Genomic DNA, 130,016 nt, shown 5'->3' with positions numbered 1-130,016 from the left:
TAAAGATTCGAACCCCTAACCTTACTTAAGGGATCTAACGCCTCATCCCACTAGACTAGCTGATTGTTGGTAAAACTAGTCTCTCTTTAAGTTAGATGAATGTTATACAATAATGTGATTTGTAATAACTAACTAAACTTGTCTTGAAAAGTTTTAAGCTTTTGAGGAAAAAAAACAAATAAGATTTAAGAAGAAATAAAGCAAGACATATAATCATAGTTGTTAAATTTGAGTCGAAATAACCAACTGAATAAAATATTGACAAATGAATTTATTGAATTCATAGAGTAAAATCATGATATATACAAATCATTGTGAACGATTAACAATTAAAAATCCAATTAAAAAAATCAATAGTTTAGTCAATGCAACTAACAGTTTTATGGTAAAAATCCACTTAATTATTATTTCGTTTCATTTGGATAATCGATTTTTAATTTTATTAATTAAATCATTAATTATTTAAATGATTCAATCAAGTTACTTGTCGTTAATATCTAATTGAAGTGTTGACGTAATAGTTAGCAAAATTAGTATAATTACACCTATGGTTCTTAATATTTATACATTCTATCAATTTGATTCTAATTTTGATTTAGTTTAATAAATTTAATCATCTAATCATACAATGACACATATCACATTATGATTGGAGAATTTTTTTTATAATTTTAATTTAGTTTAATAAATCTCCGTATATTGCAGGCAACTAACAATTGAGACACAGTGGCATGGAAAGATATAATGGCATTGCATTGCCAATTGGCAAAAAATGTTTGTAGTGATGGATACGTTCCACCACAAATCTCATCAATGTACGACTTCCAGTCTTCCAGTCCTTTATCAATACGCAATTATTGCTTGGTTCAAAAAGGGAAGGAATGTAAATAACTGGGCTGGTTTCTTTTGACAGAACATGTGGGTATCAGACTAATAATTCGGAAATTTTGGTGTAATTTTACAGTGAGTCATCCATCCCCTTCGGTAAGCCCATGTTGAAGAATCCAATGGTGGGTTTGTCGCTTTCTTTACGGTCAACAAGACGTCATGCGAATCAAGGTCTGCCACTTGTCTTTCTTATAATAACAAGGTGGAAATGTTTTCTGCTGCAGAAACCTGGGATTCGTTCTTGTTTGCAAATTGCATTGTTTCAGTATACGATAGGAGATTAGGGTACGTGGCGAGCGTTTAATGAACCACGATGTTTTGTTCCAGTAACGATGGGAGAGTATAAATATCAAGATCTAATCAAGCTGATTTCTGTAAACAAAAACACCATCGTCTTCGAGTCGCCTAAAATTCGAACTCAGAAGAGTAAATCTCTGCATCTTAAGAGCGCACTTTTATCTATATGGTCATATGATTGTATGAATATAAAAGAAGGAATAAAAATAAAAGAGATAAAATTGTGTGTAATATGAATCGGTTTAAATTAATCAAAGTAAAATTTTAGGGGTCAGAAAGTATTGAGATATGCTCGTGTACGTGAGTCAGTGTACTCGTGCATGTTATGCATGTGAGCTAAGGAATGGTGATGGATATGGTTAACCATCACGTGAAACAGTTAGGAATCAGTTTCAGGGTTGTTAGGCTGTTAGAGTATGTTATTAGTAGGCTATAAATGTAAGTGTAATCAAGGAGAGTAGTGAGCTAATTCAATAACAAAATGCTTTTCTTGTTCAATCTTGTTTAGTCTCTTTGCTGCATCTTCTTCATTACTTAATATGGTATCATTCGCTGGATGTTCTTGAGGTTCTCATACGTGATGTGCTAATCTCTTGCTCATGGAAGTTTATGCTGGCAAGACCTTCACAAACAAGAAGGTTAACATCATCCTTGATGAAGCCAACTTCCTGCTATGGAAGCAACATATTCTGTTAACAGTTCGCAATCACCGACTGGAACGGTTATTAACCGGAGTCGTGCGTCCTCCTCCTACAACAATCGAGGATGAGAATGGAAATACGGTGGCAAATGACCTGCATGAGGAGCTTGTTGCACAAGATAGTGTACTAGCTTCTTGGCTTCTCTCTTTGATCAACTCGCACTTGATGTCCCAGTTTGTTGGAGCAGAGACGGCGACGACGGTTTGGAGCAAGATGCTGCAGTTCTTTGCAAATCTGTAACATCCCAAACTAGGGGTTAGTGACTAAATTGTAAAGTTTAAGAATTTGATGAATTAAGTAGAAAAATGGAATAATTCAATGATTTATTTGGAAATAATTCCTAAAAGTTGTTAGTAATTATTAAAGTAGATGAAGGGCAAAGTGGTCATTGAACAAAGATAATATTAAATATTAATAAATGGGTATTATAATATATGAGATGTATGATTGAAGAGATAAGTTTTAGACTTATCTTCTTCATCTTCATCTTCTCTCAAACGTGAAGAGCCAAGCTTGCAAAGGTGAGTTCCTTTGTTAGTTGGTTATTTGCTAAATTTATGGTTGGGTTTTGATCATTAGATAATAACTAAGCTTAAGGAAAGCTTAGGTTATCTTAAGATTGAAAGATAAAGAAGTTATGAAAGATTAAAGAAAATGGGTTTTTAAAGGAAATTTTGGAAAAGAGTTAATAAGAGATTTTTAAGATGGAATTTGACTTGTCATCAAGAAGAATAAGAGATTTATGAAGTTAGAAAAGATTTATAACAAATTTGAATTTAGTAAGATTCTTAATTTTAAGAATCTTGATTAAATATGGAAGATAAAATATGATTTATATGGACATAAGTTGGTTTCAATAATGATAGTTGAGTTTAAAGTCATAATAGGGGATTAAAATAGAAGAATTGAATGAAGAATTGATGAATTTCGGGCTTGAAATACAATTTCTGGACAAGGTGCATCGATGCACATTCATAAGTGCATCGATGCATTCCTTTAAAAGAAGAACATCGAATGCCTTTGATGCATCGATGCATAGATAATGCATCGATGCATCCTTTTAAAATAAAAACATCGAATGCATTTATGCACCGATGCACAAGTAGTGCATCGATGCATACCTTCATTGAAAGAGGAAATTGGCTTTTCTCTTAGCCTAAGAAGTGACAGTTTAGAATATATCAATTGGAAAATTGATATGAATTTGTGTATTGTTATGTAGAGATAGAAAGTGATCTGTTTCGGGATAATTGAGGAATTAGAATCGAATCAAAGCAAAGCTAAGGTGAGTGCAATTTATTTTGTACTTATTTTATTGAATTAACATTGGCTTGTGATGAGCCAGTGATGGAGTTACTATGGTAAGAAGTAACTTCTAAATTGTTATGTGATTACCATGTATGCATTAATACATAGAAATAGATGGATGCTATGTTATATGATTTATATGCTTAAGTGAGAATGCAACATATGATATATGTTATTTGACATGACATGCATGGTTACATGAAAGAAAGCTATGTGACTACATGTATATGTGAAAGAAGCTATAAGCTTATATGCACATGTGATATATGTGATATGAATTACATGAAATGATTTACATGAATACATGTATATATATAATACATGTGATATGATATGAGATATATGGTTACACATACATGTGGTATGTGACAGAAGAGAAAGAACAAGTGATACGAAATGTATAAATAAATGCCCATAGTATATGATACGAGAGCTATAGGTATAGTTGGCATGCCAAGAGTCGAGGGTTTTACCTATGTCTTTCGAGACATATGGACAGTATACCTATGTTCTAAGGAACATATGGACAGTTTACCTAGGTTCTTTGGGACCTATGGACAGTTGCCGAGGTTCTTTATGACCTCTGGATAGTTACCGGGGTCTGTGTGACCTCTGGATAGGTCCTTCGGGACATTGATCGAGCTGTGGTGACAGCATTAGTGCACAACCTCAATGTACTCACATACCTCTATTCTCAATAATATACATGGGCAATGAAATTGAAAGACAAATGAAAGTGAAAGTGATAATAGAAGGTAAGTTGCATGTGTGCATGACCTGATTGTATATTGTTATCATACAATAAATTCATGCATATTGATATGTCGTGAATCAATGATATGAATGCACATACATGAATTATATGTGTTATATGATGAGTATATGGTAAGTGGAAAGGATTATTGATAGTGTTTGTATATGTATGTCTTTTATTTATATGAAATGATATATGGTTATATTATATGTTTTATATGCCTCACTAAGTCTATGACTTAGCGTGTAAGTGATTTACACGTAGGTACCAAGAACGAGAAGTGAAAGAATAGAAGTGGCAAAGACAATATCACTACTAAAAGATTAAGATCAGAAGTATTTGACAAAGTATGTATTTGGTTATGTATAAAGTGTTGGCATGTAATAAGTCATTAAGTACGAGCACTCTGATCAAGTCTGTATTTTTGTTTTAAATAAAGTTTTAAATTTCCCGGGATTTTTCTTAAGAGTCAAGGTTTGAAAAGTCAATGTGACACGTCAGACTCGTATCCGGGTCGGGTACGGGTTGGGGGTATTACATTTAATGGTATCAGAGCTACGGTTTAGCCGATTCTAGGCTAAAAACGAAGTCAAAAGTGTTTTAAAAAGTATACATGCCAACGAAATAGTGAAAACTTCTGATCTGATAGAAAGTAAGTATACTGTTTTGCTAATAGAATGATATGATTGTATTTTATTAGATGTCTGGACAAGACAACTCCCGAGACGTAGCGGGAAATGATAGATTAGCTGAAGGTAGTAATTCACCTGCCCTGGCCAGGCAAGGTGAAGGACAGACACTTTCTGGAGTGCCTGTGCAAGACCAAGACGTTTTCTTTAGAACGTTAGACGCGGTGTTGATGCGTTTCCAATCTCCTGCTCCTTCCACTCCGAGAAGGAATATAACAAAAGATTTAAAAGGATTAGGAGCTCCTGAATTCAAAGGTGAAGTTGAGGATAGTCCTGTTGAAGCGGACTTTTGGCTCAATGACGTAAAGATTATGCTAGATGGACTTCATTGTTCTGATATGGAAAAGTTAGACGGAGTAGTCTCCTTGCTTCGTGGACAAGCGAGAATATGGTGGACGAACATTACTCTAAGAATGACAAGTGACCAAGTGACCTGGTTCTTGTTTTTAGAAGAGTTCAAACACAAGTATATAGGAGACCAGTTCATCAAGCAAATGAAACAAGAATTCTTGAATCTGAAGCAATTGGATCACACTATATATGAATATGAGTGTGAATTCAATAAGTTGAGTCGTTTTGCGGCTGAGTTAGTTCCAACAGAAAAAGATGCATGCGAATGGTTTGTGGAGGGCTTACGCCCGAGATTAAAGGAGATGTTGATTGTGTTAAATCTGTCCTCGTTTCAAGAGGTAGTGAATCGTGCAAAAGCTCTTGAAAGAGCTCAGAATGAACGTTATGGGGATTAAAGAGTTCAATCTTTTAAAAGAACGGGGCCTTCATCGAGTTTAGTATCACCCAAAAGAAGTAGAGATTCTGGTTTTCGATCTCAAGCACGGTCAGAGTCGATGACATCCTCCGCTAGAGGATCAAGTCAGATGAGAGATAGACAGACTCAATTTGTAGAGTCTGGTGATGGAAGAGCACAATTGAGACATTGTCAAAATTATGGAAGATATCATGGTGGGATATGTAGAATTAAATCTGGAGCTTGTTTCCGATGTGGGGAAATAGGACATTTCATGAGAGATTGTCCATTGAAGAACAGAGAGCTTGCACAATCAGAACGATCTGTTTTGATGTCTCAAAGAGGTAGGGGTAGAGGTAGAGAAAGAAATCAAGCAGAATCTTCTACTCAACAGGAGATGCGCTCCCCTGCTAGAATATATAATCTTAATGATAATGAAGACTGTGAGGACCCAGAATTATTAGCAGGTATCTTTCGGTTGTATAGTAAATGCGTTATGATATTGGTTGATTTAGGCTAGCATAATTACATTTGAACAGTAAATTGATGAGAGAGGAGTACTAATTTTAGTTATAAGTTAATTGTAGTAGTTTTATTGATATAAACCCATTAAGGTATAGTGTTCAAGTAAATAAGATTTGTGGTTATTTGAGTGGATTAAATAGTGTATGAGAACATGAGAAAATATATGGTTTAGTTATGCTATAAGGAAATCTTGTTAATGAGGAATAAATAGAGAAAGAAATGAGAATGATAGAATTTAAAGAATCAAGTAAGATAAGTGTTATAAGTTGTGTTAGATTGTTTATAGCATGAATGAAAGAGATATGTATTGAGTAATTAAAGAGGACTGTATATAAGGATTGCTTCATATTGTTATAAGTGAAAATTCGAGGACGAATTTTCTTAAGGAGGGGAGAATTGTAACATCCCAAACTAGGGGTTAGTGACTAAATTGTAAAGTTTAAGAATTTGATGAATTAAGTAGAAGAATGGAATAATTCAATGATTTATTTAGAAATAATTCCTAAAAGTTGTTAGTAATTATTAAAGTAGATGAAGGGCAAAGTGGTCATTGAACAAAGATAATATTAAATATTAATAAATGGGTATTATAATATATGAGATGTATGATTGAAGAGATAAGTTTTAGACTTATCTTCTTCATCTTCATCTTCTCTCAAACGTGAAGAGCCAAGCTTGCAAAGGTGAGTTTCTTTGTTAGTTGGTTATTTGCTAAATTTATGGTTGGGTTTTGATCATTAGATAATAACTAAGCTTAAGGAAAGCTTAGGTTATCTTAAGATTGAAAGATAAAGAAGTTATGAAAGATTAAAGAAAATGGGTTTTTAAAGGAAATTTTGGAAAAGAGTTAATAAGAGATTTTTAAGATGGAATTTAACTTGTCATCAAGAAGAATAAGAGATTTATGAAGTTAGAAAAGATTTATAACAAATTTGAAAGTTTAGTAAGATTCTTAATTTAAGAATCTTGATGAAATATGGAAGATAAATATGATTTATATGGACATAAGTTGGTTTCAATAATGATAGTTGAGTTTAAAGTCATAATAGGGGATTAAAATAGAAGAATTGAATGAAGAATTGATGAATTTCGGGCTTGAAATACAATTTCTGGACAAGGTGCATCGATGCACATTCATAAGTGCATCGATGCATTCCTTTAAAAGAAGAACATCGAATGCCTTTGATGCATCGATGCATAGATAATGCATCGATGCATCCTTTTAAAATAAAAACATCGAATGCATTTTATGCACCGATGCACAAGTAGTGCATCGATGCATACCTTCATTGAAAGAAGAAATTGGCTTTTCTCTTAGCCTAAGAAGTGACAGTTTAGAATATATCAATTGGAATATTGATATGAATCTGTGTATTGTTATGTAGAGATAGAAAGTGATCTGTTTCGGGATAATTGAGGAATTAGAATCGAATCAAAGCAAAGCTAAGGTGAGTGCAATTTATTTTGTACTTATTTTATTGAATTAACATTGGCTTGTGATGAGCCAATGATGGAGTTACTATGGTAAGAAGTAACTTCTAAATTGTTATGTGATTACCATGTATGCATTAATACATAGAAATAGATGGATGCTATGTCATATGATTTATATGCTTAAGTGAGAATGCAACATATGATATATGTTATTTGACATGACATGCATGGTTACATGAAAGAAAGCTATGTGACTACATGTATATGTGAAAGAAGCTATAAGCTTATATGCACATGTGATATATGTGATATGAATTACATGAAATGATTTATATGAATACATGTATATATATATATAATACATGTGATATGATATGAGATATATGGTTACACATACATGTGGTATGTGACAGAAAAGAAAGAACAAGTGATACGAAATGTATAAACAAATGCCCATAGTATATGATACGAGAGCTATAGGTATAGTTGGCATGCCAAGAGTCGAGGGTTTTACCTATGTCTTTCGAGACATATGGACAAATATACCTATGTTCTAAGGAACATATGGACAGTTTACCTAGGTTCTTTGGGACCTATGGACAGTTGCCGAGGTTCTTTATGACCTCTGGATAGTTACCGGGGTCTGTGTGACCTCTGGATAGGTCCTTCGGGACATTGATCGAGCTGTGGTGACAGCATTAGTGCACAACCTCAATGTACTCACATACCTCTATTCTCAATAATATACATGGACAATGAAATTGAAAGACAAATGAAAGTGAAAGTGATAATAGAAGGTAAGTTGAATGTGTGCATGACCTGATTGTATATTGTTATCATACAATAAATTCATGCATATTGATATGTCGTGATTCAATGATATGAATGCACATACATGAATTATATGTGTTATATGATGAGTATATGGTAAGTGGAAAGGATTATTGATAGTGTTTGTATATGTATGTCTTTTATTTATATGAAATGATATATGGTTATATTATATGTTTTATATGCCTCACTAAGTCTATGACTTAGCGTGTAAGTGATTTACACGTAGGTACCAAGAACGAGAAGTGAAATAATAGAAGTGGCAAAGACAGTATCACTACTAAAAGATCAGATCAGAAGTATTTGACAAAGTATGTATTTGGTTATGTATAAAGTGTTGGCATGTAATAAGTCATTAAGTACGAGCACTCTGATCAAGTCTGTATTTTGTTTTAAATAAAGTTTTAAATTTCCCGGGATTTTTCTTAAGAGTCAAGGTTTGAAAAGTCAATGTGACACGTCGGACTCGTATCCGGGTCGGGTACAGGTTGGGGGTGTTACAAAATCGGTCAACCACAACGGTTATCAGCCTTCACTATAAACTTCAATCACTCAAAAAAGGGAGTGATAGCATGCGAACGTATCTCACTCGCATCAAAGAGGTGTGTGATGCGTTAGATTCATGTGACAGTGCAATTCCTCAGGCCGAACATGTTGCAAACATTCTAAAAGGGCTTTCCTGCGAGTATCAACCTTACATAGCGTTTATAACCACCATGAAAGAGGCTCTGTCTCTTGATCAGATCTGCTCAATGCTGATTGATGCAGAAACACAGCTCGCTGGATTTGACTCTCAAGAAGGGTTTCTGCCGATGAGTGCTCATTTTGCTCAGTTTGGTTCTACCTCGAAGAACACTAGTCACACATTTCATGATCGATCGTCGGGACGATCTGGAACTAGTGCTGGTGTCTGAATTGGAGGACGAGACCGTGGTCGTCCACGGGTTCAATGTCAGTTATGTGGAAAAAATGGCCACCTTGTTGTTGACTGCTGGTACAAGTTCGATCAATTGTTCACTGGCCGATCAACTGAGCGCGCTGTAAGCTGTGGTGGTTCGGGATCTGTGAACTATTCTAGCCTGGAATCATCTCATCTTGATGTGGATGAATGTGTATGTTGTACTAAGGCTGAAGCACAGGTGTGTTATTCGACTCAACCACAGAGCCATATTACCACTAGCACGAGTGATCACTGGGTGCTGGACTCTGAGGCCACGCATCATGCAACTGCTGACTTGACCAAGGTTCTTAACTAAAAGGAATTTTCTAGACCAGGTAAGTTAGTGGTTGGTAATGGTGGTTTACTTCCAATTCAGGCCATTGGTAAATCCGTTTTGTCCTATTCTTCTCGAGCTTTAGTATTAAATGATCTTCTTCATGTACCCAAGGTTACTAAAAATCTTCTCTCGGTCTCTAAGCTTACTAAGGATAATGAGGTGTATTTCGAGTTCCATGCTTCACGATACTATGTTCGTGATGAAGCCACTGGAGAGGTTTTGCTGCAGGGACAAGAGAAGGATGGCTTGTACCTATTCCAAGTTGATGATAGTCATAAAAAGTACTTGTCTTGTAGGTAATAAAATCGTTGCTCCAAGTAATTTGTATAACTTGTGGTATTGGCGCATTGGGCACCATGCTCATGGCATTCTTGAGCGAATATGCAAATCTCTTGATGTAAATGTTGAACAAAATAATGAAATTTGTACTGCTTGTCACATGAGAAAAAGTCATAAACTTCCATTCTCGGATTCACCCACTTTGTATGAATCTCCTTTCCAACTCGTGTTTACTTACTTATGGGGGCCATCGCCTGTTATCTCAAATGGGTTTAAGTATTATGTTAGCTTCATTGATGCTTGCACTCGACACACGTGGCTATACCTGCTTAAGGACAAGTCTCAGGCCACTCAGGCCTTTCAATTATTTCAGCAGCTTGTAGCAACACAATTTAAATCAAATATCTTGGTTGTTCAAATCGTTTGGGGCGATGAATATCGTTGATTGTCTTGTGTACTTGCTGAAGCTGACATATCTCATTGTGTTACTTGCCCATACACGTCCGAGCAGAACGGTGTTGTGGAGCGCAAGAACCGACATGTGATTGAGATGGCCTTAATACTGCTAGCACAAGCGTCCATGCCTACAAGCTACTGTTCCTATGATATGGTTATGGTTGTTCACCTAATTAACAAGTTACCCTCAAAGGTGCTAGATGGAAAGTCATCATTCGAGTGTATGTTCAACAAGAAACCTGACTATGGCTCGCTTAAGGTGTTTGGGTGTAGGTGTTTCCCTCACCTACGACCATTCAATAATCACAAACTTGATTTCCGGTCTCAGCCATGTACATTATTGGGTACAAGTCCTCAACACAAAGGCTTCTTATGTCTCAGGCCTGACAAACGTATAGTGGTGTCAAGGCATGTGAAGTTTGACGAATGGTGTTTTCCGTTTGCTCAGAATACTCATGCTGAACAATCAAGAGTTCATCCGGAGCTGAGCAAAACTCTTGACATAGTACTTGACACTAATAAGTTGCGTGCTGCTACTGCTCGACAGCCAAAGCCCGCTGACTCGCCTGTAAACTATCATGCGCACAGTCCTGCATGGCCTGGTGAAGACAATGAAACTGCTGCAGCACTTGAGGAGACTAAAGTCATTGAAATTGCCATAGAAGCACAACCACTATCTGTTGCCAGAACAGAGACTGTGATTGGCAATGCTCACCCTATGCTAACTAAGAGTAAATGTGGAGTGTTTAGACCTAAAGTGTACACTACATTGTTTGATGACATTGTTCTAACAACTGTTGAGAAAGCTCTTTTATCTGCTCCATGGTCAGATGCGGCGCATGCTGAGTATTCGGCGCTGATTCGAAATGATACATGGAGTCTTGTTCCTCTACTTGCTGACAGAAGTGTAGTTGGATGTAAGTGGCTCTTCAAGATTAAATGAAATCTAGATGGCTCTGTACACAGGTATAAGGCGCGATTGGTGGCAAAAGGGTTTGCTCAAGTCCCTGGGTTCGACTTTACAAACACGTTCAGTCTAGTAGTAAAGTTTTCGATTGTCTATGTTCTTCTAGCCATGGCTGTTGCGAGAGGCTGGACCTTGAGACAAGTCGATGTCAATAATGCATTGTTGAATGATGACTTGAGCGAGGCAATATACATGTAACAACCACCCGAGTTTGAGCGTTGTGTTGAAGATAGAACTCAACTGGTGTGTAAATTACAAAAAGCCCTCTATGGCCTTCGACAAGCTCTACGCAACTGGAATGATAAACTTAAAGTCTGTTTTTTGGAGCTCGGGTTTGTAGAATCAAAGGCAGATGTGTCCTTGTTTGTGCGAATTCATGATGATTGCAGTGTATATGCTTTGGTGTATGTCGATGATATCATCATCACAGGAACTTCATCCTCTACTGTTGATCAGGTTATTCAATTACTCAGCTCTCGATTCTCGCTTAGAGACCTTGGTTAACTATCATACTTTCTAGGGATAGATGTTAAGAAGGTTGTTGATGTCATGCTGTTAAATCAGCGTTCTTATATATGTGAGCTGCTGAAGAAAACAAGCATGAGTCAAGCTACGCTTGTCTGTACTCCAATGGTTGCTGCAAAGTTTGCTGATCAGCAAAGTGATCTGATGACAAATGCCCGAGAGTATAGAATCATTGTGGGTGCTCTTCTGTATGTATGCCATACACGGCCTGACATCGCGTTTGCAGTTAATAAAGCTGCTCAATTCATGCAGTCTCTTCGAATGACTCATTTTGCAGTTGTTAAACTTAACCTACGTTACCTGGTAGGCTCGCTTGATCATGGCTTGATGTTTTCAAATGGTAATGCTCGGTTATGTGTCAAAGCATTCTCAGAAGCTGACTGGGCATGTGATACCAGTGATTGAAGGTCCATGACTGGGTATTGTGTGTTCCTCAGAGAGTGTTTGGTTGCGTGGAACTCAAATAAGCAGAAAATTATTTCTCGATCAACAGTGGAGGTGGAGTATAGAAGTGTTGCTGAGTCGGCAGCGGAGGTGACCTGGCTTACTGCGCTGTTGTGTGATCTTGGATTATCGCTACAAGAAGCACATGTTATTTGGTGCGACAACACAAGTGTTGTGGCTTTGAGCGTGAATCTGGTTTGTCATGATCGGTCCAAACATGTTGAACTTGATGTTCACTTCATTCGTGAGAAGATTGCAACCGGCGCACTTCGGGTTAGCTACGTCCCTATTGAGTTCCAAATCGCAGATGGGCTGACCAAGCCACTGACCAAAACTGCGTTTGAGCCGTTTTGTGGGAAGTTGAGGGTACTGTCTTGTTAAAGAAGAGGAAAAAAGAAGTGGAGAGAATGTTGAGATATGCTAGTATACGTGAGTCAGTGTACTCGTGCATGTCATGCATGTGAGCTAAGGAATGGTGATGGATATGGTTAAACATCACGTGAAGTAGTTAGGAATCAATTTTAGGGTTGTTAGGCTGCTAGAGTATGTTATTAGTAAGCTATAAATATAAGTGTAATAAAGGAGAGTAGTGAGCTAATTCAATAACATAATGCCTTTCTTGTTCAATCTTGTTTAGTCTCTTTGTTGCATCTTCTTCATTGCTTAACAGGAAGACAAAAGAAAATAAAAAGAGAAAAAGTAAAAATATAAAAAAATGTAAATTATAAATTTTTTCACTAAACTTTATTTTCTCTCCCATTTTACTTATTGAATTTTATAGATTAGATTTTTTTGTCACTCAACAGTTAGATTTCTAATGAAGTTATGATATGGCAACCTACACCAAAACGAGGCCGTTTTAAATTCTCATACAAAATCAATTTTTTAAAAGATGACATCGTTTTGATTGAATTTTTAAATTTTTTTTATTTCTTCTTTATTCTTCTTTTTCTTTTCTTCTCTCTCTCTCAATCAATCTCGAATCTAACCACCATATTAGTTGCGATTTTGATAACTGTCGGTCACTATCATCAAAGGTTAATGAGTCAAAGATCTCTGTCTTCCTCTCCCTTTTTCAAGACATCGCCTCTTCCTCTCCCAAATCTTTACTTACCCCCACCATCACCGTCCCCCATCCCCATCTCCAAAACCTTCACAATCCCCCATTTCAAACCCTCATCGTCTCTCGTTCCCCTCTTACAATTTCCACTTTTAAAGAAGCAATACCATCTTGTGGTTTGGCAACAAGATGTGGCATGACATGCTCATTTTCATTTTCTGTCTCCTGAACATTCTTTTAGATACTACTATCTTCCCCAACTAAATTATATTTGGAATCAAAGGATCAACCTTCATCATGTCTCTACTGGAAAGTAGTTTCTTCCTTTTTACTTGCTTTCTTCTTCAAGCCCCCTTCAGTACGTGCACTTATAGCTAGTGGTTGTTATTTTGAATGACCAGTGATGGTTTGGGGAGTTGAGATTGGGGTTGAGGTTTAGGATTAGGGTTTAGTAATTTTAATTTAATTTATTATTTTTATTTTAAAATCCTATTTGACATTAAATATTAATATTTTTTATTTAATATCAATATGATGTGATATATATAATATTAAATTATTCTACTTCATCCAGCTGTTAGAGAGAAAATGATCGAACGACGAAAAAATTAATCTATTAAGTTTTGTGAGTAAATTGAAAAAAATTAAAATTATAGTGAGTGAAATAGGAGAAAGAGTAAAGTTCAGTGATAAATTTATAATTTACCCAAAAAAGAATTATATAAATTTTATCTAAAAATAATGAGTGTCCACATTATGTGTATGTGGATAAAATAAGTGGGTTGTGTTGACTATTGATAGTTCTTCCTTTGGTTTGAGTGGAGAACTCTAGTCGATGCAAAGACGATTGTTAGTCAATGAATTTTCATGAGAGTTTGGAGAAAGAAAATTATATGGGAGAGAAGGTAGCGTCTTAGAGAAGACATATAGTGTAGAGGAGATCTAAAAGGGAGAAGGGATCGTGTCTTAGAGAAGACATGTGGTGTAGAGGAGATTTGGAAGGGAAAAGGGATCGCTTCTTCAATCTCTTATCGAGGTATAAATACACCTGTTATAAGACAATTTATCTTAGACCAATGATAATGATAGTTGTCAAATTTGTTTCTAAAAATTATACAAGGCTGACAGAGGTCCACTTGTAGGGTTGTTGTTTGGATGAGGAGTAGGAGGATGCAATGACTTTGAAGGTCATCTCCGAAGGTACAACAACAATATCGAAGACACATGTTAACACGAACACGATCCAGATAATGGTAACAATATGTATGTATAAGTCTTATCTTCGATTATTATTGAGTCCAATTTTAATATGTTATATTTAAACACTTAAAAGTAATATCTTAATAATGTGAAATTTGAGAATGACATGGCCAAAATTGTTGATTTTGAACTATCATAGATATATTCTGAACTCGAGACATTGTTTAATCGATATCAAATTACTTATCACTTGAATCAACCTCTATCGGTGTCAAATTTTCTTTTATGAAGCAGAGTTTCTCTTGAAAGGATATTAATGCGTTAATTATGGAATTAAATTTTTTTAAGGTATTATTTAAGTAAAAAAGCCTAAGTAATATGGTGAAGCCATTACCTACGGACAAATCCAGCGAAAACGACAACTACAATTACAACCGGGTAAACTACATGGGTGACCACTTAACCATGGTTAAAAATCATTTTGACCACCGATGTTTTAATTTGATCAAACAGACCACCAACTATTTAAATGGTTCAATCAAGCCAATGTCCTTTAACTTTTAACGGTGGAGGTGATGTGGCAGTTAAAATTTAACCGGTAGAATGGCTCCTCAATTAATTTTTTGGTTTAATTATATATTTGGTCTTTGTTACTTATACAAGATGTCAATTTGATCTTAATTTTAATTAAATTCAATAAATTTAATCCTATGATATATAATGGACAACAAATGTATATATATTGTATTATAGTATGTAAATACTTTACTGATATTTAATAATATTTTATATATCTTAAATAAAAAATTGTGTCTTTGCAAAATTCCCTTTTTTTCTTTATTTCCTACGGTTTTCTCAGAAACCAAACAAAAAATTGCCGACAGCTTTAACTTACCACAACGCAAAGAAGAAATCCAATGTTTAAACAGGAGAAAAAGGAAAGAAAGATTGAAATAATAAGATGAGTTTCAATGATTCATCAATGTGTTCCATATTTCTGGTGAGGTCGAAGCATTTACATACTCGATGTTCCATATCATTAAATATTTTATATAAAATATATTTATTAAGTTAAAATAAAAATAAAAGATTAAATTTATTGAATTTAATAGTCAAATTAACATCTTATGTAAGTAACAAGGACCAAATATATAATTATACCAAAAAGTTAGAGAAAATAATTTCAATGACCGAAAATGTCTTATAATATACGATTTTAACTAACTTTTTTTGGATTTTCGAAAATGACCAACAAATTCGCAACGCGAACTCAAATTTCGCAACACAGGTTCCAAAATCGCAACGCGAATATGTAAATCGCAACGTGAATTTGTAAATCGCAACACAGAAGTCAAATTCGCAAATCGCGTTTATTTTCGCAACGCGAATTTTATTTTCGAGTTCGAAACACAATATTTATTTTGCAACACAAATGTAAACAGTATAATCGCAAATCATAACCTTAAACCCTAAATCACAACTCAGTCACATCTCCATCTCTCACTCTCTACGGCGACATCCGTCTCCATCTCCAGCGAAATCCGTCCACATATCCGACAACCCCCTCTATCTCCATCTCTCAGAGTCACCCCTCACAACCATTCACGGCCACAAATGAAAAATCAACCACCGAGGGTTAGTTTTTTTAATTATTTTAATTTTGAAATTTTTGTATTATTATTAGATTTTTCATATTTAAATTGATGATAAATTTACTGATAATTTCAATAATAGATTAATCATTTCACTTAGATTGCTTAGTAAATTCATTCAGTTTTTGTCTTTGTTTTATCTTTAACCCTGTGAAGTTAATATTTGCCTTTGTTTTGTCTTTTGGTTGAAGTAATTCAATTCATTCAAATTTCAATTTGCAGAAGAATAGTTTTTGAAACTTAAATTCACAACACGAAAATGAAAATCGCAACGCGAAAATGAAAATCGCAATGTTGTGAAAATGAAATTCGCGTTGCGATTTTCATTTTCGCGTTGCGATTTTAAGTTTCAGAAACTACTCTTCTTCTGCAAATTGAAACTTGAATGAATTGCATTACTTCAACAAAAAAACAAAGACAAATACTAACTTCACAGTGTTGCGAATTTAAGTTTCAAGAATAAACTACTACTCTTTATGTTGTCCTTGAACATGCACTAAACCTATATGTTGTCCTTTTAAATGTTTATATAAGTGCTTACTTCTAGAATTTTATTTGATGCATTTTGTTCACTATGATAGAATAATGACTTGGGTGAATATCGTGCTAGTTTGAAACATATTTGACTTTGTTTTCACTATTAAATATCATGTCTGTTTATAGTGTATAATTTGTAGTTTTTGGTATATCTAACTTGGTATGTTTATTATTTTTGTTAGAAATTTTTTTCGGCTTCATTGACTCTAAGGAATAAATTAAGCCTAGCCACTACAATTGCGTTGACACTTACACTTGTACAAAGAAAATTGTTTGAGGATACTTGCTTCAGGTCATGGCTGAAAGTACAACATCCAAGTGGAGATGCTATGTTGACCCATTTGTTTCTTCAGACCATGACTAACGATCTACCCGAGAGGATACAACGTGGTGATGAAGAGATATGGTTTCATTTTCCACCGGCGTATACTTGTTTTGGGCGGGAGGAGTTTTGCTTAATCACTAGTCTACGCTTTGGACACGATGAAGTAGGTCGGTACCTAGTCATATTGCCCGCCCATCATGGTTATCTCGAGTTTTTCCTGAGCTGGCAAAGGCGAAGCCCAGTTTACACGTCGACGACTTGAAAAGATTACTTCTTAAAGATGGTTTTACTCGGATGGATGACCTCGATGTTGTCCGAGTATGCCTTTTATTACTTTTGCATGCCGACGTTTTAGGTGGTGAGGTATCTACTTTACGTGATGAGGTAGCCGCTCTACGTGAGATTGTTGCATTGTTGCAGAATGAGGTTCATACTCTACGCAATGAAGTAAGTTTGTTTAATATTATACTAAAAATGCAAATAACCTTTTTTCGGCATTATTTATTTGTTTATTTACTGATTTATGTATTAATATTTTTTAGCGGCCTGATAAGGTAGATGCTTTATGTCGGGTTTTTCTTGTACGACAGGGTTCACGCATCAGACGTCGTGCACGTGCCATTACGTCTCCTTTCACCCCATTAGTTCCAAGACTCTGTAAGAAGAAACCCGATTCACCTGTCATCGTTCAAGAGACCCCCTATCGTTCAAGAGGCCCCTCCCACCGTTCAAGAGGCCCTCTCATCGTTCAAGAGGCCCTCACATGGCATATTATGTCGACATATTGATAAACCCCCTCACGTGCCCGATATGATAGATGAGAGTTGGCTTTCATATCAGTTATCGGTCAGTACCATTCCGGTATCTGAAGTGGAGAGGAGAAAACTACCGGACACAATTAAGGATAATACACTTTGGGCTAAGACCGCAGTTAATTTTTATCTACATGAGCGGAGCCAGGGGTGTTACGCTGACATATGCAAAATCGACGATGATATGCATTTGTTTCTTGATCGGTCTTGGTGGGGTGTTTGATTAGGGGTTGAAGAGAATGGCTATTTCGAATGGGGTAAGTCTTATATTCTTCTTATATTGCATTTTGATTAATTTTTTAAAAATTATTAAATTCACTAATATATTTATTTTTTATAAAACAACATATTGATGCATGAGTGTCACGTCTTCTGATAATAAGGAAATTGAAGAAAATAAAAAATATGCGATGGACTATTATGCCTTCGTCTTTTCACGTAGCTCACTTGAAGGATCAGAGAGACGCTTCATATGTATTGGGTAATGGAAAAGCTAAACTTTATCCTACGTGGTGAGAGGTCAATAAAGTTAGTATTTATTTTTGAATATTTTAAAGGTGTTCATAAATTTTATTTGATGTGCGCAATTAAATTATTATTTATGATTGCATGTGTTTATCCCTGTTATGAAACGTCGTCATTGGCTTCTCATCGAGCTTCAGCTCCCATCCCTGAAGACGATTGTATATGACAACATGTTGAATTACATACCATTGTTTGATTTAAGAGATATTATTTGTAAGGGATGGAGCGCTCATTTGGCTAAATACTTGGATGCGATTGATAATTGGACTAAATCTGGAAACAAGAAGCAAAAAAAGTTCAAAGTTACAATGATCAGAGACGAGAGCCACAATAAACGGAGGGAGCCAGAGGGGATTGTGGTCCTCTTATATGCATGTGCTTGGAACGTTTGACGATAGGAAGTAAACAGTTTCTACCTCCCACAGATAGAGATAGAGGTGCAGTAGGGTTGTGGTTTCGGCATTTTATGGCTAGAGCGATATATGCGAGACATTGCCTACATGCATCCGCCTGCTAAAAGTGTGCATAAACAATGGTAAGTTGGAGCAAGTGTTGTTAACATATATACTCTTTGTTGGTTTGAAAATGTTTGGTTAAGTACCTAGAATTCAATAATTTGCTGTTTGTTGGTTTTAGATGTGTAGAAAGTGTTGTTTGAGCAAATGTTTGGTTTTTGAAGGTTAATCCTGATCCTGAAGTGAGCTGCGTGAAATTGATGTATTTGTGCATAAACAACCAATTGTCTGGGGTTAAATGTGCTATTGATTTTTTTAGATGTGTAAATAAGAATTGTTTTTTGCTTGTTTAATTGATTTGTAAAAGTTGATTTGTTGTTTAAGAAAATTTCAATCTGCATTATGTTGAAGGCAAAAAAGACCTGTTGAAGGTACACTTTCGCAACGCGAGAATCAAATTCGCAACGCGAAAGTCAAAATCGCAACGCGAAATCAAGGAAAACACCTTCAAAAAGATAGCAGACAACAATCTGGTAAGTATAAATAAGAATTTTTTTTTGTTTAATTGATTTGTTGTTTAATTTCAATTTGCATTATGTTGAAGCCAAAAAAGACCAAAAGGTACACTTTCGCAACGCGAAAGTCAAATTCGCGTTGCGAATTCAAGGAAAACACCTTAAAAAAGATAACATACAACAATCTGATAAGTGATAACAACTGAACAGATCATAACAATGTTCAAACTCAAGTTACTAATTCATGTCTAACTGAAAATGTATGCATTCGCATATAAAATACACATAATACAACGTTTGCATTTAAAAATCACCTAAGGTAATAAGTCCAAAAGGTGAAGTCGGTTTTGATTGGGATTTTAATTTTGATTGTGATTTTGATTTCCTTTTGCTTGGCACCATATGAGTTTTAGATTTTTGATGAGGATCCATATTTTGCTAGAGGAAAGGATGATTGTGATAGCACTGGTGGTCCACAGGTCAACCTTGTATGACCACTTTCCTTGCACCGACTACATGTTGGTATCCTCTTCTCTTCACCCTTAGACGGTATACGATCGTGATTTTTTGGTCGGTCAGGTAGCCTGCTGTCCATGACTGGTGGCAAAACTGTTTGTAAGTAATTTGGTATGTCCCATTCAGAAGGATGTGGAATAGGGTAGACAATCTCGACATAAGTCTGTCGATATACTTCTGTAGTGTAGCAATCCATAGCGTATGCACTTGAATCATCCTGGTTTAAATGAAGAGCAACTTTTATAACATGGCCACACGAATAACCATATGTTTGCCATTTCATACAACTACACATATTTGCATTTAGATCGACAAGCCCATTTAAGTTATTATCCAAATACTTCAAACAAAGTGTTTGAACATGGTTTAACTCTCCATGACGTTGACTTCACAACACGTTTCATTATCTTTTTTTCAGTCCATGGTGTAACACGACGTTCCAATGTTCCTGTAAATTTAAATAAATAATACTTAGTAAAATATTTAAATTAAATATGATAAGTTACGAATATAAAGAAATAATACATGTATGGTTTCTTTTCTTGTAGTACCACTTTTGAATAGAGGCTCGAAAAAACTCCATTAACATAGTAATGAGTAATTTTCGGGAATGACGACTAAGAGCGTTGATTGATTCTGCACTATTAGAAATAATGAAACCATACCTTGCTCCAAGTTGATGTACTCTTGACCATCTTTCAAACCCGACATCTTCTAGTGTTTGAGCACATTGAGGCAAAACACGTCTTAAACAATTTATATGCTTGTTAAAATCCACTTCCCGATAAGCTTTTACAACCCTCCAGTATGTCCATTTGTGATTTTTTATACCAGCATACCTTGATTTTAGATTTATGTACAAATGAACACCACAAAGTCCATAAAAAGCATATGGGAAACACCTTCTAACAGCGTTGTCAATTGAGTTTGCCCTATCGGATATGATTGTTAGATTGGTAATAGAACCTATGCAATCCCTAAGATGCCCCATAAACCATGTCCATGAATCAGAGGTTTCAGATTTACCAACCCCGTAAGCTATTGGCAGTATCCCATTGTTAGTATCCATGGCTACTGCTAATAAGTTTACTCCAAGGTATCGACCTTTCAAATGTGCTCCGTCAACTATAATAACTGAGCACATGCAAGTAATAAACGAACGAATCTACAAAATAATATACACAAGAAATATAATCATTTAAATGTGAAATGCATGTAACTAACAAAAATGAGTCAACAAAATTATATTGATTTACTAATCGCAGCACCAATGGCGATAAACAACAACTCAAAGCGTTCATCTCTATCTGTTTTGATATGAGTTACCGACCCAGGATTTTTCAGCTTTAAATTGTGACAATAAGCCGATAGTTGGGGCAAATGATGCTTCTGGCGACCCCCTCAACAATTTTAAGGCATAACATTTGGCTCTCCAAGCTTGAGAATATGAGATACTAATCTTGAACCGAGCATTCATGTCAGTCATAATTTCATGTCCCCGATATACCCTGCCATTCAAAAACATTAACTCAGCCATAAAACCACCCAATACCTTTTTGTTTGCTTGTCTATGGTGAGGAAAAACTTGGGTTCTTGAACATGTATGTTTATCAATAAAAGTCCTAACTTGAAACATTTCAGAATCTTTTATCCTCTTTGCAATCATACGCCACGTACAATTTTTGTCAATCATACACTTTGTTTCGAAAAGATCTTTGCTTGATTTGTTAACTTTTAGTTGATATCCATCTTCCACACATTTCGTATACAAAGCTATCTTCAAGTCTTCATTTGTATCAAAATAATCATATTTCTTGTTACGAATAACTTTTGTGTAACAATCAACTGCTATCTTTACCAACTCTTCTTCTGGTATCTGAAGTAATTCTGACATATTCCAGTTATACTCCCGTGGCATTTTCTTCTTTTTCTTTTCTCCGGTGACTTATTCTTCTTCTTTTTCTTCTTCAGGGTTATATGAATTACAGAATGGATGTTCAACATGTTCATTCAAAGTCGTAACTTCCTCCTCATTATCATCAACAACATCTTCGGAGGCAACGACTGTTTCATCATCAAAATTCAGGTATTGACCAATATCAAAATCATTACACGCAGGGTTTGTTTCTTCTTCTGAAACATCATCAAAATCCGAGTATTGACCAAGATCAAATTTCGAATACTAACTAGTCCTCACAATTTTTTTTGTTGGCTCATCATCGTCTAACTGGTCAATACGAAAACCGGAATTTGGTGCTGAAAGTTTATTGGGATTTGGATTAGGGAAAGGTTGTGGGTTTTGAGATTGTGTTTGATATTGTGTTTGGTATTGGAAATGTGGTGAAACAAAATTTTCTTGGTGATTAAATTGTAGTGGAACCATTAAATTTTGAGGTTGATAACAACGTTATACATTGTGAGCAACATAAACTGGGGTTAAAGCACTTAGTTGATTACTACGCGCTAGTGACCCAACTTCACTACTTCTAGGTTCAACAACATACAATGTAACATCATCTTGCTAAACACTAATGTAAGCAATGAATCGTTCAACATCTTCATTGTCGGTTAACAAATAAACTTTACATTTTCTCTGATAAGATAGCCTAAATCCACTTAGTACTACCGCTAGTGACCCAACTTCATACTTCTAGGTTCAACAACATACATGTAACATCATCTTGCTAACACTAATGTAAGCAAGAATCGTTCAACATCTTCATTGTCGGTTAACAAATAAACTTTACATTTTCTCTGATAAGATAGCCTAAATCCACTTAGAGGCTCTAAATTCAATTTCTTTGCAACACATAACAAGAGTTTCATAAGTTAACTTTTTTTTAATGACGTTTTAGTTGAAGATTCATGGGTAAAGGCATATTGTAAAACACCATGAACATTCTCCCATGACCCTCCAAAACACAAATCTATCCAAACATGATCAACATTAGGTGATTTCATTTTACAAATTGTAAATTAATTTACTAAACAAACGAGCTATAAACTAGATATCATCACTAACTTCGAGAAAAACATACCTTTATTAAGTTAATAGTTGATAATTTGGGAGAGAAATTATTAAAAAATTATATAGAAATAAAATTATGTAAAAACAAAATTAGAGATGGGGAAGGATATCGTTCGATATTGGAACGGATGTTGTTGGATATTAGAACGGATGTCGCCGGAGAGAGTGATAGATGGAGATGAAATGAGTTGCGATTTAGGGATTTAGGTTATGAGTTGCTGCTACTGCATAGTTTATATACCCAAAACATTTGTGTTGCGAAAATAAAAGTTGTTGCGAAATTAAAATTCGTGTTGCGAATTCAAAAATCGAGTTGCGATTTAGAAAATCTTGTTGCGAAAAGGAAACTTATGTTATGAAAAATAAATTCGCGTTGCGAATTTGACTTCTGTATTGCGATTTACAAATTCGCGTTGTGATTTACATATTATCGTTGCGATTTACATATTCGCATTGCGATTTACCTATTCGCATTGCAATTTACCTATTCTGCGATTTTGGAACCTGTGTTGCGAAATTGGAGTTCGCGTTACGAATTTGTTGGTCATTTTCACAAATCCAAAAAAAATAATTAAAATCATATATTATAAGATATTTCGAGTGATCAAATCAACTTTAAATTAAAAGTAATTTTATTTTTCAAATAAAATACTTTCTATCCTTTCTGTTCGGACTTGGGAACATGGTTTGGTATTTATTGAAACTACTTGGACGTGGCAAACTGCAACCACTACATTCATTTTCTTCACTACTACTGAAACTCTACAAAGGAAAAAGGAGAAGGAAAAAAAATGAAACCTTTAAGTAGATCGACCCGACTCGGTGACACTCGCTCGCTCGCTTTAAAATTAACTCTATGGATCCTTCCCGTTCGTTTATGAGAAATGTCCAGCGCCTCATTGTCAATGTTTCATTTCCTTTCCATCTATAACCAAATTCTTGTATTCTTCATTGATTGCCTCCCCCCCCCCCTTTCAGATAATGTGGGTTTGATTTAATGTTTTAGTTAATAAAGATTGAAACAAATTGTGGGTTTTGATTAAAACAGGTGGGAACACCTGTGGTGACTCGAGCTGATGGAAGATTAGCAGTGGGGAGGCTTGGAGCTTTATGTGAACAGTTAAATATTGGAAGAAAAGGAGGACACAATGAAAATATGAGAATTTTTTATGTCCCATTGTTGCAGCATCTCAAGTAAAGGGGATTTTTGGGTTATCAAAATGGCTAAACTTTTTTTCTTCAATGAATTGCTTGCTTGCTTGCAGCTTAAGGAACTAAATTCTCAAGGGTATGAGATTATTTTGGTCACTTCGGGTGCTGTTGGTCTTGGTCGTCAAAGGCTTAGATATAGAAAATTGGTTAACAGCAGGTAGTTAAATTTGAAAAGCTTATATATTTTTGGGGTGCCATAAACAGTTATTGCGTTTTGATAAAATTTGAATGAAATGATTTCGTTTTTGTTCTGTAGCTTGGCTGATCTTCAAAACCCACAATGTGAACTTGATGGGAAGGCTTGTGCCGCGGTTGGGCAGAGTAGTTTAATGGCTCTTTATGACACCCTGTTTAGCCAGGTGGAAAAGAACACCATTTCTAATCTTGCTTATATTAAGCATTTGGTAGCTTTTTCTGTTTTTCTTTTTTCTCTTTTCTCTCTTGCTTTAATATGGTACTCCATCTCTGTGCAGCTTGATGTCTCTTCTTCGCAACATCTTGTGACTGATAACGATTTTAGGAATGGAAGTTTCCGAAAGCAACTCTCTGAAACAGTGAAATCCTTATTAGCTTTGAAAGTTATTCCTATTTTCAATGAGAATGATGCAGTCAGCACTCGAAGAGCGCCTTATGAGGTATAAATTTGATTCCTCTAAATTTGATTTTTCTCTTATTGCTCATTCTCTTGCCGCTATGTACGTGTGCTAATAGTCTTTTGGCTTTGGGTTTCAGAGGAGATTTAGCTGTTCGGTAGGTTTCTCTTATCTATCAGTTCACTGTCCACCTTGTAATATAAACAGTGCTTTGAGACTAATTAGCTTGAATGATCTAGAATTAGGGAGCTTTCAACACATTTCCATGATCGCAACGGGATATTAAGTTATTAACAGGGCAATGCAAAATCTTTTCCTGAGGTCCTTTGTAGTTATGCCTAATATTTCAAGTTTCTTCTTCTTCCTTTGCTTATGTCTCGAGTGGGAAGAAGAGAAGCTTTTCTGTTTGTCTAATTCTTCATTTTAATATGCTTTTTTGTTTGTAACACATTTATTGGAATTGTTATTTCAGGATTCTTCTGGTATATTCTGGGATAATGACAGTCTTGCAGGTCTCTTGGCTCTGGAACTACAAGCTGATCTTCTTGTTTTGTTGAGTGATGTGGAGGGTCTTTACAGTGGACCACCTAGTGATCCAAACTCGAAGCTGATCCATACGTATATAAATGAAAAACATCAAGGAGAAATAACATTTGGAGACAAGTCCAGGCTTGGTAGAGGAGGTATGACTGCAAAGGTTAATGCTGCTGTCTGCGCAGCATATGCTGGTATCCCTGTTGTCATTACTAGGTATGGCCTGGATCCAACTCCACAGACGTAGTAATAGATAATCATGCCATTAGTAATCCGTGCAGTTCAATCACCTTCTTTGATTATTGACTAAATTGAATCATGCTACTGAGATATTACAGGTTAATGAAGAAGTCTGAAGTGCTGGGTTAGCAAAACCCTATTCCAAATAATCATTAACCACCCGTCTGCGTCCTATTCAATCAATTAGATTTCTAATATCCCCTTCATTTCTTATTTTCTATAACTTGTTATTTATTTAAATATAATAACATTGCTGATTTATTGTTATCTATCACTGGGTGTCTTAATCATTTTTACTTGTTTTCTATGAATTGTTTTGTCATCTCACTTCTCATTTTGCTTTCACTTCATGTTTGAAGTGGTACTGGACATAGCTGATGCCCTCGAGGCCAATGAAAGTTTGATTAATGTTGAAAATGAAGCAGACGTTGCTGCTGCCCAGGATGATGGATGTGAGAAGTCATTAGTAGATCGTTTGGCGTTGAAGCCTGGGAAGGCAAGTTTTTGTTTATTCCTGTATTTATGTGATTGAAAACAAATCTAATCTGATATCTTCTGTTTGATATCCAAGCCTTTTCCATTAGATCTTTTACTCCAGCACATTATCCAGGTTTCATGCAGATTACCTTTTTACAGATAGCTAGTCTTGTAAAATCTATACGTGTACTTGCCGAGATGGAAGAGCCTATTGGTCAAGTTTTAAAGAAAACCGAGGTTAGGAAATCCTACAAAATGTCTAGAACTGTCAATTTACTTTGTTCATCACTTATTTTAGCCCTTACTTTGACAACCCTTGTCCCAGCTTGCAGATGGACTTATCTTGGAAAAAACATCTAGCCCTCTAGGTGTCCTGCTGATTTTATTTGAATCTCGGCCTGCCCTTGTTCAGGTAACAGAAAACAATTTTGGTCAATATAAATCCAGTCATTTAACTTATAAGGCTGCTTTGAGGATTACATGTTCATGTGAATTCATGTTTGCTTGTGAACTTGGGTTGGGCATCAGTTTCTACATGCATCTTAAGGGATAATTTGCCAAAGGATTTTGGTGGTTGATTGTGTTAAGATGAATTCCACATGATCCTCGGTCCATGAAGCAAATGTCTTTGTTCAACGCAGTTGAAATCCATTATTTCTATACTATTTCGGAGACAATGATCTACCATTGACTTTTTGTCAATATCTGCATTCTTTGGAGTTGGATTCCTTCTTCATACTATAGAGTGTACTAGATTACTTTTCTCTTTCTATATGTAACATGAGATATTGAAGTTAAGCACGATTTATGTGATGACTGATGAAATTCCTTTCATTGTTGTGTTCTCAAGCTTTGAAATATTAATTTTTATGTTGCATTTCTTTTCTGCTATTTTCACCTTAAACTCTATATTTGCATTTAAGACAGCTTCTTGATTGTTTTACCACCTTTTTCTTTCCCCTTATAATTTGATAGATTGCTTCCCTAGCCATTCGAAGTGGAAATGGCCTACTTCTGAAAGGTGGCAAAGAAGCTAAGCGATCAAATGCAATCTTGCACAAGTTTTGATCCTCTGGGTTCATTTACTGGAGTATAAGCCTTATTGCATTTCTTTCTCTTCACTACTTTTTTCTCTATATGTCAGGTCATTACTTCAGCCATCCCAAAAAACATTGGAGACAAACTAATTGGACTTGTGACTTCAAGAGAGGATATTCCTGATTTACTAAAGTTGAGTTGCAGGATTATGAGTTAATGACAATTTTTTGTGATGTGATGGTTTTAAATTATTCTACTTTGGCACAGCTTGATGATGTGATAGATCTAGTGATCCCCAGAGGCAGAAATAAGCTGGTTTCTCAAATTAAGGAATCAACAAAAATTCATGTTCTTGGTCATGCTGGTAAGAAAAATACTGTCGCTCTTTGATGCTGTGCAGAAGAACTTTATCAACCAGAACATCAATCAAACTTCGATTTTCTTTCTTTACAGATGGAATTTGTCATGTTTATGTTGACAAATCAGCTAAGGTGGATATATGCAAAGCGCATTGTTCTGGATACAAAGACAGATTATCCTGCAGCATGTAACGCAATGGTAATTCCATTTTAATCAGTTTCCTCGTTTCCAGTAAGTAAAATTGAACTACATATTTTTTTACAAATGCAGTCTGTTTCACATTCTAATTTATCCTTCACAACTCTCTTATCTTTTTACTGTTTGTATTGAAACTCTTAACCATGTTGTCTACAGGAAACACTTCTTGTACACAAGGATCTGTCAAGTAATGGTTTGCTCAATGAGCTTATTATGGTACTCCAACATGAAGTTATGCTTATACAAACAATTTTCTACCTACCTAGTACTTTCAAAATTATAGATCACTTACATTGTTCTTACATGATCATGCTGTCAACCTTTTTGAGCTATCTAATTGAAAGGGTTGTTCAAATATCAACTTTGCCCAGCAATAAAATTTTAAATACAGAATATTGTCTAATACCAAGCAACATTAATTAATTTCAGAGTAGTGGTATCCGGAGATAAGGTAAACTGGATGTTGATATACATACGAGTATGCCTTTGCAAAATTGTATGTATATGGAAAGACACCAATTTTAATTGGTGCTTGGCGATATTATGCATGACTGGAATGGAAGTAAAGCAATTTTGTGTTAAAACCATTGAGGCGTGAACATATTGTGTGTGTGTGTGTATATATAAGATTCTGTTTTGAGCCTGCTATGTTCAATGGTCTGAATGCCACTCCATTTTGTTGAGTTTATTGCATGTGGCTAAAGTTATAGTAGTTCCCCGAGGATTATCTGGACTTTAAGAGATATATCAACTACTGACGGGATTATCTGCTGCAGGGGTGATCCTTTATGGTGGACCAAGAGCAAGTTCCTTGTTAAATATTCCAGAGGCACATTCATTTCATCATGAGTGCAATTCAATGGCTTGCACAGTTGAAATTGTGGATGATGTGCAGGCTGCTATTGACCATATACATCAACATGGAAGGCATGCAATATCCCTCGGAACTCTTAATTCATTTTCTTTTCATTGATTTGTTTATTCCTGTAAATTGTTAAGCTGGCTTCCTCTAGATTCTAAGTATCTTGCTTGCTCTGCAGTTCTCACACTGATTGTATTGTCACGGAAAATCATGAAGTTGCTGAAATTTTCTTACATGGAGTTGACAGGTAGGTTTAGTTCCAAGCGGACAGTCACATAAGTGTACCGTTATCATTTCACCTCATTATTACCACAGTTTTTCATGCATTGCAAGCTTTAATATGGGTAACTCTTTTCTTCCTTGATTCTGGGATGATGGTGCTGACATTTCCATTCTACTATGTTTTTGTTACAGTGCTGCAGTTTTTCATAATGCAAGCACTCGATTTTGTGAAGGAGCCCGATTTGGACTTGGTGCTGAGGTATGCAAAATTCCAAATTCCGGCTGTTGAACTCCACAGTTGATTTTCTGACTATTTTCATTTTATGCATGGATTTTAACAGGTTGCAATAAGCACCAGCAGGATACATTCCCGAGGTCCAGCCGGAGTTGAAGGATTGTTAACTACTCGATGGTATGCGAGTTTCTGATCTTTATACCATCACAATTTTCTTAGAATAATCTTAAGTCAATAACTCGATGTGAACTTAGCTTCTATCTAATTACCTGTCTTGTTAAAATTGTAGGCTACTGAGGGGGAGTGGTCAAGTGGTGGATGGTGACAAAGGGGTTATTTACAGCCACAGGAATCTTGCTCTGTAAACTCTATTACAGTCTGTTTCTAGAGATGCAAGGAGGTGTTTCCCTTTTTTTCTTTCATGCCTACTATTAGTTTCTGTCTTGTAATATAGCTATCTGCTTAGGTAACTGCTATGGGGTCACTCTTGTTTTTACTTTAAAGTTGTTTTCCCCCTTGTTATCATATTTTATCATAATTAATGGATAAGCATTTTAGGATTCAACTTCCAGGATTGTTGGCTAGCTATGAAGGTGTGGCAGATTGAAATTCTGATAACTGGAAGTTTAAATGTAGCAATCAAATTCATTCATGAGAAAAGAAAAGTTGTATCTATATTTTGCATGAAACACACAGCAAAAAGAAACAATCTGATATATCAAATTGAAAAACTATAAACCAAAAGAAAGGGGTTTGGGGAGATGGTTTGACCTCTTTTTCATTAGCATAAACATCATGGCAGTCTATGTATATCTATAACCAGCCTGCAAAACAATGGTATATCGGGATGGTTTTACCTTTTTTTCATTAGTGGAAACTTGTTGCTGGACCGGACTCATCGCTTGTTATTTGATTTGTTGCTCAATTCAATTTGTTGTTCGTTAACTTCACCAAAAATTTTTACTTTTCTTTTAAAAATATGTAAAATCTAATAAATTAATAATAAGTTAATAATTATTTATTAATAGTTTAGTGTCTTTCTTGTTGTTTATTAAAAAATAAGTTATTAGTAGCAATTATTAATTAGAATTTCTTTTTTTAATGGAATAACTTTTTAAGATAATTATTGGAAATTTAATGAATTGCTCACGAATTTATCAAGTTGAATTGAACCTTACTCGACTCAACTCAATAATGTCTCAATCGAAGGTATAGGCACTCATGTCCAATTAAACCGAACTTTGGAAATTTTAAACAATGCCAATAACTTAATGATTATTACTGTTTTTATAGTTGTCGAGAACAGATGGGCAAATGGGGCATCGACCGGCCATAATTTGCTGATATTCATACAAATAATAGACAATTAAAAAAATAATACTAAAAACACCCCTTCTGTGTGTGTGTGTGTGTGTTTTTAGTTTCTCTTTTCCTCTTTGATCTATCTGCTTCTGCTCCATTTCTCCTGTATTGTATCGTCACTCAAATCTCACCATCCCAAAGTTCTTCGACGGTCTTGTATGCACCGGGAATCTCATGGATAAATGTATTTCCCCTGATCAGTCGAGCCTGTATAATTGAAAACGAGAACAAATTTTGGAGAAAATATACTGGAGCAAGAGTGTTATCAGAACTAATAAAATTTTTTTATGAGCAACGGTATAGCAGCTAACCTGTTCAATTTCGGAAAACTTGGCAAATAACTCATCGGGAATAGACCAAGCAAAGACATCAAAGTTCTCCTTGATCCACTCCTCATGCGTGCTCTTTGGAAGCACGCTATGGCCCATTTGCAGGCCCCAGCGGAGAGCAACTTGTGCAGCAGTTTTGCCTAATTTCTGTGCAACCATATTTAGAATTGGATGCTTAAGAACATCACTCTTGAGCCATGTTGTGCCCGGAGAACCCAGCGGTGAATAACCCTGATATATAGATCTACCACTTAGTTAATTTCGACCGGCACAATGGCAAGGACCCAAACAATAATCCACACGAAGTGGAACAAGAATTCGCATGCTCACCGTTAAGTGCACTCCCTTGGATTTGCAAAATTCACGTAGCTTACTCTGTTGCCATGAAGGATGACACTCAACCTGGTTGACGGCCGGAGGAACGCGTGCCACCTGCAGCAGATCCCCCAATTTCTTTGAAGAGAAGTTACTAACACCAATAGCCCGAGCTTTACCAGAGTCATAGAGTTCTTCCATTGCTTTCCATGTGCTAGGTAGGTCCAGCTCAAGAAAGTTCTCAGGACCAAAACCGATTGACCCTTTCTTAAACCGAGCTGGCCAGTGGATCTTCAAATCAAACACACATCCTCATATTAGCCACACTTGAAAAGCGCCAATTCAATAACACATGATGCTAAAAAATCTTACAAAATTTATTCTTAAGACAAAGAAAAGGTTGTCTACTAAAAGAACTCGGTGTTGTTGAACAAAGAAAAGAATTGGACTTGGTGTCATGCAATAGCTTCTACTTAGCATCAACATTCAATGACATAGTCTAGAAACTTCTTTTAAGCAGCACGTTCAACAGTATAAATAATAATGGCATGGGTAAGATATAGAGTAGCTATGATCAAGCACTACATACAAGGTATAAATCAACATAGTCAAGCTGAAGATCCTTCAAAGTTCGGTCTAGTGCTTCCGACACATCTTCTGGTGCATGATCAGAACACCTGTGCATAACTTGGTCTTAGAAAATAAATTTTAATAAAAAGAAGGCTTAATTCAAGTATTGAACAATAGATACATAAGGTATAACACATTTTTCATCTACGTACTTATCGTATTTTTTGGTCAAATAAATACCTAAAGTTATCATTTTTTTTAATCTAAGTACGTAAAAAAAATTAGTCAAAGTAATTGAAGTATACTATCTCTTTCATTTGAGTTCTTAAAAATTGACAAGTGATATTGATTAAAAATATTACCTGCTTTAATATGTAGATTGAAAATGGTGGTATATTTTAAGAACTAGCTTTGACAAAAAATAGCTATATTTAGGTAGTTATTTATTATATAAGCCTAGAATGAAAATTCATGATAAACGAACCAGAGTTTGGAGGTGATAAATAGCTCCTCACGTTTTACCACACCATCTTCAAACAGCTTCTTCAAAACCATACCGATCTAAAACAAACAAAGACGTGCACACACAGAAATGATCAGTACTAATAACTTAATATTCAATTAAAAAGCTAGAAGTTTATTTATTTGGCTACTATTATTTCTTCAGCATCCAAACATCGCTTTTGCACAAACAAGGCTAAAATACAAACGTTACTGGCATTAACTACACGGATATATTGCGTTTATGCGATTTTTTTCCCTTCTTAATAAAAAAGTGAAAATATTTTTAAAAACAATAAAATCTGATTCAAAACAAGGAAAATGACGGATCCAAACAGAGCGTAGTTTACCTCCTTTTCGTTTCTATATATTTGAGCGCAGTCGATATGGCGGTACCCGATCTGAATAGAAAATGAAAACAGACAGCTAAATATCGTTGTTTTTAAACATCAAATTATAAAATCAGAGAATTGCATTTCCAATTATCAACAGCGGTGACAACTATAAACCTTTACGGCAGCGGCAACGGCAGCGCCAACGAGGCCAGGTTCAGCCTGCCATGTTCCCAAGCCGACGGACGGAATCTTGGCTCCGGTGTTCAACTCGAAGAAGTTGACTGCATTCGCCATCTCGGAACAACAAACAGGAAGCGCGTAACCTCCACACAAAATGCGAAAACTTTGAAATACAGAGGAAGAGCGACTCGTGATAAGAACAGAGTGAAGCGGACGGCAGCAAACTTTTTATAAACGGAAAGACGAATATAAAATATATAATATTCAAATTAGTCTCAACCTTTATTAAAATGGCCCTTATTCTTTTTAGGGTAAAGTATAGTAATGGTCACTGAACATTTCTTAAGCTTGCATTTAGGTCCCTTAACTTTTAAAACTTGCAATACAGTCCCCCAATATTTATTCCATTTGCAATATGGTCCCTCAACTTAAACCACTGTTAGAAAATTAGGGTAACTATCATTGAACTTTTCGGGCACTTGAATTTAGGTCTCCTAACTTTTAAAACTTGTAAAATAGTCCTCAATTTCATTATAAACCCCAATTTCCAAAGTAATTCAATTTCATTCTAAATCCTAAATTCCAAAATAATTCAATTAAATTTTAAACCCCAAATTCTAAAATACTTCAATTTAAAGTTTAGAATGTAATTGAATTATTTTGGAATTTAGGGTTTAGAATGAAATTAAGGTGTTTTGAAATTTTGAACATGAATTTACTATTTGACAATATTTATTTCAATATAAATTTGAGGTCTGTTTAACTATTTATATCAATTTTGAATAACAATATGCATTGATTAAACATCCCGAATAGCAAAATGGAAGCACTCTATTCGGTATTTCAACTTCCCATAAACTCTGCTCATTTCTTCAACTTTTGACTATATGAAATTCGGAACACTCATTTGGAGCATTATGATTTAAGTACCACTATGTTCTTGCATGCTATTTTTTTATCAGATTTGAGTACCTAACCCTTCAGTGCTAACTTGCTCATTTCTTCAACTTTTGACTATGAAATTCGGAACTTGCTCATTTCTTCAACTTTTGACTATATGAAATTCGGAACACTCATTGGAGCATTATGATTTAAGTACCACTATGTTCTGCATGCTATTTTTATCAGATTTGAGTACTAACCCTTCAGTGCTTTACAGTGCGATCATTTATGATTCACCTGAATTTGCTCATACATGATCATTTATGATTTAGTAGAATCAATGGTTTAGAAGGAAATTGAATTACTTTGGAAATTGGGGTTTATAATGAAATTAAGGACTGTTTTACAAGTTTTAAAAGTTGGGAGACCTAAATTCAAGTGTCTGAAAAGTTTAATGACCGATTATATAATTTACCTTAATTTTCTAACCGTGGTTTAAGTTGGGGGACCATATTGCAAACGGAATAAATGTTAGGGGACTGTATTGTAAGTTTTAAAAGTTAGGGGACCTAAATGAAAGCTTCAGAAATGTTCAGTGACCATTACTATACTTTACCCTTCTTTTTATTATCATTATTAAGATATTTTCAGCCTAATATTTATTTTATGATATAAAGTTTTTTAACATTTGTCTGGGGTGTAAACGAGCCGAGTCGAGTTCGAGTAGTGCTGAGCTCGACTTGATTCGAAAACTCTGAAATGAAGCTCGACTCGACTCGAAAACTCGCGAGCTTAAAATTTTCAAACTCGACTTGAACTCGAAATCCTGAACTGAAGCTCGTAAGTAGCTCGAAAAGGCTAAAAATGAGAAAAAAATTCTTAAACTTAATTCGACTGAAACCTCAAACTCGAACCTGAACCTTAAATACATGAAAATCTTACAGTATTTAAAAAAATCAATACATAAATGTTAATATTGTTAATAATTTATTTTTTAAAAATAAAATCTTAATATATTATGTTTTTGAGCTGCTCACGAGCTTTTCGAGTCGAATATCAAGTAGCTCGTTTCGGCTTGTTAAGAACTCGAGTCGAGCTCGAGCTCGACTCGAGTCCATTCGATTCGAGTATTTATCGAGCCTTGATCGAGTCGATCTCGAGTAGCTCGCGATCTGTCTCGTCTTATTTACAGCCTTAGTCTGCATAGTTATTTTACTCTTATTTTTTAGAGTATTTTTTATTTCTAATATTTTCTTTTAAAATAAAATATTTTTAATTTAAAATGTTAAGTACTTATTAATTAATCATCTTCATATAGGGAGATTTTTTATCTCAAAATAAAATATTAAATCAAAATATAAAATAATATGAATTAAAATAATTATTTAGTTAAGTGTTAAAATATTGTTTCGACATTATGCGAATATAAAAACGGATATATATATATATATATAAAAGTGTTAAAATCCACCGGCCATTGGACCATTTCATTTTAGTCGGGAATTGGTCAGGTGGTCCTATGCCTATTTTAATCACATCCAAATCAATTTTTACATCCAAATCAATTTTAATGATTAAAAATTGATTTGGATGTGAGTAAAATAGGCATAGGACCACCTGACCAATTCCCGACCAAAATGAAATGGTCCAATGGCCGGTGGATTTTCACCTTGAGCCCAATTTCACTATTCTGGAAGAAGTCCAAAAATAGTATTGAATCATATTAGTAATTTATTATATATTATTAAAATAAAAATATGATATTATTTATTATTATTATTATAATATTTTATTAACTAAAATTGTAAAAATTAAGTATTGAATTTGAAATTTTGACTCAATGATAATGTGCGCCTATACTATCCAAGAAGTTTGGGTTTAGATCCCCAAACATTTTTCTGTTAAATAAAAATAACTAATTTTATTAAAAAAATTATAATTATAATGAATTGTATCAACATAACTATAAACTAAACATATAATTAAAATATTTTAATAAAATGCACTTTTTATTATTAATAAGTGTTTGACTTAGTTTAACGGTTAGGTGCTCTTAAATCTTCCTTTTCTAAATTAGAATTTCTTCATTCTCATTTTATTTTCATCGTTATTGTGTCTTCATTTTATTGGATTAAATTTATTAAATTATTTTTAATTAAAAATATGATCAAATTAATAAAATATATAAGTAGTGAAGATTAAATATATTATTATATTATTTTTTTATTCTTCATGTCAATAATTTCATTAATAATTAATAATCAATAACTTGATTATTACATAATTTTTTTATATGTCATGTCAATAGTTTAGTTAATAATTTTTAAAGATGTTAATCATTTTTAAAGTGGGGTTAATATTCTTATAAAATTACATTAAATTAAGTTTTAATATTTTTATATTAATTGCTAACCACCTATAGAGTAAGTGGTTAAAAACTCTCTGTTGACACTTCTTATTTTCTTTAAGTTGTGAGTTCAATATTTATTAAGAACAAAATTCTCCTTTCTTTCTCCTAGGTAAAAATTGTCAAAAGAATATTTTTTATATTAACATTATAACAAATTAAGAAAACTGGGTATGATGTTTTCTTAAGTTTTTTGAGATGTTTGAAAAACTTTTAGTTATTTCATATAACGTATGATGAAAGATAGAATTGCGAGACTTATTAATTGATTAAATGATGAAGAATATTTATATTAGTATCTTGTACGAGTTTAAATTTCAATAATAATATAATATTTTTTAAAATAAAAAATTGAACAAAATTTTCTTTAGATAGGGATAAGGGAAAGTTTCGTAAAATAGTTTTTTAAGTGGATGGAAACAAATTTTGAGATATTAATTTTTTTAAGAATGTTAATATTTTTATAAAATTGTATTATTTTTATTTTATATCTTTTTATATTAAAATTATAAAAGAATTCTTTGAGAAAAAAATTGGGTATCCAATAACACCCCTTTAACAAGCTTTTAATTAAATATTTTTTCCTTTGTGATTTTTGAGATGTTTGATAATATTTCGGTTGGTTTCTGTAGTGCAAGAAAAAGGAAGAAGAAAAATTCATAATTATGACATACTTCCATGGACCACTTGTTACTTTGTTGCCATTTAGCGAGTCGGTTTCCCTATTCGTTCCCATGTAATAATTGTATCTTTTGAGTGTGTGGAGGCAAATTCTTTTGATTGGATAAAATATATATTCAATTCATTCCCATCCAACTCAGTTGGTAGAGTAGAATGTTCTTAACTTTGAGGTCGTGGGATCGAGTCCCACAAAGGGCATTTTATAATTCAGAGTTCTCTTACGAAAGTTGCTCTCAATCTGGTGTTGGGGGTAGCCTACTATCTTACCTCCCCTTACCCCATATATATATGGGAAAAAGGGACAGCCAAACAAACATGTTATCATGATTAACAAGTTAATTTTTTGAATTAAATTAAAATTAGGACTAAATTGATGGAATATTTAAGTAGTGAATATCAAATATATAATTATGTTATTTTTTAACTGCACATCAATATTTTCGTCATCTGTCAACACATTTTTTTAATGGTTAACTATTGTCAAATATATAAATAACGCTGATCAAATATATAATTATGTCAATTTAGACCTTTAATTTAACTATTGTTTGATTAAAAATATTGAAAATTTGATAGATAAAGTAAAAGAAGTTAATAGTTATTGGTATAGTTTACTCTCAATCTTTTAGAGAGTGAAGATATTTTTTAAGTAATGTTAATATTTTTATAAAATGGTATTAATTTTTTTAGTTTTTTTATATGAAATTTAGAAAAGAAACTTTTTAGACAAAATTTAGGCGGGACGTAAGCCTTTTGCGTCCACTCTTACCGAGATTATTATTATTATTATTTGAAAATTCTTACATATATTATTATTTCGATAATATAAGATAATTATAAGATAATATTTTTTAAATAAAATTAGTTATTGATAATATACAAATTGAAGACATAACTATTCAAATTTGAAATTTTATATAAAAAAATAACAGGCTCTTTTATTATTAAGTTCACTTAATGATTCCTTATATGGCAACTAAAATGATGATATTTGGTAGGATTTTTCTGATGCAAGCACTTACTCAAGGGCTAATTTCTCTGGTTTATGCATGTCTCTTCCACTGAAATGTAATGTTTGATCCACATTCCACTGCACAATTAAAGACGTAAACTATTCTTAAATTTAAAATATTTCTCTTTTTAATTCATTTGCACATAATCCCATCATTTGTTTCTTTGAGAATATAATATTTTTCTACTTAATAAAAAAATCGAATGTTAGAATTTTAAAAAATACATATTAAATTTGAATTATTTTGTTGATATATTAATATTATTCTACTTTTATTTTATTGTTACATGTATTAATTATTAATCACCTAACTCTATCAAGTTGCTTGATATCATAGGACCATGTATCAATATTTAGAAGGGAACAAGATAAAAAAGTTTCAAAATCTTATCGTCGGAGAGGTAGTGGTCGTCGAAATTTGTGGGATTCCATGGGAACGATCGGCTGCCAGGATTTTTAAGTATTTTAGGAGTGGCAACCAAGATACACGTGAGAGAGGAGGTAGACGAGGTGATTGAGTAGAATTAGGGCTAGATTCGAGTTTGATCCAGATCCAAGTCTTTGGTCTGCTAAGGTATGAGTCGTTTAGGGGTAGATGAGTAGATGAATATTGGACTCTCGATGGGTTTTAGGTCGCAAGTTTGGATGATGGTTGTGTACATGATATTTTGATTATTAAATTTATTATTATCTTAATTTATATATTTATAATATATTAATATCCTTGAATATTATTGATAAATACCCATAATTAATTATTATTATTATTATTATGGGAACAATAATTGGTATGAAATTTGATAGATATTCATGTGATGAATACGTGAATGAGATACAAATCAAATTCATATGTATTTATTAAGAACAAATATTAGATTAACTCGTTTTGAGATTAATACATGGATCAATGCCATATATTAATCTTCAACAGTTATGTCATTTAAATCTTTAGACATAAAATTACTATTGTTATCAATATGATGATTATTATGCTTTGAGATAGTAAAAAATTGTCTTTAATTTAACGATATAAATGTTATACTTGAACATGACAAGAATCATATAGTGAAATGTGGGTGGTTAAGATGAAATTTACCCCTTTTATCATAAGAAAGATATCTTAGAGTCCCTCGATAATTGAGACTGAAAAATGTATTATCGTGCTCATATAAATTGATGGAGATCAATGTTATTTGTTTAGTCAATTCAATTGGGCATCGAGAAATATAAGGTTGACATTTTCTATATCGTATATTCTATCAAAATATCATGAGATCAAAGGATTATGATAAGAGATGCATTAAGGTTGTCTCGAATCATGAACTTTTCATTTAACTTGGGTAGTCATAATGTCTTGTTAGAGGCCACTTATAACTTGTACAATCAAATATGATTTTTTATTTACTACCAATGTTAATTGAACCTATAGGATCACACGTTAAGAACATATAAAAATGGTTGTGGATATAACCCTCAATAATAATTTAAGATACTGAGATAATTTTAAATCACAATGTAAATGATTATTTATTATCCGAATTTAATTTAAAGAAGTTAAATTTGTAGTCTTATGATTAGGGCTTTAAATGAGACAAGATAGATCACGAGTTACTTAAGATCGACTCGGTCAAAGTTCGGTCAACTCTCGAATTGAATGGACTCGACTCGAGCTCGAACTCGAACTCGACTCGAATTCTTAATGAGTTGAAATGAGTTACTTCATAACATACTCCAGAAACTCGCGAGCAACTAAAAAAATAGATTTTTAGATTTTTAAATTAAATTATTAAGAATATTAACATTTATATGTTGTTCTTCTTTTGTAAAAAAAATACATTATAAGGTTTTTATGTACTTAAGGTTCAAGTTTGAGCTAAGTCTAAGAATATTTTTAGTTGAAGTTTGTTCGAGTTCGAATTGAGCTTCATATTTTTTATTTTGAGTTCCAATCGAGTTTCATTTTTTATTTCGAGTTTGAGTCGAGCTTGACAATTTTAAACTCGTAAGTTTTCGATTCGAGTCGAACTCAGTTTTACACTTTTCGAGTTTAGTCAAGCTCGGCAATATTCAAGCTCGACTTGGCTCGTTTACAGTTTCACTTATGATATATATATATTTTTTATTTGATTCGAAAAATAATATTAAATAAATAATAATATCAAATAATCTTTAATTAGGATTTGATTGAATTTAAATTTCTTATCAGATAAGAAGGAATATAATTTAAATTAGTATTTATTTTAAAAGAGTTTTTAATAAGTAATAATTAAATTATTATTTAATTTAAAAAGAATTTTAAATTAATAACAATTAATTTAATCTAAGATAAAAAAACGGTGAACTTAACCTAATGCTAATCAAGTCATATATATTAATAATATATGCATAGGGTTTTAGGTTAATGTACCTTTCCGTCGTCCTTAAACAAAAGGCTTTTTTCATCCGTTTTAAAGAAACCCACATAATTGTTTTTAAGAAAAACACTATAGCAGAATTGTTCTACAGCAACGTGTTTAGCGGCGTTTTGAGAGTAAATGCCATTAACTTTAAACATATAGCGACGTTTAAATTTCAAATGCCACAAAATGGTAACTTTAGCGGCGGTTTTGTACAAACTCCGCAATAGGGTTCATATATAGTGACATTTTTCAACAAACGCCGCAATAGAGTAGTACGATAGCGGCATTTTTTATACAAACGCCGTAATAGGGTTCATCTATAGTGGCTTTTTTTCAACAAACGCCGCAACAGAGTAATACTTTAGTTGTGTTTTTATATAAATGTTGTAATAGGGTTCATCTATGGTGGCATTTTTTCAACAAACGTCGCAATATAGTAGTACTTTAGCGGTGTTTTTATTCAAATGCCATAATAGGGTTCATATTTGGTGGTGTTTTTCAATAAACACCGCAATATAGTAGTACTTTAGCGGTATTTTTATACAAACGCCGCAATAGGGTTAATCTATATTGGCATTTAAAAAAAAAAACGCCGCAATAGAGTAGTACTTTAGTGGCGTTTTTTACAAATGTCGCAATAGTTTGTTATATTTGTGGCAATTGGTTTTAAAAACACCGTAAATTTTAAGTATAACCTTATTTGATTTCTATTTCATGTAAAAAGTTTAGAAAACCCTAAAATTTTAAAACCCTTTTTGTTTAAGCTCTCCCTTCCTCATTCTCTACACTGTCGCCTCTCCCTTAGAGACCAAAACCCCACGTGGCCTTGAAACCCCCGAAGGCTCTAGGAGGCCACCTTGAAACACCGTTCACCGGTGTATCTCTATCTGTACGACCGACAACTTGAAAAAGATTAACATATAATGAACTTATAACTATTTTTATACACTCTCTCGTACAACTCTCTTCCCTCTTTAAATTTAGTGTTCTACTTCTTCAAATCACTACTTTTTACACGGTTAATTTTTTAAATTTTAGTTGTTGTTAGGGGTTCTACAACTCTAAACATATCGCGGCGTTTTTATAAAAATGCCATTAAAAGATAGTAGTATAATGACGTTTTTGAGACAAACGCCGCGATATAATTGTACATTACCGCCGTTTGTAATAAAAAACGCCACAAAAACACGTTCAATTGTGGCGTTTATTAGTAGAAACGCCGCTAAGGGATAAATATATGCTCCGCCCTTTTCCCCTGCCCAATCCCTAAAATAATTTAAACTATTCGAGCAAGCTTCTTCTCTGGTACAAGAGTGGGCCTCTCACGATTCCAAGTGATTCAATTTAAGTAAATTAGAGGCGTGGCTGCCTGCTTAATTCATGAAGAACTCTAGTTGGTATCGAAGACCATTTTTGCTTGCTTTGAACTTTTTTAAGGACTTCATCTAAAGTTCTTTTGATATGTTTTGACTTTCAAATAAGTATTTAAATTATTTTTTATAGTATGTTTTAAAATTTGTTTGTTGGATGCAACAGAACATAAAAAAACAGTGGCATCTTGAAAAATGTCTTCATTGTTGACCTTGCAAGTCTTTAACCAAGCTGCCTGTTGATTCGTAAAAGAAAATCGTGATATCAAAAAAATAAAAAGAAAATCGTGATTCTAAATATCTCATCCTAAAATCTTGATTTTAAGGTAAAATTGCATAAAATATCTGTGTTTCAATTCTTGTGTAGGAGCTGATTAGTTTTGTGCTTTTCTCGTAGCCTAGAAACTGGTTAGCAGCCGTCTTAATCAAAGAGTGGTGTGGTACCAATTAAGAATTCAATTGTCATTCTCCATCTGCCTGGAACTTGAGTGGTCTTTGAACAGCAATGTGATTAGATCATAATGTAGCATGTAGTGTGATTGAATCAGTCCGAGGATTAACTAAAAGCAAAACGTCATTGCTTCTTTTAGTAATGAATGCATTGTATCATCAATTACGAAGAACAAGTGTACACGATTGAATTTTGGATTTTAAACACAATTTCCCTAATTCCCGAGTAGCATCTATTTTAAACACTGATTTATAGTCATATAAGTGTTTGTTTATGAATGGTTTATCTAGGTTTTCTTTTAACAAGAACAGAAAATTTATGCTACTCGCGGTTTATAATCAGCAGAGGATTATGTTGGCTTATGTTCTTATGTGTGAGAAGTTTATGTTTTTACACTGTTTGTTCCTTACATAAATTTGTTGCCTAATTGAAATATCTACTTCACAGAACATTGCTTTATGTTACCTGCTGAAAGTTGAGGTGTCGTCAAGCATTACTTAAATCAAGTGCTCCCTCATGTTAAGCCTTGTTAGATTCTGCTTTGTTAGCTTCGCTTGTCGTACTGTCCTTTAAGTTTTAACATTTATGTCTGTTTAGCCTTTGGTATCATGATTTGCCTAATTTGTCTTTCTGCTTGTAGCTTGTTACTGATTGAATCCATCCAAGCTATTGGGAATCTTGCTGGGGTTTGCGAACTCACTTTCCTGGTAAGTTCCATATAACTTACGTATTTAAAGTTAATATTTGTTGTGGAAAGGAAACTGGTTCATACAAGAAAAGAGCTGCAAGATACTTGCCTTGATACATCAAGGTACAAAACTAAAGGAATTAGTTGACTGGATTTGCACGCAGGTTAGTTTATTACTTTCTATTCTGTTTTCTTCAGTATGCAATGCATCGTTCATTCTGTTGGCTGGAAGATATTGACTGCCTTGACTCTCTATGATTTTACATGCACTCAATTTTGGGTGCCTTCAATTTTGACTTTAATTATACAGGGGCTAGGATATTGATTTGATAATTAACTTTGATTATTTAGTAGTTAATTTCACTTTGTGTGTTTGTTTTCGTTTCAAGCTGGTATTGGAGTTTAATATAAAGATAGGGATTATGAGTTTTGTTATGACAATAGAAATGATTTGATTTTCAATAACAATGTAAATGAAAAATTAGTTAAAGCCATTAATAGCAAGCTTAGTTAGTTACATCTGTTATCCTCTCAAGAAGAAGAAAGCTTCTTCCTAGCAAATACTCAAAACTAAAGTTGATCCTTAAGATGCAATTGAATGGTTGCATTTCTAAGCAAACTAAAAGACATCCTACAAATAGACCCTTTCATTGTTAACAAATAGACCCTTTTGTTGTTAAAAAGACATTCAATGCATATCATATCCAACTTCAATTACCATATATAATATCTATTTCGCAAGTTATCCATGCTCCTATTGTCATTTCTTACCAAGTAGTTATTTCTTTCATCATTATGGATTGTAGGCACCTTACCTTATAGTCTCATAACTATATGTATAATATGTATGTTATGACGTAATTCATGACCGCTAGTCAAATAATATCACGAATACCCTAACAATTATACTTAAACAATACTCAAGAGAACATATTATTAAATTTTCTATTACAATCTCAGCCTATCTTAAAATTTCTGGCTCAATAGTATCGGTACCCCCTACCATGGTATCGATACTACTATACTATGGTACCGATACTCTATTACAGTATCGATAGCATTTTTGCATTCTGTTATCAATGATATCGATACTTTCCTCATAGTATCGATACCCTCCTCGGTATCGATACTACTTGCATAAGTATCGATACTGCTCAGCTGATTCTTCCCATTTTAGCCTATAGTATCGATACTGCTCAGTCTTTTCCACTTAAAATGCTTGGGAGGGTGGACTGGTAACTCTTTTACGCAATTGTTGGAGTTTCTAGGAGAAATGTTTCCTTTTGCAAAAATCCCTCAATCATGCAAAGATATGAAGAAATTATAAAAGATTTGGATCTTGGACATGAGAAAATTCATAGTTGTCCGAATGATTGTATGTTGTATTGGGTGATAAAAAAAATCAGGAGTCTTGTCATGTATGCGAACTCAATACTAATGAAATTTCTTAATCTTTTATATTTCTCAATACTAATATATTTTATAGTGAGTTCAAAGAAGTCTTGAGATCTTGTGCACGCTCCCGAAGATTATATCAACGAGAGATACATAAGTTATTCATAGAAACTTTTCATTAATGGTTCGACAGACGGTAAGCAACTAAATCATTCCATATAGATATAAATAATATATAAGTCTTGCCTTTTCATATTGACATCAATGCAAATTAATTCACAATTCATGTGTAATAGGTTTGGAGTGGTAGAGAAGTTAGTGAAGATGTTAAATGACTTTCTCAAGGTCTGAATAGAATTGTTAAAAGATATAATGACTTCCTCATTAATGGGTTCATGTTCAAAATGAAATCTCGTGAAAGATTAAGGAGGACACAAAATTGTGGAGTAGTAGTTATTTCTTTAACTACAATTTATGTTAGTTTCAGGGGCAATCATCCTTTGGAGGGAGATGTAGATTATTATAGAATTCTTACGGACATTATTGAGTTAGATTATTATGGAAAATGAAAGGTTGTGATGTTTCGGTGTGACTAGGTTGATGTAAATACTACTCGAGGAATAAAAAGAGATAAATTCGGTTTTACAATGGTGAATTTCTCTCGATTAATTCACACTGGTCAACGATTGATGGATGAGTCATATGTATTTTTCTCTCAAGTGAAACAAGTTGTTTACTGTCACGATCCAATGGATGACGTTTGGTATGTTGTGCTCCGTAATACCCCAGAAACTTGATAGACATCGGGGATGAAACTATCACTGATACTACATAATTTAAATGGGTTCGGGAGGATGTTGATGAAGATATTTATGACAATTGATATGACATAAGAATGTCGTAAGATTTTATATCTTAATTTATTAATTTATAATATTATAACTTTTAACATGTTGTCCTTCAATATATTCATTAATTAAACCGTTTTCTTACTAAAAATGTTATTTGTTTATTACAGATATCATGTCGAGGAGAAAAATAAGTGATTTGCGGATTGTTCTAGCTTCTCAAGAGTATGAACAAACAAATAATGAGGAATCGAATGTTGTTGACTCTTTGGAAGTTCCTATTATCGTTGAAGAAGCTGTAGAAATTCAAGATAATGTTCGACACTTTATTTAATTGTTTGTTCATTTTGAAAACTTGCAATTAATAATTTTTTATATAGTTGAAAATGCTGGAACACGTAAGACTAGAGGACGTACAACGTTGAAGGAATTATACCAACTTCCTCCTGGGCACCGTGTCAAAGTTTCAAGAAACAGTGTCGGTCAACCTATTGGCCCAAAAGCACGTCTTCTATCCGATTACTTGGGCATAGTTGGATGTAGTGCTAATATTTTAGCGATCAATTATGAGTCATGGCATAAAATGCCTAATAGTAACAAAAATCAGGCTTTGAATTTTGTTAAGGTAATAATGTTATTATAATAGATAATTTATAACAATTCAATAGTAATTTATAATTACTTTTAGCACTTATTTTATATGTAGGAGAATATTCTTTAGAGGTCTCTGACGATTATTTGAAGCAAGCGTTAGGGAAGAGATGGAGAGACCACAAGAGTTCATTAAAAAAGAAATACTTCAAGAATGATTTCAGCCTTGAAGAAAAGCTACAAACCGTCCCACCTGGAATGCTCAGGTATCAATGGGAAGATACAGTCAGATTTTGGAGTTCACAAAAAGGACATGTATGATGTATTTTTCAATAATAATATTAACGAAATATAATTTTGAATTTATATGTAGTTGTTTGAAACTGTAGGACTGAGAGGATGTTGATGTTGCTAGCAGACAACAACAGAAGTTTACCCACACGGCTGGATCGAAAAGCTTTGCTTGTATAGCTAATGATGAGGTATTATAGATTATTCACATAATGATTTGTATTCCTATGTACATACTAACGAAAATTAATTATATTATGTTGCATTGTAGGAAAATACATCTGGTTCTAAAGTTGGACAAATCAAACTTTTTGACATGACACATACAAAAAAGGATGACACTCCTATGACTGCTGAAGTTGCAAAAATTATGGTACATTTATTGGACAGAGGATTTGAATTATGTTTTATTTATATATATATAGTCTGACATTCTTATTTGAAATAATTATTTACTTTATTATTAGGAAAATTAAGGGTTAAAAGGGCGGAGTATGAAGCTACGGCTTCAAGTCATGGTCTTGTTAATGCGGATGACGCCAAAAATCAAGTTATTAATGACGTTTTGGGTCCTGAAAGATATGGCCGGGTACGCTGTCAAGGATCATTCGTTAATCCCACCAAATATTTTGGATCCAGATCATCTCAGTACATGTCATCACAATCTCAGTCTTTCCAATTAGAAGTTAATCGTTTAAAACAACAATTGGCTGAAATGGATCAAAAATGGCTAACATGAAAGCCGAAAATGAAGTGAGGGAAGCAGCATATCAGCAGAAATGTCAAGAATTTGAAAATCGACTAGAAGCTATGATGCAGATGATACGAAAAACTCAACCTCAGAGTCCACCATCTTAGGTCTTATTTCTGTTATATGTTTTGTTCATGATACTTAACAATGTTGAACTGCATTACCTATTACATTAATGTAAACTTTTATTTACTATGATGGATTTTAAGTTGGTTGTTATGGAATTAAAGTTTGTTGTTATAGATGTCATGTTTGTTAGATGATGGAACATGTTGAAAATGTAATTTTGGGTAACAGAAGAGCATAAATCAATGGTTGTAAATTCTGTGTTAATTAGCGGCGTTTGTATAAAAAAACGCCGCCAAATACATAATCAATACCGGCGTTTTACAAAAAAAATACCACAAAAGTTTTAGATAATTTGCGGCGTTTATGACAAAAAACGCCGCTATAGATCTAACCTTTGGCAGCGTTTATTCCGAAAACGCCGCTATAGATCTTGACCTTTTGCGGCATTTGTATCTAAAAAATGCCGCTATAGATCCCAACCTTTTGCGGGCGTTTGTTCCAAAACGCCACTATAGATATCGACCTTTTGCGGCGTTTTTTCCAACAACGCTGCTATAGATCTTGACCTATTACGGTATTTTTTGTTCTCAAACACCGCTAACTTTAGCGACGCTGGTTTGGTCGGCGTTTTTCCTATCGCCGCAAGTGTTTTTAACGACGCTTAAAAACACCGCTATAGGACTAAAAAAACGCCGCTAAACCTCTATTTTGCTGTAGTAAAACAGATTCGAACCAGTATTTCAATACCCATTCACATGTGGATACTTGTAGAGGGATTAAAAGCAAACAGAGACAATACAAAAAGATTATTGAATCAACGATTAAGATAATCTTACAATTGTCTTCCTCTTAATTAAAGTGATATACACGAGACTCCAGAAGTTTCGATACTTGTTCATGAAATATACTGTGTTCCGATAATGATTGGATCGTGACCTCGAAGCCTTCCAAATATAAGCTGACCATAAGTAACAAGATGTTACGCTCGAGATTAGAAATTGAGTGTTTGCATGCTTGTAACTGTGTCATCAAATGTCACTCCGGTTTTATAAGAAGCAAAAGATTGAACCCAAGTATTTTAGGCCCTATAAAATTCTCTGAAGGGCGAGTGTTGTGGTAGACGTGAAAATTTGTTATAATCTATGATCTTCTCCTTTTCTAAATTCTCTCATATATTCTTCTATTCTATTTCTCCTCTTCTCTATTATTGTAAATTCTTGTTCTTCCACAAAATTCAGCTTGAATACTTTAGTTCATATCATTGAATATTTGAGTCATAACAACCATCCATTGCTGTTGCGGCCACTGCGATGACTCCTCACTTGTTGGCCACTGAACTCGCGCTCCTACAAAATGTTGACATCGTTCGTGTAACTAGGGTTGTAAAAAGCTGACCCGACACGAGTCAAAACTATTTTTAACCTGCGCTGTAACGATTCGAAACCGAATCGAGTCGGAATTGGTGTTTACCTAAATCCGAGTTAGACCTATAAATTGTGGATTTGCACCCGACCTGAGAACGACCTGAACCCGAATTGAACCGAAAAAATGATACCCGAACCCGACTTGCATCTGACTGATATGAACCCGAACCCGATATTGACTTGGTAAATAACTGGTATTACCCGACCTGTTTTCAACCTGACCTGTGATGAACCCGACATGTTTTTAACCTGACCTGTAAATGATCCGACTTGTTATTGATCTGATCTGATATTTACCTGACTTATATATATTACCATGGATGAAATTATAAGATTTTAATAATATTATGAGTTTTTGAGTTTATGATATAATTAAAAAATTAATATGATTAATTTTTAAATGTTGTACTAAAATATTTATTATGATAATTAAATTAATAAATAGACCTATTATATAAAATTATTTAATAAAATTAATAAAATTATTTAAATATAAATTATATAAAATATTATTAATAAAAATATTGGCATTCAACAATGATTAAATTTAAATTAATATAGTTTAATTTATGTAAATTATATAGTTTAATTTATGTAAAGAAAAAATAATATTAATAATGTAAGTATTTATTATGTAATTTATATTAGCGTTTTACATTATTAATACAAATAATTTTGGCACTGAAATGATAATTAATTTGATAATAAATGAATATTGGTATTGAACGTGATTAATTCTCTAAAATATAAATATAAACTATACAGTTTAATTTTTGTAATGAAAAATTATCTAACAATTATAACATACATAAAACATAATATAAAAGATAAATTTAATTGATAATGATAATTTAAATAACATTTATATAAAATTTGAATAACATTTGAGTTAATTCAAGTTGAATACAATTAAATGAAAAAAAACAGTATTTTTTTAGCTCTCAAATCTTATAACAAAAATATTATAAAGCTAAAAGCCTAACTTTGCTACCAAAAATTTCTTCATCGAGCTTTTGTATCGAAATAACTGCCAACATTGCAATAACATGACAAAATAAAAGCCTTTAATTATTCAAGTTAGTTCATACTCATTTTTAAAAGCCAATAATGATAAATTGTAATTTGAAAGATATCCCAAGGTTGTTGATGCAATTTGAAAATTCCAATAAATTATACATTTTTTTCACCACATAAATGTTATCACCCATTTTATCTGAGTGGTGACTCGCACGTGGCATTTCATATTATAGTATAAAATATAATAAATAATATGGGCATAGTATATATATAGTATAGTTTAGGTATTAAATACATTACATCATCTAGTTTCATTTTTTGCATAAGGTAGTATGCATATTATATAGTTGCATGTTTTATGATTATAGTGTATTAAATAATAATTGCATGTTATTAATTCATGTGGTATTGCATGTTATTAATTCATGTTGCATTAGTTGTTAAATAATTAGTATGTCACATTGCATATTATATGGTTCATAAATAGTAGTACATGTATGTCGGAACCGTCTTTCGGTTGGACTCGAAATTGGGCTTCGTCTTAGGAAAATGGATTGGAGTCGCCATCGATCATTTTAAAAACATTTAGGTAGATCGGACACCATCTTACCTGATCTGCGTCTTACCATAAATGTATCGGGTTCGGGAGTCGGTTACGGTCAAGGAAGTATTAGCGCCATTGAACCGCCCTTTCGGTATCAATTAATTCGTCGGTTGTCTTAATCGTGAAAATTGAAATTTAAAAATTCGACTCAAATTACTTATCTTTAATTGGTTGAAATTTTTTCTAAAAAGTCGAAAATGTGATATAAGAAATAATAAATAAATAATAAATAAATCAAAGGAACAAATTAAAATAAAATAAAATAAGAAAATAAAATAAAATAAAACAAAAATAAAAAATATATTAAATAACTCGCTCGTTCGTACAATAATCAACACTGTCACAAACATATCAAATTTTATTTTATTCATGCTTAAACAAACATAACGGAAATATTTTAAATTATTCACTCTAAAAAGTAAGCTAATTCCCATTAAACCGTATCCAATATCTGATTTTAATTTCCTGTGAGTGAACAAAATTTCACATGGCAATCTGATGCAAAGCCTTGTAATTCCTTGAAACATGAATTAAAGTTAACAGCAAACTAACAAAGGAATACAGGATGCAGAAATCTTTTCAGTTCTGATATGGCAATAACAAGGGTTAAGCAACTGTATTTCAACAGCGAGAAAATTACCAACATGATCCAGGATATTCATTAAAACATACCAGATAATAAATGAAGTTTAGAACTGGATGGCTCAGAACATCAAGATCAGCAACTTCGTCAAATGCAGAAAAGCACATCATAATGCATCTGACTCGTAATCCTTGAGAAGATAGTCGTTGTGAATTAACTCCCTACCTCCACAAACAAGCTTCTGGTTCTTCACCGCAAACCCTTCGCTTGTTTGGATCCTAAGCTTGACTGAGGCTATGGACTCCAACTCTAAAACCCAGGATCACCGAACCAGAAACGGAGAGGTAGAACAAGATTGAGCCACCCGCCTGTTTATCGTAATAACCTCAAGAGTGAACCAGGTAGTAAGCGACGACGTTTCGACCGACCCAAGAAGCCTCCGTGGTGTTAGATGACCCTATTGCCAAAAGCTGGTTATTTGGTACACTGATAATAACCCAGATCTTTGTCTTCGCTAATGCTTTGATTATATCTTGGTTTGCATCATAAAATTGAATGTGCGAAATATTTTGCACTTGCAAGAATAAAACCAACTCCGTTGGTGACAGCAGATCTGAGACATCTGTGCCTAAGTTAACACCCAAAAACGGTTTTTTATCTTGCTCTTGACTAAGCTGTTTAATTTCTTGGACTAAAGTTGATAAGTTTGCTGTACAAGGAACTGTAAAGCAGAACAAAATGCGGATGATAGAACAAGTGGTGAACTGGTGCTGTCGGATTCTAAAGGAAGAAGCTTGGCCTTGGCTTGGTGTTCCAAATTTTAAATAAAGGAAAGTGAAAAACTTCAAAGCAGAGCCCCCTCGTCTCTAACTTAAAGTTGGTTTAAATAATAAGCAAAACACTAATCCAGATTCCCACTCTCATTTTTGAGAGAAAAATAAGCAAACATGTGAGGTTAGTTGCGAGGTGGTGCGTGCGCACATTCCCAGGGGGTTCACATTCAGTTGAATTTAGTTGCACTATCCAGACTTTTAAGGATTTAGTAGAATGGTGGGGGTTGCATATGGGGCCTACAAAAATAAAAAATATTAATAATAATAAATAATAAAAATAAAATAATAGTAATAATAAATAAATAAATAATTTTTTTAAACTCAGACAAAAATGGGTGTCTACAGCTGTCCCTCTTTGCACATTCTTGTGTAAGGATAGTGCAAAGACAAAAAAAGACAATAAGTTTTTGTCTGATCCTCTCAAATATGATTGGGCTTTCTGGAATTGGGCCTTTGTATTCTTCTCAGTTTAAAGATTTCGGCTTGAAAATTCTTCCAGAAAGTAGTTCATCGCTGTCATCGAGCTGAATGAAATAGAAGGTCTTTGGTTGGCAGATAACCCTTCTCGACTTAAGCAATACTGCAAATGATGTGCCTTGGAGCTGAGCGTAGTCGAACTCGAAGGTATTTGGTTGGAAAATAGCCCTTCGTGCCTTGAGCTATATTGCAAATGATGTGCCTTGGAGATGAGCGTAGTTGAACTCGAAGGTCTTTGGTTGGCAAATAGCCCTTCGTGCCTTAAGCTATATTGCAAATGACGTGTCTTGGAGCTAAGTGTAATCGAACTCGAAGGTTTGGTGTTTCAAAAGAAACATTTTCAAAGGTTTTTTTTTTGTGTGTTTCAAGAGAAACTGTCTCAAAAGAGACAAAACTTAGTTTTGAGTAAATTAGTCTCAAGCGAGATGACCCCTTGTTTCGAGAGAAACAATCTCAAAGGCGATCGATAATCTGCTTGTTCCTGAAGATGAATGTTGCTGGTGGGTACGATTCCCTTCTTCGTGAAGTTGAAACCGTGGATGACCCATTCGTTGTGAAGTTGAGCCTCTACTTGAATATCCTTCGTCATGAAGTTGAAATCCAAGCTGAAGATGAATGTTAATGGTGAGCACGATTTCCTTCATCGTGAAGTTGAAACCGTGGATGGCCCCTTCGTTGTGAAGTTGATCCTTAACTTGAATATCCTTCGTCGTGAAGTTGAAATCCAAGCTGAAGATGAATGTTAGTGATGAGCACGATTCCCTTCGTCATGAAGTTGAAACCCGCGGATGGCTCCTTCGTTGTGAAGTTGAGCCTTTAACTTGAATATCCTTCGTCGTGAAGTTGAAATCCAAGCTTGTATTGTTTCGAGTCCAATATCCTCCGCCGTGAAGTTGAAATTGGCTCTGAAACTGGGAAATTGTTTGTTGACAGCCAGCCGCCCCTTCGCTGTGAAGTTGAGCTTGTGTTGTTTTGAGTTTAATATCCTTCGATGTGAAGTTGAAATTGACTCTGAATGAAACTAAAAAGTTGTTTGTTGACAATCAGTCGCCCCTTCATTGTGAAGCTGAGCTTGTGTTGTCTTGAGTCCAATATCCTTCGCTGTGAAGTTGAAATTGGCTCTGAAACTGGGAAGCCCCTTCGTCGTGAAGTTGAGCCTCAAATGGAACGATATCCTCTGTCGTGGAGTTAAAAATCGTGGATCCCCTTCATCGTGAAGTTGAACCTTGACTTGAATATCCTTCGTCGTGAAGTTGAAATCCAAGTATTGTATGTCATGGATGGACACAATTCCCTTCGTCCTGAAGTTGAAACCGTGGATGACCCATTCATTGTAAAGTTTGACTTCGAGTCAGATATCATTCGTCGTGAAGTTGAAATCTACTCTCGAGCAAATTGTGTCGTTTTGAGTCTAATATCCTTCGCTGTGAAGTTGAAATTGACTCTGAACGAGACTCGAAAAGTTGTTTTGTCGTCAGACAGTCACCCCTTTGTTGTGAGGTCGAGCAACCACCATCAACTTTTGAGTGTGCTTTTGAATCGAGTATCTTTCGTCTTGAAGTTGAAACTTGACTCAAAAAGCTACAAAAAAATTATGTATGCTAAAAATGATAAATGCGATGCTCTTAACTATGTCTAAGATGCATGCAACATGAATTAATTATGTTTTATCTCTTGGATGAAGCCTCATTCTTTGTCTGCTTGTTCTTGCATGTGGAGGAAAGGCCTTCAGAAGATTTGATAATTCGCATCAGGATGTCGAATCCCCAAAGATGCCCCGATATTCGATATTGAATCTTCAAAAATGCCCCAATATTTGATGTTAAATCTTCAAAGGTGCCCCCGTTGTTCCTCATTTCTGGCTTTAACATTGATTCTAAACATGAGATTAGTGTCTGAGAGCCACATGTCATTTACCAAGATCCACTTTAGAGAGATTGTCTTGTTTGAAAAAAATGTTTTTCTTTCTCTTTTATTTTCAAAGTTCTAAAAATATCAATTAAAAAAGTTTCAAAAGTTTTGAAAATATTGCCCCTTTCACGGTTTTACAATTGAGACGAATCATAAAACTAGAGTTCATTGGATATCAAAGAATTAATTACATTGTTAATCCTTCAATAAATTACAGCTATTTGACAAGTGCCAAGATCAAAGCTATTTTTGAGAAATGGTTAAGGAAATGATAAAAAAGTCTCAAGTTATTGTGTTTGATCAAAGGTTTGGCATTTTTATTTATTTGATGCCCAAAGGTTTGATGGGGTAGCTTGTATGTTCTTTTACTGTAAGTGTTCTCCGACTCCCAACTTTCATGGTCACGCTCTGATTGTGTGATGCCTTATCAAGGAATTTGTGTGATTGCCTCAGCTACACAATTTTTATATTCGAGCCGCCTTTTCAGGTTTTCAACTCGAATCCTCCTTTGGTTTCAAGACATCATTTCAGAATTTACGTCTTGAACCCCCATTTGTTATTTTTTTCTATCATTCATTAAAGATTTTAAAAAACTTTTTGCAAATAATGATAATCATGAAAGGCGGGATGAAATCTGAAGATAGTCTATTCTGTTTAGAAATCCATGTATGATTAGAAGGGACTTTTAGGGCACATAATGTAGGTCATGGTTCATGGTTATGAAAGAAAAGGATAAATAGTCCCAAACAAGTGTTTCAGGGTATTAAACCAATGATCAATTCATTCTGATGCCTTCAATCATGTCATTCTCAATTTGAATCTGCTTGTATGCGTTTCTCTTGATTTTCTCTGGATGTTCCATGATCTTCGAGTGAAATTATTCTGGAATGATTGTGCTTGATCAATCTCATAATTTGAATCTCGACACGTCATTTGAATCGAGTGAATCTTTGCATATGCATCTTGTCTTATTCTTTTTTCACTTTTTCCTTTGTTTTTGTTTCTTTTTTTTATTTTCTCTTTTCTTTGTTCTTTTTGTTCTAATTGGATCTTTTGTAACATCCCAAATCAGGGTCAGTGACTAAATTGCAAATTTTGTAAATTAGGTGCTCGATTTCGAAATAAGTTAAAAGTTCATGGATTTAATTGAAGAAAGTTGATGTTGGATTTAATGATTAAGTTTGGAAATATTAAGGGTACTATGGTAATTTTTCAGGGAAGATTTTTATTTCCCTTTATAAAGGGTAATAAGCACGTAGGAGTCCAGAGCATTCTTCAGTCTTCTTCTTCCTCCTCTCAACCGTGAAGCCTGGTATAAGGTAAGTGGGTCTTTAGTTGGTTAATTCTTTCGTTTTAAAGCTTGTTTTGATGCTTGGGATATTAAGAAAGATTAAGGAAAGCTTTAGGTGGCTTAAACCTCAAAGATTAACAAGTTATGAGAAATTAAGAAAAATGAGTTTTTAAGTGAATTTTTGATATGGAAGGAGATAGTAGATTGTGAAGTTGAATTTGACTTGTCAAGGGTTAAATTAAGAGATATGAAGTGATAGAATGGGTTTTAGAACATGTTGGAAATTTAGTGTGATTCTTGAATGCCATGTAAATGATAGAATTTTGAGTTTAAAGAAGTGATTATGGAGTAGAAATGAGTTTAAGTATGTGTATGAAAGTTAGGAATATTAAAGGGAATGAAGTATGATGTGTTGAGCTGAAAATGAAGGATTTTCGAGCTCAAAATATGATTTCTGGGCAAGGGGAATCGGTACCCATTCAAGGGGAACCGATACCCCTTCAAACGAACAAGAATTTCCAGTATGTCATGGGGGAACCGATACCCCCATAGGGGGGAACCGATTCCCCCTAAAGGAAAATTGGGAATATGGATTTAATAAGTTCATTTAAGTTGATAGTATCCAATTACAAGGTGTAGGTATCTAATGATTACCTCGAAATGTACATTTATGTAGATTCTACGCATAAAGAAATTCCGGAACGTTTGGCAAGTAAGATCGATCAAGGGAAAGATAAGAGATTGGAATTGACTAGTGAGGCCAGGTGAGTGCATATTCAATAGTATACGATGTGTGATGGGAATAAGACTTGCGATGAGTCTATTTCCTAAAGTGTTACACATGAATTCATGATTAAAGGCATGAGTGGAATATGCATGTATGTATGCTTGATTATATGGATTGATCTGTTCTTTTATGTGTTAGATGATAAAGTATAAGTAATTACATAAGAAAGGTTATGAATTATATGAGATATAAACTATGTGATCATAGTAAAATATAATTATTACTATATGATAAGTGAAATAAGCTGGATAATATTGATCTATAGGATGAAGTGAGAATAGTACACTAACTAGGAGATTTGAACATAAATGATAAGATGAACATATAAGATAAGCTAGATGGGAAAGATTCATATGTTTAAATAAAACTATAACACATGGGTTGTATGATAGAAAATTATGAAGTTATATGAGAAGATTATAGGAGTTATATGAAATTGAATTAAGTAAACAGATTAGATCATATATAGAGAAATAATAGAAGTGAGATATGTTTATAAGTCTGCCCTAGATGAATATGAATACGAAACATAAGAGTGCTATATGATTTATATTAGGATAATCTTGAGGATATATATATATAGATAGATATGAAATGAAATGAAATGAAATGAGTTATATGAATACACAATTATGTGATAAAATGGTGGATTACCTGAACATGTGAATATATATATATATGTCTAAGAGAAGGTATAAGATTAAGATATAATCAATGTGACTATAAGTGTATGTGCTCTAAGTGATATGACTTATAGATATTTCTATTATAATGTTACATGATATGTTATGTATGTTAAAGGAATTATGTGATGGTATAAGAATTGATATGAAATATATATGTGAAAACAAGTATATGTTATGAGACAAAACCTATGATTATAAGCTACGTGAAAGTGTTCCTATCTGTTATATGAAGTATATGATCATATGTGAACAAGATATGATGAGTATGTGTACATGAATAAATGTGGTGGGTGAGGTGATGAAATGATAGAAATATATATGTAACATGTATAGGTGAATTAGCTTTATAATTAGGTAACTATAGGAAATCATAACTATGAATTATGTGATGTGAAAGTAATCTATGTGATTATATGTTATATGAATACAAGAACATGAGATATGTGACATGTGAATTATATGGAAATGATCTACGTGTAAGTGAACTACGTGACTATGTGATAATATGAAAAGAAGCTATGTGATAAGTGATATGTGAAAGTGAATTACAAGTTATGTGAATATTTGAAATGAAATAAATGATAACGCCCATGTTATGTGTCATGAGAGCTAGGGGTATAGTTGGCATGCCAAGAGTCGAGGGTCTACGCGGTTCTTCGAGACATATGTATATTCTTTGGAACATGTGTGAAGTCTAGAAAGACACATACTTGATCCCTAGCATATGTATATGATTCTTAAAGAATTCTATGTGGTCCTTATGGACATTATTATATGGCACTACGGTGCAATTCTACGCGGTTCTTCGGGACATATGTATATTCTTTGGAACATGTGTGAAGTCTGGAAAGACACATACTTGATCCCTAGCATATGTATATGATTCTTAAAGAATTCTACGTGGTCCTTATGGACATCATTATATGGCACTACGGTGCAATTCTACGGGGCACTTCGGTGCATTTATACGAGCTGTGGTGACAGCATAGTGCACAACCTCTATAGACTCACATATCGATAGTTCTCACATATGTACATGGGCTAATCCAGAGATATGAACAAATATAAGTTAGTGGTATGATAAATGCTATAGAAATGATATGATGTTGTGTGTGTATAGTGTTTGATTGAAAAAGTATGTGATTATATGATAAACTGTTAATGATGAATTATGTGTATGTATGTATTTACTGCAATTAATCTGATATGATTTTATACGATATGAAAAATGCATGGAATTGCTATAACATGATAGAACAGAACATGCATGTATCAATATATGTTTTAAAGTGCATTATAAGTTGTTATGCCTCACTAAGTCTTCGACTTAGCGTGTGATTGTTTCACACGTAGGTTTCGAGAAGAGTAAGGAGTGATGCGGAGCAAGACAGGTCAGTTTTCCTTACCAAAAGATCAGATCAGAAATATTTGACAAAGTATGTATTTGGTTATGTATAAAGTGTTGGCATGTAATAAGTCATTAAGTAATAGCACTCTGATAAAGTCTTTATTTTGATTTAAATAAAGTTTTAAATTTCCCGGGATTTTTCTTAAGAGTCAAGGTTTGAAAAGTCAATGTGACACTTCGGACTCGTATCCGGGTCGGATACGGGTTGGGGGTGTTACATCTTTGCACTTGAAATTTTGTTCACCTTTTGACATCTCATTTGGATTGATGTCTTCACTCATGTGAGCAAATTTCTTCCACCTTGCCCCCATTGTAGAGGGTGATCCTTGGTTAGGGTTGAATTAGAAGAAAAATAACATAGGCTCAAAAGGGGACTCTAGGGATATATATTTTCTCCTGTTATGAAAGGATAAATAAAGAAAGTCGATTATTATTTCATATATGGAAGTCTTCACAGAAGAGGTATCCTTAGGGGGATAGATTTTCCGGATTAAATTTATTCATATGAAAACAATGTAATTAATGCATGATAAAATTATTTCTAATGATTCTTCTTTCTACTTATTGGTCCCTACATGTCTCAATGTTCAGGCTCCCTACGACATGCCCCGAGTTAGAAGAATGCTCATGTTCAAATGAACAACTCAATGCCTTATGTCTTAGTGGTATAAAAAGTCAATTTTGAGTCTAAAAGGACAGTAGTGTGACTTTATTGACTTAAAGAAAGGTTCAAAAGTTTCAAAGGGTAGTAATGTCAAAATCTGATCTTTTGGTAATAACTATGAATTATTTTGGGTAAGAAACAAGGTATTTTATTTTGTGGTTTGACACATGATAAGAAAGGTCTAATCTTGCCATATGTCAAAAATCTATAATTCTTGAAGAATTAAAAGAATCCTTAATTCATTTAATATTTGAAGAACTAAAGATTAAAACTCGTTCAATTATTCCACCTTAAAAGGTAGCATAAATTCAGTCATTTAAAAGTTTGAGCAAACATGAAAGATTAAAAATGTGTTCAAACAAGAAAATGCTCTCAATGTAAATGGTAGATGAAATGCACCTTTTTCGGTTGCCCATGCCCCTGAATCTATCAGGTTTTGGATTTTGCGCTTCAGTGTCTTACAATTCTTAGAGGAATGTCTGGAGCTTCCTATGTGGTGACTGCACACAGCTTCAACATCGTATCCCTTAGGATATAGGTACTCTTTTCTCAGATCATCCTGGCAGGCTTAGTCCTACAATCAGCTGATCAGGCTCCCACTGTACTGATTTTAGTTTTTTCTTTAATTGTTAAAATCTTGTTTACATGTGGTGGCATTTGGTTAAGACTACTTCATCGAATCATCCATGAAGAAATTTTAATGTTTATGAAAATACTTAAAAATGAAATGTAGATGCAAAATGCAAAAATACATGAAATGTTCGAGGCATTGATCCGAAAACATGTCTTTATTATAAATAATCTTTATTGGGACAAAAGTGTTTTATCTTTTAAGAGACAATAAACATATTTAAAGGTACATCCAGACTAAATCCTCTAGACCCTGAAACTAGTTGACTAGTCTTCTACTTTTATCTGTCACCGGTCGAATACCCTGCCGAACCGCTTCGACTTCTCTGGCTAAATCGTGCAAGTGACGAGCTGTTTTTTGTACTTGTTCCCAGAAGTGTCGAATGAATGCATCTCTGGTTTTCTTCCTTTGTTGAACATGTTTCCTAACGTAAACGCCATTGAAGCCCTCCATCGTTAAGAGCTATCTGAAGTTCATTTGCTTGTTTCTTGAATTCGTCAGTAATGTCATCCAATTCAGCTATCGTTTTGTCATCTTGTTCTTGATATCTTTGAAGGGACTCTCGAGGTCAGTAACATTTTTCTTGTCTTTCCCCTGCCATCTTTGTCAACCCATTTTTGAAAAGTTGACTTTTGATTTATTTGATTGTGGGCATCATGTCTTCTTGATCGAACGTGACACATAGTTGTCTTGCAGGTTGTCCTCATTTTCTTTCTGAGTCTTTTCTGACCATAGTCGGACCCCTGCGTTTTTCACCTCTTGTATTACAACCCCTTTGTCCATTAATGTAAATTATTTAGGTTTAACGAACATGTTTTAGTGGAACAACACCTCTTTCGAATGATGCAAATGATGAAAATAAAATAAAAGAGAAAACAATGAAACGAGTTAGTAAGGTAAAAATAATCAAAACAATCATGAAAACCCCACATGATATCTACCTCACATGCTTAGTATTCCTACCTGGACATGATCTCTATCCCGGAAGTTGATTTTGAACAAGTCGTTTAAATGCTTTGAACATGAAATAGAGCAGGGAATAATATCAAAGCAGCCTAGGGTTTGAAATGAGGTTTTGGGGTGGGCTCTAATTCCATGTAATCTCTCAGTTTAGGTTCTAAAAAAGGTACCCGAGTTCTCCTCACTGGTGCCCCCTTGAGCTTGCCAGACCCTTAGTCCTAAGTCCATTACAAGCTTATATGGACTAAGTTAAACTCGAGAGGAAACATTCCCTTTACGCCTATGCGATGAATAAATTCACACTAAGACATAATGTATATGAATCCCGAATGTTACTTGCTAGGCCTGTACGGAGAATAAATTCTCACGAAGGCGTCATTTTCACTCCCACTTAAAAAGAGTTCGGAGCTCGGGTATATAGCTAAGATAGAAACTTTTCAAAAATTTGAAATCATTGGAAAAAAATGTCAGTACAACTATTTATTTGAAAAATAATCAAAGGTAAATAATTAGAATCGATTAAATAAATTAAAATTTATAATTTTCGCATAAAAAGATAACAAAAAATTAATTCTGGCCTGACTCACTTACCTGTCTCCAGTGAATTCGTCAAACTTTCGGAATCATCTTTGGGTTGGACCCGGAATTGTGTCGAGTTCGGGAGTCGGTTACGATCAAGGAAGGATTAACGCCCTTGAACCGCCCTTTCGGTACCAATTAATTCGTCGGTTGTCTTCTAAAAAATATTCGACTCAAATTACTTACCTTTAATTGGTTAGAATTTCTTCTAAAAAGTCGAAAATGTGTGATAAGAAATAATAAATAAATAATAAATAAATCATAGAAAAAGAATTAAAATAAAATAAAATAAGAAAATAAAACAAAATAAAAAATATATTAAATAACTCGCTCGTTCGTACAATAATCAACACTGTCACAAACATATCAAATTTTATTTTATTCATGCTTAAACAAACAGAACGAAAATATTTTAAATTATTCATTGTAAAAAGTAAGTTAATTCCCATTAAACCGCATCCAAGATCTGATTTTAATTTCCTGCGAGTGAACAAAATTTCACATGGCAATCTGATGCAAAGCCTTTTAATTCCTTGAAACATGAATTAAAGTTAACAGCAAACTAACAAAGGAATACAGGATGCAGAAATCTTTTCAGTTCTGATATGGCAATAACAAGGGTTAAGCAACTGTATTTCAACAGCGAGAAAATTACCAACATGATCCAGGATATTCATTAAAACATACCAGATAATAAATGAAGTTTAGAACTGGATGGCTCAGAACATCAAGATCAGAAACTTTGTCAAATGCAGAAAAGCACATCATAATGCATCTGACTCGTAATCCTTGAGAAGCGAGTCGTTGCGAATTAACTCCATGCCTCCACAAACAAGCTTCTGGTTCTTCACCGCAAACCCTTCGCTTGTTTGGATCCTAAGCTTGACGGAGGCTATGGACTCCGACTCTAAAACCCGGGATCACCGAACCGAAAATGGAGAGGTAGAACAAGATCGAGCCACCCTCCTGTTTGTCGTAATAACCTCAAGAGTGAACCAGGTAGTAAGCGACGATGTTTCGACCGACCCAAGAAGCCTCCGTGGTGTTGGATGACCCTATTGCCAAAAGCTGGTTATTTGGTACACTGATAATAACCCGTATCTTTGTCTCCGCTAATGCTTTGATTATATCTTGGTTTGCATCGTAAAATAGAATGTGCGAAATATTTTGCACTTGCAAGAATGAAACCAACTCCGTTGGTGGCAGCAGATATGAGACATCTGTGCCTAAGTTAACACCAAAAAACGGTTCTTTATCTTGTTCTTGACTAAACTGCTTAATTTCTTGGACTAAAGTTGATGAGTTTGTTGTACAAGGAACTGTAAAGCAAAACAAAATGCAAATGATAGAACAAGTGGTGAACTGGTGCTGTCGGATTCTAAAGGAAGAAGCTTGGCCTTGGCTTGTTGTTCCAAATGTTAAACAAAGGAAAAATGAAAAACTTGAAAACAGAGCCCCGTCGTCTCCAACTTAAAGTTGGTTTAAATAATAAGCAAAGCACTAATCCAGATTCCCACTCTCATTTTTGACAGAAAAATAAGCAAACATGTGAGGTTAGTTGCGAGATGGTGGGTGCGCACGTTCCCGGGAGGTCCACATTCAGTTGAATTTAGTTGCATTAGCCAGACTTTTAAGGATTTAGTAGGATGGTGGGGGTTGAATATGGGGTCTAAAAAAAATAAAAAAAAAATAAAAAAAAATAAAAAAATAATAAATAATAATAAATAATAATAATAATAGTAATAATAAATAAATAATATTTTTAAATCCGAATAAAAGTGGGTGTCTACAATGTCATATTAATTTAATTTGTATAATTAGTATTTTAGTTGCATGTTAGTTTAATTCACATTAATAGTCCATTTATTTTATTGTTATGAATAAATTATAATAAAACTAAAAAATAAGTCTATTTATATTAGTGCTAATCCATTTACGTTAGTTTACATAGGCTCAATACACAAGTCCACTTTTTTATTACAAAATATATATGCACTATTAAATAAATAAATAAAAAACCCCTAATCTAATGTGTGCCACTAATTTTATAATGTAGGAGGGAAATTTTAGCTTTAATTTTTAAATTCAAATAATGCATTAAATGACTCAATTTTCAAGAGAGTTTACATCACTTATCCATGTCTAAAATCAAAAGCAAATCCCAACTCTTGATAAGCCTTGATCCAAAGGCCATGAAAACTTCAATCCAAGTGAAACAAGCACAAATTGATGAGAACATTAATATAAACTATTTATATTAATAAAATATTTATAATTAATATTAATTATATTAATATTAATATTAATCTTTATATTTTAAATTATTTCAATTTTGTCCCTATATAATTTATACCAATAAACTATTTATAATTAATATTAATATAAATTAATATTAATATTAATATTAATATAATTAATATTAATATTAACTTATATTAATATAATATAGTTTATAATTTGTAATTAATATTAATATAAAATATAGTCTATAAAATTAATATTAATATAAACTATATTTTATAAATTATATAGTATAGTTTATAAACTATATACTATATTAATATAAATCATAGTTAAGATAATTAACATTAATATAAACTATATAGTACATTAATATAAACTATAGATTATAAATTATATACTATAGGTTATAAAGTATAAACTATATAGTACACTAATATAAATTATTGTTTATAAACTATACGTTACATATATAGTTTATATACCATATAAATATATTATATATACATATACTATATGTTATATATATATATAGTTTATATATATTATGCATAGTTTATACATACATGTACTATAAGTTACATATATAGTTTATATGTATACATATACTATAGGTTACATATATTAACTATTGTTTATAGACTATAGGTTAATGTTACATATATAATTTATATAAACTATTGTTTATATAAAATATATATGAATTATCAGCTGTCTATACATATATAAAATTTAGGGTTTATGGTTTAAGATTTAGGGTTTAGGGTTTCTATAAACTATAAACTTTATTATTTTATATAATTTATGCATAGTGCTTCTATAAACTATATAAATAATTTACTTTATATAGTTTATATATATATATAGGTTATATATATATATATAGTTTATATATACTATAAATAGCTTATACATACATGTACTATAAGTTACATATATACTTTAGGGTTTAGGGGTTACAATTCATGGTTTAGGATTCCATATATATATATAGATTATTTATATTAGTTATATATACATATATATATATATATACTATATTAATATAATTTATAATTTATAAACTATATATTTTATATAGTTTATACATATATAGTTTATATACATAAATATATATATATATATATATATATAGAAAAATAAAAAGTAATTAGAATGTATACATGATTAAATTACATCGAATTGAAAATTCAAGAAGATATTTACAATTAAATCATGACTAAAATGAAAGAAATCAAAAATCAAATACAAATGGAAAAATGATAATTGTTGGAGGAGCATGAGTCTAATTAATCCAAAATATCTTAGTAGACACTATCATTGGTGCCAACTTCCCAAATTTCTATTCCCTCTAAAATTTTCAATTTCCTTCTAAATTCACAATTTCCCTATATTCTCATAATTTCACAATTTCCCTCTAAATTCTCAAATAAAATTAAAATTTTTCACACACAAAATCTTTCTTTTAAAATGTTTTCTCCCACCACTCACTTTGAATATATATATATATATATATATATATATATATATATATATATATATATATATAAATTATAGTTTATAAACTATATACTTTTATAGTTTATACATATATAATTTACATATATAGTTTATATATAGTTCATATAAACACAATTTATATATATAGCTTATAATAACTATATAGTTTATAATATAAATATAGTTTATATATTTAGTTTATATATAAACTTATATTATATATATATTGTATTTTTTTTCAATTTTTTAAATGAATGCAATTTACTATATTTTTTATTATTTCTTCACATTTTGCATTTATTTCGATTTCATCCTTTTGTGTTTTTTTAATTTATTTCAATTTTAAGTCTTTCACTTTTATATGTATTCAATTTAGTCCTTAAATTTATATTTGCATCTTCATTTGGCCCATTGTTTGTTGTTATTTATATTTTTGTAACTGGCCATAACTTTTTAAATGGGTATAATTTAGTCATTTTTTATATTAATTTAAACATCACATTTTAAATTTATTTCGATTTGGTCACTTACCTATGTGTGTTGTTTAATTTATATTTTAAAATTTTATTTGTAATTTTACATTTCTACCATTTTATCCTTAAATTTATATTTTTTACAAAATTGATCTATGATTTTTTTTTAATTTACTCGAAATCATATATAATTACAATTTGTAATTCAACAATCACGAAAAATGATAAAATAATTAATCCAAAAATAAAAATGACCCGACCTGAACTCAATCCGTATCCGGTAAACATCCGACCTGAATTTTATCTGTCAATGATGTGACCCAATCTGAACGAGATCCGACTGAAGTCCATCTGAACCTGAATTAACCTAGTCTTTATCTGCTTCGGACATAAACTGTTTTGACCTGAACTTACATCGATCCGAACTGAAAATGACCTGACCTGAACCCGATCTGGATCTGGTGTCAAATCAACCTAAAAATAACCTGAACTGAGTTGATCTATACCTGACTTGATCTGAGTCAAACCATCAAATTAACCTGACTTGACATGTACCCGATTTTATCCGACCTGCCAAGATCCGATAGAAACCTGTCCGATTATCTAATTTTACAACCTTACGTGTAACCGCGTTGAACCTAGACAAATGGCATAAGAATAGCAACCGTTTCACCATGGATTTTCTAGGTTTGAGAGAGACCACTAACTGTCGAGGCCCTATGATTTTGGATTCGCTGAGCCTCCCTCGAAACATGGGCGCATTATCAAACTTCTGATGTGGTAGTGATGCCTCTTCAAACTTCACCATCCCATAGTTCTTCCACGCTTCTGTATGCACCAAGTTTTTCGTGCACGAAACCACAGGCTAGTCTCGGCTTTTCCTGGAACAAGATACAGTAACAAGCATAAAATCAGTAATAAAATTGAACTGGACAGATGAAGGTTTAATATCGCATATATTATTAATTTATTTTTATTTTGAGTTTATTTTGGATATGAGTTTTATTGGATCAATTAGCTTAAAAGTATCATATTTCGATGATTCAGATGGATATTTAATTGAAATTTACATGACATAAGATTATCCAAAAGATAAAGTAAAATTCAACCAAAAGTATAAGAATTAAATATTTATTTTTATCTTTTACGTTAAACCTTTTAGATTTATGATTTTTAGTTTGATTATTTTATTATTACTTTTTAATTATGATCTTTAGTTTGATTATTTTATTGGTAGGATTTTTAGTTTGATTAACAATTAGTTATTTTATTTAGAACTCTTAGTAGGATCTTTAGTTTGATTATGAACTTTCGGGTTATAAATACCCCATAGGTCCAACCTTTGAACTCAGATTGAAATTTATATTTCCTTGTCTATTTATTGAAATTATACTTTTCTCTTTACTTTTCTTTCGTTATTTTCTTTTCACAATGTTAAGCATGATTCAATCCATGTTTGGCTAAACTCGAATTGGCCGAAAGCTGAGCTACAACTCAATATATTTCGTGAGAATTGAAAAGCGCTTCATACTTTCACGTATCTTTCTTGATTTTCTGCAAACTAGGATTGGTAATTGACATTTCCTTTAAATATCTTAACACTTTCAATTCAAAGATTGCACATTGGCTTGAATGTTGTTTTGATTTACCACTGGGGAAAAGAATCAACTTGTAGCAAATTCAACTTCCTAAGAACAAACTTAGCAGCGGGCTGCTAAGGGAAATCAATATCAGGTTCGACTCTCATTGAGACATCATAATCTGAGCACGAGCTTATTCAGCATTTAAAGTAGCGTTGGTGTTAACATCGATAGTCATTGTTAATCCAAACAATAATTAAATTTCAAGGATTGATTTTGGAAATTAGTTCACAAGAGAGAAGAGCAAGTTACAAGGATTGAGACTTTTAAACGGTAACCGGTAAAAATCCCGAAGTAAAATCTATTTCAATGATTGAAACAAATTAAGGCAAAGCGAAGTTGGAAGCTATCTCTCATCATAATTATTTTCAATTATATATTTTTCTTTGGAAGTTTCGAAGTCCTTATAGATAAACCATTTCTTCTCTATATCAAGTTCTTCGCTTATTTATTTGAGAAAAAACTTTATTTATTTGACAATTTCGACGCTTATGAAATTGGAACCATTATCGAGGACTTGACAAATTACTAATATTGTTTGTTTTGATTTATGACTTGGAAGAATCCGAGCGAACTAGTTGTTTTTTATATCCGAGATCGAAGTAGTAGCCCGAAGACAACACGCACGCACAGGGAAAAAGACAACAACAACAACAACAAGATAACAAACTGATCCCTATGGATGATCTATCAATCCGACAATTAGTTGCGACACCTGCCGAACAACAAATATTATGCATCGCATTCCCGAATAAAGAAACACTATTCGAACTCAAGACTGGCTTGATCCATATTCTACCTACTTTCCATGGATTGTTGAGCGAAAATCCTCACAAATACCTTATTGAATTTCATATTTTGCTCTAGCATGAACGACAAGGAGTATCCGATGATTAGATTAGACTTCGTGCTTTTCCTTTTTCCTTAGCCTATTTGAGAAATGATTGGTTATTTTACTTACCGTCTAATTCTGTTACTACTTGGGCTGATATGACTCGTCTTTCTCTTGATAGGTTCTTCCTTGCAGTGAAGGTGAGTGAATTAGGGCGTAGTAACTTAGGAATCCGACAAAATGATGGAGAGTCGTTATACGACTATTGGGAACGATTCAAGAAACTCTGTGCTAGCTGTCCACAGCACAGGTTAATCGAACATATTCTCCTCCAATACTTTTATGAAGGTTTTGTTTCTTTTGGAGATTAAGATGATTGACGCAACTAGTGGATGAACACTTGTGAATATGACCCTACATGCGACCAAAAATCTAATTTCTACCATGGACGCTAACTCTCAACAGTTTGGTTCTTCTAGTGAACTTACTCGATGGGTTCACGAGATAAGTACTTCATCGAAAAGAAAAATTTGATAAGTTGGTTGATATTGTTCAATATATTGTTGCACGTAAAATATGTACCACTAGACTTTGTGAAATATGCACAAAGTCGGACCATCTCACAGATTGTTGTCCAACATACAAGAAGACACTACCACATAAGTAAATGCAGTTGGTAATTTTCCAGGACCTCCCTAGAAACCTTACAATCCTCTCGCAAATACATATAATCCAGGGTGGATGGATTATCCGAACTTTAACTATGCACAAATCCTAGACCAAATCAAGTATATCAACCAAGGCCACCACCACCTTAGTCGTATCAACTACTAATATCATCGTTAGAGTCAATCATCGAACGTTTTGTTGAGTTAATTGATTGATGAATATGGCCAAGAGGGGGGTGAATTGGTAATTAAAATTTTGGTGTAAGCTTTTGCAGAAAATTGAAAGAAATTTGCACAGCGATTTAGAGTGGTTTGACTTTCTCAACCAAAGTCTACGTCCACTACCTTAGCTATCCACACTAAGGATTTTCCACAAATTCACTAATTTGTCTTTCTTTTGAGGACAAAGAGCAACCTTACAAACCCTCAAGAATTATACCCCAAATTCTTGAGAACACTCTCTCCCAAAGAGAACAATACAAATTTGCAAACTTACAAGGAAATCCTTAGAAGGTAGATTGTTTGCACAATTCTAGAACAAAGAAAAGAACACTCAAGAATGAATACAATTGAGCACAGTAAGTGTTCTTGAATGCAAAATGAATATTGAATGAAAAATAGGCTTGAAATGCTCAAACTTGAGGTTTGATGCTTTCTCTTTGATTCTCTCTTGATTCTAGTTGCTTGATGTTTCTTGTTTTTGATCAATGGCTTCTAAGCTTGCTTAAATACACCTTGAATCACTTCTAAACGTTGGGGATCATTAATGAAGTTTTTGGAGCCGTTTAAGTGTGAAAACAATTAATATTTGTGCTTGGAGCGTGGGGGGAATAGGTACCCCTTAAGGGGAATCGGTTCTCTAAGTGTAAAATTCAAATATTTCGACCGTTGAACAGTGGGGGGAATCGGTACCCCCTAGGGGAATCGGTTCCCTCCGAGCATACTGGAATTCTCGGAGCCAAACCATTTAGGGGGAATCGGTACCCCCTTGGGGGGGAATCAGTTCCCTCTGAGCAATCTGTAATTTTTGGCTTTGAAATGGTTCAAAATATTTTGTAAAATCGTTTTGAAATTATTTTAAGATTAAAACTTAACTTTACACTTGAGTAAGGATTTAAAATGAACTTTGAAATACTTTGAGTAATAATTTGATATTCGATTTAATATATCGAATATGCTTAGAAAAATCATTTTCAAAATTAAAATTCTTTTAATTTAATTTGTTATATCGAAACATCAAAATGTTTTCAACAATCTTCCCATTTTTGATATAACAAAACATTTTAAGATTTTCTAATTTCAAATGAATTTTGATTTTGAAAAATACTACTCCCCCTTACTTTAACACTACTCCTCTTCAAAAACTCTTCAAAAAGCTTTTAATAACATTTCTCCCCCTTTTTGTTAAATAAAAAAGACCCGTAAAAGATTTTAAACAAGGTTTTGAAATCATTTAGCCAATTGATTATATATATAGTTTAAGCTGCTAAGATCACAATCAAGAGAAACGTTAGACATTAGTTTCATAATCAATATTCATAAACAATGTGACATGGCAAAATTGGTCATATTGCTAAAATGATGTAAATGATGCAATAAATTTAACTAAACCAAATATTCAAACATCCAACAAAATCCAAAGTTTAACAATCCACAAAATTCAAACATTCCAAAATATTCAAAATGTTGAAACAATAAGCTTTAAGTTCAAAGTACTAAAGCAAAACAAAGAATCAAGCATCCGTAAGAGGATCGGGAGGAGAAAAACGAGCTCGCATAGCGGCCATCTCATGAGTGAGTTCATTAATACGAGCGTTGGTTGCTTCATTGTTTGCACGCATCTCCTGAAGAATTTCCAATTGTTGAGCTCCCATTGTGGATAAATGAGACTCTATAGAAGTAAAGCGCGAATCTATGGTAGCATATCAAAAATCAAATGTCTTCATAAAAGATTGAAAATATGGAGGCATTTGATTCGTTTGTTGTGCTTGCTCCTCGGGCTGCTCCTCGGACTGTTCAGGCTCATCTTCAGCTTCATCGATGTCTCGCATTAATTGTTCAAGCTCGGGATCATCGTCAGCTTCTGGTGGAGCTCGTGAAGAACTAGCTCCCGGAATATTTTCAGAAAATCGAACCCATTCACCGGTTTCCTTATCCTTTATCCATCACACTCTCGTTAAGGAAAGAAGATTAATTTGTTTCTTTAGAGGAAATACGACATCTAGACCTACTCTAAGCCCGACTTTAGAAAAAAGATTACTCAGAATGCAACCGTAAACTAGAGATGAATAGAGTTTATTGTTAGGAACAAGATTTACAGTTTCAACGATTTCGGTAAAAATAATCTGAGGTAGGTTTATTTTAATACTATTTTGGAAACAATGTAACCACCAAATATCTAAAGCACGAAGAGTAGAGTAACGACCTCTGGATGGTCGAAACCACCAAGAAATCATTAGATAAAGAAAACGATCATGAAGGTCTAAGACACTCGCACTATCCCTTCTTTTATAACGAGAACCTAAAACCTGTTTTTCATTTGATATCCCATTATTATCTAATCCTAATGCTTTGGCTATGTAAGCCGAGTCAATATGTAAGAATTGTCCTAGGAGGTAGGAACGAACTCCTATGGTTTCAGTTTGAGCTCGATTTTTGACACAAACGGCATTAGAGTAAAAGATGCGAACAAGTTGATAGTAAACTATAGGTTAAAGGTCACAAAGTTTATCAAATTTCCACTCTTGTAAAAGATGAAGATATCTAAAATCGATATCTAACATAGCTTGACGAGAAGGGATACGTTCTTCTCTAATTTTGTAAGAGTCAAAATATTGATAATACCAAAAACGATGATTTCTAGGACCAGGATGATTGAAGCACGAGTTTTGGATAGTCATATTAGGATCAATAGGATTAGGATTAGGAATTGGAATTTCAGGAATAGGAGGAGGATTTGGAGGTGGATTTGGTTGAAGGTGAGAGCGACTAGATGATGACCTAGCACGTTTAGGATTGGACATGGTTTAGAAAGTCGGAATAGAATGGATAACCTGCAATTTAGAAAACACATGTATGCAATTCAATCAATCCCAAAACTCAGTTGAGTCCTCAATATTTCAAGGTTCTCTAAACCAATCCTAATGGGCAAAGTTTTTGAAAACTATTGAAAAATAAGATTTTGAAAAACAATATATGTATAGTTTTCATAACAACATAATTCAATTAAAACACAATAATTTGAAAAACAACATTTTTTTTATTCCGAAAATTTCAAAAATTTTGGAAAAATTCTTTTGTTTTTGATGAAATTAGTTGTAATATCTAATTTCTAATCACTAAACAATCAATGCCCGATCACTATTTCTATCTAGAACTAATTAAAACTAGTCATATGTTCAAAATCAATGAAAAATAAAGAGTTTAGAAAAATTTACCTTGAAAGATGAGATTGAGTGGATTTTGATGTTGTTTGCACGATTTTAATGATGCTAATAGGTTTAGAAGATGATATTTGAAGAGAATTCCGATTAAAAATGTTGTTTTGAGGTAAAGTAGAGATATAGAGAGATTAAAGGAGGAGAACGGCGACAATGAGAGAAGAAAAGGGTTTGAGATTTTTAGAAGTTCTGCCCGTGTTAAAATCCAGAACCCCAAGGGGGTATCGATTCCCCTAGAGGGGAATCGGTTCCCTCATGAGGGTATCATTTCCCTATGTACCAAAATGCTAAAATCCGATTTTAAACACACAAAATGCTAAATTAACTTTCTCTATTGGTATTGGCAACTCATATATTGAAAATTAATCGGGCAATGAAAAATTAATCATGTTCAAACAATCAAATTAATCTTTAAACTATATTTGAACATAAAGTTAATTTTCATCAAGAATCATAAACTCCCCCTAACTAATAGCAATGAATGCAATCAAAAAAATTACTATTCTAAGCATTTTTCATTTAGTCTTAAAAATGCTAAAATTATTTTAAACACTAAGTGAAGATAGGTTGGTCAAACCTAATTCTCTCCTAAGTGTCCAAAATCTTTCATTGTCTAAAGGTTTTGTAAAGATATCCGCTAATTGGTGCAAAGTATCAACAAATTCTAGAACTACATCTTCCTTAGTGACATGGTCTCTAATGAAGTGATGTCTTATTTCAATGTTCTTAGTTCTAGAGTGTTGGATGGGATTTTTAGTGAAACAAATAGCACTAGTATTGTCACACTTGATAGGAATGGTACCTACTTCAATTCCATAATCAAAAAGTTGTTGTTTCATCCATAAAACTTGTGCACAACAACTACTAGCTGAAATGTATTCGGAATAAGCTTTATCTAACTGCAAGTAGACCGAACATTATGTTTAGTACTCTCATCAAGCTTTATCTACCAGCCTAGTAAAGTATGAACAAGTCTAGCCTTGTTTCTCACTATATTACCACTCTCATCAAGCTTATTCCTAAACACCCATCTAGTACCTACAGTAGATTTATTACTAGGCCTTTCAACTAATGTTCATACTTTACTTCTCTCAAATTGATTTAATTCTTCTTGCATAGCCATAATCCAATGTTTATCATTTAATGCTTCTTTAATATTCTTAGGCTCTATGCATGAAATAAATGCAACATAATTACAAATATTTCTAAGAGAAGATCGAGTTGTTAGCCCTTTGGATGGATCACCTATAATCTCACAATCCTTGACATAGTTGTACTCTCTTGGATAAGATACTTCCCTTTCTTCAATGGTTGGATTTTCAAGAGGATCATGAGTTTCCTCATTTTTCGTTTCTTCCTTTGATGATGGTTCTCCAACGTCATTTCTAACGTCATTTGTATTTATAACACCTACATCATCATTCACACAAGAATCATTCCTCGGAAGGGGATTATCATCGAAAACAACATGTATAGACTCTTCTACAACTAAAGTTCTTTTATTAAATACTCGATAAGCTTTAGAATTTAAGGAATAACCTAGAAAAATTCCTTCATCACTTTTAGCATCAAATTTGCCATGGTTTTCTTTACCGTTGTTTAAAACAAAACATTTACATCCAAATGGATGAAAATAGCTAATGTTAGGCTTTTTATTTTTGAAATTTTCATATAGAGTTTTCTTTAAAATAGGCCTAATCATTACTCAATTTACAACATAACAAGCTGTATTTGTGACTTCCGCCCAAAAATATTTTGGCAAATTATTTTCACAAAGCATGGTTCTAGCTATTTCTTCTAAAGTTCGATTTTTCCTCTCAACAACTCCATTTTTTTGAGGGGTTTTAGGTGCTAAAAAATTGTGACTAATACCATTAGAATTAAAAAACTCAGTAAATCCAAGATTTTCAAATTTAGTGCCATGATCACTCCTAACACTAGTTATAGAGTAACCTTTATCGTTTTGGATTACTTTTGAAAACGTGATGAATTTTTCTAATGCTTCATCTTTAGTACTTAAGAATAGAACCCAAGTATATCTAGAATATTCATCTAGCAAGACAAATACATATTGTTTTCCACCCAAGCTAGTAGTCCTAGTTGGCCCAAAAAGATCTATATGGATCAATTGTAATACTCTACTAGTTGATACGTCATTAATGGATTTAAAAGAAACTTGCTTTTGTTTTCCTTTAGCACAAGCATCACATATTTTATCATTATCAAATTTAAGCTTAGGCAACCCTCGAACTAAATCACCTTGAATTAGCCGTTGCAAAACACTCATACTAGCATGTCCTAGTCTCCTATGCCATAACCAACTATCATGTTCATCCTTAACAACTAGGCACAAACTAGTCATATCAATAGAATCTAAATGCACCATGTATATGTTTCCTATTCTATGACCAACAAGCATAATCTGATTAGATGCAATGTCAATGACTTTACAACTATTAATATCAAACATGACATTGAATCCCTTATCACAAAATTGACTAATACTCAATATATTATACTTTAATCCATTCACATATAAAACATTCTTAATTTGTATGGAAGAGGTATTACCAATAGTACCAATATATTCAATGTGACCTTTTGAATCATCACCAAAAGTCACTTCTCCTCCATTTTTGGCGTTAAGCTCAATGAATCGGTTTTTGTCTCCGGTCATGTGTCTTGAGCATCCACTATCAAGGTACCATGAATTTGGATTTGTTTTCCGTGCCTTGTAGCAATGCTACTTTTCCTACAAACATAGATTAATTTCTAATTTTTGGTACCCAAATTCTTTGGGTCCATATTCATTAGTTTCCAAAATCCTAGTCCCCTTAGGTATCCATTTGTGTAGGATATTCTTATCTTTAGTAGTAATGAGCTCTTTAGGAACCCATATACTTATAATGATTTTTTCATTAGAGGTTCTTTGGGGACCTCTATGATTGTAGTTTTTAAAACTTTTTCTAACATTTTTGGATTTTGAATTTTCTCAATTTTTAAAACGTTTGGTTCCAACTTTATCAAAAGAGGCTTTAAGATCATCAATTTTCTTTTGATGATCATCATTGACCTTTGAAAGTAAATTTTGCAAATCCAAATTTTTCTTTTCAAACTCTTCTAGTTTGATTTGCAAATCTTTGATTTTACTTTCAAGATCGTTGTTGGTTTTGGATATGAGTTTATTTTCATTTTTCAATTTTGAAATATCATTTTTATATTTTAAAAACAATTTCTCATAATCTGAAGCCAACCCATTATATTCCTCTAATAACTCATCATAGGATAAATCATCAAAATTAGATGAGTTAAAGGTTACCTTAGAATCTTCCCCGAATGCCATCAAGCACAAGTTTGCTACTTCTTGTTCCTCTTCATCGGAACCTTCTTCATCGCTCCATGTAGCCACATGAGCCTTGTGCTTATTCTTTGATTGACCATTTCTCTTCAATTGTGGGCAATCATATTTGACATGCCTCGGCTTTTTGCATTCATAGCAAATGATCGAGTCCTTCTCTTTTGGTTCATTTTTGAGGCCTTGATTTCGTTTGAATTTTCTTCCTCGGTAAGGTCTCATCATTTTTCTGAACCGTTTGGCAAACAATGCCATTTCCTCGTCATCGTCATCGTCATCACTCTCATCTTTTGTGGATTTGAGAGCAACTCTAATGTTTTTCTTCTTCTCATTCTCCTTTGGTGTCTCTTCAATCTTATCAAGGTCCATCTCATCTTCAAGCATCATTTCATGAGTGAGGAGTGAACCGATTAACTCTTCAAGAGTTAAGGACGTTAGATTCTTAGACTCGATGATTGCCGTTTTCTTTGATTGCCACGATTTTGGGAGGGAGTAGACTAACTTCCTCACAAGCTTTTCATTTGAAATGATCTCTCCATATGATTTGAGACCATTGACAATCGTTGAGAATCTATCCGTCATAGCTTTGATATCTTCATTTGGTTTCATCCTGAAATTTTCATAGCTATGCGTTAGAATACTAATTTTAGATTTCTTTACCTCATCGGTACCTTCATGAGTGACTTGAAGTTTGTCCCATATTTCTTTGGCTGTTGTACAAGATAAAACTCTTCCATATTTATCTGGTCCAAGAGCACAAAATATGATATGGATGGCTTTGGAGTTGAGCTGGAACATTTTTGTCTCTCCTTCACTCCATAATCTTGGATGAGTGAGAGGCTTGAAGTATCACTCTTCTACAACATTCCATGCTCCCATGTCACTTGCTTGAATGAAGTATATCATCCTATTTTTCCAATAGGTATAATTAGCCCCATTGAAGAAAGGAGGCTTGTTGGCGGGCATCGAATCGAGATCGAAGTCAAAGTTTGAAGTAGAGGTCATTGATGACTTTGATTATCGATTTAACTCTTCCCGAATCGACTCAAGAGGCGATTAAACCTTCAAATGAGTTAGGCTCTGATACCAATTGTTGAGTTAATCGATTGACGAATATGGCCAAGAGGGGGGTGAATTGGTAATTAAAATTTTGGTGGAAGCTTTTGCAGAAAATTGAAAGAAATTTGCACAACGATTTAGAGTGGTTCGACTTTCTCAACCAAAGTCTACATCCACTACCTTAGCTATCCAGACTAAGGATTTTTCACAAATTCACTAATTTGTCTTTCTTTTGAGGACAAAGAGCAACCTTACAAATCCTCAAGAATTATACCCCAAATTCTTGAGAACACTCTCTCCCAAAGAGAACAATACAAATTTGCAAACTTACAAGGAAATCCTCACAAGCTAGATTGTTTGCACAATTCTAGAACAAAGAAAAGAACACTCAAGAATGAATACAATTGAGCAGAGTAAGTGTTCTTGAAAGCAAAATGAATATTGAATCAAAAATAGGCTTGAAATGCTCAAACTTGAGGTTTGATGCTTTCTCTTTGATTCTCTCTTGATTCTAGTTGCTTGATGTTTCTTGTTTTTGATCAATGGCTTCTAAGCTTGCTTAAATACACCTTGAATCACTTCTGAACGTTGGGGATCATTAATGAAGTTTTTGGAGCTGTTTAAGTGTGAAAACAATTAATATTTCTGCTTGGAGCGTGTGGGGAATCGGTACCCCTTAAGGGGAATCGGTTCCCTAAGTGTAAAATTCAAATATTTCGACCGTTGAACAGTGGGGGAATCGGTACCCCCTGGGGGGAATCGGTTCACTCCGAGCATACTGGAATTCTCGGAGCCAAACCATTCAGGGGGAATCGGTACCCCCTTGGGGGGAAATCGGTTCCTCTGAGCAATCTGGAATTTTTTGCTTTGAAATGGTTCAAAATATTTTGTAAAATCGTTTTGAAATTATTTTAAGATTAAAACTTAATTTTACACTTGAGTAAGGATTTAAAATGAACTTTGAAATACTTTGAGTAATATTTTGATATTCGATTTAATATATCGAATATGCTTAGAAAATCATTTTTAAAATTAAAATTCTTTTAATTTAATTTGTTATATCGAAACATCAAAATATTTTCAACACGTTTGACGTTATCACAAGAGAAGTTTCAACAAAGGACTGAGTTACATCTACAAGAGTTAGATAAGAAAATGACCCAATTGGCTCAAACCATGAGACGAATGAAATTGTAAGGAATACTACTATCTCAAACCAAGGTAAATTTATAAGAAAACATTAGTGCAATCTCCCTTCAAAGTGACACTGTCATCGAACCTATTCCTAAGAATGTTGCCGCTAAATCCAATGAAGAAGAAGAAAAGGAAGAATCATGATCCCAAAGAAATCAATAAGAACCCAATTCACGGGAGAAAGAAAAAGAAGAAGAATCAAGATCACAAGAGGAACATGGAGTTAACGCAAAATCCCAGAGAAAAAACATGGTAAATCGCAACCCTCTCCCTTAATTTCTCCCTATGCGACGCCACCTTCCTTTCCATCAAGATTGGATAAACAAGATAAACAAGCCGAGGAGAAAAAGATTCTTGATATTTTTCAAAAGGTAGAGATTAATATATCGCTTCTTGATATAATCCAAAAGATGTCGAGGTACACTCAATTCTTGAAAGATCTTTGCACTACGAAAAGAAGATTTATCAGCCATGAGAAGGTAAATTTAGATGAGAACGTATCAACTGTATTTCAACGAAGGCTTCAACCGAAATTAAAGGACCAATGTATGTTTATTATTCCTTATAAAATCAGTAAGATATGCATTAAACGAGCTATGTGTGATTTGGGTGCTTCCATAAATGTTATGCCTCTTTCTATTTACACCTCACTTTCTACTAAACCTTTGAATGAAACTAGAGTCACAATTTAACTCACCGATCGGACTGTCATTTATCCCGAATGAGTTCTTGAAAATGTTCTGGTTAAGGTAAATGAAGTAATTTTTCCATTAGATTTCTATGTCATCGATATGGAAAATGACCGAACCAGTACTTTCTCTAAAATCCTTCTTGGTTTTCCATTCCTAAGCACAACATATACCAAAATTGATGTTAGGAGTGAAATTCTTACTATAGGATCTGACAGTAAGGTTGTTAAGTTCGATGTTTACAAGGCGATGAAATATCTTGATAATGTTGCAAGCATTAATTTCGTTGATGTTATTGAGCCTTTGGTAGATGATTTTGTTGAAATCAACTTATCCGATAATTTGTGTAGAGGGTTAGAGAATTACAAAGAAGAAATTAGAGAGTTAGAAAATATTTTTTCCATTCATTCTAATTTGCATCTAACTCTATCTAAATCTAAAATTTACCTTCCATTTTGCATGTATCAAAATTGGAGATAAAACCGATGCCGAAACATTTTAAGAACATGTCTTGGGGAAAAGAATATACTAAAACCGATTATTATTTTCAAGGCTGAAAAAGTTTCGAAGAAAATCTTATGAGAATGTCAGAAGCTACAATGATAAAATGAAAAAAAAATTCTACGATCGTAGATTTTCTCGTAAGGAAGTTCTTAGTTAGACAATAGCCTAGAGAAATTATCTCTCAAAGAAACTGTAGTCTAAACCTGGTCGTTGAGCTAACGATGTTGAACAAAAGCCTCTACTGGGAGGCAACCCATTTTTATTATTTTTTTATCAATCTATTTATTTTACTATTTTCTTTTTCTAGTTATCTATTTATTTTTCTTTTTATTTTTAGGTACACCAGGTATTTTGAACAAGCTCAGAGATATGAAAATGGAGTCTATTCGTATCTCATCAGATTAGACATAGGGAGTATTCTACTTTCTTTCACTTTGTGCTTTATTTTTTTTCGTATTGGGACAATATGTATTAAGTGAGGGGGTAGAGTGAAAATTTTACCTTGTTTATTCTTGTTGGTTTAATGGGATATTTCAATGCTTATGACTATTGCTTACCTTGATTGACTTGTTAGTTTTGTCACAATCCACTGTTTACAAGCTTGAGTTGATCTTGTTATGCATGAATAATTGATTTGATTCAATAAGATGATTTGATGAAAGCCTTTTAACCTTGTGGTATAATTGTTAGTATTGCTTAAATATGAGTTTTTGTTTTGCTAGTGATTAATGTTATCTTCAAGTGTATAACTTTGTGAGATAGTTGTGAGTGGTAGATCGTTTGAATAAAAAAATAGTGTGAGTGATACTAAAGGGGAGGTAAACAAAACTCACATTTCGCCAATTGCTTTTCATGAGGAAACTAAACTTTGTTTGATTTCATCTCACGAGCAAATAACAAAAGCTCTGTATATCTAACCCTTATTCACTTGGCTAATTGTTATTCATTGGATTAGCTTGTCATTTTTATTTGATTATATTGTCTATCTTTTTCAACCCATGCCTGAACTATAGATTTCGACAAAACTTTTTGAGTGAATCTTTGGCAAATGATGGAAATAGAGATTGAAGTATGCTTGAGGACAAGCATTGAATAAGTGAGGAGGAATGTGATGAGTGTTTAATATTGCATATATTTATTGTTATTTACTCATTATTTTTTGATTGAATATTACTGATTTATCTTTATTTTGGGGTTATTTTGGATATGAGCTTTATTGAATTAATTAACCCAAAAAGTAACAGATTTTGACGGTCCAATCACATATTCTAGAAGATGAGCGAATTATCTTGAATATTTAATTAGAATTTACATGACATAAGATTATCCTTAAGATGAAGTAGAATTCAACCAGAAGTACAATACTTAAATATTTATTTTTATCTTTTGCGATAAACCTTTTAGATTTATGATTTTTGGTTTGATTATTTTATTATTACTTTTTTATTTAGGTTTTTTAGTTTGATTATTTTATTATTATTTTATTTAGAAATTAGTTATTTTATTATAACTCTCGGTAGGATTTTTAGTTTGATTAGGAATTAGTTATTTTATTTACTTAGAACTTTTGGGTTATAAATACCCTTTAGGTTCAACATTTGAACTGAGATTGAAATTTATATTTCCTTAGCTATTTATTGAAGTTATACTTTTCCCTTTACTTTTATTTCATTATTTTCTTTTCACAATGCTAAACATGATTCAATGCATGCTTGGCTAAACTCGAATTAACCGAAAGCTGAGCTACAACTCAATCCGTTTTGTGAGAATTGAAAAGCGCTTCATGCCTTCAAGTATCTTTCTTGATTTTCTGCAAACTAGGATTGACAATCAGACTTTCCTTTAAATATATCAACACTTTCAATTCAAAGATTGCACCTTGGCTTGAATGTTGTTTTGATTTACCGTTGGGGAGAAGAATCAACTTGTAGTAAATTCAACTTCCTAAGAACAAACTTAGTGGCAGTATGCTAAGGAAAATCAAGATCAGGTTCGACTCTCATTGAGACACCAGAATTTGAGCACGATATTTTTCAACACTTAAAATAGCGTTGGTGTTAACATCGATAGTCGTTGTCAATCTGAACAAGAATTAAATTTCAAGGGTTGACTTTGGAAATTAGTTCATAGAAGAGAAGAGCAAGTTACAAGGGTTGAGCCTTTTAGACTGTAATCAGCAAGAATCCCAAAGTAAAATCTATTTCAGTGATCGAAACAAATTAAGGCGAAATGAAGCTGGAGGTATCTCTCATCATAATTATTTTCAATCATATATTTTTCTTATTTTTATTTATTTCAATTTATTTCAATTTATTCAATTTCTTTTGCTAAACCCCCTTTATTTTACTTTTGCACTTTTCTTGGATTAAGATCAATTCAAACCGATATTGGAAATTTCTAAGTCCCTGCAGATCGACCATTTCTTCTACTATGTTCTTCGCTTATTTATTTGAGAAAAAGACTTTATTTATTTCGACACTTAGTGATGGACTAACATATTCATGGAATTGGATTAATGTCCATAGCTTGCCTGCTCTATTTCAGAAAACTTAGAGAACAAGCATTATAGTATGGACCAATCGAAAACATCAAAGTTTTGTTTGATCCTCTCTTTATTTGTGCTCTTGAGCACAACACTGTGACCCATTTGCAACCCCCAACGAAGAGCAACTTGAGCAGGTAACTTGCCCAATTTCTCTGCCACCATATTCAACATTGGGTGCTAGAGGAGTTTATTCATTAGGGTGTCTGCGTCTGGGGCACCCAATGGTGAGTACCCCTGAAACAATAACAGGTAATAAACATTCTTGATTCGTTAATAGTGTCGCATGGAGAAAGATGAATTTGTGTATCAGCAGAAGGCAACACGAGTGTCAGATACATATCTATATCCAACAACTGTCCAAGTCCAGATAAAATAGTGCAGCATGGATGTGAACCTGTTATGTTGCAAGATTCTATCGACCATACTGCCACTGGATCTCATAAGCATGCTACAGCAAAACAGGTTTTTAGCGGCGTTTTTTTGGTCATACAGCGGTGTTTTTTAACGTCGCTAAAAACCTTTGTGGCGCAAAAACAAACGCCGCAAAAAAGCGCCGCTGAAACAAGCGTCGCAAAAGGTAGCGGCGTTTTTTCGTTCACAAACGCCGCTGAAGGTGATGTTTTGTAGCGGCGTTTTTTACAAACGCCGCTAAAGGTAATGATATTTAGCGGCGTTTTTATTACAAACGCCGGTAAATGTTATGATATTTAGCGGCGTATTTTTCAAACGCCGCTATTTATCTTTTCTTTTGTGGCGTTTTGTGCCAAAAACGCTGCTAAATGTTATGTCATATAGTGACATTTGTGAATGTAAAATGCCGCGAATTAAAACTAATTTTTCAAATGATGTTTTCTACTATTTTGTTACCCAAATTTAACATGTAAACCATTATCCAATAAACTTAACATCCATAACAACAAACTTAAAATCCATAACAAGATACTTAAAATCTATAATAATAAATCAAAGTTTACATTAACGTAAAATATAATGTAGTTCAACATTGTTAACTAGAATAAACAATAATAACACCTAAGATGGTGGACTCGGGGGTTGATTTTGTCGTATCATCTGCATCATAGCTTGAAGTTGATTTTGAAAGTCTTCGCATTTTTTTTGATAAGTTGCTTCTCTCTTTGCTTCCCTTGCTTTAGTTTCGACTCCATTTCGATATTCGTCGCTCACCCATGAAAAATCATCCTTTACATATACAAGCTGCAAAAGAAGGAAAAATAAGAGTACTAAAAGAAATTTATGAACTAAATTATGGAAACTGAAAATTATGCGTCTGGAAATTAAAATCTTAGTTTAGACTTTAATAAGATAAAATTGTTTCCGTTTTCAAACTTTTTTGTAAACAAGTATATATTATGTAAAAGGGTGGTGATTCCAGTGTGACCAACACTCTTAAATAGAATCCAATGACCCTTTTAAATCTTTCTTTTCTGATGTCTCCTCTTAGTTCCCTTTAATAGAATTTCTATTTGCAAAGAATAAGTAATATTGTTTTGAAGCAGTTTGCTTCATCATAAGGATCAGTGACACAAATAAAGTCACAGGAGATTTAATTAAAGGAATGGTTTGAAGACCCACTCACTTAATGTTTTATTCACTAATCTTGTCAAACTATTTGGACACGGGGGTCATTCCACTGGAACAACAAACCAGAGATGCTGGAATAGCAGTATGGACAAACTAGATGTCAATGGATTAGTACCTTTTGTATGCAGAACAAAAGAAAATGAAGGATTAAAACTTCACAAAACTTATACAGAACATTCAGAGAATAATATAGAATAAAGATGAACTTGGATTGTGATCTTTGTTTCACTGCATAGAACATGAATTGGCATCATAAAAGAACTTTTCATTACTTACATTTTTTGGCTACACGCCTAGAGACACATTGAACCACTTTTTTGGTAAAATATTTGGGTAATGAAAATAGAGGGAAGATTAACAAATCATCTAACTTACGTCAGAACACTTCTCTCTTTCTCTCTCTTGACATTTTATTTTTGTCTGATTATGCTAAAATCTAGTTCTATTAGGTGCTATACCAAAGATCTAACACTTCCTTTTATATTCTGTCTAGCCTTATTTAAACCTTCTACTTATGACATGCATATATACATAACAGGTGCATCGCTCCAGGTAACTCAAGGGCGTTGCCATTTGATGAAATTTACACCCCAAATTATTTTTTTAAGAAAAATATTTTGTAAATTTAATATGAAAATATGAAAAATAAAATTGACACCCATTTAAAATAATATTGACACCACTCTAAAAATAAATGACACCGTACTATAGATTTCCTAGCTCCACCCATGTGATAGCTGAAAGTGACTTCTCAGTAAATAATGGACCAACAACAAATCAAAGATGAAGAAGAAGAAGAATAAATAGTGCGTACCATCAGTTACAGCAGAAATTGTCTCCACAGGTGTTGATTCTTTTTTTGATTCAACACAAGAAAAACCTACGATTCAAAGTTCAAAATGTTTAATATTTAAAATGTTGTGAGATAATAAAATAACAAACGCTGGAGTGCAAACAGGCCAGAAAGTTTACCTTTCAACTGCAATGGTTTCACTACAAAGCCAAAAACAGCAAATGGTAACATTAACAGTGCCTCTCCCCAGAATGCATAGCTCCAGTTAAGATGTTCCCCAACCTAAGTAAAAATATTTTTTGATTAATTCTCAAACATCCAGCAGACGTATCTGTACAGTAAGAACAAGACGAAAAAATAAAGTGAGAAAGAACAAAAGGGATATACAAACTCACCAGTCCACCATAAACATATCCAACAGCAATTCCAGTGGGTATGCACATATAAAATGTTGCAAGCCAGGCAGTTCTCTGGAGTATGATAGAGAATTAACATGATTGATAGTGTAGTGTACGCGAGAGGATAGGTTTTCAAAGTTAGGAACAAGACCTGAGAAATGGGAGCATTGTCGTCAATAAATGGACCTGCAAGACTTATGAAAGAAGCTTCTCCAACACCAACCAGCCTTAAACATCAAAATCCAGCCACAATTTTTTTAAGAACAAATAATATTCGAAGCAAGACTAACATTTGAAGCTCTGACAGCCATACTCCTCTCTATCTAGTATGAATGAGGCGATATTATATAGATGCATACATTTTATAACATATTATTTTCTAGTGGGGTAAGCCACAATGTTCACTTTCCATATTCTTTCTATCAGAGCAATCCATGTAAATACTAATATGTAGCTCTTCCATTTATTATTCTTTTTTATAATTAAATTTCCAACAAACATCGATGTTCTTTATACAATCAGTAACTACTTGTACTAAACATTTTAGTCAGTCCTTAACAATTCAAAACCCATTATTATTGCTAAATTGTGCAATTCCAACTTAATCGCAGGAGCTGCGGAGCATGGTTGTGTAGAGAGAAGTAAAATGTAAAACTGTGATGTGTTACACAGATGTTAAGTTAAAAATACAGGAAATATTGTTATATGTATGAACTTTTAGTTGGTAGACAACAATATGAATAATTTATTCACATTTTACAGGTCCTACAAGTTGAGATATGCAACAGATGTTTGATAGTTCGTCAGAAAACAAATTATCAACTATTTTCACTGTGTGCATCTCTAGATTTGACTTTTTTTCCCCTACAATCAAGGCCTCTGGGTATTTAGTCCAGTGACTTGCTCAACTAACACCAATTGTTTAAACATTCAACATTCATCTCACTTGCAAACCTTTATATATATAAAAGCGAACTGTTCAAAGCATCACCAAATCAGACCTCACATTAACTAGTCAAGACAGAATATTTCACCTTAACGAAGAAAACCCACAAAATAAAATCCACTATATAGCTCAAATATATATATAAAAACAACCCCAAAGAAAAATTAAATAAATCCCAGAAAAAAGGGAAAGCTATTTTCAAAAATTTCTTTACCATTTCTCACCAAATCAGACCTCGCATTAACTTGGCAGCTGGCATACAACTAGCTGTAAAACAAGCAATAAAAGTTAAGGCTCTACTAGTACTAAGTTCAGTAGTCATTATAAACACTTTCAGTTTATATACACTTAACAGAAACCAAACCATCGATAAAGCCATACTTCATTTCTGATTAGAACATGCATACAGAACAAGGTGCATGCATAAATGTGTTTGAAGTAAGGAAAATAGAGGAATAAATTTGAACATTACTTGGTGTGAATAATGCTCAGCATCCCTCTTCATGGAAGCCATTTCAACCCTCAATTTCTGCATTTCAGCCTGCAGCCAGACAAAGAAAACAAAATAGCCTTACTATTATTCCCAATATATGCTCATGGCACCAAGGAGAAAGTCTGAGTTGATTCACGTTGAAAAGCGAATAGAGCTGGACATAACAAAAAATCTTTTGGATGATAGTGGTAAGAGAGAAATTCAAATCTAAACAATGATGAGAATCATAATTCAAGATTCGAATTGTCTAAATGCGAAGACACAATTTCTCTACAAGCTTCAAAACCCGACTTTTTAACACGGAAACCCCAATCCTGCAGCAAAATCTGACATGATAATTTTACAAACCACTTAAGCTTATCTCAGTACTGATTTCTTTGTTACTAAACATACTATAAGCTATAGTCATTTCTAATTTATAGCAAAACTTAATAAGAATTAAGGATGAATTATAGATCAACTATAAGCATTTTTATTTCCAACACAGGCTAAAATCACTACAAAATAAACAAATCAAGCAAACAATTTTAACCACTTCTATAACCAGAAATGGGCATATAAAAACCTTAAAATGTAGTAAAATTTACTAACCGGGCCTTTCAGGATTCAAATTGGTTTGACGAAGAACCATTTTGCCAAAAGAAAAAATGACACTCAAGCAAGAGCGAAACCAATCAACAAGAGCAGAAGTAGCAAGAGCGAAACCAACAATCAATTTATCGCAATCAATTTCCAAAAGAAAAAGAGAGAGGCAAAAACCCTAATTCGAAAGACAAGAAAAATTTCGTATAATTAATTAGATAGAAAAAACAGTTTTAGAATTTACAGATGGAGAGCCTCGAGGAACTTGTCGTGTTCGGGTTCAGTCCAGTTCTCTCTAGACTTATATCTCATTTTGCTTTCGGTCTAAATATATTGGGAGCAACTCAGACTGCAGTGGCACGGGAGGCAGAGCGCTGAGAGCAGTGGCAGTGGTGGTGAAGTAGGAAATTTGAATTAAGTGGTGGTGAAGTAGAGAGGGAAGAGAGAAGATGAAACATGTTTATTTTTCAGAAAGGGAGCGAGCGAGAATGAAAAAAATAGGTTAAAGGGAAACTTTAAACTTTAGCGACGTTTGTTTTTACAAACGCCGCTAAAGTACGAGTCTATAGCATCGTTTTTAAACACAAACGCCACTAAAGTATGAGTCTATAGCGGCGTTTGTATAAAAACGCCACTAAAGTACGTGTCTATAGCGGCGTTTGTATAAAAACGCCGCTAAATTACATGTCTATAACGGCATTTGTATAAAAACGCCACTAACTTACGTGTTTATAGCGGCGTTTGTATAAAAACGGCGCTAAAGTACTACTATGTCATGACGTTTGTTTAAAAAATGCCACTATGGATGAACCTATTGCGGCGTTTGTATAAAAACGCCACTAAAGTACTACTCTGTTGTGGCGTTTTGTATAAAAACGCCGCTAAAGTTATCAATTTGTGGCGTTTGGAGTGTAAACGCCGCTATATGTTTAAAGTTAGTGGCGTTTACTCTCAAAACGCCGCTAAAAATGCCGCTGTAGAACAATTTTACTGTAGTGGCAAGAGACAAGTCAGCATGAGAATGCACAGCTGGCGGATGATGCACAAACACAACCACGTAGAGGAGTGAGGGAAAGGAGGGCTCCAACAACCTTAACCGATTTTGTTTGCTATTGAATCAGTTATGAGGATTACTATTTAATAAATTGTTTGTAAACGAATGGGGCTATCAAAAAACCAGAAACTGAATATTTTCCTTGAATCTATTATCTCCTTCTTTATTCCATTCAATTACATTCAATATTTCATGCTCTTTGCTACTGAGTTCCTAACATTTTGGTGCTCTCGTTGATTCGTTACCATGGTTAGTAACACAGAAGCAATCAAAACTCTGCAGGAATAGACTATGGCCTTGCAGAAGCATGCTGAAAACCAAAGTCGATGGAATGAGGCCACTGAGAAAACCTTACAAGATATGGCCAAACAGTTAGCAGGTATTGCGGTGTCATTGGGGAGTTCAGCTCCATCGTCACAGGAGGGGACACCACCGTCGTCATGGCAAAGCAAAGATGAGATCAGATTTGGAAGATTCATTTTTTTTTTGGCTCCACGACCTGCTCAGGTCAAACTTCCAATCTTCATCGGAGTGGATCCGGAGGAGTGGCTGGCTTCCGCTCAGGATTTTTTTGAGTTCTACCATACCGAAGACCACCACCGATTCACCATGGCATCTTTTCGGATGGAAGGAATGGCGAAACGCTAGTATCGTTGGATGCACCGACAACGCCTGTTATCGGGGTGGAATCATCTTGTAGAAGCCATTCGACGCCGATTTTCGATCACAGAAATTGAGTAACTGGAGAGACAACTGACGAATCTCATACATTCATCCTCGATGGAAGAGTACCAAACTCGGTTTGAAGAAATGGCATTGCGAAATGCGAACGACGACATCGTTGTCGAATAAATTTCTAACTCAGTGTTTCATTTTTGGGTTTCGTTCTGATATTAAACATGAAGTATTGGGTCAGCGGCCCACAACAATGACCGAGGTGTTAACGTTGGCCCGTTTCTACGAGGCGAAGTCGGGTGAAATAAAGAAATTTGTGCCAAAAGGTATTGGAACCAAGTCACCTCCTTTGTTACCCGCTTCCCCTCGGTTCACGTCGGGTTCCAAAACATTACCAAGGCGACCTCCGCCGTTAGAGCTTCCTCTTCCAAGAATGAGCTCTAATCAATCACGTCGATTAACGACAGCAGAGGCACAGGCACAGCGTTGTGCTATTATTGCGGCGAGAAGTACGCGAATGGTCACTACTGCAAGGAACCACAGTTCTTCCTTCTAGATGAGGAAACCCCGGAGGAAAATCGAGAGGATAGGGAACTGAGAGGGAATCAGATGAACCTAGGAATGGGGAAGACGAACAACTACTCGTGTCGTTTAATGCTTTGGCAGGCTGTGACTCCAACCACGCTCCGAGTCAAGGGCATGGTCAAGGTCCGAGAGGTGCGCATCTTAATCAACAGGGGAAGTACCCACAATTTTATCCAGACACGTACGGCCAAATACTTGGGTTTACCCATCACCGTCGCTTCTAATTTCATAGTTCTAGCGGGGAATGGGGCAACATTACAGAATGAAGGATGCGTGAAGAATTTACAATTGGAGATTCAAGGAACGGAGAGAACCACAGATTTCTTTGTGTTGCCGCTGGAGGGTACTAAAATGGTGTTAGGGGTGGCTTGGATGACCACATTGGGACCGGTCGCCTTGGATTTTTCGAAGCTATAGTTTAAGTTTGATCAAGGAAAATGGAAACACGTATTGCAGGGGGAGACGAGAGAGGAACCGCAACCAGTTTTTTTTAGTCTTTGGGGTGTATAGCTGAAACCGAGGGGATAGCTGAGTGTTACAGTTTGCAAGTGTTGGACGACGAGCACCCCACAATAGCAATTGAGCAGACAGAGATGAGTCAATTGATCGAAGAGTTCCAGGACATATTCCAAGCCCCCAAGGAACTGCCACCAGAGAGAGAGAATTTGATCATGCAATTCACTTAGGACCATCGAGCAAGCCGGTGAACGTGAAACCATACCTTTACTCTCATTTCCAGAAAGCATAGGTGGAACGTCAGGTACAACAGTTACTGGAACAACAGTTCATCAAAAGGAGCCGGAGCCCATTCTCATCGCCTGTGTTGCTACGCCTGTGTTGCTAGTTAAAAAAAAAGACGGGACGTGGAGGTTCTGCATAGACTACAAGGCCTGAATGCAATCACCATCAAGGATAAATTTCCCATTTCCACTGCTGAGGAACTGTTCGATGAGTTAGGAGGTGCGAAGTTTTTCTCAAAACTGGATCTACTCTCGGGTTACCATCAGATACAAGCGAGAACCTCAGATGTACCCAAAACGGCATTTAGGACACACGAAGGCCATTAGGAATTTCTGGTAATGCTATTCGGTTTAACCAACGCGCCTTCCACCTTTCAAGCAATAATGAACGAGGTATTCAAGTCCTTTTTGCATAAATTTGTTTTAGTATTTATGGATGATATTTTGATCTACAGTGGGTCTTGGCAAGAGCATTTAAACCATGTTAAGCTAGTTTTGACCAGGTTAAGAGAGTGTGGGTTGGTGGCTAAGGCCTCCAAATGTGTGTTTGGACAAGAAAGAGTAGAGTATTTTGGGCATGTGGTGACTCGAGAAGGCTTAACGGTTGACCCTCAGAAAATTGAGGCAATCAAAGTGTGGCTACAGCCTACTGGGGTTAAAGTGGTGAGAATTTTTCTGGGAATTGCGGGATATTATCTCAAGTTCATTAAGGGATTTGCCTCAATTGCTACTCCCTTGTCTGATTTATTGTGCAAGAAAGCTTATTTCATATGGATTGATACAGCTCACGAAGCATTTGAAAAGTTCAAGCAATGTCTATGCACCTCGCCTGTTCTGGGACTGCTTGATTTCACCAAGGGATTTGTATTGGAAACGGATGCCTCTGGAGTGGGGATAAGAGCCGTTTTACATCAAAGTGGGAAGCCATTAGCTTTTTATAGTAAGAAACTAAGCCCCAAAATGCAAGTCACATCGACATACCACTTTGTGGAAATGGAGACAATATTTGTTTAGAAGGAAATTTGTGATCACCAATGACCAGAGATCACTGAGGGAGTTAAATCAACAAACAATTCAGACCCCTGAACAGCAGAAATGGTTATCAAAGTTGATCGGGTATGATTTTGAAATCAGATATAAGCCAGGAAAAATGAATGAGGTGACTGATACTTTGTTTAGAGAAATGGAAGGGAGCTGCATGGCCTTATCCCGACCTGTGTTTTCTGTACTCGAAGATACAAGCATTCAGTGTTTTGGATCCAGAATTGAGCCAATTGAGATCTTCACTTAAGGAAAATCAATTGAATCATGGAGACGACAAAGAGCAAGAAGGGTTAACAGTGTTCAAAGGGCGCATTATAGTTCCAAATGAAATTGCACTTAGGACTTTGTTGATGAGAGAGTTTCATGATTCTAAAACGGGAGGACATGCAGGTATAAACCGCACGTACCATAGAGTTGCAGAGAAATTTTGTGAAGAATTGCCAGACTTGTCAACGTATGAAGAGTGAAATTTGAAACCTGCTGGACTTTTACAACCACTTCCTATACCTGAACAAGTTTTTGAGGATTTATCCCTAGATTTCATTGTCGGGTTGCCTAAATCTAATAGGAAAGAAACCATTTTAGTGGTAGTCGATTGTCTTTCAAATTATGCTCATTTTGTTTTCACTACCGAGGAAGTTTGATAGCAAAACAGTAGCAATGGTGTTGGTCCAAGGAGTAGTGAAGCTACATGGAATTCCTAAATCTTTGGTTAGTGATCTTCACTTGTGACGTTTGGACTGAGATGACACAACTTCAAGGTACAAAACTATGCATGAGTTTTGCATACCACCCCCAGACGGATGGACAAACGGAAGCTCTAAACAGATGCTTGGAGATGTACTTAAGATGTATAGTAGATGAAGATCCAAGTAAATGGGAACAATATCTGCCTTGGGCAGAATACTGGTATAACACATCATATCAAAGCTCAGCAGGCATGACACCGTTTAAAGCATTGTATGGCCGAGACCCGCCCATTATGCTAGATTATTTAGAAGGTGCTTCAAGAAATGAACTGGTTAACCATGCTCTCCAGGACTGAGATGAGATACTTCGAGTGTTAAAGAAAAATTTGGTGCAAGCTCAGCTCAGAATGAAGAATCAGGCACATTAACATCGAAAGGAATTGGAGTTGGAAATAGTAAGTTGGGCTTTTGTAGAACTTCAACCATATCGACAATTATTTATTCGGTTGAGAAGACAACAAAAGCTCAGTCCACGTTTTTATGGACCATATCAAGTGGAGGAGAAGGTGGGAGCAGTAGCATATAAATTGAAACTTACAGACTCCGCGCGAATCCACCCTGTCTTTCACATTTCACAACTTAAACCTTGCCGGGGCCAACCAATGCAACAGGTTACATCGTTACCCCTTCTACTCGACAATTATGACGATCAGGAAGTCCACTCGAACCTTAAGGACAAGGTTCCAATTGAAGAGGGGGTAATGTTATGGTGCAAGATTCTATTGACCATACTGCCATTGGATCTCATAAGCAAGAGGTGAGTCAGCGTGAGAATGCACAGCTGGCGGATGATGCACAAACGCAGCCACGTAGAGGAGTGAGGGAAAGGATAGATCCAACAACCTTAACTGATTTTGTTTGCTATGGAATCGGTTATGAGGATTACTATTTAATAAATTGTTTGTAAACAAAAGGGGCTATCGAAAAACCATAAACTGGATATTTTCCTTGAATCTATTATCTTCTTTATTACATTCAATTCCGTTTCATATTTCATTGCTCTTTGCTACTGAGTTCCTAACAGAACCCGAACTTCGTATTGAGTTGGTTGCTTTTGATCAATCATAGATGCATTCATAAAATGAAATTACTAGATATTTCTATGCATTCATGGCTTCATACTAACGGTTAAATGAATTCCCTTGGATTTGCATAATGCATGTAGCATGGGCTGCTGCCATACGGGATAACATTCGACTTGAATCACAGGAGGAATGCAAGCCACCTTTAACAGATCTCCAAGCTTCTTGGAAGAGAAATTGCATACTCCGATAGCTTGAACCTTTCCGGTGTCATGAGTGCCTCCACTGCCTCCATGTTGTCAGTATGTCAGGTTGCGTTAGGTTCTTTTGTTAATGCCAAGTGCTCCCTTTCAAATCCTGACAGGCCAATGAATCATCCAATGTTCAAGAATCGCCATTTTCGGTAAGAAAACTATTACAAAATTAGTTTTTCGATCGAAATTGAAAACATGGCTGCCTTTAGTTATACCTAATAGATAGAGATCTACATAGTCCAGTTGCAGGTCTTGCAAGGTATCATTCAATCCCTCCACTACATCTTCCGGTTCATGATTAGTGTTCCTGAAGAAAATACAGTAAACTCAGGCTAAAAAACACTTGAAAAGGATATCAAAATTGGGACAAACCATAGCTTGGAGGTGATCCAAAGCTCTTCACGTTTCACCACACGATCTTTAAAGAGCTTCTACATAACAGAACCAATCTACATGAGCAAATCAAGGCATGTAGCTACATGGAACTCGAAAACATGAGTGCCACTTGAGATGGCAAACCAATGAATAATGAAGTTTGTTTCACAAATTACCCCCTTTTGGTTCGCATAGATCGGAGAACAATCGATATGTCGGCGTCCACGCTGCATTAAAACAGTGGGTTTGCTAAAACATCATTATTCGTTTAATCATCAAATAGGTCATTGAACAATAATTTTATATCTAATTTACCCCCAAAACTTTCTAAGTTCCCATTTTTTCCGAACACCCCACCACCTCCCCACCTCCCCGATATTCACACCACCCTTCACGCAGCACTTCACCAGCCTACTCCACGACAGCAAAGTAGAACCATCAACAACGAAACTGGTTGTTTGAATATGTGGTTTTAGTGTTTTCTTGGAATTTTAGGTAAGAATGAATTCATTTGATATAGAAATAACGTGGATGTTTCTTCTAATATTGAGGGGAAGAACCATTTAGAATTTAAAAGCAAAGATGGCGTGGATAACCATAAAGCAGAGAGGTGTTGATGCGAACTATGTATGGAGCTAAGGTGGCAACTACATATATATATATCTAGCATTGTTTTGAAAACCGGACCGTCCGGTTCAACCGGTTCAACCGGGAACCGTTGCCTAGTCCGGTTCAATATAGACCGGTTGAACCACTACTAGTGAACCGGCCAGAACCGCTAAACCGTTCAAACCAGACGGCTGAAAACCGAAAAAAAAACCGCCAATTTTGTTTTTTTTTTAAATTAAACCAAACGAGTCGTTTGTTAAACGAGCCAAGTCAAACTCGAGTATTGCTGAGCTCGACTTGAACTTGAAAAATTTAAAAGTAAGCTCAACTCGATTCAAACTCACGAGCTAAAAATTATGAAGTTTAACTCGAACTCGAAATATAATATTAAAACTCGAACTCGAAAAGACTTGAACTCAAAAAAAATTTAGAAGCTCGATTGAAGCCTAAAATTCGAGCTTAATTGAAGTGAAATAATAGTTCACTCAATGCTTACCAAAAGACTCCATGATTTTGAATGTCAAATTACCTCTATTATTTATAGAAGTTAGTTGGGATGATCTTCTATGTTTCTTAGTCATGTGGGATTGTTTTTTTTAAAAAAATTAAACCAAACAATATCATTTTGTTATGATCTTTTAGCCCCAAATTTATTTTTTAATTATAGTTATATAATTATATTTATTGGTATTTTTATTTAATTTTTTAAATAATTATGACGTCGTCCGGTTCACTAACCGGTCCGGTTCTGAAAACCATGATATGTAGTGTCTTTGCTGCTGCTTTTCCATATTTAAACACAAAATCTTTAACGTCTAACCGGTTTGGTCGTTGGTGGTCCCACATTGTGTTAAAAGTCAAAAAAGGTTAACAACTGAATTGTCAAAATAGACTGCAAATTTGGTGGCTTTCAGTGCACCGAAAGTTATTTGTTGAAAAATAGTAATGGAATAATTATAATTAGTCACTGGATTTTAGAGTATTTATAAGATTAATGCTTAAGCTTCAATTATAAATATCATAGTCCATTTAGCTTCAAAATTATCCCAAAATCATTTCTTTCTTCCACTACTAAAGAGTGTAGAGAGTTTTCTTGTGAGTTGTGAGTGTTTTGTAAATACCTGTAAAATTTCTCTCATTAGTAAAAGATCTGCGGAAGTCCGGAGACGTAGGCAAAATTGATTGAACTCCGTTATCAATTTCGAGTATTATTTTTTCCGCTTTTATTTCGCATTCTCACTAATCTGGTTATAGGGAAATTACTCATTCTCGTTTATTTCCCAACATATTGCTATCGTGGAGTAGGCTAGTGAAGGTTCTGCGGTCGTCGTTGTTGGTGCTGCATGATGGGTGATTCACTTGAATATAGAGGAGATGGTGGAGTGTTTGAAAAAAACTAGAAAATAGAAAAATTTTCGAGTAAAGTAGATATAAAATCATTGTTCAAGAATCTATTTGATATTTTAACAGTAGTTTAGGACTAAAATTAAATATTAACCTTTTTGTTAGTATTGTTGTCATAACCATTTTTAGGTGAAATAATTATTTATTGTTTTAAAACAGTTACGACTTTAATTTGAAAAAATTGGTGATTTTGGATTAATTTGAATAGAGTCGTCATCGACCTTTGAGTTAGGTTGGTCGAATACCTAAAAATGTCTTTTTAAAACAATTTTAAGAAAAATCATTTTTAAAGACAAAAAAATGATATGTGTTTACCAAAGATTCGATTAAAATTGGTTCGGGAGTCGGTTAAGCGTGGGGAAGGATTAACACCCCCACAGCGCCCAAAATTAGTACTGTGTCGCTTACACATTGTCGTAATAGTGGAAATCATGAATTGAACATAAATTTAAAATATGATTCATTTCTTGAAATTTAATTAATTTGCTTCAAATTAATTAATTAGAAAAAATTCTTTAACTCAAAAAAATTTCAAAATTATCAATTCTTCATCGAAAAAGCTAACTCGTCTATTTCTTATACATGATTCTCATATACGAATAATTTACATGAAAAGTATACAAATAAGTAACAAAACATATATATGTAAATATAATATGTACATATGTGTAATAACAATGGAAGCAAATATACACAATTTCATGACATAATCACGGGGTTTCAATTTAATAAAAACAAAATAACTAAGACTAAATAAACAATAAACCATTAAGTTTTAATATCAAATTATAAATAAGGGCCAAAATGCGAATAAAAATAAACGTAAGGCCTCAAAATATAAATTACCACATTTTAGATATTAACTAATTCTAGTGACTAAACTGAATGTTATGTAAAATCACCAGCCCTAGTGTGAACATATAAACAAATAAGAGCAAACAAATAGGGACTAAAACAGATCATAAAATAAATAACTAATTCGAGATAATTAATTCATTAAGTGACCATAATACAACTTTTACAAAATAGAGACCCTTGTTACGTGATTCACCCATACGTCGATAACATGAAACCCTAAGGCCCAAAACGACACCGTTTCATCTTGTATTTATACTACATTAAGGGTTTTGAAACCCTTATTTTCCATTTGCTAAATCCCTCTGTCGTTCTCCCATTTCTCTCCTCCCATCTCTTGTGCTTGTACTTTCTCACCGAGGAAATAATTACAGCTCCTCGACCACCGTAGATCGGTGGTCACGGGGAGCAAAGCACCTGTAGAAAACCCTTATTTTTCCTTTTTTTGAAACAATAAAAAAAATTAAAACTAACCACCACCCCTCAGAACCTAAAAATAGAACTCAAGCTCCCTAGGTAAGATTTACCATCGATGACCTGGTTCTATGGCTCCGGTGAAGCAACGGTTGTGGCGGATGAACCAACGGTGAGAGCTTTTCTTTTGTCCTTTCGAATCCTCTCTTCTTATTTTATTTTTCTTTCAAATATCTCTTGTGTTTTTTTGCTCGATCAAAAACCCTTATTCGAATGGTTTTTCTCTTGATATTTTTCTCTCGATCTTTTTCGTTCGAGACCCCCTCCTGAAAACCATTCGAATCTCTTTGCTTTATGGTGAGATTAAGATGTGATTAAGTCCCGAAATTTTCGGGATTAGGTTAATTTACTTTTGAATTTGGATTTTCGGTGGATTTGTGGTGATTTGCTGTCTTTGACTTGTTGTTTAGCAGGTTTCGGTGACAACGATGATAACGACTCGGTGGTGGCTCGACAGCGGCTGAATGTTGATATTTTAGGGTTTTAAACCCTAGATGGCTTTGAGTGATCTGGACCGTTAGATGGGTCCAGATCCAACGATGAAGATCAAAGGCGACTGACAACTAGAGATAAAAACCCTAGTAGGGTCGGGTCGACTCTAGACCGGATCGGATATGGATCCGGATCTGAACCGAGTCAACAGTTGGGTTGGCAGCTTGAGCTTTGTCTTGTATTTTTTTTGGGCCTGGGATTTGTAATCTGCAAAAAATATAAATAAGTATATAATAATAATAATAATAATATTTTTATCCCGGTTAAAAAACATGTGTCTACAGTTGCCCCTCTTTACACATTCTTGTGTTAACAAGAATCGGGCAAAGATGAAAAAGACAATCAGTTTTTGTCCGATCCATTTTTTTTGTTTTGAGACTTGATAGTGTTTGCTTTGGAGGATGACACTGCTCATACGTGATGAAGAGTTCGGGTCGTCTAAGGATGATAACATGGTACCTACGTAATGAGGAAGACTAGTTATCTAAGGTTGACACGGTTCCTACGTGATGAGGAGATTTGGTCGAGGAATTACACGACTCCTACATGATGAGGACGGTAGGCCATTGTTAGGGATGATAACACCATTCCTACGTGATGAGGAAGACTGGTTATCTAAGGTTGACATGACTCCTATGTGATGAGGAGATCTGGTCTGTGGATGACAAATTATTGTGACACTAAGTCGATCCATTGGGCACAATATCCTTTGTCGTGAAGTTAAAATCGTGGATGGCTCATTCGTTGTGAACTTGAGCTTGGAATTGGATATCCTTCATCGTGAAGTTGAAATCCAAGGGTTGCATTGCTGCTTGTGGGCACGATATCCTTTGTCGTGAAGTTGAAATCGTGGATGGCTCATTCGTTGTGAAGTTGAGCTTTGAATTGGATATCCTTCGTCGTGAAGTTAAAATCCAAGGGTTATATTACTGCTTGTGGCCATGATATCCTTCGTCGTGAAGTTGAAATCGTGGATGGCTCATTCTTCGTAAAGTTGAGCTTTGAATTGGATATCCTTCGTCGTGAAGTTGAAATCCAAGGGTTGTTTCACCAAATTGGTTTTGAGTTGGATATCCTTCGTTGTGATGTTGAAATTCAATCTGCTTCATCGAATTGACTTTAAGTTGGATATCATTCGCCCTGAAGTTGAAATCCAATCTTGTGTTGTGTTGCTTCGAGTCCAATATCTTTCGTTGTGAAGTTGAAATTGACTCTAGCATGAATCTGCAAAATTATACACATATGCGATGCTATTGGTGCAATGCTCTTATGTATGCCTAAAATGTATATGCGAAATATGTTATTTTAGGATTTGGAGAGAGATCTCAATCTCTGGTTTTCAGTCTTGATGACTATTGATTCTGGAATCTTGAATTTCTGATTCTTGATCTTGAATTCTTTGACATGCTTAAATCCGATGTTGACGTTGATCTGTGAGGGGAATGGTTACGTGAGCACTCTTCATTTTATCCTTGTCTTAGTTTGTCTTCATTTCCACCATGGTGTACTCTTACAAATCTCAACCTAAGACAATTTATTTTCTTGCCCCATCAAATTTTGCCCTATCAAATTTTGAATTTTCTTGCCCCAGCTTCGATCTTGAGCTGCGGAGAGATATTCGATGATTTTCAAGACATACTTCCAAAGAACTTATCTTGTTTGAAAATTTTTTCTTCCTTTGAATTTTCAAAATTTTTAAACACATCAAAAGGAATTTTGAAAAATATTGTCTCATTCTAGGTTTCAAATTGAAGCAAATCATAAAACAAGAGTTCATAGGATATCAAAAGAATCACATGCTCTTTTAATCTTTGATAACTGCAAATCTTTGACAAATATCAAGATCGAAAAGTTGGTTTAGAGGTGGGCTACCTAAATTCTAAGGTTTGTATCCCCAATTTGATCATGGCTTGCCCCTCTTTCTTGGTTTATCATTTTAATCGGAGGCCAAAAAATGACGCAACTAGCATAATCAATATCTAGACCTTTCAGAACACTTATGTTTCAGTTCTATAAAATCTTTCATTTGTTCAAGCTTCATAGACTCACCTAGTCAAGGTAGTGCAGAAATATCGGTCTAAAAATAAGATTTCTGAGTGCTTGTGTGAGTTTGACTATAATAGGTGTTCCTCAACTCCCTTAGTCCATATTCACGGAAACTCCTTATTTAGTAAATTAGATTTAATTTTCCATTATCTGGCTAGCTGAATCTTATCCATAAAGTTAGGGCATTTAACCAATTACTCTAGAGGGACAACTCAAGCTTTATTGTATATATATTATAATCACCTTTATCAGGCTAGTTGAAGGATTCATGTCGTCACAAAGTCTTTGACTTGACAATCACAGTGGAACATACACCAAATTGCCAGGTACCTAATCAATGTCATGGTTTGAATATGATCTATTCATAAAGCCATGGCTTTCGAGTTTCCTCTATAACCAATTGCCTTAGCAGAATAGCTCAGCTTTATTATATATATATTATATTTTTTTGGGTAAACATATTCTATTTCTTAAGCTCGCTGAGGAGAACCTGTTATAGTCTAGGTGTTTGTTGAAGGTCAGAAAATCTCATTGTTAGAGTTCAATTCCCAAGTAACTGACCTAAACTAAATTTACCCACTTAACCATTACATCTAAAAAGATTATGATCATCATTGAACATCATAAATAGAGGTAGAAACCAATTAGTTTTGAAATCTCATGTGCTAGTTGCCCCATTCTGTTCGCTTCTAACACATACTTCTGATGGATGCCCCAGCCGACTCCTGATCAGAATGCCCCAATTACACATTGAATGTTGGGTGTCTAATTAGAATAGGGTCTTTACCTCCATTTAATCCCCATTTCTCGATTATTTCTCGTGTCAGGACTCCCTTGTCAAAGAGCTTTTCTATTTTCATACATTAATGGTATACACTTGTCAGTAGGATGTCCCAATGCCCCCAGATGACAAGTCAGAAATGGGCACTTGAAAAAACTTTTCGGGTCATAGTCATAAGCAGAAGGGCTAGTCTTCATTCTTAATGGCCTTGGGGTGAGATATTGACTCTTGATTAAAGGGGATAATAAGTCAAAAATGGGCACTTGAAAAAACTTGAGAGTCGTATTTTTCCAGGACATCTTTTAAGGCCAATCTCGAATTACATCTCTTTTAATTTCCTTTTCATCTTTCCCCGTTTCCTTCTTCTTTTTTAGCATCAAAGAAATCTCGAGAGTTAAATACTTTAAATTTGCCCCACTTGGATTTTTCTTTTTCCTTTCTTCAGGTATTCTTCTATATGTTCTTCATTTGTTTTGACCCTATCAACTCCATTCCGGGGCCCGACTCCCAATTGTTTGATTAAAACCGACTGATTGTTGACATCCACCTCTATAACTCCATGAGCCAAAAAAAATCTCAGACTCGTCGTTTGAAATGACCACAATTCCTGATGGAGTGTCCTCGGGCTCCGACATGATATTCACAAGAAACTTTCTCATTATACCAACTCCGATCATTCGTGGAATAATCAATTGGACCTCGAGCAACTTGTAATATATATTTTGTTGTATGAAGATAAAGGAAAACTGAGTAGAGATTCATTTGACTTCATTTCCTCTTTGCCACTATTATGATCACCCTGAAGACTTACTGAAGGATCATTGAGATATTCATTTTGAAGGTTCAACTTTGGACAAATGTCTTGTGGGAAACATTGGTCTGTAAATCTCCCCTCATTGATAAGTTTTAATCCTCTGGGAAGTTTAGGTTTTCCATCTTCAAAGCATAACAATCCTCCACGATGAGGTTTTGAACCTTTAATCTCATAGCCACACAACTTTCTGTAGAGTGACTAAAATCTCCAAGATTATAACTGCATGAATTTTTAACACCTTGCCAATATAGATGCCAATAAGTATTAGAATTTGGAGGAACAGGTGTTAGAAGGCCACTTTCAAAGAGAAATGGTAACAATTCTGAATATGATCTTGGAATTTGAATAAGAGGTATCTTATTCTTTTTATTCTTATTCTTTTTAGCCTTCTTGACTGCATTTGAACTTTTTCTATGCCTCTCTTCTTTGAGTCAGATTCAACTTTTGTGTTAAAAGTTTCACCCTCAATTGTGGATTTTCCTAGCTTGATATCTATCACATTTTCTAGAATCATACCCAATTGTTGGAATTGACTTTGATTACAATATTTCTCAGCATGTTGTAAATTATATACTGTTATCATATTGACCGCACAAGCAACATTCAAAGTCTCATTGAAAGCCTCTATAGCGGGATCCTCTGGTGGCTTCTCTCCATGAATCATGTACATCAATTTAGACATATGTTCCCTTGACTCGTCCTGAAACTTCTTTGCTTGATCATTCATTTCTTGCTGAATCTTGACAAGTTGCTCTTGGAGTTTTTCGATTCCATTAACACGTGCTGAAATCTCCTTCATGGATCTTTTCATCTCATCAGGATTTGAGATATTTTGATCAGTAGAATTATCCCGAGGATTTAACACAGTGGCTCGAGTTTTACTGGTAGAGAAGCCCAATAGATAGCTTGGAAGTTTGTCGGGCGAAATGAGTAGTTGTGAACTAGTCTGTGCATTCACACATTCAGAGGTTTAATGGGTCAAGGAAATTTTCACTTTGCTTCTTTCCTGGTTGAGCTCAACCATTTTTGCTACAATTTGATTAACCAGATCATCTTGGTTTTGCAAGATACGATCCATGGTGGTCTTTTGCGCCTGCTCTATTTTGGATTCCCACTCTGTTTGCATCTTCCGCAAATTATCTTCAGGTTCTTTCTTCAATTGGTCAAACTTTGTTTCCATCTTCAGTAATGTATGAATGCAGTTACAATTAGAAGCAACTCTTCAAGGTTTCCCACAAGGTATGATTAATGCATGTAAAAATGCTTAAATAAATACTATGCAAAATGTAATGATGCATGAAATGTTCGAGGCATTGATCCGAAAACATGTATGTTATTATAAATAATCCTTATTGGGACAAAAGTGTTATTTTCTTAAGAGATAAAAACCCTCCAATAGCTTCTGACAGTTTGAATAGTCTTCTGCCTTCGTTTGATATAGGTTAACTACCCTGTCGAACTGTTCTAGCTTCTCTAGCTAAACTGTACAAGTGACGAGCTGCTTTTTGTACATGTTCCTAGAAGTATCGAATGATTGCATCTCTGGCTTTCATCCTTTGCTGAACATGTTATTTAACGGAAACGCCACTAGAAACCTCCATTGATAAGAGCTACGTGAAGTTCATTTGCATGTTTCTTGAATTTATCAGCAATGACATCCAATTTCAACTATCGCTTTTCTATCTTGTTCTTGTTGTCTTTGAACGGACTCTCCAGATCATTAACCTTAATCTTGCCCCTACAACCTTTGTCAATCTATTTTTGAAAAGTTGACTTTTGATATACTTGATGTAAACCCGGTCTATTCTGAGTCCTTCACAATGCAGTAGAGTGGTATGCTCTTCGATTGTGGGCCTCACGTCTTCTGGATTGAATATGACACATAGTCGCCTTGTCTACTGTCTCTATTTTCTTTCTGAGTCTTTTCTGACTATGGCCACTCTTGTGTTTTCACCTCTTATATTATAACCTCTTTGTTCATTAATGCAAATTATATATGTTTAGTGAACACATTTTTTTGGATCAACACCTCTCTTGAATGATGTAATGCAATGCAAAGAAAGATGAAAAATGACACAAACGAAAGAAATTAGTGTACTCAAATAAAAAAAAGATCAATTTTACAGGTAAGACAATTGCTACAGATAAAATGTCATTCAAAGATGAAGATAATACCTACCCAGTCATGATATCTACTCGAACATGCTTTAATTAATAACATTCATACCCGGACATGCTATCTACCCAAATGATTTTCAAGAAATTAATCATAACCGCATGATATCTAGTTCGCATGTTTTCATTCAACAAAATTTAAAACAAAATGAAAGGTTCAGAAATGTTCCTCCTTTGTGTACACTTAATTTGGCTACCTACTGACGGATAGAGGTTCGGTATAATTATACCTATGGTGACCGTTCTACGGTTCACTATATGCATTGTTTCGGCTCTATGAGGAAAAAGGTACTCGAATTATCCTTGATGTCAGTGCCCCTTGGGCTGTCAAACCCTCGATCCTCACCCATTACAGGTTTCGAGCGGAACGAGTTCAATTTGAGAGGATACATTCCCTTATTTCTATGCGGAGAATAAATTCACACGAAGACATAAGGTATATGAATCCCGAAGGTTACTTGCTAGACCTATGCGGAGAATAAATTCTCACGAAGACGTCGCTTTCACCCCCACTTAGAAAGGGTTCAGAGCTCGGGTATAGAGTTTATGTTATGCAGATGCCCGTGATGTGTGTGAGGAGGAACATTCAACCCTTTGACTCAAAAGGAAAACGAAACCACTCGACAAAAACTTGGACAGATCTGAAAGCAAAAAACAAAATGCTAGTATAACAAAAAATGAAGCAATTACAAACTTCAATAAATGAATCATAAATTAACTAAAAACTCAAACTCATAATTTTCATCACAACGACAATGTGTAAACGATTTACAGCTTGACTATCTAAAAAGTCCCCAGCAGAGTCGTCAAGTTGTCATAACCATTTTTAGGTGGAACAATTATTTATTATTTTAAAAACAGTTATGACTTTAATTTGAAAAAATTGGTGATTTTGGATTAATTTGAATAGAGTCGCCATTGACCTTTGAGTTAGGTAGGTCGAATACCTAAAAATGTCTTTTTAAAACAATTTTAAGAAAAATAGTTTTTAAAGACAAAAAGCTGATCTGTGTTTACCAAAGATTCAATTAAAATTGGTTCGGGAGTCGGTTACGTGTGGGGAAGGATTAGCACCCCCACAACGCCCAAAATTGGTACTATGTCGCTTACACATTGTCGTAATAGTGGAAATCATGAATTGAACATAAAGTTAAAATATGATTCATTTCTTGAAATTTAATTATTTGATTCAAATTAATTAATTAGAAAAATTCTTAACTCAAAAAAATATCAAAATTATCAATTCTTCATCGAAAAAGCTAACTCGTCTATTTCTTATACATGATTCTCATATACGAATAATTTACATGAAAAGTATACAATAAGTAACAAACATCTATATATGTAAATATAATATGTACATATGTGTAATAACAATGGAAGCAAAATATACCAATTTCATAACATAATCACGGGATTTCAATTTAATAAAAACAAAAAAACTAAGACTAAATAAACAATAAACCATTAAGATTTTAATATCAAATTATAAGTAAGGGCCAAAATGCGAATAAAAATAAACCTAAGGCCTCAAAATATAAATTACCACATTTTAGATATTAACTAATTCTAGTGACTAAACTGAATGTTATGTAAAATCACCAGCCCTAGTGTGAACATATAAACAAATAAGAGCAAACAAATAGGGACTAAAAAAGATCATAAAATAAATAACTAATTCGAGATAATTAATTCATTAAGTGACCATAATGCAACTTTTACAAAATAGAGACCCTTGTTACGTGATTCACCCATGCGTCGATAACATGAAACCCTAAGGCCCAAAACGACACCGTTTCATCTTGTATTTATAATATATTAAGGGTTTTGAAACCCTTATTTTCTATTTGCTAAATCCCTCAGCCGTTCTCCCCTTTCTCTCCTCCAATCTCTTCTGCTTGTTCTTCCTCGCCGAGGAAATAATCGTAGCTCCCCGACCACCGTAGATCGGTGGTCACGGGGAGCAAAGCACATATAGGAAACCCTTATTTTTCCTTTTTTCGAAACAGTCAAAAAATTAAAATAACCACCACCCCTCAGAACCTAAAATGGAACTCAAGCTCTCTAGGTAAGATTTACCTTCGATGATTGGGTACTATGGCTCCGGTGAAGCAACGGTGGTGGCGGATGAACCAACGGTGAAAGCTTTTCTTCTGTCCTTTCGAATCCTCTCTTCTTATTTTGTTTTTCTTTCGAATATCTCTTGTGTTTTTTTGCTCGATCGAAACCCCTTATTCAAATGGTTTTTCTCTTGATATTTTTCTCTCGATCTTTTCCGTTCGAGACCCCCTCTTGAAAATCATTCGAATCTCTTTGCTTTATGGTGGGATTAAGATGGGATTAGGTCCTTAAATTTTCGGGATTAGGTTAATTTACTTTTGACTTTGGATTTTCGATGGATTTGTGGTGATTTGCTGTCTTTGACTTGTTGTTTGGCAGGTTTCGGTGACAATGATGATAGTGACTCGGCGGTGGCTCGACAGCGTGACTGGCGGCGGCTGGATGTTTATATTTTAGGGTTTTAAACCCTAGATGGCTTTGAGCAATCTGGACCGTTGGATGGGTCCAGATCCAACGGTGAAGATCAAAGGCGGCTGGCAACTAGAGATGAAAACCCTAGTCGGGTCGGGTCGACTCTAGACCAGTTCGGGTCGAATATGGATCTGGATCTGAACCGGGTCAACAGTTGAGTTGGCAGTTTGGGTTTTGTCTTGTATTTGTTTTGGGCCTGGGATTTGTAATATGCAAAAAATGTAAATAAAATAAGTATATAATAATAATATTTTTATCCCGGTCAAAAAACGAGTGTCTACAATTGTCACATCATCAATTTAACAAAGATGACGATAGAATGACCATTTTGTTATAAATCGATACATTAGTTACCAATTTGTTACAAATTGATAATATTAGTGAGCAATTTGTTACATTTAAAACTTTAGTGGGGAAAACAAAATCTAACTCAAATATTAGTAGTTAATTGTGTAATTCACCCTTATGTAAAACGTAAAAGTTTTAAAACCATTAAACAACTTTAATAGTAGAAGGAAATATTAAAGTTCCGAATTCAAACAAATATGTATATAAAAATTATATGCGCATTATTAACGTGAAACGTGAATTTATAACGTAGAAAACTCACATTACTCCGATATTTTTTGTTCACGAGCGAAAGTTGCTTAAAAGATGGTTCCATACACGCGTGAGGTGTGATAGCTCACCACAAAGCTTTGTTTATGGGAAAATATACACCCATGAAAACTGAATATTTGTTTCAAATTGAGAGAGCTTTACCCAGAACCAAGATAGTTTGTGGGAAAATGGTGGCCCCAAAAATACCAATTCCAAGCAAAAAGATTTTTTGCCTGAATTTTCCTCTGTTCATCCTTCTGTTCTTTCTTACCATATCTAATAAATGGAGTTCCATGCAAGTCTCATCATAGAGGCTATCTGATATATTACTTTTCAAATTCGAAGATTAAAATAAGAAGAAACTCAAACAAAAGTGAGCTCTGCTGCATTTTACCCATTTTCTTGTAGGGTAAAATACACAAATGATCCCCAGCTACAAGGTGTTGTTTCGTTGAATCATTCAACTATTAAAAGTTATAAAATGATCCTTCAACTATAGGAGGATGTTTTGTTGAGTCTTTCGATTATTAAAAGTTACAAAATCGGTCACTCAACTATTCATATGTTCCAAACTCGTCTTTTTTTGTTGAAAAATAAATTGACAGTCGTCTGAGCTAGATGTTAACCTGCTGAGTATGATATAATAAAAATATATTTTAATGATGTCTATTGGTAATGTCGTTGTTTTCAAGCATTGACTTTACAACATAATGTTTCAAGCACTAACTTGAAAACATAATGTAAACGGAGAGTCAATCAACAAAATACAACTCATACGGTTCCGAAATCAAATTTTATCATGTCCCAATAAAAATGTAACGTCCAACTCAAACGTCTGTTAACTTCTTAACCAAAAAAGACGAACTTAGAACACATGAATAGTCAGGTCACCATTTTGTAATTTTTAATAATCCTAATCGAAATTAATAATCATAATCGAAAGACTCAACAAAACAATACTCTATTATCAAATGATTATTTTGTAACTTTTAATAATCAAATTACCCTTATCCATGTTATCCAATTACAAGACTAAGAATTGTGTCCGAATGACATCTCCAAATGTGTAAAGTGACAAGAAGAAAGAATTTTGTTGGGAAAGTGAAAACAGGTTGAAAAGGTTTGGTATTAATTGTTAATTAAGGTCAATTAAGTATTTAAGTTTTCCGGCCTGCTCAAATAAAAACTTCTCAATTAAGAATGTAATTATCATATATTTTAAATTTTTTCTTTATATATTCTATTGAAGATCTATTTTCGCCCCCCTAACGTTTTATAAGTTCGTTCCCCAAATAAAATCTTGGGGTCCATCTCTACTAGATGTAGATTAGAGATTTTCTGAAGCTGAACCTTGTATAAAAAATACTTAACTAATGAGTTGCAGTAATAACTATTCATACCTGGTTTCAAAGGCTTGTTGATTGCAGGTGTCAATAAGGATTTCTAATATTATCACATACCATAAAGTTATAGTCCACATAACGACATCCAATATTATAATATACTTGAATAGCAAAAGCACTTCATTTGTTTTTAAAATTTAGCAGCGGCATGAATCTGCTTTTCAAGAGCATTTAATAGCATTTAGGGGGAAAGTTACATATATAATGGCATATAATAGCTTAGAAGTCATAGTCTTGGTGTGTGTTTAGATCTCTCCATCCCATAACTCTTCCAAGGTCCTGTATGCCCCAAATGTTTCGTGTATGAACCCGCTGCCTCTGATCAGCCTCTCCTGGAAGACATAAAACAAGCGATGGATAAGCCGAACTAGACCCTAATATTATGAATCATACAGTAAATAAGTTGCTTCACGAACAAAGGATGACTAACTTACCAGCTCTATTTCAGAAAACTTGGCAAACAAGTCTTCAGGTATGGACCAATCGAAAACATCGAAGTTTTGTTTGATCCTCTCTTCATTTGTGCTCTTAGGCAAAACGCTGTGACCCATTTGCAGCCCCCAACGTAGAGCAACTTGAGCAGGGGACTTGCCCAATTTCTCTGCAACCATATTCAGCACTGGATGCTTGAGGACTTCTTTCTTCACGGTACCGGTGCCCGGGGAACCCAATGGTGAGTATCCCTGAAACAATGGCAATGATGGTTGTTTGAGGTGAATTCAAACATCACAAAGCGTTGGATGCTTTTGTAATCGAAACATGTACACTCACAGTTATATGAATTTCCTTGGATTCACAGAATGCATGTAGCTCAGGCTGCTGCCAGACAGGATGACATTCCACTTGCAGCACAGCAGGAGGAACAGAAGCTACCTGCAGCAAATCTCCGAGCTTCTTTGAAGAGAAATTGCTTACTCCAATAGCTCGAGCCTTGCCGAGTTGTATAGAGCTTCCATCGCTTTCCATGTACTGGGTATGTTGGGTTGAGTAAGGTTCTCAGGCTTAAATCCAACTGCTCCCTTTTTCATGCTAGCAGGCCAATGAATCTTCAAACATTAAACGATCAAATTATCAATTCACTAAGAACCGATCAACGAAATTCGCTTATGTTAGTAAGGCCAAAACGGAAGATAAAAAAGGTAAATACCAGATAGAGATCTAGATAGTCCAGCTGCAAGTCTTGCAAGGTGCTATTTAACGCCACTGGAACATCTTCTGGTGCATGATTAGTGCACCTGCAGAAAGTATTAATTCATCGGTACCACGAGAACACGATTTTTTAACTTGTAACTCAAGAATTTGATTTCGAAGTGATTTCATGTATGATATAAGTAGAACAGTTGAAAGGAGTTTCGAGATTGAGGCAAACCAGAGTTTGGAGGTAATCCAAAGATCTTCACGCCGCACAACAGCATCTTCAAACAATTTCTTTAGAACAGAACCAATCTAGATCAACCAAAATCATTGGGAATTCATCAAAATCAAGACATAAAAAACTTTCCCAACATAAATTCAACAGCAACAGATACTAAGATGATTGACTCCCCCAAGAAAGCATAATAAATAAACTAGTTTAATGCAAAATTAGCTTTAAAAAATGTTCATCCAGGAGAAAAGAATTGCAGCAAAAGTCATTACCTCTTGTTCGTTCCCATAGGCTTGAGCACAATCAATATGCCGATACCCAAGCTACATGCAGAGAATGATAACAGGATCACTTAAATTTCCATGGTTTAAACTAAATACCCACAACTAAATTAAAACACAAACACACACAGAGAACTTCGGTTCCTAGAAAAGCATCCAGAAAGAAAAAAACGTATATAAAAAAAAGAACCTTGATGGCAGTGGCAACAGCAGCGCCAACTACGCCAGGAGAAGCCTGCCAAGTTCCAAGTCCAACAGAAGGGATCTTAGATCCGGTGTTGAGCTCAAAGTATTGGATTGCCCGAGCCATTTTGTCCGTAGAGAACCGATGAATGGGGACTTGTTTATAGAGACGGACAGTGGTCGGCATTCGGTAAAGGAATCCAAACATTGCTTCCAAGTAAGAAACGTTATGGAAATGATACAAAGAAAAGATGGTCCCTCTCATACACGTGTAACTACGCCGTCCCTCGCACGAGCTGAACAACTTATATAATTGTTATTTTAAAGATTTAGTTTAAATATATTATTTATAATTTATATTAACATTTATTATTAAATGATTGAATTTTTTTTAAATAAATATTATATTATTAACCTATCATATTAAAAAACTATGTTGTCCTTGCAATGTTTATAATTTTTATGGTAAATTATGTATTTATTTATTACTTATTTTCATGGTTTTATCATCTACTTTTTTTTTAAAAAAAAATTATACATAGTATTGTGTTATGGTTTTGTTTTGATAAGTCATTATTAAAAAATTAACGGAAATGCTGACGTGTTGTCATAAGGTAATTTCATGTTATCATTAAAAATAAAAAATTATTACATCAACAGTTAGGGGTAAGCATTCGATTGTTCGAGTAAAAAAAATTTTGAGTTATTTTGATGAGTCCTATTTTATAACTCAAACTTACTTAAATTTTTTTCGAGTTGAGTCGAGCTGTTTATTTTTCTGTTTAAATTTAATTGTAAATATTATAATATATTATGATAAAATTTTAATTCCAATTTAAACAATATATATATATCACACAGAATTAGGGACTAGACTGAAATTTAAAAATCAATCTACTAATTATTAAAAATTTTAAGTTATTTGAATATTATTTTATAAGTTGAGTCAATTTGTGTTGATTTTTTTCGAGTTTAGTTGAATCGAAAAGATTGATGTTTTCAGTCAAATTAAGTTTTCACTCATTACCATTAACAATTTTATTTATATTTAATGACAAGTGAGTAAAAGGGAATTGAGACATAATATATATGATTTTTTTTAAAAAATAGCTAAATAAATAAAACAGAACAATAAGAATAAATATATAGTTTACATGTTTTTTTCCTTTTGAAATGTGTTAGGGAAATAATTTCCTAGATTAATGGTCCAAAGGTTTAATTAAAATATAGATCAATCTAGAATTTGACCAATAGTTTTAGGACATATGACGAAATTAACCTAAAGTAAAAAAGGAAACCCACACAAATGTTCTTTTGGATAGAACTCTGTCAGTCACTTGCCCTAGGACTTGAACCCACTAACCTAAAGCAACCTCTTTTCTATTTCTATTCATCGAATAAAGATCATCAATGTCACCGAACATATAAATTATGGTCTGCTAAGCTAATCATAATTTCAGGGTGTTTCTTAAATCACACGATTTTGATTATATCAGTTTGGTCCAAACTGCAAAATTCCCTCACTTCCCATTTACCTTATTTAAATGTTTAACCAAAAAAGGAAGCTGATTTGGACTCTGGATTTGAATTCCCATTAATGGAAGCAATTTAAGGTTCTTGGGTTTCTTTCCCTTTTCTGCAAGGAGGGCCCTTCGACTTTGGGGCTTAGTTGGGGGAAGAAAGTTGGGACCTTTAGGTTGAAGAAAGAGGATGAAGGAGCTGATTGGGAGTCCAGGAACTGTGAGTGGATTAACACTAAGGATAACCCAATGTGCATTTGCTGCTGCTTCTATAGCACTCATGGTCTCTGCCTCTGGTTTCTCTACCTACACTGCTTTCTGGTACTTTTATGTTTTTCCTCCTCCTTTTGAGTTTGATCCCAAATCTTGCACTGTCAAATTTTAAGAAAACATTAGCATGCAATTGACCTGACTTTTAGACTTGTGGACTACTATATTGCATCTTATAAGGTGTTATGTTTGCTATTTCAACATTGTTTTGACTCTAGTATTTAGTACATGATTATTGCGGCTTGTTTTGATACTCAAGTATTCTGGTTTTAGTTTATTGGATGATGTTTAAGTTCTAGATTCTGGCTTTGGAAAGTGCATGAAGAGTGCGTTTCTGTCTTAGTTTAGTTCAATTTGTCTCAAGGTTTTTATAGGATTACTCCGCTCGCTTTCAAGGTAGTTCAACTATTGATCCCTGGTCTTGCTTTACATCTTCGACCCCTGGCTTTATGTTTTTATGTAAGAGAAAATCGCCTCAGTGACCAAAAATGCCTTATAATATACGATTTTAACCAACTTTTTTTGGATTTGCCAAAATGACCAACAAAATCGCAACGCGAAATAAAAAATCGCAACGCGATCCCCAGAATCGTAAATCAGTTTCCAAATCGCAACGCGATTCTTGAAAATCGCAATGCGATAGTACAAATTCGCATTGCGATTTTCCAGAATCGCAACGCGAATATGAAAATCGCAACGCGAACACATAAATCGCAACGCGTATCCGTAAACCGCAACGTGTATCCGTAAATAGCAACGCGTATCCGTAAATCGCAATGCGTATCCGTATATCGCAACGCGTATCCGTAAATCGCAACGATAATCCGTAAATCGCAACGAGAATCTGTAAATCGTAACGATAATCCGTAAATCGCAACGAGAATCTGTAAAGCACAACACTGAAATTTTGGGTATATAACTACGCAACAGCAGCAAATCATAAACTAAATCCCTAAATCGTAACTCATTCCATCTCCATCTATCACTCTCTCCGGCGACATCCGTTCCTATATCCACGGATAGATTTGTTTTTGGAGGGTCATGGGATAATGTTCATGGTGTTTTACAATAGTCTTACCCATGAATCTTCAACTAAAATTGTCTTTACAAAAGTTAACTTATGAAACTCTAATGCTACGTGTTTCAAAGAAATTGAATTTAGAGCCCCTAAGTGGATTTAGGCTATCTTATCAGAGAAATGGTAAAGTTTATTTGTTAACCGACAATGAAGATGTTGAACGATTCATTGCTTACATTAGTGTTTCACAAGATGATGTACATTGTATGTTGTTGAACCTAGAAGTATTGTTGGGTCAGTAGCGGGTAGTAATCAACTAAGTTTTTCTCAAAACCCACAACCTTTCTCTAATCCAAATCCCAATCAACTTTCAGCACCAAATTCCGGTTTTCGTATTGACCAGTTAGACGATGATGAGCCAACAAAAATTGTGAGTACTAGTCAGTATTCGAAATTTGGTCTTGGTCAATATCCGGACTTTGATATTGGTCAATACACGGATTTTGATGATGTTTCAGAAGAAGAAACAGACCCTGCGTGTAATGATTTTGATATTGGTCATACCCGAATTTTGATGATGAAACAGCCGTTGCCGAAGAAGGTATTGTTGATGATAATGAGGAGGAAGTTACGACTGTGAATGAACATGTTGAACATCCATTCTGTAATTCATATAATCCTAAAGAAGAAAAGAAGAAGAAAAAAGTCCCCGAAGAAAAGAAAATACCACAGGCGTATAACTGAATATGCCAGAATTACTTCAGATACCGGAAGAAGAGTTGGTAAAGAAAGCAGTTGATTGTTACACAAAAGTTATTCGTATCAAGAAAGATGATTGTTTTGATACAAAGGAAGACTTGAAGATAGCTTTGTATACGAATGTGTGGAAGATGGCTATCAACTAAAAGTTAACAAATCAAGCAAAGATCGTTCGAAACAAGGTGTATGATTGACAAAAACTGTACGTGGCGTATGATTGCAAAGAGAATAAAAGATTGCGAATGTTTCAAGTTAGGACTTTTATTGATAAACATACATGTTCAAGAACCCAAGTTTTTCCTCACCATAGACAGGCAAACAAAAAGGTGTTGGGTGGTTTTCTGGCTGAGTTAATGTTTTTGAATGGCAGGGTATATCGGGACATGAAATTATGACTGACATGAATGCTCGGTTCAAGATTAGTATATCATATTCTCAAGCTTGGAGAGCCAATGTTATGCCTTAGAATTGTTGAGGGGGTCGCCAGAAGCATCGTTTTGCCCAACTGCCGGCTTATTGTCACAATTTAAAGCTAAAAAATCCTGGGTCGGTAACTCATATCAAAACAGATAGAGATGGACACTTTGAGTTGTTTATCGCCATTGGTGCTACGGTTAGTAAATGACTCATTTTGTTAGTTACATGCATTTCACATTTAAATGATTATATTTCTTTGTATATTATTTTGTAGATTCGTTCGTTTATTACTTGCATGCGCCCAGTTATATAGTTGACGGAACACATTTGAAAGGTCGATACCTTGGAGTAACTTATTAGCAGTAGCCATGGATGCTAACAATGGGATATTGCCAATAGCTTACGGGGTTGGCAAATCTGAAACCTCTGATCATGGACATGGTTTATGGGCATCTTAGGGATTGCATAGGTCCTATTAGCAATCTGACAATCATATCCGATAGGGCAAACTCAATTGACAACGCGTTAGAAGGTGTTTCCCATATGCTTTTCATGGACTTTGTGGTGTTCATTGTATAGAAATCTAAAATCAAGGTTTGCTGGTATAAAAAAAGCACAAATGGACATACTGGAAGGCTGTAAAGCTTATCGGGAAGTGGATTTCAATAAGCATATAAATTGTTTAAGACGTGTTTTGCCTCAGTGTGCTCAAACACTAGAGATGTCGGGTTTGAAAGATAGTCAAAGTACATCAACTTGGAGCAAGATATGGTTTCATGACGTCTAATAGTGCAATCAATCAACGCTCTAAGTCGTCATTCCCGGAAATTACCCATACTATGTTAATGGAGTTTTTCGAGCCTCTATTCAACAGTGGTACTACAAGAAAAGAAACCATGCAGATATTATTTCTTTGAATTCGTAACTTATCATATTTATATATTTTACTAAGTATTGTTTATTTAAATTTACAGGAACATTGGAACATCGTGTTACACCCTGGACTGAAAAAAAGATAACGAAACGTGTTGTGAAGTCAACGTCATGGAGAGTTGAACCATGTTCAAACACTTGTTTCAAGTACTGGATAATAACTTAAATGGGCTAGTCGATTCTAAATGCAAAGACGTGTAGTTGTATGAAATGGCAAACATCTGGTTATCCGTGTGGCCAGTTATAAAAGTTGCTCTTTATTTAAACCAAGATGATTCAAGCGCATACGCTATGGATTGCTACACTACAGAAGTTTATCGACAGACTTATGCCGAGATTGTCTACCCTATTCCACATCCTTCTGAGTGGGACATACCAGATGACTTACAAACAGTTTTGCCACCAGCCATGGACAGAAGGCTACCTGGCCGACCAAAAAGTCACGATCGTATACCGTCTAAGAAGTGATCATACAAGGTTGACATGTGGATCACCAGTGCCATCACAATCATCTTTTCCTCTACCAAAATATGGATCCTCATCAAAATCCAAAGCTCATATGGTGTCAAGCAAAAGGCAATCATCTTTAAAATCCCAATCACAACTGGCTTCACCTTTTGGGACTGTTAACTTAGGTGATTTTTAAATGCAAACGTTGTATTATGTAGATTTTATGTGTGAACTTTTAACATTTTCAGTTGAATTAATGACTCAGGCCACCATTTTGACTTAACCAACTCTTGTTATTCAGTTGTTATCACTTATTAGCATGCATTTGACTATCGCAACACGGAAATTACAATCGCAACGAGAGAATCGCAATGCGAAATGAAAATCCCAACATGAAAATCGCAATGCGGAAATGAAAATCGCAATGCGAAATGAAAATCGCAACGAGAGAATCGCAATGCGGAAATGAAAATCGCAATGCGGAAATGAAAATCGCAATGCGAAATGAAAATCGCAACGAGAGAATCGCAATGCGTAAATGAAAATCGTAATGCGGAAATGAAATCGCAATGCGAAATGAAAATCGCATTGCGATCTCTCGTTGCGATTTTCATTTCCGCATTGCGATTTTCATTTCGCATTGCGATTCTCTCGTTGCGATTTTCATTTCGCATTGCGATTTTCATTTCCGCATTGCGATAGTCATTTTGCCTTCAACATAATGCAGATTGAAATCAACAAATCAACCATTACATTTCAATCAATTAAACAAGCACAAATAAGAATTATGTTCGCATCAATTACACAAATCAACTTTTACAAATCATCTTTACAAATCAATTAAACAATAAAAAATAAGCAATAATTCTTATTTCCATCATCTACTATTGAATCAACTTTTACAAATCAATTAAACAATCAATTAAACTATTGAATCAACTTTTGCAGCCATACATCATTTTCACGCAGTTCACTTCTGAGATTAACCTGCAGAAACTAAACATTGCTCAAACAACACTTTCTACACATCTAAAACCTACAAACAGCAAATTATTGAATTCTAGGTACTTAACCAAACATTTTCAAACCAAAAGTCTATAAACTACCAATTGTTTATGGACATTTTATAACGCGGATGCAGGTAGGCAGCGTCTCGTATATCTATTTACCATATAATGCCGAAACCACAAGCCTACTGCAGCTATCTCTATCGGTGGGAGGTAGATACTTGGTGCTTCCCGTCGTCAAACGCTCCAACGCCAAGCATACGAGAGGACCACAATCTCCTCTGGCTCCTTCCGTTTGTTGTGGCGCGTCTCGTCTCTAATAACTGTAATATTGAGCTTCTTTGGCTTCTTGTTTCCAGAACGAGTCCAATAATGATCGCATCCAAGAATTAGCCAAATGAGCTCCATCCCTTAATAATATCTCTTAAATCAGCCAATGATATGTAATTTATCATGCTGTCATACACTATTGTCTTAAGGGATGGGAGCGAAGCTCGACGAGAATCCAATGTTTACGTTCCAAAACAGGGATAAACACCTGCAATCATAAGTAATAATTCATTCATTTGCGCACTTATTCATAACCTTTAAACTCATCTAAATAAATACTAACCTTATCGACCTCCCACCATGCAGGATAAGTTTAGCTTGTCCATTGCCCAAATCAAATGATTCATCTCGTGTTCTCAAGTGAACGGCGTTAAAAGACGTCGGCATAATTGTATTCGTATTTTTATTTTTCTTAGTTTTCTTATTATTAGAAGACGTGTCACCCACGCATCGATATGCTTTTACAAAAAAAGACATATTAGTGACTTACATAAATTTAAAAAAAATTAATCAAATTGAAATATAAGAAAAATATAAGACTTACCCCCCATCGAAATAGCCATTGTCTCGACCCCTAATAACGCCCCACCAAGACCGATCAAGCAACAAATAGATATCATCGTGAGCTTGCATATGTCAGTGAAACACCCCTGGCTCCGCTCATGTAGATAAAAATCAACTGCGGTCTTAGCCCAAAGGGTGTTATCCAGAATTGTGTCTGGTTGTCTCTCCTCTCCACTTCCGATACCGGAATGGTACTGGCCGGTAACTTATACGAGAATAGATATCATCGTGAGCTTGCATAGTCAGTGAAACACCCCTGGCTCGCTCATGTAGATAAAATCAACTGCGGTCTTAGCCCAAAGGGTGTTATCCAGAATTGTGTCTGGTAGTTGTCTCCTCTCCACTTCCGATACCGGAATGGTACTGGCCGGTAACTTATACGAGAGCCAACTCTCATCCATTATGTCCGGCACGTCAGAGGGTTTCTCAAGAAGCCTACATATGACGCCATGTGAATCGGGCTCTTGAATGGGGGAGGGACCTCTTCAATGATGACAGTGGCCTCTTGAACGGTGGGGGGACTCTCGAGGAATGATAGGGGGGGGCCTCTCGAAGGATAGGGGGGGCTCTTCACGATAGGAGTGGACTCTTGAGGGATGACAGGCGAGTCGGGCTTCTTCTTGCGGTGTCTTCGCACTATTGGGGTGTACGGAGACTTAATAGCACGTGCACGCTGTCTGATGCGTGAACTCCGTCGTGCAAGCATAACCCGACGTAAAGCATCCACTCTATCGGGCCGCTAAATAATTAAATACAAAAATCAGTCAATAAACAGACATGATATTTAAACAGTGAAAACAAAGACAAATATGTTTCAAAACTTGCATTGTATCACCCAAGTCATTTCTATCATAGTTCACAAAATGCATCAGATACAAAGAAAAATATGTTTCAACTAATATCCTGAAGTTAGTATTTGTCTTTGTTTTGTCTATTGGTTGAAGTAATGCATCCATTCAAGTTTAATTTGCAGAAGAAGAAATAGTTTACTTTCGCAACACGAAACTTAAAATCGCAACGCGAAATGAGAATCGCAACGAGAAACCAAAATCGCAACGCGAAACCAAAATCGCAACGCGAAATGAAAATCGCAACGACAGAACGCAATGCGAAATGAAAATCGCAACGAGAGAATCGCAACGCGAAATGAAAATCGCAATGCGATTTTGGTTTCGCGTTGCGATTTTGTCGTTGCGATTTGGTTTCGCGTTGCGATTCTGTCGTTGCGATTTTCATTTCGCGTTGCGATTCTCGTTGCGATTTTAAGTTTCGTGTTGCGAAAGTAAACTATTTCTTTTCTGCAAATTGAAACTTGAATGGATTGCATTACTTCAACCAATAGACAAACAAAGACAATATTGACTTCAGGGTATTAGTTTAGCAGAATTGGCAGCAACCAAACAAATTTACTTTCAACCAAAAGACAAAACAAGACAAATACTATTTCACAGTGTTAAAGAATACACTGTCGGGTAGTGATGATTCATGGTCTGAAGCCACAAATGGGTCAAATTAGCATCTCCCCGGATGCTGTACTCAGCCATGGCCCGAAGCAGGTTTCCTCAAACAATTGTCTTTGTGCAGGTGAAAGCTCGAAGCAATTGTAGTGGCTAGGCTAACTTTATTCTAATGTCATGAAGCCGAAAAAATTTCTACAAAAACAATAAACATACCAAGTTAGTATACCAAAAACTACACTGTGAAGATATACCAAAAACAAAAAACATAAAAGTAGTAGTTATTCTTGAAACTAAAATTTGCAACACTGTTTTGTCTTTTGGTTGAAATGAAAATCGCAACGAGAGAATGACTGTCGCAACGAGAGAAATGAAAATCGCAACGAGAGAATCGCAACGCGAAATGAAAATCGCAACGAGAGAATCGCAACGCGAAATGAAATCGCAATGAGATTTTGGTTTCGCGTTGCGATTCTCTCGTTGCGATTTTCATTTCGCGTTGCGATTCTCTCGTTGCGATTTCATTTTTCTCGTTGCAGATAGTCATTTTCACGTTGCGATTTCATTTCTCTCGTTGCGACTCTTCTGCAAATTGAAACTTGAATGGATGCATTACTTCAACCAAAAGACAGAACAAAGACAAAGACAAATACTAACTTGAAAATCGCAACGAGAGAATAGCAACGCGAAATGAAATCGTAACGAGAGAATCGTAACGCGAAATGAAATCTAAGTGAAATGGTTAATCTATTATTGAAATGACCAGTAAACTTATCATCAGTTTCAATATGAAAAACCTACAATAAACAAAAATTTCAAAATAAAAATAATTAAAAAATAACCCTCGGAGGTTGATTTCCATTTCTGAATATTGTGAGGGATTTCTGACCGTGAATGGTTGTGAGGGATTTCGCGGAGATGGGGACGGAAATCTTCGGAGATGGGGACGGATTTCGCCGTAGAGAGTGAGAGATGGAGATGGGACTGAGTTGTGATTTTAGGTTTTAGGTTATGAGTTGCGATTACGGGATTTTGTCTTAATATTCGTTTTTGTAATTTGAAAATAAATACGCGTAGCGATATAATGGCGCTTTAAAAATCGCGTTGCGATTTACGGATACGCGTTGCGATTTTACGTATTGTCGTTGCGATTTACGGATACGCGTTGCGATATACAGATACGTATTGCGATTTACGGATACGCGTTGCGATTTACGGATACACGTTGCGATTTACGGATACGCGTTGCGATTTATGTGTTCGCGTTGCGATTTTCATATTCGCGTTGCGATTCTGGAAAATCGCAATGCGAATTTGTACTATCGCATTGCGATTTTCAAGAATCGCGTTGCGATTTTGGAAACTGATTTGCGATTCTGGGGATCGCGTTGCGATTTTTATTTCGCGTTGCGATTTTGTTGGTCATTTTGGCAAATCCAAAAAAAGTTGGTTAAAATCGTATATTATAAGGCATTTTTGGTCACTGAGGCGATTTTCTCTTTATGTAATCGCAGCATCAAAAAGAAAGTCTGAATTTTCCACGGAAGTCGGCTCGAAATATTTGATCTTAGGTGTCCGGGGGGATTTTCTTTGACAGCCATTCTGTGTAAGGGATTGGCCTGATTGTTGGTTGGTAAGTTGAGGGTTTAATGTCATAGGTATGACTTATGAGAATTTTCTACTTTAAGTTTGTAGTGGCTGTTGAATGAGAAAGTAGAGTATACCCTCAGAGAAATGTACAGGTTACTTGCATAAACGTTTAGCCTATCATTTTTCCGAAAGTGGATTTAGCTGAAAATGAAGTTCTGTAAATTAGCATCTGGTAATTTACTTGGTTAAGCCGAAAGGAATCATCTACCCTTTAATGTTATTGCCACAGTGGAGCCAAAGAAATCATAGACGTCTTATTCACAATATATGGAGCTTGGTTGTTTAAAGTGTGTTATTGTTTTTGTAATAGCCAACTTTATTTGGAACTGCGTGCTTCTATCAGGCATAAGGGCAGGAAAATAAACAGAATTCTATGAAGCTTTTATGCTACTATGCGAAGTGCAGTAATGGCGGTTCCCAAGTCTTTGTTTTAAGATTTGTGCCTGCGAATAGTGACAGTTTAACAGAGCTATTCATTTGCCTGAATGGCATTCAAGAGGCACAGGTATACTATAAGTTGAATAAACTTTCTGGAACCGTGTAACCCTGAGTCTTCTTTATGCATGTATGATCTCTAAGGTTCCATTTAGTTGGTGCTTTTACTTTTGCTATTTGTTCTCTCTTTCAATTATTTTTTTAAAGCGAAACTTTGATGGGATTTGCTTCCAAGGTCTTTTTGGAAGTCTCACTGGTTTTGGTTTTCTTTTGTGAAAATGTAGGTAAAACACTTAGCATTAATGCTCATCTTCCACGCTTCTATTTCCTAAATAAAGTGGCTTTGGATCTTATAGTTGCTGTTCTAATTTTCACCATACAATATCCATGGGAAAGGAGCGAATGGGTTGGGTTGGATGGGTAGACAAGGGGTTAAAGTAGAATAGAAATGAACCATAATTGTTATTTTCTGCAGTTTTTTATGTTTATTGGGCTTTCTATTTCAGCTACTTGATTGCATCTATGGGGCTAGAATGCTATGGAGCTTTGGACTTGCATGTCTTGATGTTTATTTTTTTTGAGGTTTGCATTCTTCAGTTCTTTTTTTTTTGATAGAATATAGGCCTCATTAAAAACCTCCTTCATATCATACATGTTATATAAGTAACATGAAGGACAAAGAAATGAGGAAAAGAGCGCCTTTGAATTGTATTAATCTTGAACATAACATACAACCAATCCATAGCCATGGTCTACTTATAACATAAGACTTAACAACATAAACACAAACTGCAGCACTAAAAACCAAGCCCCTTAAAAAAACACAATGAACACCCCAGCGTAATAACTATAACTCATAACCACTGATCATCCTATACCAGCTTTTGCCAACTCATTCGCTTCCCAGTTAGCAGCTCTCACAATATGTCTTGAGATAATACCCTTTCCTTCCACATAAGTAGCTACGCCTCTTACCAAGGACTGAAACAACGGGGTATATAAATCTGGATTTTTGATCCACTTGAGAGTCGTGGTCGAGTCTGATTCCAAGATAATCCTCTGAGTTGGAAAAGATCCCAACTCTTCAATGAGACTTAAACCTCTTTTGATCGCCAGCAACTCTGTAAGAATAGGAGGACCTCCTCCAATTTTTTCAGAGAAAGTTCCTAGTTTTAAACCTCTATCATCCCTAATCAGACCGCCAATTCCTCCTTTGTCCCATCCCTTAACCATTGCCCCATCAACATTAAGTTTAATGAAACCTTCTGGCGGAGGTACCCACCGAGAAGTAGGAACGCTTCTATGGTTCTGTCTTCCAATCGAGTCTGCCAATTTTAAATCCCCAACTAGAGAATCAAAAGGAATATTAATATCCTTGAATCTCGCCCCAAACCAAGAAACAATTCTGAATCTAGCAAGAAAGAACAACAGTGCAGAATCCACTTTCCCTTTCTGGAAAATAATCTCGTTCCTACATTTCCAAACCGACCACAACACCGCCGTTGGAATGAATTTCCAAATTGTAGATCTCGGAATTAACTCATCCCACAAAATTAAGAAGTCAATCACCTTATTAGGAACCACAAAAGAAATATTCCAGCCCCTCAAAATCTAGACCACAGACCCAAACCACCTCACAATGCAAAAGCAAATGTGAAATCGACTCCTCCCCCTTCCCACACATCGGGCATAAGAGGTCCTCAATCCCAGTCACTCCTCTCTTCGATAGCTCCTCTTTCACTGCTACTCTTTGATGTGCAACTTGCCAAACAAAAGCTTCTACCCGTGGAGGAGCAACCCCTGCCCAAACATGCCTCTCCCAATTACCCTCCTCACCTCATTACCCTCCTGGTCAAAACCTTAATATACACGATTTAGCTGAAAAACAACCCTCACCATTACCTAACCATATCCAACAATCTTCCTCCAATAATGAGAGAGTTGTACTATTCAACAATGAAATAAGTTGCAACCATTGCTCAACCTCCCAATCCACCAATTTCTTCTCACTTGTATATCCCACACCCATCCTGAATTACTGTTCACTCTGAAATCTGCTACTTTACCCCTTTTTATTCGAAAGCAAAAAGTCTTGGAAACCGTTCCTTCAAAGGAACAATGCCCAGTCATGTATCATTCCAAAACTCCACTAATTCTCCATTTCCGGCTCTCAAACACATATTTTTTCTAAGGCAATCCCCAAAATCATCAGTAGAAAAGAAATTTTGAATAACTCCTCTCCAAATCCAAGAAGCTCTAACTGTCCAATTATTCCCAATCATCATAGCATTTGTATCCAAATTATTCACACTGCACACCACTTTTTCCACCAAGAGCTCTTTTCGAAGTAAATTTCTAAACCCATTTCCCCAAAAGAGCCCTATTCAAGAGCAGCAAGTTCGGAATCCTTAAGCCTCCCAATTTCTTTGGCTTACACGGACTTCCAATTCAACCAATGGATGTTCTTTTCTGCCGAACTTCCCCATAAAAAAACCTGCCATAATAGAGTTTAACTTGTTGAGAACCGTAATTGGTATCCGAAAAATAGATAGGAAGTAGATGGGGAGAGAACACAAAACGGATTTAACCAAAACAGCCTTTCCAGCCAACGATAGGGAGTTTGCCTTCCAACCAGCCAATGAACTATAGAATTTCTGCACAACAGGCTCCCACAAGGCAAAGCAATTCCTCTTGGCTCCCAATGGTAGCCCAAGATACTCCGAAGGAAAAGAACCCATTGAACACCCAATCTCCTTAGCCCATGCATCTAGAACCTCATCCTCAACATTAACTCCAAATATTCTGCTTTTTGTCAAATTCAGCTTCAATCCCACCAAAATCTCAAAAATGAACAGCACCCTCCTAACATTCAGCAAATCGCGAATTGTTACTTTACTGAAAATTATAAGATCGTCCGCGAATTGTAAATGAGATAACATGAATGATCGATCTAGAGTACCTAGCTCGAAACCCGAAAACAGCCCCTTATCCACTGCTTTTACGAACAGTAAATGCAGCAACTCCCCCCCCAAATTAAACAACATCGGAGATAATGAACAACCCTGCCTTAGACCTCTTGAAGGGTGAATTTTCTCTGTTGGATTCCCATTTACTAGAATAGAAATAGAAGCTGTTGACACACATTTAAGTATCCAAGAGTACCATACAACTCCAAATCCCATTTTATCCATTATTTTCATCAAAATCTCCCAATTCACGAGTCATAAGCTTTTAAAATCCACCTTAAATACCACCCCCTTCAATCCTTTCTTCCTCCAAAAGTCAATACCTTCATTTGCAATAAAGGAGCAATCCAATGTGTCTCCCCAGGATGAATGCAAATTGAGACGGACTTATAACTTCATTAATACATAAACTCAGCCTTCTAGTTAGAACCTTTGAAAGAATTTTATAAAACCCTTCAACAAGGCTAATTAGCCTAAAATCGTCAAGCCCCTCCAGATTGACCTTCTTTGGAATAAGAGAAATGAAAGAGTGGTTAATCGCCTTATCCCAATCCTTCCCCTCATAAAAGTCCCTAAAAAACAGCAGCAACACTTCCTTCAAACTTGACCATAACTTCTTAAAGAAGCCTAAATTTAGCCCATCAGGACCAGGCACTTTGTTACAATCCGAATTGGTAATTGCTTCCCATATTTCCTCTTCAGAAAATGGCTTTTCAAGAGCCATACTTTGCTCATTCGAAAGATTAAGAAATTCCAGGTCCAAATCGTCTACCTCCAATGTATTTCCCTGCTGAAACAGAGCCTTAAAAAAGTCCACCACTGAGGCTTTAATCCTACTAGGATCCGAAGTGACTTCATTCCCCACTTTGAGGGACTTTATATGGTTCCTCCTACCTCTACCTCTAGCACATTGATGAAAAAACCTTGTGTTCTTATCCCCTTCCAAACTCCACTTCACTCTTAACTTTTGTAACCAAATCGATTCTTCAATTTTATAGAGATCCCACAATTGTTTTTTCGCCTCCAATAGATGCTGCATGGACACCATAGAAGAGCCTTGTTGCATATCAATTTCTAACTTCTGAATTTCTTTTTCCAAAAAACTAATTTTTCGAGGAAGCTCTAAATAACCCTTCTTAGACCATTTCTTCACAACTTTCTCCACCCCTTTTAACACAGTGGAAATTGGTATTTTATTCCTACTTTACACAACTTAATCAGTTCATTTTCCATCATCTCCCCAAAACCCTCCTCCTCCATAACATAGTTGAACAGTTTGAATGGTTTAGGACCCCAATTCCAGCCCTTATTTTCCAGCAAAATCATGTTGTGATCCAAAATAGACCTAGGTAGAAGACTTTGGCTTATCCTTGGGAAAAAAGATAAAAAATTCTGATCCACGAGAAAACGATCCAATCTCACATAGGTTGGAACCTCCCTATTGCTGCACCATGTAAATCTACCTCCAGTCAAAGGTAAGTCTACCAAATTAGCATTGCTCACAAAGTGTCTAAAAACATTCATTGAACCCAAAATTACTTCACCACCAGCCTTCTCGTCTTGTGACAGAACGACATTAAAATCCCCTTCAAGGCACACTGGGCAATCTGTATTTTCCAAAAAAGAAAGCAATTCCCGAAAAAACAGCTCTTTTTCAGACTCCACACTTGGTCTATAGACATTAATAAACCAACAAGGCCCGTAGGACTCTTCAATACTTCCCCTTACTGCCTGCTATGAATGACCTGTTCCTTAACAACACACTCATTTTCATTCCACAACGTAATTAAACCTCCAGCAGTTCCTTCAGCTGAAGATACTGCCGAACCCGTCAAGAAATTCCCTCTCATTTTCCTCAATAAAGAAGGGCTCACAAACTCCAATTTCGATTCTTGAATAAATAAAATTGTGGGCTTCTGATCAACAACGAATCTCTTTACTGCTCTAGCTTTTACCCTCCTACCTATACCCCTAACATTCCAAGACAACACTTTCCAATTTGACATCTATATCAATCAAAAACCTTACAAACCAATACCCCTTAACTAATCCCATTTTCTTCTTCTCCTTAACCAATGTAGCTGCTTCTCCATAAAAACTTGCTTTCCCTCTAAACTTCACCCCAACAGTTTGCTTACATTCCAGCACTCAAGTGCCTCAGCTCCTCCTGCTGTCTCCCTTGGATTAACATAATCTGATCTTGTCCCCACACAGCTCTTAGCTCCTCCCCTTCTTGATCTGGAATAAACACGCTTGCATGAACCTCTCCTGTTTACTTCCAGCCTCACTCTTCCCAGACATTCTTTGTTGAGACATCATTGCTGGCCCACACTGCAGAGGAGCCCGAAGCTGCTCCTCAATATTATCTGTTATGGGAGTATTACAGCCCATGTTTACTCTTCCATTTTCTTGATCCATTCCACTCAACAAATGTCTTCCCAGGCCTTCCTGAAGCTCAATATCCCAGTCAACTTTGTCATGCCCATAGGAAACACCCCCATACTTTCCCATCTTCTCCCTTCAATAAAACCTTCTGACTTTCTATGCTGGATGGAGACATCTCCTGCAATTTTCACTCCTGTACACAAGTCTGCCGAAAAGTTGTTTTTTGAATTTGAACCAAAATTCAAACCTTCCTCGGAATCTGTGATTCTACCTTGCTGGGAACCTTTAACCCATTCCTCTACCCTGATTTGGTTGTCTGACACCTCCTGCAAAACCACGTGCCCTTCTTGCTGCGCCTGAACATCCTCTTGGCTCCAGTCCGAGGACCTTTCCTCTCATGGATCCTCTGGAACATCCTCTTCAACTATTTCTGATAATTCAGGAAAAAAATCGTCTCCACATTCAACCTTAATTTTAATCAGGAATTTCCTCCCATATGTATTGATGATAATGTGTTCAGGAATTTTCCTGCTAGATGCGGTACTTGTCACATTCCGCATCAGCTTTCTGATATTCTTCATGTTGAGGTTGTCTGTGATCCCACAAGTGGTTTACATGGCTGTTAAATCATTCTTATTCTATCAAAAACAGCCTTTCCATATATCATACTGCAAGTTTCTATGACCGTCTTTTCCCATTTCTGAATGGCCATAAAATACAATCTTATATTGACGCATGCAAGGTCACCATCTGATCTCTATATGAACTCCCTATGCATTTTGCTTGAAAATTTTTATAAGAGCTACAAGTAATTGTTATTTCGATTTTCACAACCTTGTTTTCAGTCGGCTACACGGAGTTTGTCTATGCGAGTAACTCTTCAGCTGGTATCGTATGTCACAGGTCACAGCTATGTTATCACTGGCAGCTGCATGTTCGTCAGCTGGTGTTATAGTCCTGTATGCAAGAGACTTTGACTTCTGCAAGCCTCAAAGTCATATCCCATGCAGGCAATTTAAAATATCGATAATTTTGGCGTTCATCACGTGGCTTCTAATCGCGATGTCATCTCATGTTATGTTCTAGATCTTAGCCTCTTTGTAGGAGAGTAAGGGATTCCTATACTAGCACATAACAGTATCTCCTATTTGACATGTTAATCCTTTTTAGTTTTTCTTCCACCTGCACATTAAGGAAATTTGTTTTGGCATTCAATTGATTATCTTGTCAAATTTGTTGATTTCTGGGATTTTAATGAAGTTTTGATTTGAAAGGAATGTGAACTTGATTTTCTTACATCTTCCAACAGAAATAACATTTTTGTCTCATGTATGAATTGTATCATGTCTGACCAACAACACCCATCAAGCTTTACCCTATAGGCAATCTTACAATTTTCAAGGGTCTTTGATCATCCTGAAGAAAACATTGACTAAGATATAACAATCAACTAAGATAATTAGATCAACAGAGGATCCAAGTCCTTTCTTTTATTGGTTTGGTTAATGACATTCCAAAAAGAAAAAGAGAAATTTCCCTAACAAATGTATAAGGCTGTTTCTGCATCCGGTATTCCGGTAACAAAATATGCCTGCCTCTCCTCGAGTCTACAAGCCGCCGTTGAACTTATTTCAACTGGATTTTTGCCTAATGATAACGAGAAAGAAAAGCAGGAAAAAGGGTAACAAAGACAACCAAATTGCTATATCCTTGAAATGTTGATTCCAAGTTCAACTTTGTGATCACATGACAATTTCTGGCTTCAAAATACTAGACTTTATCTCCTTGTGAGGTAGGACAACACCACCGTTGCTGTAAACTTCATCTCCGAAATGAACATCTTCTCCTAAGATTGTCATGTTTTCCAACCGCGTCCACCTTCCAACAGTCGAATGCCAGCCAATAATGCTATTGGAGACACAAGCATGCTTCTTGATACGAACCCCACGCATTATGGAACAGCGTAACAATCTCACGCCGGATTCAATTACACATCCAGGACCGATGGCTACATCAGGTCCAATGAGGCAGCCATCACCAATTACAGCACTCTCATCCACCAAAACATTCCCAATAAAGTGAGATCCAGACGCCAATTCTGCAGAGGATCTTTTACGCAAGGAGTTCAAGTAAAATCTCAGGCCAGTAATATAATCCTTTGGTTGTCCAATGTCCATCCAGAACCCAGGTAGCACCATTGCATAAAGCTTATTCGGCTGCAATATTTGGGAAGACTTCTTTCTCGATTGAGGTAGGTTTCAGTTCAATTCGGTCAAGAACGGATGGGTTCAACAAGTAAATCCCGGCATTAATTTTGTTACCAACAAATGTCTTCGGTTTCTCAACAAACCTTTCAACTCTGCCAGTAGCTTCTTCCATAACTACAACACCATATTTTGATGGCTCATCCACCTTAAAACAAAAGAAACATCCTTTTAGTAAGGGGGAAATGGTCTACTCTTGATTAAGAATACGAATGCTAAACACGGTTTTACCACTTTACCTTCGTCACCATAATGGAAGCTTCTCCTCCATGACCCTTGTGAAAACTTATCATTTTTTTGAGCGGATACTCGCTTATAACATCACTGTTGAGGACGAAAAATGGCTCACCAGAGCCGTCGATCAACTTGTCTCTAGCCAGAGCAAGAGGACCAGCTGTGCCAAGTGGTTCAGTCTCTTGTGAGCAAGTGATTTTAATGCCCAGCTTTTCCTCAAACTCCTTTAAGAAATTCAACATAACCTGCACTTCAAGAAAAATAATCAATAACAAAATGGTATCAACATGGAAAATTTGCAGCCATGGAAGGGCACTTTTCTATGTTACCTCTGGTTGGTAATTGATGGCCAAAACAACTTCAGTAACTCCAATAGCTTTCAGAGCTTCAATCTGGCAGTATTCAAAAGAAACAAACAAAATCTGTATAGTTCATACGTTTAACAATATAACGTAAATGACTCCAACTTTTTATCATAGAAGTTAGTCATCTTTCAATAACTATGTGTAGATAAGAGGAAAATACATAATAGTGGGGTTATAGAATCATCAAGGCATAATGCCAAAATTAACCCGAACGTTTACTAAGATGAGCATTCTGGTTCGTATTATCTTTTTAGAGCATTTTGGCCCAACATTTCATTTTAGAGCAAAATGGCCTCTAACATTTGACCGAATAGTCATTTTAGTCCTTATTCTTTTTTTCTGGAGCATTTTGACCCTCAACTTTTTATTTTAGTATAAAAGGTCCTATTTTAGAGTGTTACCGGTTTATTAACTAACCGTTTCTCTCCATAAATGGACCTTTTTGCCTCAAAATGAAACAATTTGACCAAAATGCTCAAAAAAATAATAGGGGCCACAATGTCCACTTTAGCAAACGTTGGGACTAATTTTAAGCTTATGCCAGTCATCAAATGTATCTTAAGCAAATGGACCCAGAAAAGAAACCATGTTCAAACCAGTAATAAAACCTAAATATGGACACATGGATACACCAAATATATATACAATCACCACAAGCAAAACACCATTTAAGCCAAAGGAAATCGGGAGAAAATTAAAGAGAGAATAAGAACCTGATGCAGTATCATTGGTTTGTTAGCAAAATCCACCAGAGGCTTTGGGACGCTAAGAGTCAACGGTCTCAATCGTGTTCCGAAGCCACCAACGAGAATGATTGCTTTCATCTTGATAGCTCAAAGAAAATCTGAATTTCCTGTAAAATCCCATAGATCATATATAACAAAAAAACAGGGAAGAATAGATGGTAGATGGGGATCTAATGTGACAGAGACATTGAAAAAGAAAGGAACTTGAACTAGACTTACAGAACTGGGGTTGATCAGAGTTTTGTTGTAAGAGTTGACAGTGATCTTTGCGGTGTTTTAACTCTGATTCGAAGAATAAATCTGGAAAAAGGTCGGATGAAATTAATGCTGGAATGGATTCTTCGTCCGAGTAAAGCAAGGCTTTTGATTCTTTGATGAATTTACAAGGCCCCTGCCACCTCAGGCCATGTGGGCTGGTGTAAATGTGTAATAAAGTGGCCTTTCCTTCTTTCTTTTTTTATTTTATTTTTACTTGATGTAGTTCTAAATTGTTTAAGAACTTATAATTATAAAAAATAAAAATATATTATAAATATTTGTTACTTACCATATTAATTATGATTAGAATTATCTGTAAAAAAAATATGATTAGAATTCTCTAGTTATTCTTACAATTAAATGTTCAAAACAAATAATTATTTGTTGTACACAAACCACGATATAATCCCAAATGTAACAAAGATTCTTGGGATAAAATATCGTAGGCCCAACGAAGCTACAATCCAACCTCACAACTCATCAAAAATGAAATAGTTTTTAATTTTAGGTGTAAGAGAAATATTGATAAATATATTTTAATGATACTGATAATGATGCTAAGACATTATACTTCGATAAAATATGTTCATACAATCTTGTATTCATGAATTTTCTGGTCATGAGGGGCTCAATGCTTGTCTACTAATTCATACAATTAATGGAAAACAAAACCTACATGCTATCTCTAATTTATGGCTTACTGCTGCTAACCCTGGAAAATTTTGTTGGATCATGGTTTTAAGAAACAAGGGAACAATCAATGCAATATATCACATGAAATATATGGGGAGTGACTTTGGCCAAGTTGTCTAACAAGGCACATGTGGTTAATTTGCAGAGAAATTGAACCTCACTGAGGACTTGATCGGTTCTTTTGGTGTTGTCTTGCAATCTAGTAGCCATTTTACAGACGGTTCTTGTGCAATGCCCATTCTTGAACAGGCTCAGACCATTTCTTGGAGTCCTCCGTCGTTGTTTACGACCATCTGTCTTGAACACAACACAATGGAGTCCTCATGCAGTCAGCTGCATTATCCTTGATGTAGTTGTGACATATGCTTGTTGATGTACAGTTCATCGCTGCTTGCAAGTGCGCCATTGCATCCGTCCAGTTATTAATGTTTAAGTAATTGGATACGAATAGTAAAATAAGATTAAACGCATAAACTACTACTCGCAACAAGAGACAAAAAGAGTTTATTAACCACTTGCACATGGTTGCTACAATTTAGAACTCTTGGAAACATTTCTAGTTATTCTGTAACGACTGAGAAGCAATGTTAACTGCCAAAAATCTGTAGCCATTTCTTGTCTTGAAGATTTAACCTTCAAACACTTCACTCGAGACGACACTCATAATACTCAAGCTCTTTCTCAACTAATTTCATTGAAGGTCGATTCTGCCTTCTCTCGTTCAAACATGATTCGCTAAGAACCCCATAGCTTTCATCGTCTCCAACTCTAGTTTCCCAGCTTGTTATTTAAAACAAGGATCAATAACATCCATGAATCTCTCTGCTTTGAGTATTTTCATTGCGAAAACCTCCAGGTTCACATCTTCTTCCTTTCTGTTGAAATCAACGGCTTTCTTGGAAGTTAACAGCTCCAACAGAACGACTCCGAAGCTGTACACATCGCTCTTATCGGTTAGCTGGAAGTTGAGGTAATATTCAGGATCGATGTATCCTAATGTTCCTTGTGCACAAGTTGTAACATGGCTGACATCGCAGAAACCCAACCTCGAAATCCAAATCCGAAACTTTAGCATCAAGGTTCTCGTCTAATAAGATGTTGCTCGATTTTACGTCGCGGTGGTAAATAGGTGGAACCACGGAGGAATGGAGATATGCAAGGCCTTGTGCCGCCTGGTAGGCGATACGAAGGCGGCGATGCCATGAGAGTGTCGTCATTTTACAGGTCGTATGAAGATGATCAAAAAGGGTTCCATTGGGGATGTACTCATAAATCAATAGCGGTTGTTGAAGCTCGACACAACAGCCAAGGAGCTTGACTAGGTTTCTATGGTTAACTTGGCAGAGAATTCGGACCTCATTGATGATTTGATCAATACCCTGTGTGTTCCCAAGCTTGGATCGCTTCACAGCTATGGTGGTTCCATCATCGAGAATGCCCTTGAAAACCTCACCAAAGCCTCCCGAGCCGAGCAGGTTGCCTTTGGAGAAGCTTTTTGTTGCCTTAGATATCTCTTTCATGGTGAAAAACTTGGCCAGTTTGCCACTATTGGAGCTTAAAAGATCTCTATGTGAGTTGGTTAAACTCACTTCAGCTTCTCTCTCACGGTGCTTCCTTTGCTTGCAGACAATAATAATAGTAACAATGAGTCCAATTATGATTGCACCTGCTGCAATGGCTGCACCTACACATTACAAGAATACCCAAAATTATTTATTGCTAAATCAGATTGGCTTAAAATCAATCATTTACCTCAAGGATAGATTTCTTCTTGTGATGCCTGCAGTGCCTCCCATGTGTACATTTTACACCTATGATGAAAAAGAATGA

General features: G+C 34.8%; 1 protein-coding gene, 1 long non-coding RNA gene and 5 pseudogenes across 2 annotated transcripts; 1 reads left to right on the top strand and 6 right to left on the bottom strand.

Annotated features, from left to right (window-relative positions):
- Positions 1-23,455: 23,455 nt before the first annotated feature.
- Positions 23,456-29,096, top strand: LOC120188193 (annotated as a pseudogene).
- An 884-nt stretch (positions 29,097-29,980) lies between these two features.
- Positions 29,981-32,526, bottom strand: LOC120188171 (NADPH-dependent aldo-keto reductase, chloroplastic-like). Its single transcript, XM_039191684.1, has 7 exons — positions 32,303-32,526; positions 32,144-32,194; positions 31,777-31,853; positions 31,312-31,399; positions 30,738-31,013; positions 30,390-30,638; positions 29,981-30,285 (listed from the first exon to the last, which is right to left on the bottom strand). The coding sequence occupies exons 1-7, from the start codon at positions 32,420-32,422 to the stop codon at positions 30,199-30,201; spliced, it is 948 nt and encodes a 315-aa protein (XP_039047615.1). The 5' UTR covers positions 32,423-32,526; the 3' UTR covers positions 29,981-30,198.
- Positions 32,527-65,001: 32,475 nt separating this feature from the next.
- On the bottom strand, positions 65,002-100,105 carry LOC120188263 (annotated as a pseudogene).
- On the bottom strand, positions 82,555-84,110 carry LOC120188226. The gene is made up of 5 exons (XR_005522401.1): positions 84,092-84,110; positions 83,083-83,158; positions 82,929-83,003; positions 82,713-82,815; positions 82,555-82,620 (listed from the first exon to the last, which is right to left on the bottom strand). It is a non-coding gene; the product is annotated as an uncharacterized LOC120188226 (long non-coding RNA).
- Positions 100,106-105,803: 5,698 nt separating the features above from the next.
- Positions 105,804-107,681, bottom strand: LOC120188224 (annotated as a pseudogene).
- Positions 107,682-125,185: 17,504 nt separating this feature from the next.
- Positions 125,186-127,629, bottom strand: LOC120188138 (annotated as a pseudogene).
- A 1,201-nt stretch (positions 127,630-128,830) lies between these two features.
- The window catches only part of LOC120188262, a 2,345-nt pseudogene continuing 1,159 nt past the window's right edge, over positions 128,831-130,016 (bottom strand).

Source organism: Hibiscus syriacus, unplaced genomic scaffold (assembly GCF_006381635.1).
Source record: "Hibiscus syriacus cultivar Baekdansim isolate YM2019G1 unplaced genomic scaffold, ASM638163v2 tig00116939_pilon, whole genome shotgun sequence".
NCBI classification, from domain to species: Eukaryota; Viridiplantae; Streptophyta; class Magnoliopsida; order Malvales; family Malvaceae; genus Hibiscus; species Hibiscus syriacus.
The sequence above is the reverse complement of the archived record's forward strand: the minus strand, read 5'-3'. Positions and strand labels throughout refer to the sequence as shown.

Excerpts from the sequence above, each read along its gene's own strand:
- LOC120188171 (XM_039191684.1), bottom strand. The coding sequence starts at position 32,422 with ATGGCGAATGCAGTCAACTTCTTCGAGTTGAACACCGGAGCCAAGATT. Across the intron at positions 31,014-31,311 it reads ACTATGTTGATTTATACCTT|ATCCACTGGCCAGCTCGGTT; the intron begins GTATGTAGTGCT and ends TTTGATTTGAAG. Across the intron at positions 30,286-30,389 it reads AGTTTTCCGAAATTGAACAG|GCTCGACTGATCAGGGGAAA; the intron begins GTTAGCTGCTAT and ends TCAATTATACAG.